Consider the following 144,179-nt stretch of genomic DNA (forward strand, 5'->3'; position numbering starts at 1 on the left):
TCATTAGCCATTAGAGAAATACAGGTCAAAACTACAGTGAGATTTCTTCTCACCCCAAGGCTAGCACTAATCCAAAAAACACAAAATAATAAATGTCGGAGAGGTTGTGGAGAGACTATAACACTTATACACTGCTGAGGGGAATGTCAAATGGTACAACCACTTTGGAAATCGATTTGGCGCTTCCTTAAAAAGCTAGAAATAGAACTACCATACGATCCAGCAATCCCACTCCTTGGAACATATCCTAGAGATATAAGAGCCTTTACAAGAACAGATATATGCACACCCATGTTCATTCCAGCACTGTTTACAATAGCAAAAAGATGGGAGCAACCAAGGTGTCCAGTCCATCAATGGAAGAATGGATACACAAATTACGGTATATTCACACAATGGAATACTACACATCGACAAAGAACAGTGAGGAATCTGGTATACCCTCTCCGGACGCCTCCTCAGCCGCTCTCATCTACTCGGACACCACCACTGCCAAAGGTCTCCCCTTGGACAGCCACCTCTGTGGCCACCATCTTCGTCGCCGTCACTGCAGTCTGATCGTGGCCTTCTGCGATGTTTGCCATAGCAGAGCAAGGCTTTGCCACAGGTGGCCAGAACGGAGCTGAGGGCGGGGAAGGGGGTGACCCTGGGTTCCTAGCAAACTTGACGGTGCCTGCGGAAGGGGCGGTGGTAGTCGCGGCGGCCGATATCCTCAGGCTTTCCATGCGGCCTTTGGAGCTTTTTTGAAGGAGGTGGGTGAGCATGTTGTGGCCCTGCCCGCAGCCCAGGGGCACTGGAATGTTCGGCTAGTAGAGGAGGAGGAAGAAGATGAGGATGAGGAGGAGGAAGACGAGGAGTATGAGGACGAGGAGGACGAGGACGAGGAGGACAAGGAGGGTGATGAGGAGAATGGCGAGGAGAAAGGGGAGATCAGTGAGATGGAAGGGAAGGAGGAAGACTACTACTCTGACGACAACGAAGAGGAAGAGGAGGAGGCTGAGGAGGGCGCAGAAGTCTGTGAGTTCCCCATGGCGGAGTTTAGGTCCCCGTTCCACGGTCTGTTCCATTCCCTTCTACGCTGTATCTATTATAACGAGCATATCTTAGTCCCCATGCGGGTCGCATGGTGTTGGGGCGCCTTCCTGGGAGGCCAAGGATCTGGGAGAGGGAACTACACCGCGGGGAGGCAGAGGAGCCGGGAGAGGGAGTCAAGTCCCTGGAGCCGGAGTTAGCTGTAGAGGGTGCTGCATCCAGTGAGGCAGAGGAACCAGCAGCAGAGGCTGAGGTCCTGGAGGGAGATGCTCTGGTTGATGTGACAAAGTCCCAGAGGCAGGGGCCTGTGCGTCTGAGCGGGGCCAAGGCTGGCGGGTGAAGGCAACATCCTCAAGCTCTTATAGTCTCTGTTGGGGCAGCTGGCTCCTTTGCAGGCCATGCTCAGTGCTTGTCTCAAGTGGTTAACTTAGCAGGTCATTGCTCTCATAAAACTTCAGGCCCAATGCTCCCAAGTAGAAGCCCAATTCTAAAAAGACCTTTACAGTCTTGAGAAAAAGTAGCTTTCTACTAACTTCTGTTTGATAAGAATCTGGTATTATCAATGCAATTTATTAGCGCACTGAAGGTGAATGTTAGTGGGAAGTAGGTGTTCAGGAAGGAACTTGGAAGAAAATGGGAAAAAGAGCTTGAAGGAAAAGTGGAAACAAATGGCATACACCATTTTTGATTGATAACTTTTTAAAATGTAAAGATTCTTGGGAAGTTGATCCAAAAAACTGATGAACTGGTACTGGAGCACTTGAAAGATGTGAAAATTAAACTTTTAGGGGTTGAGGACCTATGAACTTCACCACAGAATTTTTCTCTTAGTCAAACTACGGTTTTTTAATGAAGTTCTGTTGAAAATTTTCAGAAAACAATCAGACCCAGTTGATTCTGATCCCTTTTTTCTCCCAGAAATAATCAGCAGCACAGGGTGTGAGATATACTGGAAAGGGGAAAAATGTCACCATGAAAACTATAAAAGTGTAGAAATGTGAGGGCCATGGAAGTTTGTGTCAACCAGTAAGAAGGTGCTCAGCTATTTTTTTAATGTGTTTTTATCCCTCAGACTCTCCTGAGGGCAGTGTACTGGATCTCTCTACTAATAATAAATTGAGATATATTTTCTACGAACATCTGTTCTGGAAGTCTGTATTCTTCAACAAAGAAGCAACTGAATGCAAGTATGACAACTCTGATGAAGAAGTCCAAGAAACTGGAGGTGAGGAGAAAAAAGAGAACGAAAATGAAGAGCCAGAAGAAGGACCCCAAAAGAACCTGGGCCCACCAAAGGGCTACCCTGGAAAATCCAGGTATCTGTGTATAGCCTTGAATACTATGCAGTCATTACTGATATATACCTGTTACTGACAGCTTTTTTTTTTTTTTATCCCCCTTGGTAAACTAAACAAGAAAAAAAAGTTATAATTTCATTTTAAAAACCAGTGTAATGTTAATAATATACGTGCATATGAAATAATATAGAATGCAGTGTGTTCTCAAATGTACTTCATTCACAACTGTAAGTCCTTTGTCCTTGTCACTGTAAGACTACTACAGATGGGAAATTTACCAGACTTGGTAGCAAAGACTAATATTTGTTAAGGAAATGGTTACCAGAAAAAAGACTAAAGCAGCTAGACCATGCACTAGCTGGGCCTTCATCACTTGTCCACAAAAATGCAATCTCTTATCCTAATGATGCCTTTGAGAAGGTGACTACTTACAAAGTAGCAAAAAGTTAAGAATTTCGAGTAGGACCACATTTACTGATTAATACGTTAAGATTTTCATATTTCATGTGACAATCAAAAGAAAACTAGTCATAGTAAGATGTTTATCACTGAATTGGTAATTAAATTTTAATTTATATATCATCTGTCCTGTCCCCTCCTTTTCTCGTTCTCCCCTCTCTCTCCTTCTCTTTCTGCATTTTTACAGCTGTGGATATCTCCTAACAGCCTCTTTCTCATTTTACAAATATGGAAAGTGAGGGTCTGTGAGATTAAGGGAGTACGGTTTGTGGGAAGAGCACAGGCTTCTAAGGTAGAAAGATTTATTTAAATCACAGAATGGCCTCTCAAGTAAAAAAGGGGGAAAAAAAGCCTTCATGATGTTGGGCAAGAGGGAGATGAGGTTGCTGTGACCAGATGATTGAAGCCATTGGATGCACGAGCACCCTGATATCCAAGGGTCTGGGTTACAAGAGGAAAACTGTTGTTTTCTCCTGCTGAGGCCGATATACGTAAGACTGACTCTTAGCTTGAGAAAGTTACTGGTGCATGTTAATGGCGTACAATTGTTAATTTTCTCTTATACCAACTTACAGTTGTGAGGCAAAGAAAGAAGTGAATGGAGAAAGAAACGATTGATTTGTTCTTCACAGATTTTCTAGTTTTCAGTAATCCATGGAAATTTTATCAAAACTAGTTTATTCCAAAGTTCATCACCCAAAAAGTGACATCTATGGACATCTGACTTTGCTCTTACCTTCTACAGGTATATTTGACAATTTATTTTTAAAAATAAAAGTTTGAAATAAAGACGCTGCAGTTTTTTTTTTTTTAGATAAATAACACTGAAATCTATCTTTGCATCTTTTCCTTTTGCTTTGGCCCAGCTTACTGTCATTCAAAGGGATCACTTTTGACTATTTGGTAAGGCCGTTTTAAGTTCTTTTACTGCGGTCCAAAGTACATTAAAATATCAAGTTATAAACAATTTGTATAAAGACAGAGATAGAAGTCTCGTATCTACTAAATTTTATCGAAAGAAACCAATGGATAACCTAGCTCAGCCGGAGGCCGGAATCTGCTCATAGGCTGCTGTGGACCAGCAGCATCAGCATTACCTAGGATCTTGTCAGAAATGCTAATTCTCAAGCCTTAACGCAGACCTTCTGAATTAGAAATTCTGAAGGCAGGCCAACAGCAATCAGGCTTTTACAAGTTCTCTAGGTGATTCGGAAACACACTGAAGTTTGAGAACCAGTGGTTTAGAGCAATGGGGTAAAATGTTGAGCATCACATTAGGATCGGCCTGAATTCACTGAGCTGGGACTATTGCAGGTAAACCGAACCAGGCAGTAAGGGCTGGACTGGTAAAAATACTAGAATTTTCAGGGGGCAGAGACACAGAGAACAGGAGAAGCAAAGTTTGGATGGTGGCAGTAAAAAAAAAAATAGGTAAGGGAAAATGTTAGTTCCAGAAGGATACAAACATGATACTATGTATGTGAAGTTTAAAACATGCAAAACAACCACCATATATTGGTTATGAATACAAATATATGTAGTAAAAAGCATGTATATGAGTTACGCATATGCTACGTGGCAGAACAGCATGTGTGAGAATGATAAACACCTCATTTTGGATAGCGGTTACATCTTGAGAGGAAAATTCAATTGTTGAGGGGTACATGGTGAGCTTCAACTGTATTTGTAATGTTATATTTCTTAAGTTGGGTGGTAGGCACGTAGGTGTACTATTCTCTGTATGTTTGTGTAGTTCTGAAATATTGCCTAGTAAAAAATAATTTTTTTAAAAAAGGGAGAAAATTGGCCTAATATCGAACGTGTTTAAGGGAAAAAAGTGAAGTCATGGTTGACCAGAATTAGAGGATCAGACGAGTTGCAGGTCCAGAGGATAGAAAGCCTTGTTTCCATATTTAGTAAAGGCTGCCTGGGTACTCTATACAAAAGAAAACCAAACCCATTGGCATTCAGTCGGTTCCAACTCATAGTGACCCTATAGGACAGAGTAGAAATGCCCCATAGGGTTTCCTAGGCTGTAATCTTTATGGGAGAAGATCACCAGGTCTTGTGTCCTGCGAAGCTACTGGGTAAGTCTGAACTGCTGACCTTTTGGTTAGCAGCTGAGCGCTTAGCCACTTAACACTAGGGCTCTGTGGCTGCTCTCTAGTTGGCATTAATACCTTCTTCTTCCATTTTCTATGGTAGCACGTCTCATACCCTAATTTATATTAATATTATTTATATATGTATGTGTGTGTGTATCTCCCCATCCCCTAGAGTGTAAGCTTCTAAATGGTTGGGACCTCAAAGGGTTTTATTTATATACCTCTTCCAAGACGCCCAGTACTGTGTTTTCCACTTACTAAATGTCTGTTAAAATGCATCCACAATCCTTCTTTGTCACCACTGTTTACATTTAAATATGTGTTATCATGTACTAACATGCAGTAGTCTTTATGGACAAAACCACAAAAGGCACAGGACCCTTCGTTACCATTATTTAAAATGAAAGGTCAGTCCAAGTAGGGATTTATTGTACTGCCCTTTGAAGGGCCTCGAATTGGTTCTGATTCGTTCATGCCACACTAGCAGTGTTTCTGCTAATGTGAGTATCAATTGCCATTAAGTTGACTCCAACTAACAGCAACCCCATGTGTGTCAGAATTGTGTTCCATAGGGGTTTCAATGGCTTATTTTTTGGAAGTAGATCGACAGACGTTTCTTCTAAGGCGTCTCCGGGTGGACTCGAATCTCTAACATTTTGCTTAGCAGCTGAGCACATTAACCATTTACACACCACTCAGGGTCTACTATTAACATATATATATTTTTGAGATCCTAAACAAACAAACAAACAAACAAACAAAAAACACCTTCTGCCGTTGAATCCATTCCAACTCATAGCAACCTCATAGGACAGAGTAGAATTGCCCCATAGGGTTTCCGAGGCTATAAATTTTTATGGAAGCAGACTGCCACGTCTTTCTCCTGTGGAGTGGCTGCTGGGCTCGAACCATCGACCTTTTACTTAGCAGCCAAGCTCTTTAACCACTGCGCCACCAGGGCTCCTTTAAGGGTCCTATATGGGCCTTATATGAATCTTTTTGGGGTTCACTTCATTAGACAAGAGGCACACAGACAACTCTTTGAGATAAGCCCTTTGCCCATTGAGCTTCTGCTGAGACTGTTTTAGGACAACATGCTGTAAATATCTTAGAAAGCCCATTGTTCTACTTAAAGTTTCTTTGAGGTACTGCCGCAGATCTTTCTGAGACCTTAGCAAAGGATTTTATGGTTACACCATTGGCTTCATCTTTACACTATGTTTTCCTGGAAAGTTTCTGGATTTGATCTTTGCCTAAAAGCCATTTCTTAATTGTAGCAACGTTTGCCATCTGGAGAGGCTGGGAATTTCCAAACCAGTAAGTTCTGTCTCCTTTTTGTTTAAGCTAAAACCCACTGCCATCTAGTAGCATTACTGCCATTCCCCAAACAACATCCTTCAGATGGCCGGAAATTAAGGCTTGCCTTAGGTAAAACTAAGCTGTCTGTTACGTTTGTCTTTTCCACTGAATCTTCCTCATGACTTACAAAATCTGCATTCACATATAGGTATTATGAGATCTGAAACTTATTCAAGGCAAAGCGAAGTGATTGATTAAAGTGTTCCTTCTTTAAGTAGGATGGGCTGAGAGTGGCGGGGGTGGGAAGGAGAGATGGCATTTTGCGTTTTAGACCTCAACTTTGGGAAGGCCAAGGACAGGTGGAGTGCCTCAGGGCACTGAAAAGAGTAGTGAGAAGTTGCTAAAATGGAGCCCATCATCTTGCCCAGGCTGCCTAGGACTTAATAAACCAGTTGCCTTCTAATTGACTCTCACTCATGGTGACCCCGCGTGTGTCAGAGTAGAACTGTGCTCCATATGGTTTTATTGTTATTATGTTATTATCATTTTATTATTGTAAAAAATTTTTTTTTTATTATTGTAAAGATATAAATATATATAACACACCAAAAAGCACACAAACCCATTGCCATTGAGTTGATTCCAACTCATAGTGACCCCATCGAACAGAACAGAACTGCCCCATAGGGTTTCCAAGGAGCAGCTGGTAGATTTGAGCTGCCGACCTTTTGGTTAGCAGCTGTAGCTCTTAACCACTACACCACCAGGCCGTTAGAAAGGTCATTTGTCATGGTAGACCAGATATTTCATTTAACAGTTTATTAGTTGATTTAATTAATTAATCTCTTCACTTATAAACAGGGTTTTATTGCTAATCTCAGAAAAGAAAATCTTTAATGGGGGAATTCTCAGAGTGAGAATAACCTTATATTTGTCCACTCTTAGAAAAAGTAAAGGTGAGGGAGGTGTAACAGCTAGCATATCAGAATTATCTGGGTAATTATATCTACTCAAATAAATATTTTCTATAAGAAGGAAATATAATCAAATCTACCACCTATAAAGGAGCCTGAAAAATACTCCATACAGTATCCCAGTTTACCAGTCACAGAAAGCACCATTGGATCTGCTGGGTCACATGAATCAACTGCCAGAGTACCTTGCATGGCAGCCTGGCCCTATTGCAGAGTCTTTTCTTGTTCTGGGTCTTACTCAAAACTGGCATCCTATTAGATTACTCAGTAAATGGGTAGGAGTTGCACACCTAAATGAGGTACATGTTCAAAATGAAAAGAAGCCCACTACAAACGGAAGGAATACACAGAGTCATTATACCAAAAAGAATTGGTCGACATTCAACCATTTCAGAAGGTAGCATATGATCAAGAACCCATGGTACTAAAGGCAGAATTCCAAGCTGCACTGAAGGCACTGGCAGAAAACAGGGCTCCAGGAATTGACAGAATACCAGTTGAGATGTTTCAACAAATGGATGCAATGCTGGAATCGCTCACTCGTTTATACCAATAAGTTTGGAAGACAGCTACCTGCCCAAATGACTGGAAGAGGTCCATATTTATGCGTATTCCAAAGAAAGTTGATTCAACCAAACACAGAAATTACTGAGAAATATCATTAATACAGAAACCCTGGTGGGGTAGTGGTTAAGTGCTATGGCTGCTAACCAAAGGGTCGGCAGTTTGAATCCACCAGGTGCTCCTTGGAAACTTTATGGGGTAGTTCTACTCTGTCCTATAGGGTCGGTATGAGTCAGAATCGACTCAACGGCGCTGGGTTTGGTTTTTTGGTTTTTATCATCAATATCACACACAAGTAAAATTTTGCTGAAGATCATTCAAAAGCGGCTGCAGCAGTACATTAACAGAGATCTGCCAGAAATTCAAGCCGGATTCAGAAGAGGACGTGGAATCAGGGATATCACTGCTGACGTCAGATGGATCCTGGCTGAAAGCACAGAATACCAGAAAGATGTTTACCTGTGTTTTATTGGCTATGCAAAGGCATTCAACTGCATAGATCATAACAAATTTATGGATAACATTGCAAAGAATAGGAATTCCACAACAACAATTGTGCTCATGAGGAACCTGTACACAGATCAAGAGACAATTGTTCAAACAGAACAAGGGCATACTGCGTGGTTTAAAGTCAGGAAAGGTGTGTCTCAGGGTAGTATCCTTTCACCATACTTATTCAGTCTGTATGCTGGACAAATAATCCAAGAAGCTGGACTATATGAAGAAGAACGGAGTATCAGGATTGGAGGATGACTCATTAACAACCTGCGATATGAAGATGACACAACCTTGCTTGCTGAAAGCAAAGAGCACTTGAAGCATGTGCTGATGAAGATCAAAGACCACAGCCTTCAGTATGTATTACACTTCAACAGAAAGAAAACAAAAATCCCCACAACTGGACCAATTAGCAAGTCAGGATAAATGGAGAAAAGATTGACGTTGTCAAATATTTCTTTTTATTTGGATCCACAATCCACACCCATGGAAACAGCACTCAAGAAATCAAAAGACGCATTGCATTGGGCAAAATCTGCTTCAAAAGACCTCCTTAAAGTGTTAAAAAGAGAAAGATGTCACCTTGAAGACTAAGGTGTGCCAGACCCGAGCTATGGTGTTTTCAACTGCCTCGTATGCATTTGAAAGCTGGACAATGAATAAGGAAGACCAAAGAATTGACACCTTTGAATTGTGGTGTTGGCGAAGAATATTGACTATACCATGGACTTCCAAAAGAAAGAACAAATCTGTCCTGGAAGAGGTGCAGCCAGAATGCTCCTTAGAGGCAAGGGTGGCCAGACTTCGTCTCACATACTTTGGACATGCTATCAGGAGGGATCAGTCCCTGGAGAAGGGTATCATGCTTACTAAAGTAGAGGGTCAGCAAAAAAGAGGAAGAGTCTCAGTGAGATGGATTAACACAGTAACTGCAACAATGGGCTCAAGCATAACAATAGTTAGGATGGCGCAGGAGCTGGCGGTGTTTCGTTCTGTTGTACATGGGGTTGCTATGAGTCGGAACCAACACTATGGCACCTGACAACAGTTTCTGCTGCCATTTCTTCCCTACAGAGTGTATCTATCACTTGCTGGAAAAAATCAGCACATCCCTTAGCACCTGATATGAAACTTTTGCTCTATTTTTTTTCTCTATATGTGGTAGTAAAGTCATATGAGGCAGTAATGTACTACAGAATAATGAGGGTATTCCAGCACTATCATATATTGCAACATATTATAGGGACTACAAGCAAGCAATAAAATATTTAGTACTAGAGTAAATGTGTAGCCGAGGTAGAGTTAGTATGAAGGAAGAGTGAACAAAGGTGTCAGAGTCCAAGGAAGGAGGAGAGGGAGTTTACTTTGAGAATGTCTGTGGGAAGAACAACCCAGTCAGAGGCACCAGCCAGTGGTAAGTCCTGAAAATCAAAAAAAACTCACTGCCTTTGAGTAAATTCCAACTCATAGCGACCCTATAGGACAGAGTGGAACTGCCTCACGGGGTTTCCAAGGCTGTAAATCTTTATGGAAGCAGACTGCCCACATCTTTCTCCCGAGGAGCAGCTGGTGGGTTCAAACCACCAACCTTTTGGTTAGCAGCCGACCATTGTAACCACTGCACCACCAGAGCTCCTGATAAGGCCTGAGGTGATTGCTTAATATGAGTCTCCTTTGGAGGTGATCAAAATGTTTTGGAACTAAATTAAAAAAAAAAAACCAAGCCCATTGCTGTCTAGCTGATTCCGACTCATAGCAACCCTATAGGACAGAATAGACCTGCCCTGTAGGGTTTCCAAGGAGTCGCTGGTGGATTCGAACTGCTGACCTTTTGGTTAGCAGCCAAGCTCTCAACCGCTGTGCCAGCAGGGCTCCTTGGAACTAAATAGAGGTGATAATTGCACAATACTTTGAATGTGCTAAATGCCACTGAATTGTACACTTTGAAATGGTTGATTTTATGTTATATAAATTCCCCCTCAATAAAAAAAAAGTTCATCTTTTACCACTGGAATCATGCTCAGACTGAGTTTCTCACAAGATTAGAGGCTCTCAGGAGTGAGACCAACTGAAGCAACATCTGATCCTGTCTCTGCCTCACGCTCACTCTGGGCCATAAATTCGACAGATAGTATCCGTCTCCTTCCCTCCTACCCAGCCCCACACCCTTTGCCAGCAGGCATATTTGAATGTGTGCAAATTAAATTCATAGAAGATGTGACTCATCTATCCAACCCATGCTGACCTGCCACCTCCTCCTTCCCTTTTCTACCTTGCCAGACAGGACTGTTTGGTGACCAAGGCTCTTGACACTGGATTACTACTTTCCACCTTGACTTCTTTTCTAGAACTTGCAATACCCCTGGCTATCCAGCATTTGCTTGCCTGTCCTGCTATTAATTTATACCTGGCCTTAACCAAAAGCTGCACACCAAAAATGGGACTTCTCTAGTTGCCTTAACTTCCTGATCTTGGTCCTTCCTATTTGCACTTATTCTTTAGTGTGTAACTCTCTCTTTGGAATTCCCTTCCCGAAATGCAGTTGCTTTTCCAGCAGACTCTTCTTTTGCAGGACAGAAAACTGTGTTTTTTGGTTAATTATGTTGGTTTTCACACTTCCTCTTTTCTTGATGCAAACAAACTGCTCTAGGTAGCAGTATCATTGAAAATAAATATGGAATTATTAGGTAATAGAAGTTAGGAGCTTCAGCTCTAGCACATCCTGGGCACTTTATGTAAATTACATAACCTCTCTGAGCCTCAGTATAATATAGGATAATAATTTGCCTTCTAGTTTGGGGCCCTGCTGGCAAAGTAGTCAAGTGTTTGGCTGCTAACCCAAAGGTTGGCAGTTCAAATCCACCAGGTGCTCCTTGGAAACCCTATGGGGCAGTTCTACTCTGTCCTATAGGGTTGCTATGAGTCGGAATCAACTCGATGCAACAGGTTTTAGTTCACAGAGTTGTGAAAATCAAATACAGAGGGCCATTGTGAGCAATGTTCATGGTTAATAAAGGATTACCTTTAATAGCGAACATCCCCAGAAACTACTCAGTGGGAACGTGGGCTTTCTCATTTGATGATTAATTCCGTTTTGTTAGGACTCAATTAGCAGTTGCTCAATGAATGCTTGTGCAGTCAAGTGAAGCAACAACATGGCATTTAATGCTGTGTGTTGCCTGTGTTTCAAAGCATTTTGGTTAACTAAGTGTGGGTGGGTGTGTGCCTGGAGGTGGGGATAATGATGATTATGATAATGAACTTGCTCTATTGCATTAAGCCCAAGCTGATACTGTAAGAAACAATCCTTAGTCAACAGCCTGGGAGCACCTCAGGACAGAGTTGGCTTGTTTCCATCAGCGTTTTCCCCAGCACTGAGCACAGTGTTTGGCGCATATTAGCCATTCCATGATTGCTTTTTAATGAAAGATTAAAATGAATGGCCAGATAAGATAAGACTTTATGCCTGGCAGTGTGATTGACATTGAGGTGCTGTGGAAATAGCACTGAACATGGAATCAGAATCCCTAGTTTCTAGTTCTGATCCGTGGACTTCACTTGTGGCTTTGTGCAAGTCCGTTTCTCCTCTCGTCCTTACACATATCTGGAAAACAATGCAGTGGTGATAGAAAGGGTGATGGAATATGTAATTTCTAAGGGCTTTCTCTCTCTGTTGGCTCTGGAGGAAGGTACTTGTCATCAATCTTCCTCTGGTCAAGGAGCTTCTCAGCACAGGAACCTCGGGTCCAAAGGATGTGTTCTGCTCCCGGCCTTGCCTTCTTGGTGGTATGAGGTCCCTTTGTCTCTCTGCTTACTTCTCTCTTTTATATCTCAAAAGAGTTTGGCTTAAGACACTATCTAATCTTGTACATCTCATCAATATAATTGCAACTAATCCATCTCATTAACAGCATAGTGACAGGATTTATAACACATAGGGAAATCATATCAGATGGCAAAATGGCAGACAATCATACAATATTGGGAGTCATGACCTAACCACGGTGACACATATTTTTTGTGGGCACAATTCAATCCATGACAGGCTCGTACTGCCCTGATGTTCTAGACAAGAGTGACCACAATTTGATAAACAGTAAATTGATCAATCACAGGGAGTTGGGATATGGCTCTGGGGCAGACCATCATGCAATCCAAGTTTCAGCTTCTGTCAGAGAATGTGAAAGAGACAAGACATCTCAGAACCAGCAGACTCAAAAGGAAAGACAGTGGCCTTTGTCATTGTTAAAGCTTTGTCTTTGCCAAGCTGAGAATGGCACTGACTAAGGTTAGAAACCAATACAGGTGGGGGAATACATCACTCTGCAGGAGAGCCTTGGGAGAAAAAGGAGGAAAATATCAAAGACCTGGGGAAAGAGCAGTAAAATGAATATAAAGTCAAGAGCTTCCTTAGTACATAGGACCAGGGGCAGATTATCCAATAAGCAAGATGCTTACCTTGCTTACCAGGTCATCTTATCTTGCTTACCAGATCATCTGGCCCTTGTTATAGATCAGTAAGTAAGCACAAGTAAGCCCCTGTGTCTTTATTATCTAGTGCTGCTAATATCAGAAATACCACAAATGGATGGCTTCAACAAACAGAAGTTTATTCTCTCACAGTCTAGTAGGCTAGAAGTCTGAATTTAGGGTGCCAGTTCCAGGAGAAGGCTTTCTCTCTCTCTCGGCTCTGGTGGAAGGTCCTTGTCATCAATCTTCCCTGGGTTCTGGAGATTCTCAGCACAGGAACCCAGGGTCCAAAGGATGTGCCATGCTCTCAGTGCTTCTTTCTTGGTGGTATGAGGTCCCAATGTCTCTCTGCTACACTCTCTTTTATATCTCAAAAAGAGATTGGTTCAAGACACAATCCAACCTTGTAGCTTGAGTCCTGCCTCATTAACATAACTGCCACTAATCCCATCTCATTAACATCATAGAGATAGGATTTACAACGTATAGGAAAATCACATCAGATGACGAAATGCTGGACAATCACACAACACTGGCAAGCATGGCCTAGCCAAATTCATACACATATTTTTGGGGGATACAATTCAATCCATGACACCATGCTTACCTTGCTTACTGGGTCACCCACCCCATCAGGGATTGTAAATCTAAAAAGAGGCTTTGATTCTGTAGGAAGGTGCTGTGGGGTTGGGAGCAAGACAGATGCCAGCCATACCTAGAAGCAGAATCTTCGATGTGGAGAAAAAATGTGAAATTGTTCACTACAGATGATCTGGTAAGCAAGGTAAGCCCCTACATAGAACCCTAGGAAGCTGCAACTAGTAGGGCCCTTAGCATCGATACACTCCAACTCAGGGCCAGAACACCCAATAAGCAAGGTGTACATAGGTTTACTTGTGCTTACTTACTAATCTGTAGTGAACAATTTCACCTGTTTTTCATCACATCAAAGATATGGTGAAACCCATGTGAAATTGTTCACTACAGGTTAGTAAATAAGCACAAGTAAGCCCGTGAATACCTTGCTTACTGGTTAAAACTGACCCTGAATTCCAACCTCTTGACTGAAGAGATAGCAAAATAGATGCAAAGATGGTAAACGAACAAACTTGACTAATGTCACACACAGTACATAGCAGAATCAGAACTAGACCCAGGGCTGCTGCTGCATGCATGTTCTCTAGCTCATTTCCTTATGCTTCTATAAAAAAAAAAATTTTTTTTTATAGAAGGATAGACCCATGAATGATTTACAATTGGAAGAGAGGTTATGACCTGGGAAGGTCTTACGAAAGAAAAGAGCAAAGTGATGAAAAGTTTGAACTACAATTTTTTTCTGAATTTTCAAGGGACGATCAGACTCCAGGTTAAGAATGTAGTATAAGGTGTCATAGACTCCTCAAAACTTGGTGAAGGAAAGGATTCTTTCATGAGTCCACTCTTACTGAGCATCTCTGACAGCTCTGCTGTGTGACTTTTTTTAAATTAGAATGTTTTTCTGATATTTTGATCAAATAAGGATTGTACTGCTTTTGGCCAAAAGTCATTATGATACTCAGTGCAAAGTAGATATAATGTCAGCTTTAAGATAAATTAGAAGAATTAAAATAGACCAAATGAGAGTGCTTTACTAAGAGTAAAAAGCGGGTAATATTTTCAGATTGTATTCATAAACGGTGTCATACAATTCCTGCATCTCTGGTCATATATTTCATTTATGGCAGGAGAGAAGCTTGGTGCCAAATAGAGAACTAGAATCTTTGGAGCCACCCCTAGTAGAAGATGGGGTGGGTAGAGGAAGTCTTCATTTTGAACAAGCATACCTGAAGATTCTAATGCAGGTGATCCAGGGACACAGGAAATCAACATTGCAGCACCTACTACTTCGTTTTTGGCTTCGTGAATAAAAATGTCTGATCAGTTTGGTTCCAACCACTAACACGATGGAACATTATGTTGTTAGATCTCCTCAGTCATAGCTAATCAGTGACCCCAGCAATACTATCCCTGGGCAAACTGCCTGAAAGTCACTATCATGTCTGAGCCAGAGAAGGAAGTATGAGAGGCTGGATGCCGATGCAGGCAGGTGGAGGTTTGGTGATAGGAAACTGAGGGAGTTCCCATTTGAAGTTTGGAGTTCTCTATTTTCTCTGTGAAGTAAGAGGGTGAGGTGATCTGCCGTGGGGGAAGGTGCTTAAGGAACATGTACAAGATAAGAAAATAGAATTGTGGACAGAAGGCTAGATAACTGGCTAGATAAACAGAGTAGGAGTGCTGAGCAGTATTGAGGCCCATATGAAGTTGGTGATTGTCATGGATTGAATTATGTCCCCCTCAAAATATGTGTCAACTTGGTCAGGCCATGATTCCCAGTATTATGTGGTTGTCCTCCATTTGGTGATTGTAATTTTATGTTAAAGAGGATTACAGTGGAATTGTAACATCCTTACCAGGTCACATCCCTGATTAGATGTAAAGGGAGTTTCCATGGGGTGTGGCCTGCACCACCTTTTATCTCTCAAGAGATAAAAAGGAAAGGGAAGCAAGCAGAGATGGGTGACCTCGTGTCACCAAGAAAGTAGTGCCAGGAGCAGAGCGTGTCCTTTGGACCTGGGGTTTCTGCGCAGAGAAGTTCCTATTCCAGGGGGAGATTGATGACAAGGACCTTCCCCAGAGCTGACACAGAGAGAAAGCCTTCCCCTGGAGCTGATGCTTTGAATTTGGACTTCTAGCCTACTGGACTGTGAGAAAACAAATTTCTCTTTATTAAAGCCATCCACTTGTGGTATTTCTGTTATAGCAGCACTGGATGACTAAGACAGTGATTATGAATGTATAGCGATACAGGGAATGTGACAGTGGCTCAATGAGTGAACAAGATTGCGCCACCTGACCCTTCACCTGAGGCCTGGGGAGGGGTGAGGGACAGTGCGTTGGCAGTGGACCTGAGTAGTACAGTTGGCGTCTGCGCTTTCAGTGGCCTGGCAGCTGTTGGTAGTGGAAGATGGGAGGTTGGGCATTGAATTCTGTCCCAGTTCCAAAGCATTTTAGGATCTCCTGTTCACTGATGTCATGTTTCTGATTCTTTGTCCTCCTGGTCTCTTCCTACTCCAGAGCACCTACACCATCTGATTCACACAGGCAGGTCCTCTCCTGGTCAGCTCTCTAACCGTCATTGGAGAGTATTTCATCTCTCCTCCCTCTGTGTAGGTAGGGGCTATGTCTTTCCCTTTCTTATTCCTATCTCAGAATGGTTAGTGCTGGGCTGAATACACATCAGAGGCTTACAAAGTGTTTTTTGCCCCTCAAAATGACCTGAATCAAAACATCCTGTTTTATTACTCCCCAGATGACCATACTGGACCCAGCACATGCCTATGTAGAAGAAAATCCCAAGTTGTCTGCAGAGCAGGTCATGAACAAACCTTCTAAATGGATGCCAATGATGTAATGACACCCACTGCAGACACAGGCCTGGCTGTTCTTCACATTGCTGGCATGTAATTTCTATCTCACAATTGAAGTGATATTCTTCAGAAATTGCAACCTTTTTCAGGTGATTTGATTTTTCAATCTTTGGCACTTTGCCTTCTAACATTCCCTAAACATTCCAGCAGTGCTCAACAATGCCCAGTCTCTTCTATTTCTTCTTCCTCCTCCTGAATTCCTAGGTATTTTCTCAATGTGTATGGGTCATTGCCCTGCCCTTGGATCCACTGAAAAAGTCAGGCAAGGTCCCTACTCATGTGGAACTTTGTTTCTAGTAGAGAGAGACAGATGATGCACAAAAAAAGAAAATAAGATGATCTTAGAGAGTGGTGCATGCTCTGCAGAAAATCATCAGGATAATGCCACAGAGAGTGAAATTGGGCTACCTTAGATTAATAGGAGATGGCTGGAATGAAGTGAAAAATTGAGCCATTTGCCTACCTAGCGGAAGAGTATTCCAGGTAGAGGGAACAATAAATGTCAGGCCCTGAGGTAGGAGTATCTTTGGTGTGTTTGAGGGACAGCAAGAAGACAAGTTGAACTTCAGTGAAGTAAGCCAGGGTAGAGTGAAAGGAAATTAGGAGTTTTCTTTTATTGCAAGTGGCATGAAAAGCCATTGGAAGGTTTTGAACAAGGAAGTTATAGGATCTAGTTTCTATTTTTTAAATATTTCCTTTAGTTTCTGTGTAGAGAGTAGAATGTAGAGTTGTTACAGATAACAAAAACCACTTTAACGCATTTTAGCAGAAAATTAGGTGCTTACAAAGTTGTTGAAAGAGCCAGAAGGACAGAATCTAGGTGAATTTTCCAGAATTGTTTCCTAGAATAACACCACAGAATTTGTACAATCAGGAAGCTGGAGAGTCAGGAAGCCTTTGCCCCAACAACTGGCTCTCGAACCATGCCACCTCTGTAGGGATCATCACAAATCTTGGCTTCAAGACCACGACACATTGTTTTCCATCTATATAAGCAAAGTGGATATCCTATGTCCTGACTTTTGATACCCACAAAACTAGGAACTATACACTGGGACTTTTATTACTGCTGCTGCAGAAGAAGCAAAAGCTATCAAGGCCATGCTCCCTAGAAAAACCAGAAACAGAACCATGGCCTCCTCCTCATTTCCACTTCCAAATCTTATGCAGGTTCATCAGCTTGGCAGAGGCTAGGTCACCTGTGGAATCCAGGTCATAACGGAGGGAGTTCAGGAAATGCAGTCTTTAGCTCTCCAACCTCTATCATGCGGTAAGACATGCTATGATTAGGACTGGAATGGAGTCAAGTGAGCTACCCTGTGATATGTGGCACAGGAGACCAGACTGGAGATGGTGAGGCCATTAGGAGGCTATTGCAGTAGTCTACTTGAGAAATGATGGTGCCTTGGACTACACTGAAAAAGGCGGAGGTGTTGAAAAGTAGTTGGATTTACACATGATCATCTCAATAGATGCAGACAAGGCATTTGACAAAATTCAACACTCTTTCATGATAAAACACTCAACAAGATAGGAATAGAAGGGAAATTCCCTAATATAATAAAGGGCATTTGTGGAAAACCCACAACTGACTTCATACTTAGAGCGCTGGTGGTGCAGTGGTTAAGAGCTACAGCTGCTAACCAAAAGGTTGACAGTGCAAATCCATCAGCCACTCCTTGGTAACCCTATAGGGCAGTTCTACTCTGTCCGATAGTGTCACTATGAGGCAGAATCGACTAAACGGCAATGGGTTTTTTCTTTTTGGTTTAACATCATACCTAATGGGGAAAGACTGAGAACTTTCCCACTAAGATCAGGAGCAAGACAGGGATATCCACTCTCACCACTGCTATTCAAGATCTTTCTGGAAGATCTAGCCAGAGCAGATAGGCTAGGGAAAAATAAAAGAGGTATCCAAACTGGGAAGGAGGAAGTAAAACTATCCCTTTTCACAGATGATATGGTATTATACAAAGAAAATCCCAAAGAATCCACAAGAAAGCTATTAGATCCAACGAATTCAGCAAGGTCGCAGGATACAAGGTAAACACACAAAAATCCGTCGGGTTTCTCTACACCAGCAATGACCAAACAGAAAATGAAATTAAGGAAACAAAACATTACCATTTACAATGGAATGTAAAAGAACAAAGTACCTAGAATAGGTTTAGCCAGGAAGGTGAAAGACTTTTATATAGAAAACTCTAAAACAAATTAAAAAGAAATTAAAGAAGACCTAAATAAATGGAAGGGCATTCCATGCGCATGGATTGGAAGCCTTAATGTAATTAAGATGTCAATACTATCCAAAGCAATCTATAAATTCAAAGAAATCTCTATAAAAACTCAGCCTTCTTTACAGAAATAGAAAAGTCCTTAAATTTATATGGAAGGGCAAGAGACCCAAAATAGCTAAAGCAATCTCAAAGAAGGAGAATAAAGTAGGAGGACTCACACTTTATGATTTCAAAAATACTATAAAGCCACAGTAATTAAAACAGCCAAACAGCCTGGTATGGTATAATAACAGATATATAGACCAATGGAATAGAATTAAGAGTCTAGAAATAAATTCATACACCTGTGATCAACAATTTTTGACAAAGGTGCTAAGTCCATTCAATGTGAAAGTAAGAGTCTCTTCAATAAATGGTGCTGGGAAAACTGGATTACCACCTGCACAAGTATGAAACAAGATCCGTGTCTCACACCATACACAAAAACTCATAATGGATCAAGGATCTAAATGTGAAAACAAAAACCATAAAATTCTTAGAAGAAAACATAGAGTGAGGCTGTGGCACCTAGTTTTTAACAATGCATTATTAGATATGACAACAAAAGCACAAGCAGCAAAAGACAAGATATGTAAATGGGGCCTCACAAAAATTAAAACCTTTTGTTTGTCAAAGGACTTTATCAAAAAAGTGGAGAGACAACCTACAGATTGGGAGAAAATTTTCAGGAACCATATATATCCATTAAGGGTCTAATATCCAGAATATACGTGAAACTTCTACAACTTAACAACAGACACACAATTCAATCAAAAAATGGACAGAGGACGTGAGCAGAAATTTCACCAAAGAGGACATTCAAATCCCTAACAAGTACATGAAAAGATGCTCAACGTCAGATGCAAATCAAAGCTATAATGAGATACTACCTCACCTCCATTAGAATGGCAATGATCAAAAAAAACAGAAAACAAGTTTTGGCAAGGTTGTGGAGAAACTGGAACCCTCACCCACTGCTGGTGGGAATATAAAATGGCAAAGCCACTGTGGAAAACAGTTTGGCAGTTCCTCAAAAAGTTGAACATAGAACTACCATATGATTCAGCAGTCCCAATCCTGCGTATATACCCAGAAGTGAAGGAAGGAACACAAATAGAAACCTGTACACCAATGCTCATTGCGGCACTTTTCACAATAGCCAAAATATGGAAACAACCATCAACAGATGTGTGGATAAATAAAATGCTGTAGGTATGAACAATAGACTGCTACTCAGCCAAAAAGAGAAATGAAGTCCTGACGCATGCCACAACATGGATGAACCTTGAAAACATCCTGCTGAGTGAAATAAATCAGTCACAAAAGAACAAATATTTTATGATCTCACTTATATGAAATATGCAAATATATAGAAACCAAAGATTATTTGTGGTTACTAGGGGTGGGAGGGAGGAGAAAAGGGAAAGTTTTTGGTTAGGGGCACTGAGTTTATATTAATGGTGGTGGAATGATTTGGAAAAGGGTAATGAGAATGATTGTACAACTTGAAGAAGAATATAATCAATGTCACTGAGTTGTACATGTAGAAATTGTTGAAATGGTATATGTTTTGTTGTACATATATTCATTACAATAAAATTTTAAAAAGTGGTTGAATTTAATATTTTACTCTGAAGATCGGACTTTCTTATAGATTGGGGCAGGGTTGAGGAAAAGATATAAAAGAGTGAAGATTAAAACTTCCTCCTATCCCTGCCCCAGCCACTCAGTTTTCTTTGTGAACCCTCAAGCTAGTTTAGGAGCCCCTCATATATATTGGAATCGCTTGTTTTATTGTCTATATATGTACTAAACTATTACTTCCCCAGGGACAGAATGTATGTCTGATCGTGGAGGCCACAGTGCCTGGCACCTGGTGTGCTCTCAATAAAGACTATGGATGTAGGAATACCGGATCATTGCTCAGTGATTCGATGAATCTCTCTGTCGTAAGTGGCCCTTGTGACACTCCACTCATTGCCTGCATTACTGGTGGGTGACATCTTCCAGCATGCATCGTGAAACCCTTTGGTGAGCAGAGATGGATGACGTTATAAGCAAGGTAGCATGGGCTTAATTGTGCTTACTAACTAATCTTGGGGTGAAACTCATGTGAAATTGTGCACTACAGATTAGTAAGCAAACACAATTAAGCCCGTGCATGCTTTGCTTACTGTAAGCCAGCACAGAGCGTGCTTACTGGTTAATCTGCCCCTGTTGGAGAGTCATAAACCAGAATTCAGCTCCAAGTGAGGGGCATGGTATCCAGCCTCACTCAAGCCAAGAAACGCTATGCTGAGCTGAGTTTCTCCCTTTGCTCTCTATTGTATGTGTGGTGATTGCTCTTTTCAAGAACACAGTTCCTTATTAGAGTGGTGCAAAGGGTTAATGTGCTCGACTGCTAACAAAAAGGTTGATGGTTCAAGTCCATGCAGAGGCACCTCAGAAGAAAGGCTCGGCAATCTACTCCTGAACCATAATAGCCACTGAAAACCCTATATAGACCACAGTTCTGCTTTGATACACATGGGGTTACTGTGAGTCAGAATCGACTTGACGGAAGTTAGTTCTATCCCTGATTATAGCAAACTAGAAACATTAAGAAATCCTGTATTTTGCCCTGTGCTTCATTCTGAACAGTCCCATGTCCACATGAATATCTGAGATGAAGCTGCTGACAAAAAACCCAAAACCAAACCCATTGCTGTCAGGAGATTCCAACTCATAGTGACCCTATAGGACAGAGTAGAACTGCCCCATAGAGTTTCCAAGGCTGTGATCTTTACAGAAGCAGACTGCCACACCTTTCTAACCCAGAGTGGTCGGTGGGTTCGAATCCTCGACTGTTCGGTTAGCAGCTGAGTGCTTAACCACTACTCCACCAAGGTTCCTCAGCTGCTGACAAAAAAAAAGAAAAGAAAAACAAACCTACTGCTGTTGAGTCGATTCCAACTCATAGGAACCCTATAGGACAGAGTAGGACTACCCCATAGGGTTTCCAAGGAGTGACCAGTCGGTTCAAACGGCCGGCCTTTTGGTTAGCAGCGAAAAGCTTAACCACTGCGCCACCAGGGCTCCACCAGCTGCTAACAGGGGCATATAAATGCTCAAGCTGCTGCCATAGAAACTGTCCTGAGAGCGTGACTGGAAGGTAAAGGGGAGACATTAACTAGTTCAATTTAGCCTGAGAGCTTTGAATGAAACCATATTAGAAACATTTAAACTGTGCGATGACAAGAAAACATCAAGTCAAATCGTCACAAATTACAGCGTAAGATAACAAGGTGGTCCCATGTGACTCAGTTTTTTGATATCTCTACTGGGTAAACCAGTAACTGCGCTCCAGGTCCCCCAAAGAAAAACTATATGAATGGTTAGTTGCTTTGTAAATTGCCACGTCTAAATTAAGAAGGTGAAGTAGTAGTTTAAAAATGAATTTATTGTGATTCACTGAGTTTAGTAGTTTGTATGTTACCTGGGGTTCTAAACTCTTCCCGGAGCCTGGTGTATGTAGGAAAAGGCCTTTTCTTCTTTCCTGATGAGACTGGGAAGACATATTTGGGACACATCCCAGGTACTGGGTCCCTCTAACCTGCATTCTCCAACCCTTCTATAACCCTGCTCCTGCCTCCGACAAAGTCACAGAGCTCATCTCATCTCCAGTGACCCGAATTGTTCCTCCCCTCCACCCCACTTATCCTAATGACTAGCCAGCAAACGGCCACCCAAATCCAGAAGAAGGAGAAGGTGGAGAAGGAGGAGGAGGTGGTGGTGAAGATCATCTTCTATTTTTTGAGCATTGACCATGTGCGGGGCAATTGTTTTAGGTGCTTTCCGTGTATTAACTCATTTTACCCTGTGAGAAAGTACTCTTATTATCCCTTTTACAGATGACGAAACTGAGGCACAGAGAAGTTAGGCAACTCGATTAAGATCACACAGCTAGTGAGTGGCAGAGCTGGGATTCAAACTCAGGCTCTGACTTCAGAGCCCAAGCTCTGACCTCCACTATGCCCTTTCCCCTTCACGCTGAAAAAAAAATGTGAAAAATAATAGTACCTACGTTACAGGCCTGTTGTGAGGATTAAATTATTATTTTCAGTCCTTTGTAATAGAGTGGGCATTTTCTGACCATTGGGCTGGGATAGGGAGTATATTTTTGCAAATTAAGTTCCAGACACACTCCTCAATTTAGAACAAGCATTTCCATTTATTTTAATAAACTCAAAGTGAACTTCTGCATAAACCGCATGCCATAATAGTGCTTTTCCGTGGAAAGACACTCTCTTAATGTGTTTAGATTTAATGGAACACAAGAAGGGTCACTCTGACTTCATTTCCAAAGCTGACTCCTAATTATCATCTACAGGTTCGCAGCAAAGGTTTATGCACCCGAGTATGTGTGCACCCTGTTCCAAAAGCCTCTTGCCACACTTTAATGGTGTCGACATTAGCAAACATAGCCTCAGAGGCTGTTAGTACACTGAGTGAGGCATGTTGACCCTTCACACTCCACCTTGACTCAGTAGGCTCCACGTGGGAGAAACTAATCTAGGGGAACCAATTCGTTGTAATGGGCAGTGACCTCATAAACAACATCAGGGACATGGGAGCTATCAGAAGAGCTGCAGTGGGCTCCTGTCATTTTATTCTATGGAAATTGATGCTGCTCAAATGAATTTTATCCTCACCTCTGGTTTCTATGCTATCTAAATGTGTAAATTCAAGGAATAAAAAGATGCTGTATGCCCACATCCTGAAGAGCAATCTAGAGAATGGCTCAATTCTTAAAAACTCCATAGTCCCCAAGAATAAATCCAAGGTTTAAGCTAGTCAAGCCCAGTAGAGAAGAAATAAACCAAATAAATACTTTAAGAAACCTTCCCCCTTGGCTTTGGCATTTCTAAAAGAGAGAAAGGGCACTAGGGGGAGCAAATGTGATTCCTTGTTGATTAATTAGGAACATTTAGGCAACATTCAATGGGAGTGACCATAGCCTTGTTCTTTCTTTTTTTCATTAAGACTTCTATATTGTCAATTAGTACCTAAAATGACATGTAATTTGTGCTTTTAGGATTGTTGTTGTTGTGGCTAGGTGCCATCGAGTTGATTCTGACTCATGCAACCCAATATGACAGAGGAGAACTGCCTCATACGGTTTTCTAGGCTGTAATCTTTACAGGAGAAGATTGCCAGGTCTTTCTCCCATGGTGCCACTGGGTGAGCTCGAACCACCAACATTTTAGTTAGCAGCTGATAGTTTACTGTAACTATTGCGCCTCTTGGTAGGTGTTAAAATTACTTTTCAGTACAACCCACACAAACCCTGATTGGGCTTATTTGTTTATTAGTTAAATGGGGTAGGGATTCAGGGGATACATCATAGGGGGCAAAAAGTTTATCTTTAAAATGAGAAGGAATATGGAGAGAATTCAGCCAATTAAGAGAGAAATGAAGCTTACAGACTTCTAAGGGAATGAGACATGTATACACAGAACTCTAACAAAAGGTGCTATGTTATCAGGGAACAGAGAGACACACAGGGCACACATGAAGTTGGAGTTCTCACAGGTGGTTTTGTGGAGAAGGTTATATATGATCTTGACTTTAAAGGATGGATGAAATTTTGACAGACGTAAGTGGAAAACTGAATATTTGCAAGAGGGGGTTGCTCAGAGAAAAGTCAGTGGCCCCATTAGGTTGGAGCTGAGTGTGAATAATGGGAAAGAGTGGGAGGAGAGAACTAGAAGGGCAGGTTGGAAGCAGATGGTAAATAGCTTGAAAGCAGACTGGATTAAAGACAGAGTGAACATCAGAGGGGAAAACTAATTAGAATGCTATTGCAAGAGTCAAGGTAGGAAGGAAGGATCGAACTCAGGAGGCCTGGAAAGAAGCATCATGGAGATAGCCTTGGAGGCCAAACTGGAAAAGAAAAGTCAAGATAATCAAAAAACACTCTTTCTCCTTGTACACCGGCTCCTAAAATCTTCTCCCAAAAGCAAAGTCAATTATTATAAAGCCACAAAAGAGTGAAAAAGAGATTAGTATGAGAAGCCCTGGTTGGCTAAGTCAAGGAGTTAAATGAACATGCAGTCATTTCAGGGGCTTATTTGATTATTGGAAGAAAATGTAGTGCTGAGGCAAGATGCCAGGTGTGGCAGCAGCAGGTAACACAGCTGGCAGTGTGCTGTCCAATCTGAGACAATACCACTGTCCCCAGCCACCACTGTAGACACAAAGTCTCTCAGATGCCATGTACCCTTACCCTTAGACCAATTTCTCCAAAAAGATCCATCTGGGTATGAGAGTGCCGCCATTAGCAGGGTGGTCAGTAACAACCTTTGTGTCTGTGTTTCTATTGCTTGAGATTATTAGACTCATAAACTCAAAATTGCAAAGGACCTCAATGTGCAGCTGGTCCAACCACTAGAATGCTCTCTATTATGTTCTGACCAAGTGTTAATGTAGTCTCTCCTTGAACATCTCCAACAATGAGGAGCTTATTCCATCTTTGGCTTGTGCTGAATATTATTTCTCTTTTATCTACCCTTCTCTAACAATTACTGTGTTGGTAATTACTCTAGGTGGTTTACCAATTTGATCCATCTTAATCCCCACAATGTCAAATTTTAAAGATGAGGACAATAAGGACCAGAATAAAAAACTGACTTGTTCAAGGTCATACTGCTGGTAAGTGACAGAACTGGGATTTGAACCCCTAAGTCTATCTGACTCTGATGATCTCTCCATTAGAACTTAGTCTAAGCCAAAATCTGTCTGCCTGCAAATCCTACCCCTAGGTTATAATATCCCTTCCTGGGAAGAGAGGTCCTCTTTGAGGTTCAGTTGGAGACACAAATTTTCTGAATCCCTTTCATCACTTGAGAAATGCTGACAAGACTGTCAAACTAAAAGGCATCAAGGCTGCATACAAAACCTTCAGAAATGTTGCCTGTCCTTACTGACTCCTGGACATGTGGCACTCAGTCTTCTGCTCTCTCAGGGTTCATCAATGAGCCTTCTAATCAACAAATCTGATGGCCACTTCCAAGTCCTCATCCTTCGTGAGCACCAACTTCCGGAAGTTTTTTCCTCTCATTACGGGATGCCTCAACAACTGGTCTAGGTTTTGAAGATGAGTAGGAATGTGCTGGTCAGAGAAGAGGGATATCAAATAATCAAATTACTAATCAACATCATCACTTACATGCCTAATAGTCAAATGAAACTTAAAATGTTCAAAACCAAATTCTTTGTTTTCCACCCACTTTAACTTCTTCCTTCCAAAGTCTTCTTCAACTCAGTAAATATCAAGTCCATTTTCCAGCTGATCAGGCAAAATACCTGGGAGTTCTCTTTTACTCTTATTCTTTCACATCCTATGACCGATTTGTGAGTGAATTCTTTTGGATCTATCTTGAAAATCTATCCGGAATCTGACCTCCGAGCCCATTATCTGTCACCTGGGTTATTACAGTAGCTTCCTAACTGATCTCTCTGTTTCTGCCCTTGCCCCTAACAGTCTATTTTCCACACAGTGATCAAAGTGGTCCCTCTAAAACATATGATCATGTCACTCCTCTGTCCAAAACCTGCCACTGGCTTCCCGTCTCCCTCAATGTAAAAGCCAATGTTCTTACAATGGTTTACCAGGTCCTACACAATCTTGCACTGCTGTTTCCACTTTGACCTCATCTCCTATTCCTCTTCCCTTCACTCACTGTGTTCCAGCTTCAGTGGCCTCCTTGCTTTTCTTTGAATACACCAAGCATGCTCCTACCTTTACGTCTTCTCCATTGCTGTCCCCTCTGCTGGAATCCTCTTCCCCCCAGGTGTATTAATGGCTTGTACCCTCATCTCTTTCAAGTCTCTACTCAAATGTCACCTATGCAATGAGGCCTTCCCTGATCACCTTATTTAAAATAGCATCCTCTCCCTTCCACCGCTACCTTCTGATGATCCAGTGTGCTCTATTTCCCTTCCCTGCTTTAGTTTTTCTTCATTGTACTTATATCATCTATCAGACTGGATATTTTGCATATTTCACTAATGTGTTATCTACCTCCTCCTCCTACAATGTAAGTTCCTTGATGTCAGAGATTTTTGACTGGTTTTTGTTTATCTCACTGTTATGTCCTAGTTCTTATAAAAGAACTGGTACTCAACAAATATTTGATGAATGGATAAATGAGTAGATGATGACTTTATAGATATGGAAGTGGAGAGATAGAAGGAAGTAGCATAAATGACTTCAAGGTCACAAGCAGATCACAACAAAATATCCATTAACAAAGATGGAGAACACCTGAAAAGGTGTGCATTTTCAGGGGACTAGAATGAGATTGGGATATTCTAGATTCAATCAACCTATGAAACATGAAAAAAGAGTTGTCCATATGCCTTTATAATAATGGTACAGACATTGGTAGGAGTGCAGGAGAAATAGCTATATTTGTCAAAATAGGCCAGCCTTTGCTGAATTAATAAATTCCAAGATTTCCACAGTTTAGCGTTACAAAGCTTGGTTTTTCATTCACACAAGGTCAGATGCAGGTTAGCAGGTCTGTCCTCCAATTCTGGACTCAGGGGTTGTCTTTGGCTGGGTTCTCTAGACAAGCAAAACCAGTAAAGTGTATATATATGTAGAGAGAGATTTATATCAAAGAAATGGCTCAGGCGGTTTTTAGAGGCTGAAATGTCCCAAGTCTGTGGGGCAAGAAAGAGGGTTCTCCTGATTCACATAGCCACAGGGGCTGATGAACTCAAGATTGGCAGGCTGGAGAGCAGGGCTGTTTCAGGGTGTGAAGTTCAACAAATCTCAAGATCAGCAGACAAGACCACAGGTAAGCTCCTAGCTCAAGTCCCAAGAGCCAGAGGTTAGATGAACAGGAGCCAGCTGAAGGATCTAGAACAAGCAAAATAAGCCCTGTCAAGGTGGGCAGGAAGAGCTAGTGACAGACAGTGGAGAGATGAAGCCTGAGGGGGGTGGTGAGCTGCCACAGGACCTGCCTCCGCTGGTACCACAGCAGATCTCATTGTGAGGGTGATCACGTACCAAATCTCAATAGGCAAGTGATCACAACATTATACAACTGCCAAAACACTGAGACTCATGGCCCATCCAAGTTGACACAAAATCTTAACCATCACAGGGGTCTAGGTTCCCTTGATCTTCGTGATGTCACCATCTCATCATCTGGCTTTCAGGGTCACCAGGGAAAGGGAAGAAAGAGATTGAGGACATATTCTGGACGTTAAATGTCTCATCCTGGAAATGGTATTCTCCACTAATGCTTTCATCTCATTTTCTAGAAAGAGAGCTAGGGATTATGGAGAACATCTGGAATACTTGGTGAGCACTGCTGACAATGTCTCAGAGGTCATGGAGAAGAGGATTATTTTTAAGTGGTTTTGAGATGTACAAGGGACTCAAGTTGCTGATAGATTAAATGTCTTATTATGAATTATTGCTATCACCACAAAGGTAGAGTATATTGATATCATAAGACTATCTGATAGAACTTAACCTGAGGGAGGAGCAGAGAGGGTGTGGCTAAGGACACAAGGACACAAGGGTACAATAATTAGGAACCAAGGGAAGTGAGGTGGAACTGAAAAGGAGCTGAGGACTGGTGCAGGAGCTCTGACACCCAGAAAAGCTATGGGAATCACCTTAGGAAAGAGCCCTTCTTACCAGGGGCACCACATATGGCCACACAGGCTGTGCCCTGAACAACTTCCGGGGTTACCATTGACCATTTGTACAGGATCCCTGATTTTCACCTCCCTGGGGTGCCCAGAGGCTAGCCATCAGCAGCCCCACTGAGGGAAAGAGTAACTAGGGGCAGCTACGACCCCAGTGTAGAAGTAGAGGTCCATCCATTCATGGAAGAGTCTCTGCTCCCTGTGCTTATTCCCCTCTGTTTCACTGAGCTTCTGAAGAAGGTTCCTTTCATAAATGTCAGCCTGGTTTGCCTGGTTCAGGGGAACAACTAGATAAATAGAAAGGCTCATTCCACAATTAGACCAAGTGAGCTGAGGGCCCCTAGTGGCTAGAAGTGAAAGTGACAGCCACCATTTCCGGTGGATATTGAGAGAAATAGTGATTATGGGGCTGAGGGAATGAGTGAGGTGAATCCTAGAGTCAGGAAGTTGGGACAGGCAAGGATTCCCTTCTGTCTGAGTTGCTCCATTAACAAGTATATTTCAAATGAGAAAACTGAGGCTCAGAGGCTGTGATGTTAGATTTTCAGGTTCATAGTCAGCTGCTCTTTTTAGTACACTATACTACAACCAATCCCAGGATAAAAAGTTAGAGTTAGTGAAGCATTTTCCCTGTTCCTGTCCTTCCTCCGCAAGAGAGGGAGAAACTGCTAGAAGATGCTATAGATGTTAAAGAGCAGGTTTCCACAGGCTTTGGGGTGAGGACTATGACTTAAACTAATCCTGCAAACTTTTTTTTTTTTTTTTTGCTAAAAACAAAACAAAAAACATTGCCATCGAGTTGATTCCAACTCATAGCGACCCTATAGGACATAGTAGCATGTCCGCCAGGATTTCCAAGGTTGTAATCTTTACGGAAGCTGACTGCCACATCTTTCTCCCATGGAGTGGCTGGTGGGTTCAAACCTCCGACCATTCAGTTAGCAGTGGAGTCCTTAACCACTGTGCCACCATGGCTCCTATCCCTTTGTGCTGCTTTATCAAAATTATTGGTGACATATTATATGCCATAACTGAAGGCAGATTAACATTTTCACTGTGAACAGTTTATTGATTGGCTTGGGGTTAGACAATAGAGAAGGCTTTCCCACCCTACCAATGCCTTCTCTTGGAGAAAGAATTTTCTGTGGAGGTGAGGGTGTTCAAAGGAGTATATAAGAATATTTTTCCCTCAAATTGAAGAAGTTCAGGAAAGATTTTGAGCACAAGTACTTGAAATTCTTCTTAGAAGACTTTATAGACAGCTGCTTTCAGCTTAGGCTGCTGTCAGGGAACTTCAGAGGTGCAGGAGACCACAGAAACTCTGATGCAACGCCCCACATAGAGCTGAGTTTCCTTTTTCGCATTCCTGACTGGGGGCCATTCAGTCTTTGTACGAACAACTCCAGCAATGAGGATGGAGCTCATTCTCTCAACAGACAGCCCATTATGTTTTTAGCTCTATTACAAATATAAACCTCTGCAGGAATTATACTCTAGTCAAGCATTCGCTAGCCCAATGAGTGAGTGTACATGGTCAAGCCTGAAGGGTGTAACAATATACCCTGGGAACCACAGAACTGCTCATTTTATACACTTATCCTTAGAAGGGCAAGGAAAACAGAAGAATTTCTACGATGATTCACTTTTATTCTGCTTTCTCTTAGAAAGTGATTTATAAGCACATTTCTCCACCCTTAGAGCTCAGCTGCAACTAGTATTTCAGACCCATGGAAAGTACCTTTTTCATGGCCCATGAGATGAAGGACACATACTTAAAGGACAATGGCCTTTCATGCATGACAAAGACAACTGGGAAGGGCTCCTAAGTGTCAGGTTGCTCCAACACACCCATTTTTTTTTAAAAGAATGTATTTTATAAAGAATGAAATGGACGACATATTTACAAAATAGTATTTCATGGAAAATTTGAGTGAAAGGTATGCTAAAAGCCAGATTCTAACTCCCATTGCCTTATCTCAATCTCTCCTACTGTAGGTCAGGACCTCATTATTTCTAATTTGGACCATTATTATTGCCTTTTTTGTCTCTGGTTTTTGGCACTTTCGCTATGATGTGTCTAGGAGTAAATTTTTTTTTTTTTTAATCCTGCCTGGTATTCATTGGAATCCTCTTGACAGCAATGGGGTTTTCATTTTTAGTATTTATTGGAGGAGTCTTTGAGGCACAAATGGCTAAGCACTGGACTACTAACTGAAAGGTGGGTGGTTCAAACCCACCCAGGGACACCTTGGAAGTAAGGCCTGGTGATCTGCTTCTGAAAAGGTCACAGCCTTGCAAACCCTATGGAACAGTTCTACTCTGCACACATGGGGCTGCCGGGAGTCAGAATGGATAGCAACTGACAATAACAACAGTATTCATTGAATTTCTTTAACCTGTGGATTAATGTCTTTCATCTGTTCTAGAAAATTATTGGCCATCATCTTCTTCCCCATTTCTCTCTACTCGCCTTCCAGGACTTCAATTAAATGTATGTGAGACCTTCTCATTCTATTCATTGTATCTCTTATCCTCCCTTATCTTTATTTCCATATAATTTGTTTCTCCAGAGAGAATTCTGGACTATTTCTTTTGACAGATATTCTAATTCAGTAGTTCGCTCTTCAGTTGTGTTTAGCCTTCAGAAAACACATCTATTAAATTATTAATTTTCATTGCTACAATTTTAGTCCTAGAAGTTCTATTTATTTTTCAAATTGTTTGATACTTTTATGAATTTCAGTCCCCTGCAGATATTTCCAAGCTTATCTTTTGAAATATAGTAAATCATGGTTATTATAGTCTGGGTCTCCTGTTTCTGAAATATGAAGTCTTTGTGAGTTTGTTTTTGTTGGCTATTTTTTCTGCTGCTGTTTTGATCACTTCCTATTCATACCATTGGTGAGAAAGAGATTCCTGTTGCATGGTTATGGGGATGGCTGAACACATTGCACTGGACAGATGAGACTGACAGTAGTTTATTAGTCACATATACTCACAGACCGGGGAAGGACACTGCATGCCATACAGGGCCACAAAGGGGTTTTCCTCAGGAGCACAGTAAACAACCAGGGGCTGTGGGAGGAAGGCTTGGTACTATCAAGAGGGTGGGGTAGCCCCTAATTGCCATGGGAGGTTATGACTGGCTTGCTTGAATAATTTTGTGGGATGACAAGCAACTGAAAGCTACTACTCGGGTTAAGAAGGAACTGTGACTCATCCCCGTGATAAGGGAGGTTTTTTGGTCAGGGGACCTTACCCACAGGAGCAGAGTAGGGACAAGAATTTGCAGTTAGACCATTCAAAGACCTCCCAACTTCAGATGTCACCCAGTACCCGACTCATAGTGACCCTATAGGACAGAATAGAACTGCCCCACAGAGTTTCCAAGGAGTGCCTGGTGGATTCGAACTGCCGACCCTTTGGTTAGCAGCCGTAGCACTTAACCACTACGCCACCAGGGTTTCCTTCAGATGTCAAGGCAACACATAATATTGAGTCTTAAATTTAGGTCTTACGCCACAGCTGGTTGTCATTCATATTGTATTTTTTCCTTGTGTGCTTACTTATATTTGATTCTGTGCTGACATATTGTTGAAAAATTATTTGTAAAAATAATTTCAGGCCTAGGATGACAGTATCTTCCTGTAGAAAGTATTTTTATTTGCTTCCAACAAATAACTGGAGACAATACCTGTCCAAGATGACTTTAATACAAGTTCAGGGACTGAGGTTCCTTGGATCACCTAGGTGATGAGTATCTAGAATGCAAGTTCATGCAAGCGTTTGTTACTTCCAGTTCACCACTACCCTGAAGGGACAGCCACACAGGTTCTTAGCTGTGTTTGGGCCTTGGGCTTTGACTTTTGTTCCCTTTGTCCATGAGACTACCAAAACCATAGCTCAGTTTCATAAATGTTTCTTCCAGATTCAGCAAATGTCTACAGGGTAAAAGTGACTTCAGGATCTGGGCTTCCCTCTCTGTATTTTTGTCTTCTTCTAGATTTTAATTTCGTTATGTAATAGGTCTAAATGAAGATAATTTTTAAAATATATTTCATCCAGCTTATTTAGTTTTCCTCTTTGGGATGGTTAGTCCAAATTACCTAGCCTGCCATTACCAGAAGCAGAGATATGCTCTAACTGTCCTCCTAATAGTCTCCTTATCCCCAGCCACTTTTCCTTTCAGTTCTTCCTTTAAAAAGTAACTGAAAATTTCTTCCTAAAGCACCACTTTGATTGTGTCATTCCCTTGCACAAATCCTTCAAAAGCTTACTATTGACTCTGAAGTAAAAATCAAATTCCTTAGTTTGGATAATCAGGTAAAAAATTCTCTTTCTTGCCTTATTTATTCATTTGACAATTATTTATCATGCACTGAGTGTGTGGCCCTCACTAGGCCAGGTGATGACTAATCTCTTGCCTCGTACCTCTTTTACCTCTTGTCTTACCCTCCAACCTGTCTTACACTCTAGTCAAACTGGAACACTCACTGTCATGTGGCAGAGCTGAGCCAGAACACAGATGGGCTAACTCCCAGGAGAGTGCTCATTCTCCTACACCATAAACAAATGAAAAACCTGCTGCTGTCAAGCTGATTCCAACTCGTCGTGACCCTATAGGACAGAGTACAACTGCCCTATAGGTTTTCCAAGGCCGTAATCTTTATGGAAGCAGACTGCCACATCTTTCTCTCAAGGAGCGCAGCTGGTGGGTTCAAACTGCTGACCTTTTGGTTAGCAGATGAGCACTTAACCACTGCGCCACCAGGGCTTTCCTACACCATAATCTCATATTCAGGTTTAAGTCTATTCGATGGATGTTGTTGTTGTTAGGTGCTGTCGAATCGGTTCGACTCATAGCGACCCTATGCACAACAGAATGAAACGCTGCCCGGTCCTGAGCCATCCTTATAATCGTTGTTATTTATGCTTGAGCTCATGGTGTGTGTCTGTTCTGATCTGCCTGGGGGCTCCCCAAAGGACTGAAGCAAGGTACTCCTCTCACTTTGGCTCACCTCAGAGTTCACACAGGGCAGTGGGGGACTGGTGAGCAGTGACTAAAAACTGTGACTTTCTTTAACAGCCTGGGGCTAAATAGTGTGACAGAGCTGAAGGACAAGCCAGAGTGATATTTTCTTTCAGAAATAAATGCTTTTGAAAGCACCATGTATACAGGGAAATTGAGAAAGCCACATGCACACTCAGAGCAAAATGCATGCACAGAAAATACTAAAGACCCTATGCTTCCACCTGCTGGCTTGCAGTATGCTGGGTTGATTCCCAAGCATACTGCAAGCCAGATTAAGTCTTGAAGGAGGTGAGCAGCACAGAGCCAAGTTACAAAGACTGGGAGACTGTTCTTCTTTTTTTTTTTTAACCTTGTATTAAAAGAAAATCTCTTTTGAAACACCAGCTGGGCATGAGCTGGGGAACAGAGTCCTCAGTGTCTATGCATGTACAGGAGGGCAGCTATTGCAAAAATAGTTATGGGAGGTCACTGAGGAGATGGACACCTACAGCCTTCAACTAATTTTCTCCCCCAAAAACTTGGGGAAGGAGAAGAATCTGAGTTTAAGAGCTAACATACTAAAATATTCAAATGTCCTGTTTCAACAAAAAACACACAAAGCATACAGAGAAATAGGAAAGGGTGACATATTCAAAACAAGAATATGAAGTGATAAACACTGTCCCTACGGAAGCCCAGTTAATGCAAAGATTAAAAGACTAAAACAACATTATGAAATATACTCAAAGTACTAAAGGAAAACACAAAGAACTAAAGCAGATCAGGAAAACAAAACAAGCAAAACGAGACTATCAGTAAAGAAACAGACACTACATAAGGAAACCAAATGGAATTACTAGAGCTGAAGAATAAACTAATTGAAATGAAATATTCTTTGGAGGTACTCAACAGCAGATTTAAGCTGGCATAAGAAAGATCAGCAAACTAGGAGACAAGACCATTGAAGTGATTGATTCTGAGGAATAAAAACAAAACAAACAAACAAAAAGAATAAAGAAAAGCGAACAGAGCCTAAGAGGATTTGTGGGGCACTATTTTTTATCAAGTGAACATATAGTATTAAGGGAATTCTAGAAGGAGAGAGAGAGAGAAAAGGACGGAAAAATATTTGAAGATATGATGGCAGAAAAATTTCCAAACTTGACAAAGGAAAAGAATCTACACATATAAGAAGCTCAGAGACATCTTATAATCAAACTCTTAAAAACCAGAGATAATCTTGAAAACAGCAAGAGAGGAGCAAATTGTGACATACAAGGGATCTTCAGTAAGATTAAGGATCAATTTCTTCTCAGAAACCACAAAGGACAGAAGGCAGCAGGATGGCATATTTGAAGTGCTGGAAGAAAATAACGGTCAACTAAGAATTCTGTATCTGGCAAAACTGTACTTCAAGAACAGGAGCAAAATTTTAAGACATTTGCAGATAAACAAAAGGTGAGGGAATTTGTTATATCTAGATCTGCCCTACAAGAAATGAAAGGACACTAGAAAATAACTTAAAGCCATATAAAGAATAAAGATCTTCAGTGAAGGAAATTTCATGGCAAAATACAAAGACCAATTTTATTGTATCTTTGGTTTACAAATCTACTTGTCACGTCATACAAGAATTAAAAGAGAAATTAAAAAAAAATTTATGTTATTGAGCATGCAATGCTCACAAAGAGTGGTACAGAAACAGAGTTTTTGTATGTTATTGAAGTTAAGTTGCTCTCAATTTAAACCTGGTTGTTATATATTTAGGATGTTAAATGTAATCCTTTTGGTAACCACAAAGAAAACATCTAAAAACTATACACCAAAAAAGGAGAAGAAAATAAAAATGGTTCACTTTAAAATATCAACTAAACTCAAAATAAAGCAGTATTGGAGGAAATTAGGGACAAAAAAAGCAGGAGACACACAAAAAACAAATAGCAATATGGCAGAACTAAGTCTTTCCTAATCGGTAATTACCTTAAATGTGAATGGGTTAAACTCTCCAGTAAAAAAGCAGGGATTGGCAGAATGGATAAAAATCATGATCTATCAATATGCGGTCTACAAAAGACACCCCTTAAACCCAAAGACACAAACAGACTGAAACTAAAAGAATGGAAAAAAAAATTCCATGCAAATAGAACCAAAAGATAGCTGGCTTAGCTATATTAATATTAGACAAGAAAGACTTCAAGTAAAAATCCGTTACAAGAGATAAAGAAAAGTATTATATAGTGATAAAAAAAAGTGATAAAAGGGTGAGTTAATCAAGAAGACATAACAATTATAAATATATATGCACCTAACATTGTTGTTGTTAGGTGCTGTTAAGTTGGTTCCTACTCATAGTGACCCTATCTAACATTAAACCTGACTAAACCAAACCCACTGCCGTTGAGTCAATTCTAACTCACAGTGATCCTATAGGACAAAGTAGAACTGCCCCGTAGGGTTTCCAAGGAGTGGCTGGTAGATTCGAACTGCCAACTTTTGGTTAGCAGCCTAAGCTCTTATCCACTGTGCCCCGAGGGCTCCTATCTAACTTTAGAGCCTCCAAAATATGAAGCAAATGCTAATAGAATTAAAGACAGAAAATAGATAGTTCTACAGTAATAGTTGGAGACTTAAATACAATACTTTTGATAACGGATAGGATATCTATACAAAAGATCAATAAGGAAACAGAGGTTTTGAACAACACTATAAACCAACTAGGCTTAAGAACATATACAGAACACTCAACCCCACAACACCATAATTCACATTCTTCTCCAGTGCACATGGATCATTTTCCAGTATAGACCATATGCTAGGTCACAAGTCTCTATGAATTAAAAAAGATTGAAATATTTATCACAATAAGAAACAAACAACCCAAAAACCTCCCAACAACAACAACAAAAGGCCCTGAACCACATAGCTTCACTGGAGAGTTCTGCAAAACATTTAAAGAAGAACTGACACCAAGCCGTCTTTAATTCTTCCAAAAAATAGAAGAGGATTGAACTCTTCCTAGCTTATTCTATGAGGCTAGCTTTACTCTGATACCAAAGCCAGGTAAAGATACTACCAGAAAAGAAAACTACAGACTAATATCTCTTATGAATACAAATACAAAAAACTTAACAAAATAATAGCAAACTGAATCCTACAGTATATTGAAAGTATTATACGTCATGACCAAGTGGGATTTATCCCAGAAATGCAAGGGTGGTTCAACGTTAGAAAATTAATCAATGGAATACAACACATTAAACATTAATAGAATGAAGGGGGAAAAACGCACGGTCATTACAATTGATGCAGAAAAGACATTTGACAAAATGCAACACCCCTTCACGATTAAAAAAAAAACTCAACAAACTGGGAATGGAAGGGAAATTCTTCAATATAATAAAGAGCATTTTTGAAAAAGTCACAGCTAACATCGTACTCAATGCTAAAATACTGAAAGCTTTCCCCTAAGATCAAGAGCACGATAAGAATACCCACTTTCAGCACTGCTATTCTGAAATATACCTAAAAGTTCTAGCCAGAGCAATCCGGCAAGAAAAAGAAATAAAAAGTATCCAAATTGGAAAGAAAGGAGTAAAACTATCTCTATCTAAAGATGATATGATTCTATATATAGAAAATCTTATAGAATCCACAAGAAGGTTACTAGAACTAAAAATGAATTTAGCAAAGTCACAGGGTACGAGATAAATACAGCAGAATCAGTTGCATTCCTATGCTGCAGAAATGAACAATCTGAAAAGGAAATAAAGGAAAAATTCCATTTACTTCAGCATCTAAAATAATAAAATGCCTAGGAATAAGTTTAACTGGGTAGGTGAAAGACTTGTACACTAAAAACTATAAAACATTGCTGAAAGAAATTAAAGAAGATTTAAATAAATAGAAAGGCAACCTGTGTTCATGGGTTGGAAGACTTAATATTGTTAAGATGTCAATACTACACAAAGCAATCTGCAGACTCAACACAATCCCTATCAAGATTCCAACAGTCTTTTTTTCAGAAATGGAAAAGTCAGTCCTCAAATTGGTATGGAATTGCAGGTGCCCCATAAACCCAATGCGATTTTGAGAAAGAACAAAGAGAAGGACTCACACTTCCTAATTTCAAAATGTACTATAAAGCTACAGTAATCAAAACAATGTGGTCCTGGTATAAGGATAGACATACAGACCAAGGGAATAGAAGTTAAAGTCCAGAAATAAACCCCAAAATCTATGGTGAATTAATTTTCTAAAACGGTACCGAGTCTATTTTAATGGAGAAAGAATAGTCCTTTTAATAGATGGTGCCGGGACAACTTGGTCTCCATATTCAAAAGAATGAAGTTGGACCCATACTTTATACCATCTATAAAAATTAATTCAAAATGGATCAAATACTAAATGTAATAACTAAAACCATAAATCTCTTAGAACAAAACATAGGGGTAATGCTTCGAGACTTAGTTTTTGACAATGAATTCTTAGTTATGATACCAAAAGAAGAGCATCAAAAGACAAAATAGATAAATTGGACTTTATCAAAATAAACTTCGGTGCATCAAAGACTTTTTAAAGAAAGTGTAGAGACAACCTACAGAATGGAGAAAAGATTTGGTAACCATATATCAGGTAAGAGTTTAATATTCAGAAAATATAAAAAACTCTTACAACTTAACAACAAAAAAACAAACAACCCAATTTAAAAATGAGCAAATGACTTGAACAGACATTTCTCCAAAAAAGAGATACAATTGGTCAGTAAGCACATAAGAATACGCTCAAAGTCATTGGTCCCGGCTCAGTGGTTAAAGCTATCGACTGCTAACCAAAAGTTCGGCAGTTTGAAACCACCAGTGGCTCAGCAGAAGAAAGATGTGGCAGTCTGCTTCCATAGAGATTTACAGCCTTGGAAACCCTACGGGGTCACTATGAGTTAGAATTGACTCAACAGCAACGGGTATTGGTCATCAGGGAAATGGTAAATAAAGCCACAATGGGATACCACTTCATACCCACTAGGATTGAAGCCGTCAACTAATAGGTTCTTGTCAAGCAGACTAGCGAATTGAAGTAGGCCAGACATGGGGTTGGAAGAACAGAAAGGTTTATTCACAGTTTGCAAACTGGGAGACAGGCAGGGTCTTGTGACCTAAGGCTGCCAGCTCCTTGAACCAGGGCAGATCTGCTCCTTTTATAGAGAGTGACATACACATGCACGAACAGTGAGGGAAGGATCTTCAGTCTTGTGATGCATGCACAGTCCCCATAATTTTAGTGAAAGGGTTTTTGTGCAGGCCTCTAAATATATTGTGCAAAGCCCTAAAAAAATGGACAGCTCCCTACTGTCGCCCCAGGAAGATCGTATAGCGGGTAGATTCTGAGTCAGTGCACCTGCACCTCCACCTCCTGCTAGAAGAAACCTGGGGATTAGCCCAACCATGGTGAAGTGCTGTAAAAGTTGTAACAAAATTATAGCAAGAGTAGATGGAGTAGACGTTTCTGAAAAACAACTATTATGGAATGGTTAATAAACCTTTCATGAGTGCCTGCTTCAGGATGGCTATTACCAGAAAAATGGAAAATAACAAGTGTTGATGAAGACTTGGAGAAACTGGAACCCCCATCCATTGTTGGTGTGAATGTAAAATGGAACATGACTGATGGCCCATCTGGCTCATGGGTTCTGTCTGAGGGGCCTTTTTCTGAACTTGCTTTGTCATGGGCCTGAAAATGGGAAGAACAGAGGAGATTGAGTGAAGACTTTTTCTCATCTCCTCAGATCCTTCTGTTCCACAGGGCAATATTCCAGGTAAAGAATGGGAGCCTTCTACTCAAAATGCCCTCTTTTCCACATGATGAGGCCAGAATACTGAAATACTGACCTTAGCCTTCTTTTCTCTTTCCATGGTACCAGCCCTGGACCCTCAATCAAGTCTGCATCCTCTGGCTACGGGGCGGGGGTCACGTCTCTGGGTGACTTCAGTTGGCAACACTACCTTTCCAGTTCCCTGAGCTTTGTCCTAGTGACCCAAACGGGTCAAAGAGCACTCTGGGGAATTTGTCTTCAAGCAACTCTTGGGCTCCCGGAACCCAGTTTCTGTTCTGATGGAGGGCATTTCTGCTGTGGCTAGAGCCCTGTCATAAAGTCATTAGGTGATCCCTCTCCACCCCAATCAGAGGAGAGGCACCTAGAGTTACTGGAGGCTCTAAGGGTCTGGGAATGACCAGCAGTCGGGTGCCTCCTGATCCCCAAAGGTGTCCAGGTCTTTGAGAAAGCAGATTCGGCCACAGCAGTCAAATCACCGCAGTCCCTTCACCACACACACACACACACACACACACACACCAGTCAAATCACCGCAGTCCCTTCACCACACACACACACACAACACACACACACCAGTCAAATCACCGCAGTCCCTTCACCGCACACACACACACACACACACACCAGTCAAATCACCGCAGTCCCTTCACCACACACACACACACACACACACACACCAGTCAAATCACCGCAGTCCCTTCACCACACACACACACACAACACACACACACCAGTCAAATCACCGCAGTCCCTTCACAGCACACACACACACACACACCAGTCAAATCACCGCAGTCCCTTGGCCCCCCCGCCCAACAAGGGCACCTGCATTTTTGCAGAGGCGCGGCCCAGCATAGGCCACTCCAGCAGCCAGCCCCGCCTCTCTCTGTGTCTGAAGCAGGCCTGGGAGGCTTGCAGAGGCCTGCAAGGGCGGAGGGCCGGGGGCGCGCAGGCTGGGGGCGGAGGCAGGGCCGCGCGCCTTTTTGTCCTGCTTCTGAGACCTGCGGCATTGGCTAGTCTGACGCTGAGGTCGAGGTGGGCAGAGCTAGCGACGGGCTCCGCTTGGTGCCCGCCCAGCCGCAGCTAGAAGCGGCAACCGACGGGGCGCACTTAGCGCCTGCCTGCACAATCTGCTTGGGCTGGGCTACAGGGCGGCTGCTCCTCCCTCCTCTTCCAGGCTCCGGGCCAACCCCGCCCTTCCCGCTCCCTGCCCTCGCTGTTCTATCCTTGGATGTGATTCTTGCGGAAGGGCTAATGACCAACATGGAGCTCCCCCTCGCCTGGAGCTACTCCGCTCACCTTCCGGGGCTGTCCGAGGCAGTCGCCAAAGCACTCCGCCCCGGGGAGCTCCGCAGCCAGGCGCTTCCGAGGGATTTTGAGAACCGCTGTGCTGCTTCTACTACACACCAGGACCTGATTCGCGGAGGGCTACGACCGAGTCCCACCTTGAAATTCCGCTTCGACATCTCCTCTGCTGTTCCAGACGTGGTCCTGGACCTCTTCAACTGGTGAGAGGATGCCGCTGGCCAGAAATGGCGGGGGCAGGCGGCCTCAGACCCCGTGGACGGAGCAGGCTAGAGGGCAGTCGGACTCGAGCTCGCAGAGCCCTCGCGAGCGGGCCCCGCTTGCCGGCTCTTAGAGGGGTTTGGGGATGGGAATGGGGGCAGCTAGTAGAGCTGGAGCTCAGCGTTTCAGTCCACCTGCTACTGCGTCGCCCGACAGGCACCCCCTGTGTGCCCAAACCGCAGCCCCGGGTGGAGATGCCCTTAGCCCAGCGACGAAAGTCCTAGGCAGCCTCCCCTCTGGTCCCTCTGTGTGTTGGGGGGAGTGGGAGGCTTGTATAGAGCAATGGGCAAGAAACAACATAGACGCGAGAGATACCTGTTTGAGTCCGGATTTTAGCCCATTTTCGTGTGTGTGGGAAGGGGCCTGGGGACACTTTCTGATGCTGCAGATAGAAAAAATTAACTCGGAAACCCTGGTGGCGTAGTGGTTAAGAGTTCGGCTGCTAACCAAAATGTCGGCAGTTCGAATCCACCAGGTGCTTTCTTGGAAACCCTATGGGGCAGTTCTACTCTGTCCTGTAGGGTCGCTATGAGTTGGAATCGGCTTGACAGCAACGGATTTGGTTTGTTTTTTTAGCCTCACGAGGCCCAGGCAGTGTAATCCGTGGCTGTATAATTGTTTGACCTGAAATGAGTGTGCATTTATACTTGTTGGGTGCCGTCGAGTTAATTTTGACTCCCAGCGACCCCATGTGACAGTAAAACTGCCCCATGGGGTTTTCTAGGTTTAAACTTTACCGGAGCAGATCGCCAGGTTTTTCTCCTGCAAAGACACTGGGAGGGTTTGAACCGCCAGTCTTTCAGTTAGCAGCTGGCGGGGCACTTAACCATTGCACCACCAGGGCCTCCTTTGCTTTTATACTTATTCCTGTGAAAACATTTGAAGATTCAGGTTTTTGGGTTTTTTTTTTTCCTGTTGGATTTCAAGTTTGTTTGGGTCTTGGGATATCTGATGAAATGTTAAGAGTCAGTAGATCACACGGAAATGTGTTTGTGGTGGCTAGAGATCCTGAGCACTGGCCCATGGGTAATCAGTATGCCGTTGGAAACAGGAATACATTGCTTTAATTGGGAATAATTCAGACAGGCACTTCGGAATGTTGCAAAATGAAATTTTATAATTAAAGATGATTGAGAATAATTTTTAAAATGGCAAACCAGAAATGAACATGTATGGGGGGGGAAGATAATTGGCAAGGCTCCATCCAATACAGAGCCCTGCTGCACCCTCAACCTAACATACCCGACTACACTTGTGAACACACACACACACACACACACACACGAGAGAGAGAGAGAGAGAAAATTGTTAATTCACTACCTTGGTGTGACATATTGTTGGGTTCAGCCTGTTTGGCAGGTGGTCTCTGATGCTCCCGCCTATAAAGGTGGCAACAACAGCGCTTTAACCGGTGGGTGCCTGAGTCCTGCTTACTGAAGGATGGGCTAGAGCTTTTTGATCACTGTGCCTACCTTGTTACTGTCACTGGCTGCCTAAGGCAGCCGTATGGACACTGTTGTGATTGTGCATCTCTGGCATGGGCCCAAGGACAACTTTTTGTGAGGTTTGTGGAAAGGAAGGAGACCACTACCCCGGGAAGAATTAAGCATGGCACCCTGGTTGCCTAATAAGAGTCATTGTTGTTTAGGCAACGGTAGCAGGCTTGCCAATCTCCTGTATTGCTGCTTCCGTTGCTGCTGTCTTTTGTGCCCTCCTAACTTCCAAGAGTATGAAAGTGCACATCCATGATGGCCCATGGCTCAGACACTGGTGAGAAAAGAAAAGAGGAAGGAGCGTTTTGGTCCCAGCCACTACCAGAATACCGCAGGATAAAACTGCTGTCCCAATGCAAAACCTCTATTCAGTGTGCCTGGGCTTGCTTAGGGCTGCTTACCAGCACACCAAAGGGCTAATCTTGCAGTCACAAGGCTTGTTGGCTCACCTGACCGTAGATAAAATGGCCTCACTGGATGTGGACCCCAACACTGGGGAGACTGACCGGCATTCCCTGGAGGAGGAGGTGGCTGCCTGTGAAGCCAGCTTCTGGGCTCCCAAACTTTTTCCTGTAATCACCCAAAAGGGTAGCACTAGGGGCTTGAATGCAGACAAAAACTGAAAGCTGCGACTTTACACAGCTACAAAAAACAAAAAAAAACCAAACCCAGTGCCATCGAGAAATCCAAAATACTTTGAGGGAATTTGTACAAAGTAAAGAAAAAAAACAGCAACCGTTAGGTAGTACGCTGAGGTCAGTTCTCCTGAGAGCAGATAGCTCACCATGAAAAATCAAACCTGTTGCCGTCAAGTTGATTCTGACTCATAGCAGCCCTATAGCACAGAGTAGAACTGGCCCATAAGGTTTCCAGGGAGTGGATAGTGCGTTTGACCTGCTGACCTTTTAGTTAGGAGCTGAGCTCTTAACTACTACACCACCGGGTCTCCAGATAGCTCATTCCAAAAAAACAGCCAAACCCGTTGCCGTGAAGTTATTCCTACTCATAGCAGCCCCATAGGACAGAGTAGAACTGCTGCATGAGGTTTCCAAGGAGCAAATGGTGGATTCGAACTGCCAACCTTTTCGTTAGCAGTGGTAGCTCTTAACCACTGTACCACCAGGGCTCCAGATAGCTCACGAGGACCCTTAAATACCTCTGCTGCTACTCCTATGTTTCTGTCACAACAAAGATCCTGATCTTCAGGGTAATAGGGAAAAACACTCATGACACCCCTGTGGCATGGTGAAGGGGTTGATTTCAACTGGATTTAAGCCTGGGATCTTTAAACCCAATTAAGCAACATTGCCATGGGGGAAGGCCCTAACCCTGAAGAAACTGAAATACAAAGCGCCAGGAAGCCCATGAGTCAGTTTCTTGTCGTTACATTTCTTCTTAGCCTTCCCCTTGGAAAGGGCAACTGGCCTGGGCCATACAGTTTTAAGTGATGAGCATCGTAACCCAACCCCACAGAACAGGAGTAGCATTACTCTGGCCCCGGGGACACCCAGGAAACCTAAACCAAGGACAGACAAAAGAAGAGGTACATTAAATAGAGGCTGATCACAATGCAGATGGAAGGAAACAGGGAAATGAGCTAAAGAGTAAACAGAGGCTAAACTAAAGAAGGTAACAGACTTCCTGCAGGAAGTTGAACTAGATACTTATTCTAAAAGATCAGTGAATGCTAATTTATTCACATTGATGCTTATGAATAGGTCTTCTGAATACACAGTGCCTCAACCCTAAATAGCACACAGCTGTGACTACTTTGAGCCTGGAGGTAGACCAGTGTGGCTCTGTGTTTGGCCTGGAGAACCACCTAGAAAACCAAGGCTATTTCCCTGGGCCCTAAGCTTTGAGGATGGGTCACTTGACTGGTGCTTCCCCTTTGCTCTATTGCTCCCTCCAGATGTGAGAACAGAAGGCAAGCCCACAGGTTGCAAAGCGAACATGTACCTGGGGACTGGGAAGCTGGAGGAGGAGGCCAAGACTCTTTGTCCCATAAGAGAGTTCAGGGTATACAGGAATTTGAGTGTTAGGGCACACTCTTACATGACACTGGCTTTTGGATCAGCTATGCCAAACACTGGTGGATGTAAAGTGAGTAACCACTTTGTTTCCTCCTTTCTTTGTCCTCACATTTCTCAGCAAAGGCTAACCAACAACCGTTTAAGTACACCAAGCACGGTATACCCATAATTTCAGGGTCAGGTTGCCATCCCAGCAGGCACCCAGGGCCAGGGGTTGGGAGCAGGAGCAAGGACCAACCTTTAGGGATTGTCAGGTGTTATGGACTGAAGTGTATGCCCCAAAAAGATATGTTGAAGTAAGTATGAATGTGACCTTGTTTGGAAATAGTTTTTTTTCTTTTGTTATCAGTTAAATTAAAGGAGATCATTCTAGAGTAGGATGGGTCCTAATCCTAATCCCCTCTGTGTGGTGTGTTATAAAATGTGAAACCAGGCACAGAAATTGGGAGGCACACACAGGGGGAAGACAGCATGGAGGATCCATCTATAAGCCAGGGAATGCCCAGAAATGCCTGGGGCCACCAGGAGCTGAAAGAAACAAGGAAGGATCTTCCCCTAGAGCCAACAGAGAGAGCATAGCCCTGCCAATACCCTGAATTGGGCTTCTGGCCTCCAATCATGAGAAAATAAATCTATGTTTTTTAAAGCCACCCACTTTGTGATATTTTATTATGGCAGCCCCAGGAAACTAAGACATAAAGTGTGGATAGTCACATTTTCTCTGAGGCACCTTACCACCATGTTTTTTTAAAATATATTTTACTTTGTTGTTGTTTTGTTGAGAATATACACCGCAGAACATACACCAATTCAAAAATTTCTATATGTAAAATTCAGTTACATTGATTACTTTCTTCAAGTTGTACAACCATTCTCACCCTCCTTTTCCGAGTTGTTCCTTTCCCATTAACATAAACTCACTGCCCCCTAATCTTTTGAGTTGCTGTTGTCAATTTGACCCCATATAGATAGTTCTTAAAACAGCACAATGCTCATGGCAGACTAGTTAAGCTAAATTATCATTTGGTTTTAAGAAAACTTCAGGGGATATTTTTAGTTCAAGGAAGATTATCTCAGGACCATATTTCAGAGGTTCATCTAGCCTCCATGGATCCAGAAAATTTTTTTAAATTTACTTTCTAATTTATAGTTTTCAGTATGTTGTTGTCGTTGTGGGCCATCAAGTTGATTCTGACTCATAGTGATCCTATAAGACAGGTACGAAACAAAACCAAACCTGTTGCCGTCCAGTAAATTCTGACTCATAGTGATCCTATAGGACAGAGTACAACTGCCCCACATGGTTTCCAGGGAGCACCTGGTAGATTCGAACTGCCAGCCTTTTGGTTAGCTAGCCATAGTTCTTAACCACTACGCCACCAGGGTTTCCACAGGACAGATATAGGACAGAGTATAACTGCCCCATAGGGTTTCCTAGGCTGTAATATTTATGGAAGGAGATTGCCAGGTGATTTCTCCCATGGAGTGGCTGGTAGGTTTAAACCACAAACCTTTTGGTTAGCAGCTGAGTGCTTAATCACCAGCATCTTTCAAGTAGACTATGATTTGTTGACACCTGATACCTAAGTTGGGGGATAGGTTACATTAAGCTTTGTGCACATGCAGACCTGGGGCGTAGGAGAAAAGATGGGTCCTGGATTTATATAACCAAATAGTAGATGAAGGTAGGAGGGTGTGATGGTTAATTTTATGTGTCAACTTTGCTAGGCTGTGTTTTCCAGTGGTTTGGCCAAACACTAGTTGCTGTAATATAGTGTTAATTAATGTAACATAATATAACATAAATCCCTTGCTGGTGAGTTGATTCTGACTCATAGCAACCCTATGGGACAGAGTAGAACTGCCCCATAGGGTTCCCAAGGAGTGGCTGGCGGATTCAAACTGCTACCCTTTTGGTTAGCAGCCACCAGAGCTCCACTTAACTCCCCGCAAGATGTTCCTTGGAAACCCTATGGGGCAGTTCTGCTCTGAACTATAGGGTCACTGTGAGTCAGAATCAACATGATGGCAATGCATTTGGTTTTTGGGTTAAGGTAATATAATGTAATTACTTGCCGTAATGCAAACCTTATGGTACGCTCTGCCTCCAGACTATAAATAGATATTTTGGCAGAACTTGCTCACTCTTTCTCTCTTCACTCTTTCCATTGCCTGAACTACAGATCTTGGGATGAAAGCCTACAGGAGTCTACAGCCTGCTATCTGACCCATGGATTTGAGACTTGCCAGCCACCCACAGTCATGTGATCAGCAGGAGTTTCCAGCCTATTGCCTCCCTACAGGTTTTGGACTTGCCAGGCCCCACAACAATTGCATGAGCCAATTCTTTGAAGTGACTCAGCCTCTCTCTCTCTCTCTCTCTCTCCTTCTCTTCTTCTCTCCCCCTTGGCACACAAACACACATACACATGTGTGTATATATATATATATAAAATCAATGATTCTGTTTCCCTAGAGAACCCTAAGACAGAGGGCGGGGACAACTCAGTACCTTCTAGTGTTTAGACAGAAGAAGACACTATAGGCTCAAAGTCTGGGGCTTCTGTGTATGTGTTTTTTCTCTTTCTTGGGGTGAGGAGGCCAGTAGATGAGACAGCTGTACTCTGAAGGGAGTGGGTAGCAGGGGTGAGGGGAGCAGAAAACAGCAGAGTACCGTAGTGCAAGGTCCCCATCCTTGGCAGTAGCATACCCACCTGGTCAGCAACTGAGGTGCACCCTAGATAGGAAGCGCTGCCCAGGAGAGCAGGAGAAAAGGTAGGTGAGCACTTACTGATGGCCTGTAAACATCGCTGAGGCAAGGTTGAAGTTGCTGGGGGTGTTTAGCTGGAAGAAAAGAGGACTTGTGTAAGGATTTACGACTGGATTCTGAAAGAGAGTGAGACTGTTGGAATCAAGGAGCAAACATGCTAGATTACATGTTGAATTGCGTTTGATTGAAGAAGGAAAGATAGAGCAGAATGAGAGCTGACACTGGACAGAAGTGATTAGAGAAGCCAGGATGGAGAGGAAGAGGGATGAGGGTAAAGAAGAACAATGAGTTTAAGAAGGAAAACATTGCCCAGATAAGATAAGTACTAGCTGGTATATCAACAGCATTTAACATCCATTAGAATCATTGCCTGTTCCACAAGCAAGTTGAGCCTAAGCCTGAGTCTGAGCCCAAGCCCATCCTCAGGTCTGTCAGGTCAGCAGTGGTGAGCAGGATCCTGGTGGTGATACATGTCCCATGAGAGATCCTCCAAGCGCTATCTTCAGTCCTCTTAAAGAAAGGCCTCAGGGAGACTGGGCCAAGGGCTTAAGAGTTTGGGGCCCCCAGTACTCTCTGTGAGGCTTCCCACTAGCCTCAGAATCAACTTTTCCTCTGTCTGAGGTAGGGTAGTTTTACAGCTTAACCCGCCCACACACACAAGTTCTCATGCAGAGGACTTAGTGACTATGCCTTGGTCAGGTTCAAGCGGGAGCCTTATTAGTTCCTTGAGAAGAGGGGTGATGAAAAGAGGAGGAGGAGCAGCAGCAGCCGCCAGGGAAAGCTAGCAAAGCTGCTTCCCTCTGGGCAAGAGAGACTCCTTAGTGTTGGGAAAGCAGGTCCCTGAGGGCTTCGCCTTGACCAACACCTGGCATGACAAAAAACCAAACCTGTTGCTGTCAAGTCAATTCCGACTCATAGCAACCCTATAGGACAGAGTAGAATTGCCCCATAGGGTTTCCAGGGAGTGGCTGGCGGATTCGAACTGCCTACCTTTTGGTTAGCAGCCACGCTCTTAACCACTGGCATGACATAGGCACCCTGATATTGTAGTGTGCAGGGATGAATGAGACATTTTCATCATTCCTTCATCCGTTCTTTGAGCACGGGTACTCTGGTGGGTACTGTGGGGGGAGGGGAGTTAGAACAGGGAAATTTTGAAGAGTGAGGCAAATGGCTACCTCTACCACTTTTCATCCCTTTCTGAGTTCATGAAGGAGGATAGCCACAGAATATGGGGCTGAGGCCATGGCATTTAGGCACCTTATCTGGAGGCTTCTCATTCTCCTAGATTATTCTTTTAGAGTTGTGGAAATACCTTAGTTAAGCTCTAATTCTGACCACTGCTAACACATAAGGTGTCCCTCTTGTCAGATAAAATAGAAAAAGTTTTCCCTTCCTCTGGGCTGCATACCTGTGCCAGGCCTGGCACATGGCTTGGTAAGGAGAATGGGGACTGCATTTCAGCTCCACTTGCCCCTTCAGCTGGGAACCCTTGTACAGGGCTCTTACCTGGCCCTTTAGCATCCCCAGGATTCCACAATAAGGAATGGAGTTGTTTCAGTGGCATTGAATGGTCTAGGATGAGAAGTCTGAGACTGGATTTGGAGGAGAACTTGGCTGCCTGATCCCGCTGGGGCTTGCTAGCTGCCTAATACAGCTTCCATCTTCTAGAGGCATGTGGGGGGCCTGAAAGGCACTAATAAAGAAATGTGTTTCTGGAAACCCGTTACTACTTAGCACTTCACTGGAGATTGTTCACAATAGCCGTGAATGCTGGAATTTGGTCTGTGCCTAATAGAGGTCTACTTCTCAGCTGTCATTCAGGCACTTACTCCCAATAGCACTTTGCTTTCTGAAACATTGGGCTTGGAATAACATACTTCTCTCTTTTCAACTCAGCTTCTGGGCAGCCAGCCTATAGTGAAGCCAGCAGGCTGAATTGTAAAGGTCATATGTGATTCCATATTTAGTCATTAAAATGCTCACACACAGATTTGCTTACATGTTCACTCACACACAAATTCTTACATGGACACAATGGTATACATTCACACATACAAGCTCATACAGTCATTTCACATTAACACCTATTCACTCACACACAAACATTATCACACGCACCTACGTGCAAACATGCACTGATGCAAACCTGCTCCTGTATATGCCCATGCCCATAAATTTGCTTTCACACACACACATGAACCCTCTCACACATTCACAGAAATATATTCACATTAACAAGCTCAGACACATGAATACAGTCACACGTTCACTCACAAAAACACACAAATTTACTCAGATGCAATCACATGTACATATTCATGTGTTCTCTCACACATATGCAAATACACATATTCCCATATTCATTCATAGGTGAATATCCTCAGAAATTAACATGCTCACACACAGTAACACACTCACGTGTACTTACACACAGACATATCAAATATTCAGTCACATTCATACACTAACCTGCTCGCACACACTATCACACATTAATTCATTCACATGAAAATGCTTACATACTCACTCACACGCTCAGATATACTCAGACATACTCAGGCATTAACATGCTCACATGGACACACGCAAAATCTCACAGACACATTTGCATGCACTCACACATGCTCACACATAAGCAGAAATTCAGGCATTAGTGTGTGCATATTCAGACATGCTCACGTTTACATACACGGTTATATTCACTTACATAGACATTACAATGCTCAGACATAAACGTGTTCATAAATTCACTCACATACATGTATACTCACAAATATGTTTATACACTCACACACCACTACACTCACACACAAGAATATACTATCAGCATGATCACACAACACATTGATATACTCACTCACACAAACACGCTCACCAGTTTATGCACATACAGATACACTTACAAACATTACACATAGGTTCGCACACTACTCACATCCAAACACATACACACATTAATGCTCATACATTCACTCTTAGAAATATATAGGCATAAAGACACATACACAGGCTCACATGCAGACATGCTCACACTTTCACTGATTCACATGAATACATTCAAGTTGACTTACACGTGGACACTCATAGTTGCTCACACGTTGACACATTAACATGCTCATACACATTAACATGCTCATACGCAAAACTGGTCACGTCCTCACACCAACATGCTCACTATCACCAATATGCTTACCTATTCACTCACATGTAGGCATGTTCATATGTATGCTCACACTCATGAACATGCTCACTCATAAATGTTATTCACACCCATAGACACATTCATTTGCACTCATACACATGCTTACACATTCACTTACAAATACATTCTGTCTTAGTCATCTAGTGCTGCTGTAACAGAAATACCACAAGTGGATGGCTTTAACAAAGAGAAATTTATTTCTTCACAGTAAAGTAGGCTAAAAGTCCAAACTCAGGGTGTCAGCTCCAGGGGAAGGCTTTCTCTCTCTGTCAGCCTTCTTCTCAGTCTTCCTCCAGACTAGGAGCTTCTCAGCACAGGGACCCCAGGTCCGAAGGACATGCTCTGCTCCTGGCACTGCTTTCTTTGTGGTATGTGGTCCCCCTGTCATTCTGCTCCCTTCTATCTCTTATATCTCAAGACACGATCAAGATACAATCCAATCTTGTAGGCTGAGTCCTGCCTCACTAACACAACTCCTGCCCATCCTCCCTCATTAACATCATAGAGGTAGGATTTACAACATACAGGAAAATCACACAATACCAGGAATCATGGTCCAGTGAAACTGATACACACATTTTGGGGGGGGACATAATTAAATCCATGGCATATTCATATTAACACACATGAAAATGCTTATGTATTTACTCACTAACACAAATACCCACACAAATGTACTCACACCCACAGACCCACACACATAAGCCTGCACGTACACATGAACACTCACAAATTCACTCACACATAAATAATACACATTAACAAGATTTCACATGAGAAAATGTACATACATTTATTCTCTAAAAAAACCCCAAATTTTCACACATAATAGACATGTGTACACTCAAACATGCTCATTCATACAAAATGACACATATACACATGTAAGCACACAATCATGCTCACATACTCTCTCAAACATGAATATGCTCACATACACAACATATTCACTCAGCCACATATGCACACACATACTTTGGCTTGGTTACGCAGATACCCCCACATCACTCACACACACAGATATCCTCACATCAGCATATTCACACATGAAAATGCTCATGAATTCATTCAAGTACATGAAGTCACTCACCCGCCAACACACTCACATTCACTTAGACATTACGTGCTCTCACTCCTATTAGTATACACATAAATAGGAATAATATCACACATTCACTTGTACACAAACATGATTCCACATAGGAATAGTCTAATAATTCACTAATATACATGAACATGCCAACACATTCATGCACCCACTGAAACCTACTCAGACCTTAGCACACTCACAGTGTTCACACACACATGCTCACACATTGTCACATTATCATATTACCATAATCATAACAAGAGCATGCTCACACATTTTCTCACACAGACAACTATACTCATACTCATGCCAATACTCCCACATTCATTCATGCATAAAAATACTCATATTCACTCACACTAATAGACTCACATACTCATAGACTTGCACACACAGAAAACAAAAAAAACTCATAGACTTGCACACACATTCACACAAAAATACAAACATGCTCACATACACTCACACCCTCATTCACTTATGCAAAGACATTCACACACAAACATGCTCACAAATTTGCTCACACATAGATTCATATACAGTCACATGCACATACTCACAAATATACTCACAAGTACACATGAACATACTTTCAAAGAAAGACATGCTTACAGTTTCACTCTTACAGATTAACATGCTCACACAAAATTGTTTTTATATATCCCCTCACATGCATGTGCTTACAGGTACCAACATGCTTATGTATCTATTCATGTAAGAACATGCTTACACATTCAACCACACACATGGATAACCCACGTTCATATGCCGTCCGCACTCATACACATTCTATCACACATAGATAACATTCACACACAGATATAGTCACATCAACATGCTATAACACATATTACAGTCTCGCACATATGCTCACTCACAAACATGCACACCGATTCCGTAACATGCACAGAAAAACTAATGCTAACATACATTAGTGACTCACACATGCATCTTACTGTGTTCACATATTCACTTGCACATGGAAATGCTCATACTTCTGAAGAATCTCACATATTCACTCACACGTGTACATTACCACACTCACAAACAGATGTGCTTACTTACTAATAAACATACACACAGCAACATACTCCAACATTCACTCACAAAATTGAATGTGCGCATTTACTTTCAGACATGAACATAGTAACACTTAAATCTCACTGGTTTACTCGCACACATGAACACTTGCATATTCACTCACACACAAATACACTCAAAATATTCACTTATCCATACAAACATTCATATACACACCCACACTTATTCACTCACACGCACATGCTTTCACTCATTTACTCATTCATATATACTGACATTAACAAGCTCACACACAAAGATGCTTATGCATTCACTCATACAAGCATGGTCACAAATTTACTCATGCATAGACATGTACTCATATAAATGTTGATACATCCTCTCTCACAGTTGCACAGGGTCCCATATCACTCAACGCATTAACATATTCAGATATTAATGTGCCCTTATACGATGACATGCTCACATGTACTCGTAAACACACCCATGTATATCACATTCCAAAACATGCATGCATTAGTAGGAACATATACACACATATGTATACATACACACACGTGTATACATGCGATTTTTTATGGAGCTCTGGTGGTGGCATAGTGGTAAAGAGCTTGGCTGCTAACCAAAAGGTCAGCAGTTCGAATCCACCAACCCCTCCTTGGAAACTGTATGGGGCAGTTCCACTCTGTCCTTTTGGGTCCCTGTGAGTAAGAATTGACTTGACGGCAGTGAGTTTGATTTTTGGTTTTATATGGGATGTGTATGTGTGAGTATGTATGTATGTATGTATATATACATACGTATGTACACATATATTCACTCAGACAACACTCACAAAATAACATACATACATAGACATAGTAAGACATTCATATACACTCACACAGTGTCACATTTATATATATGCTCACATTTGCTTACACACATGAACAATCTTGCATTCACTGAAACAAATATTCTCACACATTAAAAGCTCAGGAACACAAACACACCATTCAGATACTCAAGACATGCTCACCTGCCCATAATCATGTTTTCACTTACACCCACAAATGCACTCACACAGACGTGCTCGCAAATACACTCACACACACTCACACATTTATTTACACATTACTGTGCTCAAACAGGAACATATTTACACAATAGCCTACATACAGTTATGCTCATTGCCACTGACATTCACTCACATACTTGAACATGCTCACACATTTACTCACACAAAAACGTAGTCATTCACATACACATAAACACATATGTATTTACTTATACATACGTCCTCACGTTCAAGCCCACGAACACACATTCACTCACAAACTCAAACACATCAAGTTACACATACTTACATTAACAAGCTCACACACAAGCACGTTCATGCATTCATTCACATCTATCCAGTCACAGAAAGACATGCTCCCTTACTCTCATATATGCATGCTCCTATGTTCTCACTCACATGCACATACTCACACACCCCCTTACACATGTATATACTGAGACATTATCATGTTTTTACACAGTCCTCACATGCTCACATTACCAAACATAAACACGCTCACATATATCACACATGCAGCCACACTGACCCATTAACACATGACACACACAATTCATTTACTCACATGGATACCTTCACAAATTCACCCACATGCATAAATACATTCATATAACCTCAAAAGTTCACTCAGATTTGTGCATTAACATGCTTTCACACACACACGCTCACAAATTCATGTAAAAACACATTCACATGTTACCATGCTCAAACATGTGGACATGCTTCCACATTTACTTTCACACATTTGCTGACCCTCAGATTCACACACATCACTCATTCACTGACACACACACAATCATACACAATCATTCACTCACATGAACATGGCCACACATCCCTTCCCACACACAAATGTATTAAGATATTAATATCCTCACACACATGTTCACTTTTACTCACAAACATGCTCCCACGTTCAATCACATGAACATGTTCTAATTTTTCACACATGGGCACAATCATATACACTTAGCCCCACACACGCACATTCTCGTTGTTGTTAGTTGCCGTCAAGTTGGCTCCAACTCATGGTGACCTTATGTATAACAATAAAATGTTGCCTGCTTCTGAGCCATCTTCATGATCATTGGTATGTTATGAGTCCATTGTTGTGGCTGTTGTGTCAGTCCATCTCGTCATGGGTTTCTCTCGTTTTTGTTGGCACTCTACTTTACCAAACATGATGCCCTTTTCTAGTTATTGATCTTTCCTGACAATGTGTCCAAACTAAGCAAGTCAAAGTCACACCGTCCTCGCTTTAAAGGAACACGGGTGGCTTCTAAGAACATGAGTGGTGTTCTAAAAACACTACCCGTCTGTTAGTTTTTCATACTGTGGTGGCTCACATGTTGCTATGATATTAGAAGCTCTGCCACCAGTATTTCAAATAGTAGCAGGATCAACCACAGTGGACAGGTTTCAGCAGAGCTTTGAGACTAAAACAGACTAGGAAGAAAGGCCTGGTGATATACTTCTGAAAATTAGCCAGTGAAAACCCTGTGGATCACCACATTTTCTGACTTGCTTTGTTTGAACACTTCATCAGAAGGGATCAGTCGCTGGAGGAGGACATTATGTTTGGTGAGGTAGAGGGCCAGTTGGGGGTAAGGGAGACTCTTGGTGAGATGGGTTGGCACAGTAGCTACAACAGTGGACTTTAACATGCTGTCCATTGTAAGGATGATGTAGGACTGGGCAACATTTAGTTCTCCAACAGCACAAGTCAGAGTTGACTTGATGGCAGCTATCTATATATCTGTAAGTACATCCACATTCACTCACATCCATACACTTACACATTAGCTCAAAATCACACATTAACACACTCAACAAATAATGATGCTCACACTTTCACTTATGTTAATACACTCACATGTTCACACATCCACTTACACAGGTGCACAAATTTACTCACACTTGGACTCCCTCATATACAATCACATTTACACATTCACATACATTTACACTCAAACATTAATGTTTGTGAATAAATTCACACATTCACTCAAATACATGAAAATGCATACGTATTCACGCCCATGAACATGGTAATGCACATTCACAGGCTCACACATTCATTCACTCACATCAACCTGCTCACAAATTTACACACTCATACCATCACATGCACACATTCCTATATTACACACACCAATGTAGTCACATTAACATGATCACACATGATAATGCTTATGTTTTACTTATACACCTGCATATGCTCACATTCACAAAATTATTACACATTCACACATACCGTCATGACACATTCACTCATTCACATGAATATACTTGACCTTAACACAGCCACACACAATGACACACACATTAACTTATAAACACAAACATGCTCACAAATGTACTTACATAGTTATAATCACTTATATACACATGATTACACATGTAGTAACACTCACCCATTGACAAACACATGAACATGCTCACCATATGCTCACACACACAGTTACGCATTCACTGACACGTAAGAGCATGCTCATATATACGCTTAGCTTACACATTCCCTGAAAAACATGAACACCATTACATATTCATTCACTCCCATGGTCACACTTTAACATGCTCACCTATTCTCTCACACATAGGAGTACACTCACACATTCACTCAACCATATTAAACATACATACATGCCTATAGTCTCAGATTCACGTACCAGCACAGACACCCTCACACTCACTCACACAAATATATTAGCATTAAGAAGCCCACACACAATGAACATACTCTTGTATTCACTCACTAGCACAATCATACTTAGAACTTCACTCACGCATGGACACACTCACATATGCTCATATGTACATGTTCAGATATTCTCACAGTCACACACGCTCCCACTTTCACTCATTCATGAACATACTCAGATTATAACGTTCTCACGGTCATACTCTCACATGTACTTGACAGCAAACACACATGATACATTCACACACTAACACTCACATTCACAAACATGATCATATATTCACTCACAAGGACACACTCAAATTCAGTCACATGCACAGACATTTACATACACTCACGTCACATGAATATGCTCACATTCATGTACACACATAGACACATGAAAACACTCATATTTACTCAACACGGATGAACACTCACATTCACACATTAATTAGCTCAGAAACAAACATACAGTTGCTCAAATACTCAAACATGCTCACTCACCGTATTTTTACACAAATAATGCATGCCTTTTGCAAGGTATTTTCATAAGTGTGCTATGCTAATTTTTTTACAGCAACACGTAGGAGAGGATTGGCATGGTGGTGCTTGTGAGGGTGCCTCGCGGGGCATATGTGACTGGCAAATGCAGGAGGCACACTTCATTTGCATAAAAATATGGTACATGCCCATACTCATATTCACTCACACCCATGAACATGCTCACACACTCACTCACATAAATAGCTCACTTTTTTTCACTCACACACAGACACACTCACCTACATTCTCTCACAGATGAATAGGATTATATATTTACTCTCATGAACATTCCCAAAAATTCACTCACACACAGACACACATGCTCACATGTGCATACAGGCGTTCAGTCACACATGAACATATTCAGTGATTAACACAATCTCAAAATCACGTGCTGACAGGTACTCATACACAAATATACACATCACACTTTCAAGTACTTTGACCCATTGACGCACCCACAAAAATACAGTCATATTCATTCACTCACATGAACATTTTCACAAATTCACTCACACACAGACCCATTCACATAACCTCAAATATATATGCTGACACGAAAACCAAAAACCAAACCCAGTGCCATCGAGTCGATTCCGACTCATATCAACTCTATAGGACAGAGTAGAATTGCCCCATAGAGTTTCCAAGGAGCGCCTGGCGGATTCAAACTGCTGACCTTTTGGTTAGCAGCCATAGCAGTTAACCATTATGCCACCAGGGTGGCTGACACATTCACTCAAATTTATGCATTAACATGCTGTCACACATAAACGTGCTTACACATTCACATACAAGCATACTCACATTTATTCATGCTTACCCGTTACCTCACTGAAATACACGAAAATGCTCACGTATTTGCTGACACACACATACGTATATGATCACATCCCAGCATGTTCATACATTTGCTCACATATAAGAACAGACTCATGTTACTATGCTAACACAGACCCACTCTCAGATATTCATTCATACAGATTAACACACTCACAAATTTACTACCACTTATATACACTCTTACACACAAGTATACTCACACATTCACGGACATACACAAAAATACTCATTGAATCACTCATGAAAATTTCCACAGATTCAATTCCACACACAAATATATTCAGGTATTAATGTACTAACTCATATACACTCACAAATTCACTCACATTCAAACAGTCTCACACATGTATTCACTCACATGAACATGTCTTAATTTTACACACAGATGCACACACGTTTACTCAAATACAGTTAAAACACTGAAAAAAAGGAACATGCTTACACATCTACTGACACAAGGACATGCTCACATTCACCAAGAAGCTCACACAGTCACATGTAGGAGCACACTCACATTCATTCACATATTCAAAAAGCTCACATGCATGCACGTGCTCACACAGTTACACAAATAAGCCCACCAATTGACTCACACCTATAGGCACACTTGGTCACACACATCACACATTCTTCACACATGCAAATATACTCATAATAACAATCATATACAAGACAGTGCCCACACAATTGCTCATACGCTTAAGTATACTCACACGAACTCACACGTTCACTCATTAACACCAAATACACATTCACTTACACACACGAATGTATTCCATCTTAACATGCTCATACACACATTCACATATTCAGTAACACAGAAGCATGCTCGTGAATTCACTCACACTCAGACATGCTCACATGTATTCATACACACTTGTTTACAACTCAGTGACACGTGCACATAGACATGTTCACATTCAGAAACATGCTCACTATCATTCTCACACTTTCACCACACTTACGGATTCACACACTCACACATGATCATGCTTACACATTCACTCACATGAACATGATCACAAATTGTGTCCCCCGCACAAATACGTTCAGGCATTAACATGCTGACAACACACATATTCACTCACACACATATTCATATATTCACTCACATGAACACACCCTAAATTTATATACATATGGACACACTCATTTTGATGGTTCATGTTGTGTCAGCTTGGCTAGGCTGTTTCCCAGTGATTTGGCAGACATTATGTAATTGCCTATATTATGATCTCATGTGAGTAGCCAATCAATTGAAAGGGGAGTTTCCTTGGGGGTGTAGCCTGCTTTCAGTATATACATGGATATTCTGGAAAATCTTGCTCTCTCTTGACCCTGCATTATTTTCATCACCTGACCTCCGGTTCTTGGGATGGAAGCCTGCAGAAGTCTCAGCCTACTGCCTGACCTACAGACTTTGGACTCACCAGCCCCTCCAACTCTGTGAGCTCGCAGAGGCCTCCAACCTGTTGCCTGACGTCAGATTTTGGGTTCATCAGCCCCTGCAAACATGTGAGCCAGAAGAGGTGTCCAGCTTGCTGCCTGACCCCCGGATTTGGGACTTGGCAGCTGCTACAATTGTGTGAGTCATTTTCTTGAAGTAAATCTCTATATATTTATAAGACAGCACATACACTCATCCATACCACCTCACACATTCACTTACATATGCACATTGTTGTTGTTAACTCGCCATTGAATTGGCTCCAGCTCCAGGTCACCCCGTGTACAACTGAACGAAATGTTACCCAGTACTGTGTCATCTTCATAATCGTTGGTATGCTTGAGTCTGTTCTTGGGGCTGTTGTGTCAGTCCATCTCATTGACGGTTTCCCTTGTTTTTGCTAACCCTCCACTTTTCCAAACATGATATGCTTTTCTAACGATTAATCTTTCCTGATGATATGTCCAAAGTAAGTGAGTCAGAGTCTCACCATCCTAGCTTCTAAGGAGCATTCTGATTGTATTTCATCTAAGACTGATTTGTTCATTTTTTTGGTAGTCCGCTGTATATTCGGTATTCTTCACCAAGACGTTAGTTTGAATGCATTAATTCTCCTGTCTTCCTTTTTCATTGTCCAGCTTTTGCATACATATGAGGAGATTGAAAAAGTCATGGCTTGGGTCAGGCACACCTTAGTCTTCAAAGTGACATCTTTGTTTTTTAAACCTTTAAAGAGGTTTTTCACAGCAGATTGTCTCAGTGTACATAAAACAATCTAAAACAGGAACACGTTCATTCATTCATGCACACATGGACACGCTCACACTCACCAAGAAGCTTATAATTCTCTTACATAGGAGCATATATCCACTAACATTCAAGTATGTTCACTCACATGCACACTCTCACATGTTCACTTGCTCACGAATTTACTTACATCCATAGACACAGTCACACTCAAATGTACACACATTCATTTTCACAAATATAACTCACATCAACATTCACTCATATATATATGCATACTCATATTCATATACATAAACTTACACATGTACATACTTACAGCTCAATTGCCCATGAGAACATTTGCACACTCACCCATATACTGACAAATTTACTAATGCATGCAAACATGCTCACGTACATGCCCATGGTCACATATTCAATAGCACATTCACATTCACTCGCACAAATATTTTAACAATCTCATACACATTAACGTGCTCACACGTTCACTTGCTCATACATAAACGTACTCATATATGCTCATATGTACGTTGTCGTTGTTGTTAGGTGCCATTGAGTTGGTTCTGACTCATAATGACCTCATGCACAACAGAACAAAACATTGCCCGGTCCTGCACCATCCTCACAATTGTTGTTGTGCCTGAGCCCATTGTTGCAGCCACTGTGTCAGTCCATCTCATTGAGGGTCTTCCTCTTTTTCACTGACCTTCTACTTTACCAAGCATGACATCCTTCTCTAGGGACTGATCCTTCCTGATAACGTGTCCAAAGTATGTGAGACACAGTCTTGCCATCCTTCCTCTCAAGGAACATTCTGGTTGTACTTCTTCTAAGACAGATTTGTTCATTCTTTTGGCAGTCCATGGTATATTCAGTGTTCTTCACCAACACCACAATCCAAAGGCGTCAATTCTTCAGTCTTCCTTATTCATTGCCCAGCTTTCGCATGCATATGAGGTGATCGAAAATACCATGGCTTGGGTCACACACACCTTAGTTCTCAAGGTGACATCTTTGCTTTTTAAAACTTTAAAGAGATCTCTTGCAACCAATTTGCTGAATGCAATGCATGTTTTGATTTCTTGACTGTTGCTTCCGTGGGTGTTGATTATGGATCCAAGTAAAATGAAATCCTTGACAACTTCAGTCTTTTCTCCATTTATCGTGATGTTACTTATTGGTCCAATTGTGAGGATTTTTGTTTTCTTGATGTTGAAGCATAATCCATACTGAAAGCTATGGTCTTTTTTTTCCTCCTTTTTTTTTTTAAATTGAACTTTAGATGAAGGTTTACAGAACAAACTAGTTTCTCATCAAACAGTTAGTACACACATTGTTGTATTACATTGGTGAATAACCCCATGACATGTCAACGCTCTCCCTTCTCAACCCTGGGTTCCCTATTACCAGCTTTCCTGTTCCCTCCTACTTTCCAGTCCCCATCCCAGGGCTGGTGTGCCCCTATAGTCTTGTTTTGTTCCATGGGCCTGTTCAGTCTTTGGCTGAAGGGCGAACCTTAGGAGTGGCCTCATTACTGAGCTGAAAGAGTGTTCGGGGTCCATACTCTCAGGGTTTCTCCAGTCTCTGTCAGGCCAGCAAGTCTGGTCTTTCTTTTTGAGTTAGAATTTCGTATTACATTTTTCTCCAGCTCTGTCCGGGACCCTCTGTTGTGATCCCTGTCAGAGCAGTCAGTGGTGGTAGCGGGGCACCATCTAGTTGTGCTGGACTCAGTCTGGTGGAGGCCGTGGTAGATGTGGTCCATTAGTCCTTTGGACTAATCTTTCCCTTCTGTCTTTAGTTTTCTTCACTCTTCCTTGCTCCTGAAGGGGTGAGACCAGTGGAGTGTCCTAGATGGCCACTCACAGGCTTTTAAGATCCCAGACGCTACTCACCAAAGTAGAATGTAGAACATTTTCTTTATAAACTATGTTACACTGATTGAGCTAGCTGTTCCTTGAGACTATGGTCCCTACAGCCCTCAGCCCAGCAATTCAGTCCCTCAGGGAATTTGGGTGTGTCTGTGGAGCTACCATGGCCCTGCCTTGTACAGGTTATGCTGGCTTCCCCAGTACTGTGTACTCTCTTACCCTTCACTGAAGTTACCGCTTATCTATTGTCTGTTAAGTGTTTTTCCATCCCCACCCCTCCCCTCCCTCATAACCATCAAAGATTGTTTCTTTTTGTATGTAAACCTTTTCATGAGTTTTTACAGTAGTGGCCTCATACAATATTTGTACTTTTGTGATTGACTTATTTCACTCAGCGTAATATCCTCCAGATACATCCGTGTTATGTGATACTTCACAGATTCATTGTTGTTTATCATTGCATAATACTCCACTGTGTGTATATGCCACAGTTTATCCATTCATCTGTTGATGGGCATCTAGGTTATTTCCATCTTTTTGCTACTGTGAACAATGCTGCAGTAAACATGGGTGTGCATGTGTCTATTCATGTGATGACTCTTATTTCTCTAGGATATATTCCTAGGAGTGGGACTTCTGGATCATACGGTATTTCTGTTTCTAGTGAAAGCTGTGGTCCTTGATCTTCATCAGTAAGTGCTTCAAGTCCTCTTCACTTTCAGCAAGCAAGGTTGTGTCCTCTGCATAACACAGGTTATTGACAAGTCTTCTTCCAATCCTGATGCTCTATTCTTTTCATATAGTCCCGTTTTTCTAATTATTTGCTCAGCATACAGATTGAATAGGAATCGTTAAAGGATAGAACCCTGACGCACACCTTTCCTGACTTTAACCCACGAAGTATTCCCTTGTTCTGTTCAAATGACTGCCTCTTAATCCATGTACAGATTCCTCATGAGCACAATTAAGTGTTCTGGAATTCCCATTCTCCACAATTTTATCCATAATTTGTTATGATCCACACAGTTGAATGCCTTTGCATAATCAATAAAACACAGGTAAACATCCTTCCGGTAGTCTCTGGTTTCAGTCAGGATCCATCTGACATCAGCAAGGATATCCCTGGTTCCACGTCCTCTTCTGAAACCGGCCTGAATTTCTGGCAGTTCCCTGTCAATATACTGCTGCGGCCATTTTTGAATGATCTTCAGCAAAATTTTGCTTGCGGGTGATATTAATGATATTGTTCTATAATTTCCACATTCTGTTGGATCACCTTTCTTGGGAATAAGCGTAAATATGGATCTCTTCCAATCAGTTGGCCAGGAAGCTGTCTTCCATATTTCTTGGCATAGGCAAGTGAGCACCTCCAGCACTGCATCTGTTTGTTGAAACATCTCAATTGATATTCCATCAATTCCTAGATCCTTGTTTTTCACCAATGCCTTCAGAGCAGCTTGGACTTCTTCCTTCAGTACCATCGGTTCCTAATCATATGCCACCTCTTGAAATGGTTGAACATCAACTAATTCTTTTTGGTATAATGACTCTGTGTATTCCTTCCATCTTCTTTTGATTCTTTCTGCATCGTTTAGTATTTTCCCTGTAGAATCCTTCAGTATTGCAGCTGGAGGCTTACATGTTTTCTTCGGTTCTTTCAGCTTGCAAAATGTTGAGCATATTCTTCCCTTTTGGTTTTCTATCTCCAGGTCTTTGCACATGTCATTATACTTTACTTTGTCTTCTGGAGTCACTCTTTGAAATCTTCTGTTCAGATCTTTACTTCATCATTTTGGCCTTTTTCTTTAGCTACTGGATGTTCAAGAGCAAGTTTCAGAGTCTCTTCTGACATCCATTTTGTTCTTTTCTTTCTTTCCTGTCTTTTTAATGACTTCTTACTTTCTTCATGTATGATATCCTTCAACAACGCTTCTGGTCTCTGGTCATTAGTGTTTAGCGGGTCAAATCCATTCTTACGATGGTCTCTAAATTCAGGTGGGATATACTCATGGTTGTACTTTGGCTCTCGTGGACTTGTTCTAATTTTCTTCAGTTTCAACTTGAACTTGCATGTGAGTGATGGTCTGATCTGCAGTCAGCCCCTGGTCTTGTTCACGCCAAGCGTGTTCTTCCCTTGTTCTGACTGATGGTATTGAGCTTTTCCATCATCTCTTTGTATATGCTCACATACGTTCATATATTCTCTCAAACATGAACACACATATTCACTCACACATGGACATACTCAGAAATTAACATGCTGTCAATTACATGCTAACATGTACTCATCACAAGCATGCTGACATACATCACACATTCAATCACATGAAGGTATTAACAAACACACACACACACACACACGGTCATATATTCATTCACTCATGGCTGTCCTCACAAATTCATTTACGCACATGGATACTTTCACACAACCTCGAACATAAGTTTTCATAGTCACTCAGATTCATGCATTAACATGCTCTCAGACAAAACCATGCTCACACATTCACATACAAACACACCTTGAGTCAAACTCACACATTACCATGCTAAAATATACGAACGTGCTCACACACCAACATGCTCCCTCACTCACTCACATACAAGGCCATACTCATTAATAGGTTCACACAACATGCTTTAACTTATTCACCATCACCAATTCACTCAGGCTTATATATAGTCAAATGCAGTCACACTCAGATTCACTTACATTCACAGGTTTGCACACAAATGAGTATGATCATTTGTTAACATGCAAAAACATTTGCATATTCACTCACATGGACATAGTCACTAACCCACTCTCACACATGAATATATTCAAGTTTTAATGTGCTCATACATATACACTCAAACATTCACTCACATGTTATACGTTCATTCACACCCAAGAACACACACTAAATTTACATGGACACACTCAAACTCACCTACACATGCTCATTCATTCACTCACATGTGCATTCACACACTGGAGCATTTTCACACATTTTTTCACATTTGAACAAGCTCACATGCACACTCATGCTCGCATATTCACTCACTCACACAGACTCACCAGTCTACTCACTCATATACACACAATCACACACACATCACACATTCTTCACACACACAAATATACCCATAACATCACACGCTAAACAATCCCCCTACACTCACTCCCATACTCGGGTATGTTCAAGTATCACTTACACATTCACTCATACTCCCCAATACGCACACGTTCATTCATACACAGACATGCTCATGAATTCACTTCATTCACTGACATGCTCACACATGTTATACATGCTCACAGTTTAGCAGCATGTGAACATTAACATACATCCACAAACATTCCCACGATTCACTCAAACACGTACATGCTCACAAACTTGAAAAGATTCACTCACACATTTTCATATATTCATTCACTCAAATACACAAATTTATTCACACCCTCAGTCACACACAAATTAAAACCCACACCCTTACACATACTCATGAACATACACACAGATTTACTCACACATAACCGACTCACGTTAACAAGCTTTAACACATAAGCACATACATCCACTCACTGAAACAAAACTCACAATTTTACACACATCGATACACATACACTCACACAGACACAGTCATACTTCACACAAAAAGACTCATCTATATGCTTAGGTGGAAACCATGGTGGCGTAGTGGTTAAGTGCTGTGGCTACTACCCAAAAGGTCAGCAGTTCAAATCCACCAGGCACTCCCTGGAAACCCTATGGGGCAGTTCTACTCTGTCCTATAGGGTTGCTATGGGTTGGCATCAACTCGATGGCAACGGGTTTGGTTTTTTATACACTTAGGCACATCATCATACAGATCCTGTCACACAAATATGCTGACATACACAACATATTCACAATCACTCATCCACATGAATAAGCTCACATTTTACTCAGTTACATGGATAACCTCACAAAGACATTCATGCAGACATGTGTACATATATTCCCGTGCTCACTCACGTATTCATTGACTCACATGAACTTGCTCACACTTTTACTCGCTCACATGAACATGGTCAACAATATTCACCCATATAGATACGTTCACATATTCTTTTAACCACATGCTCACACATTCACTCATGTACACAAGCACATACTTACGTTAACCTTCTCACTTATATGACCAAGTTAACACATTTACTCACTCACAACATGGTCACACATTTACTCAAATGAACGTGTTCACAAATTTATTGACACTTTTTGACACACGCACTTGCTCACACACACTTATGTGATTATTTAAGCCAGCACATTAACATGCTCAAAAATTGGAGCGTGCTTACACATTCACTCACACTCCTGTAAATGTGCACATTTGCATGCTTACAGTTCAATAACTCACAAACACATTTGCATATTCATTCATACATGTACGTTCACACATTCAGCCACACACAAAAAATTGTTCTGGACAGCTCAAACATTTAAATACACTCGTGTATACTGACGTGCATGTGTGGCACATTTACACCCATTCTCATTAACATGCTTAGAAGCAAACATGCTTATGCATTCACTAACATGCTAAGACATACTGAAACATTATGTTTACACACTCACACATTTACACATACATTCGCACACACAAGCATGCTCATGAATTCACTCACACACATAGAATTGGTCATGTATAATCATGTGTACGTGTTTGCATATTCAGTTATACGTGCACATTAATATACTTGCATACAACACCGTGCTCTCTATTTACAGGAACACACATACATGCTCACAAACAAAAAAATGCTCATGCATAAACTTACAAGGACATGCTCTTTTATATTCAAACCTTCACACGTTGACTGGCTCACATATATGTGCTCACACATGAACGTGCACACATACTTACTCATCCAGATAGACAGGCTTGCATACACTCACACCCACACGCTCACACGTTCACAAATGAGTATGCTCATACATTCACTCATACCTACAGATGTATTTACATTAGCATACTCACAAACATGCTCAAAATTCACTCACATATATATGTATTCATGCTGACTTGCTCACATATGTGAAAATATTCCTACGTGTACGCATTCACAAAAATGCCCAGGCATTTACTCACACAGTAGAATACCTCATATACATGTGCGTATTCAATTTCATTCATACATTCGCTGATTCACAGGAAGATGCTCAAAATTCGCTCACACAAAGACACACTCACATACGCTCACAAGCACACACCACACATTCCCTCACACAAATTCACCAACACTCTCAAACAGGAACATACACATGCACTCACATGCAAACATGCTCACACCCAAAGCTGCTGAAGCATTCACACACTTGAACTTGTTCGCAAACTTACACACATTCACGTACAGTCACACTCACACATTCATTCACACACAGAAACACCCACAAACATTACTCCCATGAACTTGCTCACAAATTTACTAACACCCATATACACAATCACATATAATCACATGAATACACGCACACATTCACTCACACATACCAGTATCTTTAAGTCAATATGCTCACACAGGAAAATGCCCACACATTTATTCACACATCCAAATATGCTTACATACACAAAGTCACTCACACATTAGCTCACACACACTGACACACAGACTTGCACACATAAACATATTCAACTTTTACATGACCAGACACACTACAAATCTCACACCAAAATATATATTAGTTTCCTAGGTTTTAGCCATAAGAAAGTACCATGAACCAGGCTGCAGATAAGAACAGAAATTTATTCTCTCACACTTCTGGAGTCTAGAAGTCCAAAATCAATGTATTATCACAGTTGGCTCCTTCAGGAGGGTTCTTGGGGGACAGTCAGTTCTATGCCTCTTTTCTAACTTCCAGTGGTCCCAGGTTTTCCTTGGCTTGTGGCAGCATAACTCCAAACCTTGCCTCTGTCTTCAGATGGCTATCCTCCCTTCGTGTGTATGTTTCTCTCTCTGTGTCTCTTACTTTCTTATAAGAGCACCAGTCATATTGGATTGGGGTCACCCCTACTCCATTATTACCTCAACTTCATTTAACTGATTACATCTGCAAAGGTGGTATTTCCAAATAAGGTTGCATTCACAGGTAACAGGGGTTAGAACTTCAACATGTCTTTCTGGGGGAACACAGTTTAACCCCTAACAGTCTGTCCTCTTCCTTCTCAATATCCGTGTCTGTCTAATGTGAAACACACATTTACCCCATCCAAACATCCCCATAAGTCTTAATCTTTCCATTGTCAACTCTAGGTCCAAAATTTCATCTAAATATAATCAACTCAAAAAGTCCCACATCTCAACTTCTAACTCATCTAAATCAGGTATGATTGAGACTCTGGCCTATGGTCCATCCTGGTGGAAAATTCCTCTTTGTGGACCTGTGAAACTTAGAAAACAATTTGTCTGCTTCCAGAATAAAACGATGGGAAAGGCATAGGATATACACAACATGCTCACACATTTGACCTCAGTTTGGTTGCACACACTCACACATTCACTAGTACACACCAACATGCTCACAAGTTCTCACACACACACACTAACATAAGTGTACACACGTTCTCACATTCAGACACACTCAACAATTATCATATGTACATGGACAAACTAACCATTCACGCACACATATATGCTTATATACATGAACATTCTCACTCGTGCACAAGAATATTCTCAAATACATGAACATGCTCACATTCACCAATTCATATTAACATTCACTCATTCACACAACAGACTAAATTATTACTCACAAACAGGCACACTCACATATTCACACATACCATGTTCACAGTCACACACTCAAATACTGTCACATTAACATGCTCATACACAAACATGCCCACACATTTACTCCTGTACACAAACATGCTCACACACTTGCTCACGTGAATGCTAAAAAACTTACACCGATTGTGATGGCACATGGACATGCTCTCGTTCATCAAGAAGGCCATGTCTCCATTCACACGAGCATGGTCATATATTAATTGACTCACACCTATGAACTTACACATTTACACACTCATGGTTCAATTACATTTACTTGTACACACATGCACTTATAATTCAATGGTACTATCATATTGACATTAACAGATAACATACATAGATATACACTGACATGCACACAGTGACACATTAGTACATACATACAATACACTCACAAACATGAGCGTATTCACACATTCAGACCCACAAACATACTGGAAGCATAGCGTGCTCACTCACACACACTAACTCATTCACTAATACAAACTCAGTCTACTTACAAATTTACTCACACACATAGATAAAAGCACATATAGTTATATATACGTGTTCACATATTCAGTCACACTTGAACATTAACATACTCACCAAAACATACTCATTACTCATTCACACACATACATGCTCACTCTATGAAACATGCTCACACAATTACTGACTCATATTAATATACTCGCATTCACTAACAAAAGCATGCTAAAAATGACTCACATAGACTCATTCCTGTACTCGCATACATGCTCACTTACTCAAATGAACACGCTCACGTATTTATTCACACTCACTGTGATGGTTCATATTATGTGTCTGCTTGGCTAGTCTATGATGCTCAGTTCTTTGATCAAACACTAGTCTAGATGTTGCTGTGAAGCTATTTTGTAGATGAAATTAATGTTTATAATCAGTTGACTCTAAGTAAAGGAGTTTAGATAATGTGGGTGGGCCTCATTCAATCAGTTGAAGGCTTTAAGAGCCAAAACTGAGGTTTTCTGGAGAGAAGAAATTCTGTCTCAAGGCTGTAACATAGGTATCCTGCCGGAGTTTCTAGCCTTCTTCCTGAACTTTGGGCTTTGGACTCAAACTGCCACAGTTTCCAGGTTGCTGTCTTACCTGTGGATATTGGACTTGCCAGTCCCTAAATAACGTGAGCTACTTCCTTAAAAGGAATCTCTTTCTCTGTTTCTCTCTGTGCGGATACACATACATGCGTATGTATACAGTTGTTGTTAGTTGCTGTTGAATCAGTTCCAACTCATGGCGACCCCATGTGTGCAGAGTAGTACTGCTGCATAGAGTTTTCAAGGCTGTGACCTTTTTTGGAAGGAAGTCATCAGACCTGTCTTCTGAGGTACCTCTGGGTGAGTTTGAACCATCAGCCTCACGTTTAGTAGTCCAGCGCTGCCATCGAGTCAGTTCCTCCATATGGTGACCCCATGTGTTGTAGGATAGAACTGCTCCATAGGTTTTTGAAGGCTGTGACCTTTCAAAAGCAGATCTCCAAGCCTTTCTTCCGAGGTGCCTCTGGTCATGTACTCGTTCACTCGCATGTAAATGTGTGCACACCCAACACCTGCTCAGGCATTCACTTATACACTTGAACATGCTCACAAGTTTACTAAAGCATAGATAAACTCACATTCAGTTACAGTCACTCTCCCATGTATTCACACTCACACGTTAACATATGAACACATGTTTACTCACAACCACAACATCCAAAAACATTCACTCCCTTGAACTTGATCAAAATTTACTAACATGCCCCCTGAGACTGTGGTCTCCAGACACTCTGCTAATTCAGAGCTGAAGCTACTCCCAAAGTCCACCTTTCAGCCAGAGATTAGACAGGCCTATAAAGGAAACAATAAATAGCACACCTGAGGCACGTTATTCTTAGTTCAACCTAGTATATGAGACCAAATGGGCAACACCTACCCAAAAGCAAAGACAAGGCAGGAAGGGGCAGGAAACCTGGATGAATGGACATGGGGAGCACAGGGTAGAAAGGGAAAGGGGGACAGTGCTGACGCATTGCAGGGATTGCAACCAATGTCACAAAACAGTTTGTGTATAAATTTTTTGATGAGAAACTATTTTGCACTGTAAACTGTCACCTAAGACACAGTAAAATTTTAAAAATTACTAACACCCATAGGCATAGTTATATAATCACATGCATAAGCTCACTGTAATATAACATCTCACAAGTGCGTCTTAACCCAGTTTGAAGTAATGGCCAAAAAGATCTCAATTATCCTTTACATGTAGTTTGCCAAGCCAGTGCCCCAACAACTTTCTTACTGTCACCACTCGTCTGTCAGTTTGTCGTACTGTGGTGGCTTGTGTGTGTGTTGCTGTGATGCTGGAAGCTATGACACCGGTATTTCAAATACCAGCAGAGTTACCCATGGTGGACAGGTTTCAGCAGAGCTTCCAGACTAAGACAGACAAGGAAGAAAGACCTGGCGAGCTACTTCTAAAAAAAATTGGCCAGTGAAAACCTTATAAATAGCAGTCTCTAACAGTCCTGGGTTATAACACACAGAAACCTCCAGATACCTAACACCAAAGAACAGCTCCTTCTCCTTTGGGCCCATGGAATTATTAAAAATGCCCAACCCCAGGATGCCCACGAAATCTAGCTAACCTCACCTTGCTTGCCATACATAAGCCCGTCTCCTACCTTGCTGTTACCCTGTCACCAGGTGCAACCCCTGTGTAGCCCTGCCTAATAGCTTTCTTGTATTTGGAGCTTTATGTAGTAAGTCTGCCTTTCATCCATCTGAGTGTCTTTGTGTTGTGTCTCACCATCCAAAGAACCTATAGTAGTACCTAATATCATACGATTGTAAATACTCATATATTCACTTACACATGCAAATATATTCGTTTTAACGTAATCACACACGAAAATATTCATGCCTTTACTCAGACATGCCAATATGCCAACATACACAAAAATAACTCACTCACACACGTTAATATCTCATTTTAACATGCTCACACACTCCAAATCTCACACCAAAATCTAGACTAGTTTCCTAGGACTCCTGTAACAAAGTACCACAAACTGGATGACTTATAATGACAGAAGTTTTTCTCTCACAATTCTGGAGGCTAGAATCCTGATCTAAGGTGTCTGCGTGGTTGGTTTCCTTAGGAGGGCTCTGAGGGAGAGTCTGTTTCACGCCTCTCTCCTAGCTTCTGGTCGTTCCACGCATTCACTGGCTTGTGACAGTATAATCCCAGTCTCTGCCTCTGTCTTCACATGACAGTCTTCCCTATGTGTGTCTCTTTCTGTGTCCATTCACCTTATAAGGCACCTGTCATATTGGATTAGGACCACCCCAACTCCAGTATGAACTCCTGTTAACTAATTATATCTGCGATGATGCTGTTTTCCAATAAACTCACATTCTCAGGTACCAGGGTTTAGGTCTTCAATATATTGGTTGGACAGACACAGTCTGTCTCTAGCCCCCTAAAATTTATGTCCTTCCCACGTGCAAAATACATTCACCCCATCTCAACATCCCCAAGTGTCTTAACCTGTTCAAGCATCAACTCTAAGTCCAAAATCTCTCATATAATCAATTCAAAACCTTACAAATCTCATATTCTAAAAAAAGTATGGGTGAGACTCTGGATATGATCCATCCTAAGGGAAAATTGCTGTCCATCTGTGGACCTGTGACACCTAGAGAACAAGTTATCTTCTTGCAAAATACAATTAAGGGAAAGATATAGCATAGATATAACATGCTCATACACTCTACCTAAGCATGGTTTCACACTCACATGTTCACGTATTCATTCATGTACACCAACATGCACATAAGTTCAGTCACACACATAGACTCACTTATTTACAATCACACACTTACATCTATTCATGTTTCACATTAACATACATTAACACACTCACACATTAACTCACGCACATGAGAACATGCATATACTCATTTAGTCCCATGAATAATCATTCAGTCCCATGAATATGGTCACACACATGCACACCCTCAAGTCACTCACATGTACCTGCTCACAAATATATCAACACCCATAGACACATATATAATCTCATTCATAAGCATATTCACTTACACACACACATACACCAATATATTTACATTAACATGGTCATACACATGGAAATGTTCAAAACTTCATGCCCACACATAGGCTCACATGCACAAATTCATTCACAAATTTACACACACTAACACAGACATTCACTCATACAGTGATCATACTAAACCTTAATATGGTCACACATTCATATACTTACATATGATCTCACACACAAACGTGATCACACATTCTTTCACTCACATAGACACCCTCACATATTCACACCCCACATGAATATATACAGATATTAACATGCTCACACACTCACTCTCACACATTCACTCGCACACAAACATGTTACCACATTCATTCACTCCCAAGAACATGCCTTAAATTTGAACAAATAGGGACACATACAGTCACCCACACATACTCACACGTTTACACACCTAAACACCTTAACATTCTCCAAACCAGGAAAATGATCACAATTCACTCACACATGGACATGCTCACACTTACCCAGAAATTAACATACTCATACACACAGGAGCACACTCTCATTCACTCAGATACTCAAACATACACGCACGTATGTGCTCACACATTCACTTACGAATGTGCTAACTATTTTACTCGCTCCCACATACGCTAATGTATGGTCAGAAACACCAGTCACACACTCTTCACACACACGGATATACTCACATTAGCAATCACACATATGATACTGCTGAAACATTCACGCACACACCTAAAATATGCTAAAATACATGAAGTCACTCACACATTCACTCATACACAAGACACACATTCAGTCGTACACAACATGCTCATGAATTCACTCACATTCATAAACACACTCACATATATTCATATAAATAGCTGTCGAGTGGATTCTAACTCATAGTGACTCTTTGAGTCATACCCAGAGTGGAACTGCACCATAGGGTTTCCAAGGAGTGGCTGGTGGATTTGAACTGCTGACCTTTTGGTTAGCAGCCAGGCTTTTAACCACTGCACCACTGGGCTCCTATATTCACATATACCAAAAAAAAACCTGTTGCCATGGAGTCCATTCCAACTCAGTGACTCTATGGGACAGAGTAGAACTGCCCCATAGGGTTTCCAAGGATCAGCTGGTAGATTTGAACTGCTGACCTTTTTGGTTAGCAGCTAAGCTCTTAACTACAGCACCATTAGACTACTGTATTCACATATACGTGTTCAAAATTCAGTAGTATATGTACATTAATACATATCTACCAACATGCTTGCTGTTCCCTCACACACGCATGTTCACAAACATGAAAATGTTCACACAGTCCCTCACGTAAAGAACATGGTCAAATAAATGAACTCTCACATTCACTGGCTCATACTACATGCTCACACATTTACTCACAGGAGTATGCACACAAATTTACTCACACACATTTACTCAGAACAAACTCACAGATTCACCCACGCACAACGAACTCACAAAGCTCTCAAACACGACAGCCACATCATTTACTCAAACAAAACATCACAGATTCACACACAGTCATACTTATGTATCTGTTTCAAGACTCAGTTATTTTCTGCTTTGAATTTCTTGTTGATACCACATGTATTCATTAATAGGAGCATGCTGAATCATAGAGTGTTGTTGAATTTTTGGTAGGTACTCTGGATTTTTTTTCTTGCCCCCTCCCACAAGCCTACCCTTAGAGTCCAGAGGGACAGACTTTGTGATGCTAATTCGACACTCCCAGAGCCCCTCTCCTCTGAATCTACTGGAATATATGTGTCCCAAATTTGCCCTCAGTCACAACAAATTTTTTTTCAAAATTTCTGTTTTTCCTACCAAAAATGTACACACTCATACAACACCCTGTAGAAACAGTAATTTGTGGCACACACCTGTTTTTTTTTTTCAGTTTCAAACGGTCCTAAAGGCCCCTGTCTTGCAACAGCATGCACTGTCAGTGGGAAATCAGCTTCCCTATGAACTTGAGAGGCAGAAAATATTGGTGGGCAACTGTATATCTCATCAGTCACGAAAAAGGATATACTCACCCCAAAATGCTCACAACACAAAATGACACACTTGGGCATATTATCATGCTAACACAGAACACGCACAATAATGCACGGGAACACGCACTTTGTCAATTAGGTGGATACTCCCACAAGTTCACTCACACACACAATATGCTTACCTCAACACACTCACAGATTAATGGACTCATACATTTACTCACACGGACAGCGCACATACATGCCCACAGGTTACGGGCAGTCCGCAGGTCACAAACAAGACCTATCTCTGTGTTTTTAAGAATTTGTAGGTAAGTTAGAACAGGTGCATATGGTTCTTACTTAGCATTGCTTTAGTGCAAGAAAAGGCCGGGAAGATTTTTCACTGATTTAAGAGCTGCACATGAACCAAGCGAAGGTGATTGTGATGGAGAATTTGTTGCAAGTGAGGACAAATTTATGTAACATTAAAGGATAAATTTTAAGTCAGACATTCATAACCCAGGGACTGCCTGTATTCATGACTCAGATGAACACACACATTCACACAACCAGTCAAATATTTACTTACACTCGTAGACATACTCACCTAGTTTTACAACCACAAGCTTCCACATTTACTCACACACAAATCTACTCACGTTAACTTGCTCACTTACATGAATCAATTCACATATTTACTCACACAAACATGCTCATACATTCACTCACTAACATGCTCATGCTCACACACTCACTCACATACACATTCACACAGTCTCTGAAATAAAGACACATTAACATGTTCACATATTGGGGAACATGCTTATATACTCACTCTCATGATATCCTCTCATTCATCAGAAAGCTCACATCTTCACTTACATCAGCATGCTCACATTCATTCGTACACACACCTATAAATTTACACATTTACACACTGACAATTCAGTCACTCAAACTTTCACTTGCACACATGCACTCACAATTCAGTGGCACAATCATATGTATAAGTGTTCATATACATAGATTTGCTCTATACACTGACATACACATACTAACATTAATACACTTACAAGCATGAACATGCTCACATTCACTCATCCTCAGACATACTGAGACCTGAATATTCTCAACATACACTCATATGCTGAAAATTCACTCGCATGTACACACTCAAATTGTTTATATACAGACACACTTAGAAATTTACACAGAGTCACACACAATCACACATGTTCACATTTTCAGTCACACTTGCACATTAACATCTTCACCAAACATACTATTCACTCACACACATACACATTCATACGCATGAATCTGTTCACATGGTTACTGACTCATATTAACACTTTCACATATTCACTGAAACATGCTAAAATTACTCACAAAATTAATAGTCATATACACTCACACGTGCGCCCACATTTATTGAAAGAGTCAAATATTGTCATATTAGCATGCTCACACACACAAACAGACTCACACATTTATTCCCGTGAACATTTTCACACAATCACTAAGTCGTTAACACACTCACATCCACTCAAAAAAAGTGCTCAAAAATTACTCACATAGACACTCATACACTAGCACACACATTCACATATTCACTCACACGCTCAAAAATAATTACACTAATGTATTCACGTACGGTCTCACATTTATTCATGCACATGTACACATTCGCTCACATGAACATACTGAAATACTTATTCACACCTGTTATAAATTGAATTATGTCCCCCCCCCCCAATATGTGTTGTAAATCCTAATCTCTATACCTGTGGTTGTAATCTCATCTGGGAATGAGTTTTCTTTGTTATGTTAAAGAGTCCATATCAGTGTAGGGGGTATTTTAAGCCAATCATCTTTGAGATATAAAAGGAGCAGATTAGGACAGAGGAGCAAGCAGAGATGGGAGAGGATAGACGCCATGCCACATGAAGATCACCAGGGAGCCAAGGAATAAGAGCTTTCCCCTAGAGCCAACAAAGAGAGAGCCTTCCCCTAGAGCCAGTGCCCTGAATTCAGACTTCTAGCCTCCTAATCTCTCTGAAAATAAATTTCTGTGTGTTAAAGCCACCCACTCTTGGAATTTCTGTTATAGCAGCACCAGATAACTAAGACAACACCCATTGTGTTGGTTTTTTTAATGTGCCAACTTGGCTAGTTGTCTGATCAAACACTAGTTTAGATGTTGCTGGAAGGTGTTTTGTAGATGTGGTTAACATGTACAATCAGTTCACTGTAAGTAAGGAATTTTATTCTAGATAATGTGGGTGGGCCTCATCAAATCAGTTGAAGGTTTTAAGAGCAAAAACTGAAGTTTCTCAGAGAGAAGAAATTCTGCCTCAAGACTTTAACATAGAAATCCTGCCAGAGTTTCCTGCTTGCCTGTTATCCTTCAGTTTTCAAACCCAAGACTGCCAGAGCTTCCAGCTTGCCTCCTGACCTACAGATTTTGGACTTGTCAGCCTCCAAATCATGTTAGCCAATTCCTTAAAAGGAATCTCTCTCTTTCTCTCTCAAAATAACACTCTTGTCTGTCTGTGTGTGTGTGCGCATGCACGTACATGTATATACACATACACGTATTTTCTGTTCCTCTGAGTCTCTCTCGAGGTATGTATATGGATTCACATACACTCAGACATATATCCACCCATATTCACAGATTCACACATACATAATTCTTCTCCTACAAACACCCTCATACATTCACTCATTTATACGAACATGCTCGCAAATCCACTCACACACATGAATATATTCAGGTGTTAACATGCTTACGCACACACCATCACACATTCACTCACCCACGAACACATTTTCACATTCATTCACTCCTAAGAACACATAATAGATTACACACATAGAGATACTCACATACACTCATCCCCACACACTTATACATTGACTCATACACATGTTAACATGCTGAAAACCCAGAAGATGCTCATGTATTTCCTCACGTGGACATGCTCACACTCACTAAGAAGCTCACACGTTCACTCATGCCCAAATGTACATGCATGCACATGCTTGCACATTCACCCACTCACGGAAACATGCTCACCAGTTTACTCACACCCATGGATACTCACAATCACAAACGCCCATCATGCATCCTTCATTCACAAACATATATCCACATTAATAGTTACACGCATGATAATGCTCAAACTTCATTCACACATATGAATATGGTCAAATACATGAAAGCATTCACATACTCGCTCACACACTAACATCCTCTTGAATTTCCTCACACTCATGGACACACTGGCATATATTCATATGTACATATTTAAAATTCAATAGCATATACACACTGACATACAGTCACAAATATGCTCACTATTCACTCACACAAACACATTCTCACATATGTGAAAATGCTCACATACTCAGTCACAAAGTACATGCTCACATACATACTGTCACATATTCACTGATTTACACTACATTCTCACACATTCACACAAACATGTACATGCATTTACTCACACACTTAATTCCACTCACAAAATGGAACCCACACTCACACATTCACTCACTTGTGAACGCACAAATTCACACGTAAAGCACTCACGTTGATACACTTGCTCAAACTAAACTCATGAATTCATACATATAATCACACTCACATTCACACAAACATGCTCACATGTAAAATGATATATTTACAAACGTAGACACACAATCCTGATTCTCTCAGACACAAATAAGCTCACACACACAAACACTATATCATGAACACGATCTAACTTTTACTCAATTACACAGATACCCTCAGAGGTTCACTCGCACACACAATATATTCACCTCAACACACTCACACCTTAACCGGCTTTCCCATTCACTCACACAGACAAGTGCATATACATGTTCACACTCACACATTCACTTTCTCAAACTCACACACTCACTTTCTCACACTCAAATATTCACTCACTCATACGAACATGGTCAAAAACTTACACCCATAGTGTAACACACACCCATTGTGACAATCTGTTATGGATTGAATTACATCTCCAAAAAAGGTAGGTTGAAGTCTTAACCCCTGTTCCTGCGAATGTGACCTTGTTTGGAAATCGGATTTTTCCTTTGTTACTGGTTAAGTTAAATAAGGTCACACCAGACTAGGGTGGATCCTAATCCTAATTCCTTCTAAGAAGTATCTTTTAAAAGGGGAGAACAGACATGGAAATAGTCACGCGGGAGAAGATGCCACATGAAGATACATCTGCAAGCGTCAAAGGAATGTCAAGGATTTCCAGCAGCCACTAGAAACTAGGAAAGAGGCATGGAACAGCTCCTCTCTCAGAACTCTCAGAAGGAATTGACACAGCCAACCCTCTTTTGGACTTCTTACCTCCAGAACTGTAAGAAAATTAATTTCTGTTCTTTAAAGCCACCCACTTGTGGTATTTTGTTATTACAGCCCCATAGGAAACTAAGACACACTATCATACTCTTACAACCATAGATTCAAACATTCACTCACACACACAAATCTACTCACATTAGTTTTCTTGATTACACAAACACTCACGTATTTACTTTCTCACATAAACATGGTCACACATTCACTCACTCACATGAACTTGCTCACAAATTTATTCACATACATTGGCACACATTTGCTGGTATACTTGCTCGCACAGCTGGTGAATTAAACACACATTAAAATGCTCAAAATGTTGGTACAGTTGGTAGATGCACACACGTTTCACTTGCACAGGGTCATCTCACAAGTAGCTCACGTATTTACTCACACATGAGCTTGCTCACACATTCCCTCACCCACCTACAAACTTACACATTTATATACTTAAAATTTAATCACTTATGAAGACATTCACACACACATGAACTTACAGATTCAGTGACACACAGGGATATATTCACATTAACAGCTCACATACGTAGATGCACTCATACGCTAATATGCACACACTGACACATTCATGCACGCTTACATTAAAACACTCATGAACATGCCCTCAAATATACTGATAACATACTCACACACACTCATATGCTGACCCATTCACGCACACATACACAGACATGCTCCGATATTTACTCACACATAGAGAAAATCAAATAAACCATACATATATGCTCACATATTAACATACTCACAAGAACATGATAAAAATGAGTAACATAAGCGTATATGCTTACAAACAAAAATATTCATGTGTTCACTTATAAGGACATGCTCATACATATTCAAACCATCACACACTGACTGGTTTACATGAATATGCTCAAATATTCAGTCACTGATGTGAATATGCACAGAAATTTACTCACCTGCATAGACAGGCTTATATCCACAATTCTTACAAAGTGAGGATGTTCACAGTTCATTCACATCTGCAGATATGCTTACATTGACATACTCACCTGCAAACATGCTCACCCTTCAATCACACACAAATTTACTTAAATTGGCATGCTCACACACATGAAAATACACATTTACAAACTCAAAATAATGCTCATGCGTTCACTCATACAATACACAAACCCGTTGCCATTGAGTTGATTCTGACTCATAGTGAGCCTATAGGGTTTCCAAGGCTGTAGTCTTTACGGAAGCAGACTGCCACATGCTTTCTCCTGTGGAGCGGCTGGTGGGTTCAAACCACCAGCCTTTCTGTTACCAGCCGAGCACTTTAACCACTGTGCCACTGGGGCTCCTACTCACACAATAGGACATGCTCATATACATACACACTTTCACAGTTTCATGTTCACAAATAGACTCCCAGGTTGACTTTTTCACAGGAAGATGCTCAAAAATTCACTCACACACGTAGATATAATCACACACCACAGTTTCAGTCTCACAAACATCAGCATACCCACAAACGGGAGCATATACATTCACTCATATGCACATATGCTCACACCCAACCCATGCTCAAACTTTCACACACACACTCATAATTTACCCATATGTGTAGACATACTCACATTCTCCTATATAGTCACACTCATGCATTAACATATGTGAACACACCCACACATTAACCAATATACGTGAAAATGTGCATATGCTCATTCAGTCCCATAAATACAATCATACACATGCACACTCTCAAACCACTCACACAAGCTTCACAAATTTACCAACACCCACAGACATACTCACATATAATCATATTCACACACATATTCACTCTGCACACACCAATATATTCACATTAACATGGTCATACACAGGAAAATGCTCACATTTTCACACATGCACAAACACGCTACATGCACAAATTCACTAACACATTCAGTCATGCAGTGATCATACTAAGTCATAACATGGTCACACTCAGATACTAACTTGCACACAAAAATGATCACAGATTTACTCACAAACTCACATACAATCATACATTCAGTCACATTTACAATTAACATGCATATATTTAAAATAAACTCACTATTATACACAATCACAAACTTAGAAATGCTCATGATTCACATTAACACATGAAAGTGCTCACATATATGAAGTTACACACGCCAGCACATTCACATACTGTCACACACATGGAAATACTCTAGCACGGTTGCGTGTACTCACATTTACTCACAAACCAACATGATCACATTCACTGTCACATAGACACATTAACTTATAATCAGGCACACATGCTCACAAATTCAGTCGCACTCACCAATAACATACATACACAAACATACTATTTACTCACACACACATGAACATGTTCACATATTCAGTCATACACAAGAACATTGTCACATACGTGCAAGTGTTTACACATTTACTGGTCATATTATCATACACTAAAAAATTTACTCACATAAACACATACACACACCTATGCAAAATCACATATCCACTCAAACACACTCCTATATACTGACATTAACATGCTTGTTCACACAAAGAGGCTCACACCTTTAGTCGTGTGCACAGACATACTCACATACACTCACACCCACACACTTATATATTCGTTCACAAACATGCTCATGCATTTATTTACACATGCATATATACTCACATGAATAAACTCCCTCACAAAGAGAATCCCACATTCATTCACACCCAGATATACACACATTAACATGCTAACACATATGAATGTACTCACAGTTACATACACTTAACAAAATAATAATTCACTCATACAGTAGAACATGCTCATATACACACAAATGCTTACACTTTAAGTTACACAGACATGCTCACACATTCACTAATTCACAGTAAGATGTTCAGAAATTCACTCATACAGACTCTCATATAAGCTCACAAGTACACATTCACACATACACAGCACGATCCCAAACAAGAACGTACTCACATATACTCTAATACAAACATGCTCACAACTCACCAATATGCCCATATATTCACTCATACATTTGAACATGGTCACACATTTACTGACACACATGAGCATGTTCACACACACGAACATGTTTATAAATTACACAGATATACATAGGGACATCTTCACAAACATGACGGTGCTCACAATTTTGCTCACATTTCCACACTCACACAAAGTAATGCTCATGCATTCATTCACACAAATCATTCTCATACACACACATGCTGAAATGTTAACTCACACAAGTGTGCTCACACAATTAGTCATTCATAGGAAAATGCTCAGATTCACTCACACACATAGGCACCCTCATATGCTCACAAGCACACATTAACACATTCACTCACACACATTAACAAACTCATGACAGGAACATACTCAGCTATTCCTACACAAATATACCCACCAATATGCTCAAACATGTACTTGCACTCTTGAACATGCTTAACATATACTCACACCAGGAACATGCTCGCCAGTTTACTTACAACTATGACACACAGCCAAATGCACACCTCACACATTTGTCAAATGCACAAATATACTCTCATTGGCAATCACACAAAAAGACAATGCACATATATTCACTCACACACCCAAATATGTCTATACACACTAATTCACTCACACATTTATTCACACACGTGAGTGAACATATTCAGCCTTGATATTCTTATACACACACATTCACTCATACAAACATGCTTATGAATTCATTTATACTCATAGATATACATATGTTAATATGCTCATGCTTAATTTCGGTAGCACGCGAACATTAGCATACTCATGTTCACAAGCTGCTCACTGTTCACTAACAGACGTGCATGCTTACAGACATAAAAATGCTCACACAGTTACTCGCACATAGAACATGCTAACATAATGCACATTTATCAGTCGCCGTCGAGTCATTTCCAACTCATGGCAACCATATGTGTGTCAGAGTAGAACTATGCTCCATAGGGTTTTCAGTGGCTGGTTTTGCAAAAGAAGATCACCAGGCCTTTCTTCTGAGTGAACTCAAACCACCAACCTTTCAGTTAGCAGCCAGGCGCGTAACTGCTTGTGCCACATAGGGATGCCTACGTGTACATAAACCAAAACATCAAACCTGTTGGTCATATGTTATTTGAATCATGAGAAAATGCTCACACATTAGCTAACTCATAGGAACATGCTCACAAATTTCTTACATACACGTAGACACATTAACATTCACTCACACACGTACTTACATTAACATGTTTGCTCACACAAAAAGGCTCTCACACATTTACTCACGCAGAGACATGCTCACACATGGACTCACATGAATATGTTAAGAAATTTATTCACACATGTAAACATGCTTATGTACAATCACATGTCCATATACATATCCACTCACACACATGAACACACATTCATTCACACATGTCAGTATACTCATTTACAAGCTGTCACGAACAAGTTCACACATACAGAAGCATCCTCATTAACATACACACACATATGAACATACATACACATTTACATGCCCACATAAAATAGTGCTCCTGAATTCATTGCCATAGAAGATAATTTTAGTATACACACAGTAACATTTAACTCACACAAATATGCTCACAAATTTATTCATTTACAGGAAAATGCTCACATAGTCATCAAACAGATATTCTCACATATGCTCACAAGCACACAGTAACACATTCAATCACACATTAACACACAAACAGGAACATGTGCATAATGTACTCCTACACAGATATGCTCACACCCCCCCAACATGCTCAAACATTGATTTATACACTTGAACATGCTCACACATTTACACACAGGAACATCTTCACAGACATGAATATGTTTACCAATGTATTTACACAGATACGCACTCACACTTGCACAAACACTGACATATTTTATCAAAATCACAATTTCCATGCTTAGATACATAATCATGCTCACATTCTTTCACAGATAATGATCACATATATAATACACTTTCACTCACACAAATAAACATGCTCAAATGTTCACTCAATTACAGATATCCTTACAGATTCACTCACAGACATGAATATACACATCACACTCACATGAGTGGGTTCATACATTAACTCTGACAAATATTCTCACACATTAAAAAGTTCACATATACACATTGACATAAAACCAAGAATAGACTCATTCACACTTACGCTTAGACATTCATTCACAACACAAACATGCTCAAATACTGACTCAATATGAACATGCTCATAAAATTATTCATACATAGAAGCCTACAAGCTCACGCATTATCTCAGAATCACATATTAACATGCTCAACACATAATCATTTTGATACATTCATTCACAGACAGTAATGCACATTAAACTGATAGCGCACACACACATGCTCACACAGTCACTCAAACATGCTCACAAATTTGCTCACCCACATTGGCACACTTACCATCATACACATACTCTTATATTCAGTCACACTCACCCATTAACATACATTCATGAACTTAACTATACACTCACACTCATGCATTCTTACACATAAGAACATTCTTACTTATTCTCATACCCAATATTCTCACATACATGCCCATGATTAGACATCCACTGATTCATATTAACACAGAAACTAACTCATTCAACCATGCAAAAAATTACTCACACATAGATACACTCATACACTCACACCTACATGCTCATGCATTTCACACACACAAAATACTCACATTAACATGCTCAATCAGTCTCACATTTACTCACACATACAAAATGATCACATCACACATTCGCCTACTCACATTAACATGCTAAAAAATGTAGTCATACACAGAAATGCTCACATACACTTACACCCGCATGCTCATGTATTCACTCACACTTGCAAATGTATTCATTAACAAGCTTTCTCACACAAACATGGTCACGCATTCGTCCACACCAAAATACACTCACAATAATATACTCACACATAGGAACATACACTTTGGTAGGGTCAGGCTCACAAAATAATGCTCATGCATGTACTCACACAGAAAAACATACTCATACATGCACTCACCCTTTTACTCACACAAATATGCTCATACATTGACTCATTCCCAGGAAGGTGCTCATAAATTCACTCACACACATAGACACACTCAAATGTGGACACAATAACATGGACATATACACAGTAATACAACAGGAAAATATACATGCACTCTAACACATATTTCATTCACGAAGATACACATTGATTCACTCATACACACAAATATACTCACACCAACACTCACGTGAATAAGCACACAGAACCACTAAGACAGATACGGTCACACACATGCCCACACTCAACATTCCCATAGGCACACGGACGCTGTCACACATTTCTCACAAATATTCTCATACATTAAAAAGCTCACACACAAATCCTTTGACATAAAGACAATAACATGCTCACATACGTGCCCACACTCAAACATTGCCTCACAACACAAACACGTTCACATATTGACTCACAAACACAAATTTATTTCCCATTCAATGTTAGTCACATTTACTCGCATCCACATTCTTACACTTTAGTTCAGAATTGTAGATTGACACTTTATATTGCTCGCATTCACTCACACACACTAATACACTCACACATAAACATGGTGCCACACATTCACTTACAGAAACTGCTCTCACAAGTACATACATGGACATGCAACAGTGTACTTGCTCACATGAACATGCTCACAAACTTACTTACAAGCACTCATGCTCTCACAGGTGAACAGGATCACACACTCATTCAAATGAACATGCTCACAAATTCACTCACACACATAGACAGATTTACATATGCTCACATACACCTGCCCGCAGCCACACATAAACACCCAAATATTAACATGATTTCACACAATGATTTGCTAACATGTACTCACATAAACACACATACATCACACCTTCAGTGTCATTGACACCCATACTACACACAAACATGCTTATTCATTCATTCACTCATGAACACTTCATAAACGTATGCACATGTGAACTCACACTCACAGCCTACACACTCACCAAGAAGTTCACACATTCACTCACATGCTTGGACATGCTCACACATGTGCACATGCCTGTACGTTCTGTCCCTCTAATCGCTCACCAGTTTACTCACACCCGTAGACCCAGTCGCAGACACTACACACGTTCTTCACATGCACAAATATACTCACATTAACAGTCATGCACATGACAGTGCTCACACACTCACTCGTGAGCCTGAGTATGCTCACATACATGTAATCATGCACACGTCCACTCATTCACACCAACACATTCACTGACACATGTGGACATATTGGACCTTAGCATTCTCACACACACATTCACTGAATAACATGCTCACACATTCACTTATACTGAGAGACACTCATTCATACGAACTTGCTCACAATTCAGTAACACACATATATTAACATATTGAAATTCAGACATGCTCGCTATTCACTTACGATTCACAGATTCACACCACAGAAACTATTAGGCTCACATTCACTGACATATGCTCGTGCATTTATTTACATACTCAAACATCCTCATAAATTCACTGTTACACATGAATATATTCATGCATTAACATGATCACACACATAAACACACATGCTCACACATTTACTCAACACAAAAACTCATATTCATTCACTCACATGGATATCATGCATTTACTCACATGCGGACATGCTCACCCTCATCAAGGGTTACATGTATTCAGTCATATACTCTTAACACACGTGCATTCAGACACTTGCATATTCACTTATTCACATGAATAAGCTCACCAGCTTACTTATAGTCATGACACATAATCATATACATACTTGTCACATGCACAAATGTATTCAAATTTGCAATCACACAAAAAACAATGATTACATATTCACTCACCCTAATATACTCAACATACACGAAGTTACTCTCTGATTCATTCATACACTCCAACTAACTCACATTCACCGACACGCAAACATATTCAACTTTAACATGCTCACACATGCACACACATTGACACATAACCATGCTCACGAATTCACTCACACTCAGATACTCCCACCTGTATCATACACACTTGCTCCCAATTCTGTACACAGACGTTAGCATACTCATTCACAAACACGCTCACAATGCATTCACACACACACATACATGCTCACAAACAGGAAAATGTTTACACATTTACTCACATGGAAGGACATTCTCAATATATGTATGCTTATTCACTGACTCACATGGACACACTCGTGCACTCACAGGACCATGTGCACAAACTTCTCATAGACACACTCAAAACCACTCCAGATACTCACTCTTAAACACAAGAATATGCTCACAGATTCACAAACTCACACATTAACGCTTATACATGAACAGGCTCACCCATTTATTCACATACAAACATGGTAAGAAATTCACTCACACAGACACATTAATGTGCAATTGCACAAACATAAGACATTCACTCAAATCACATTTACACACTTAGACACATGATCATGCTCACACATTCACTAATAAGCTCGTATACACAACAAACTCACATAATCACACACATTAACTTGCTCATACTTTGATTCAACCAGACCAGTACTTTCCAAAATTAACTCACATGCACAGATAAATTCATGTTAACACATACATGGGCTCAAACATTCACATAGACATGCTCACATACATATCCAGACCTTGAAATATGCTTATTCATACAAACTCTTTGAAATACATTCACGCAAACATACTCATAAATGACCAAGCTCATGCACATGATCATATGAACACATGGGCAGATACATAAGAACATACTTACCTGAGTGCATACACTTATATTCACTCACATAAACACATGCATTCACACAAACATGCTCACCGAATTACACCTATAGATATATACATTCACTCCTACAGATTCACATCTTATCTCAAAATCTTACATTAATATGCTCACACACACAGAATCGCACATCTTGCTCACACACTAATATTCATTCACTCACAAAAACATGGATTCATTCACATACAGTCACTCATATGATCACACACACTCATACATTCACACTCTCACCTTAATATACATTCACTCCTCCCACATTAATGTGTTCACACACACAAACATCTTCATACATTCGGCCACATAGGATCACACGCATTAACATGTTCACATGCATGAAAATGCTCTTTCACTCATACTCACCAGCAAGCTCACTTACGTGCACAAACTAACACATTTACTCACACATGAGTATGCTCACACATTCACTCACATAGAGACATGCTCAGATATAAACACGCTCACCCACGACATTCTCACCCACTCACTCACTCATGCTCACAAATTCACTAACAACCATAGACACAATAACATGTAATCACACATGCACACATATTCACTCACACACATGTGCTCAGACACATGAAATGTACACTCACATTCACTGATGTGCAAATACACTCACTTTTTACCACAGTCACAACTCAAACTAACATTCACTAACACACAAGAACATTCTTATGTAAGAACCCATGCTCACAAATTCTTTCACAGATGCAAATATACTCACACACTCACATGAACATACTCATACTTACACTGACACGCATGGACCTTTTCACATAGTCTCATGCTCACACATTCACTCAGACAAACAAATATGCTCGGATATCACTTGCAGTCACAATTCATTCACACACGTACATAGAGTAACATAGTTATACGCACGTGCTCACACATTCACTTACATACATGCTCAAACACGAACACACATTCACTACTGCACACTTATACATTCACTCACATAAATATATTAACATACATATCCATGTTCACACATTCATTCAGAGAAACAGGCTCACACGTCAGTTATACAAACATGCTTACAAATGTACACACAGACACACCCATACACTTCCATGCACATGCTCATAGATTTACTTGCATTTGCACACTAACACACTCAAATGTATAAACAGGCTCACACGTCTACTTTTACATGAACAAGTTCACACACAAATGCTCACATCTTCACTGACACATTCACACATTCATTCACACACAAAAGTGCTCTCATACACCCACACATTCACACTCACACATACCATCATTCATTCACTCATAAATATAGACATGCTCACATACTCACACATTCACTCGCATACACGAATGTCTTTATACATATATATGTATACTCTCACAAATTCACTCACACCTGCACATTCACACAGGAATGTTCATTCATGCATTCACTCATACATGGATGTGCTTAACACACGTGAGCATGCTCACACATTCACTCACCCACAAGAATATACATAGTAACCATGCTCACACACACAACAGTCACACTTTCACTCACATAAAACCACATGTATGTTCTCACATTTGCATATTAACATGTTCACATACTGAAACATGCACATGCATTCACTCACACATACATAGTTCACACACATGAACATACACATTCACTCACAGACACATCCCCAGCTACATATACTAACGTGCTCACAGTTAAATACCATCACTCACTGAGTCATGAATAGACTTGTTTACATATACTCACTCATATATTCATGCAGGCAACACACACACACTCATACAAACACATGTTCGACTGAAACAAATACACTTATACAATAACAAGCTCACATGCGTGAACATGCACATGAATTCACTGTCTCACACCAACATTACAGATTCACTCACAAAGACACATTAGTATTCTCTCACATGCACACAGTCATAATTCACGCACAAACATGCCCACATACGCTGAAATGCACATGCTCACACATTCAGTTAAACACAGACAAGCTCACATGTGCATATGCTCACGCATTCACTTGTATACATAAACATGCTTATGGGCATGTCCACACGTTCACTCAAACTCACACGTGAACATGCTCATATACCCTGTAATTCTTGGGTCTTGTTTCTGGTCTTACTGCTCTTCACTTTTTATGAAGAAAGTATTTAGAAAAAGAGTGCTTCATTACCTCGGTTTTCTCTTTATTTTCCCCTGACCTCTTCCTTTCAGCCAAGCAGTGTGAATTGTCCCCCTCCCAAATATGGTGCAATGATAAGATCCTTGACCTGAGGGGCAGGAAGTCGGCTTTTGGACAGCAGCAGCTGCCACTAACTGAATAACTTGACTGATTCCCTTCCCCTCTCTGGGCCTCAGTCACCCCATGTGTAAAATGATGGAATAGGGACAGTGTGGGTTTAGATGGGTGCTCTGTAGTTAGATGACACTCTTGGAGGTTCCACTGAAGGCTGGTAGTGAAACGCAAAAGGTTTGATAGGATTTCAGTTGGGATGTAAAGTAAAATGGAATCCTGGCAAGCTGTACAACTGTCACTCCTGTGAGCCCTTGGGGATTGCTTCATCTAATTCTTCCATTGTATGGACAAGGAAACAGGCCTGAGGGCACATGACAATTCACTTTGGTTCCATTTAAAACAAGTTTGAATCCACACACAGTGGAAACAGGGCTGAGGGAAACAGAGGCTGAGGGAGCTCAGGGCAGGTGCCCCTTAGTATAGAGAAAAGTGGGAGATGGTAGCTAATACAAGAACTGGACCTTGAGCCCTGATCTCATGAGAGTTCATAACAATTACTTTACCCAGGCACCCATAATATGAAGCAAATCTGAAGGAATTAGGATTGGAAGTTAGTCATCCCTTTATTCTGAGCATCTACACCTGTGGTTCTTAATGAGGCCTGCCCATGAGAATCACCAGAGGAACTTTTCAGAGCTAGAGATATGCCCAGGCTTGTGGAATTGACAAACCTGAGAGTTCCCTATACTCTTAGTAATAATGATCTCTAACATTTACAAAGTGTATATCATGGGCCAAGCCTGGCTCTAAGTGCTTGAACTATATTAGCTATCAGATCGGATCCAACTTTTTCCCCATTGTATCCATAAGGAAACTAAGGCTTAGAGAGGGTAGGTTAGGTGACTTAGGTAAAGTCACACAGTAAGTGTCAAAGTGGAGTTCACATCCAGGCAGCCTGACTCTTGAGTCTACACTCTCTCCTACCCTGCATGTAATACTATCTTCCTATGTTGTAGGTCACCACGTGTCCATGGGAATATCTATTTCCATCTCCAGGATTGAACGAATCTCAGAAATGAGCGTAGTAAGTGTGTCAACTCTAGTCATGGGGCTGGAGACAGCTTCCAGGACACACGGGACAAGGAGCAGGCTCATAAGCCATCTTCAGCTCTGATCTGTGACAGAGCTTACGTAGAACAGCATGGTAGATTTTTTTTCCTAGAAAAATAAGGAATCAAACCCCATATCACACCATATACAAAAACTTAGTTCCAGGTGGATTACAGATCTAAAAGCTAAAGTTTTATGATTTTTTTAAAAAAAAATACGGTTCTGTCTTTGTGTCTTAGGGGTAGGTAAAGATTTCTTTAAAAAGACACCAAAAGCACAAACCATAAAAATAAGTACTAATAACTTTAATTCTATTAAAGCTCTGTTTAGCTAAAACTTCTGGAACTTCTGTTTTGCAAAATAAACAAAAGACTGCAACAAATGTTAAAGGAATAGTCAGTGGACTAAGATATTTGCAACCAGAAGGACTAATATTGAATGTATGTATAATTCCTGAGTTGATAAGAATACAAAATTCCAACAGGAGAATGACCTGAAAATTGAGCAGATGCTTTTGTGAAGAAAGCCAGATGGTAGATAAACATATGAAAAGATACTCGACCATGTTAGTAATCAGTGAATTAGAAACTAAAACCACAACGAGATCTCGTTACACACACACACACACACACACACACACACACACACACACACACACACAACCAAACCCATTGCCATCAAGTCAATGCTGACTCATAGCGACCTTATAGGACAGAGTAGAACTGCCTCATAGGGTTTCCAAAGAGTGGCTGGTGGATTCAAATTGCTGACCTTTTGGTTAACAGCCGAGTTCTTAACCACTGTACCACTAGGGCTCCAACGTATCCACAAGACTGACAAAAATCAAGAGGCAGACAATACAAGTGTTGGTGATGCTGGAACATTGGAAACCCTTCATCTGTTCCTGGGAGGGGTGTAAACTGGAACTTCCACTTCATTGTGGTTCTGGTATACATGATGCATTCAAACAATGATAGGCGTGGGATATTCACACAAGAGAATATTATCCAACCATGGGAGTGAACAAATTATAGCTACACACATCAGCCTGAATAAATCTCACAAATATAATGTTAAGTGAAAGAAGCAAATCATAAAAACCGTACAGTATAATTGCATTTGGATACAACTCAAAAATAGGTCCAACTAAGCATTGTATTGCCTAGAAATAAATATGTAGACCATATATCCCTATTTAAAGCAAGGCAATTATTACCATAAAATGTAGGCTACTGCTGGGAGTATAATAAATATGTTCCGGAAGGAACACTTCAGAGCTTCAAAGTTATTGGCAGTGTTCTGTTTGTTAACCCAGGTATTACAAAACGTTCACTTTATTATTTATCTGTAAACATACATATGTTTCATGTACTCTTTTATATTTATGAGATGTTTCATATGTGTGTGTGTGCTTACATGGACACACACACAAAGTCAGAGATCTAGAAGACCTAACCCTGACTATGGTACACTTATAACTGTAGTTTACCATTCTCTCCCTAGGACTATCCAATCACTATATTTTTCTACCAAACCTGGAAAGACCCACACTTAGCATACCACAGGACTAATCTCAACCTGACTCTGGACTGCCGGATGCTTGACAAGTTGTGAGTCCCCAACTGCTACTTCCTGAATAGCAAAGATGCTTTTGTGTATGTTGTGACTGTGGAAAACTATATATTTCAGTTTTACTAGCATGGAACAGTGGGCATCCAGCGAGTCCCCCTAAAGCCTGGGGACCATCCAGTGGGCTGGTGCTAGGCGCTGCTGAGATACTGCATCCTTCCTGCTTAGAACTGCGTATCCCACGAACACCCTCTAAAGAACATAGAGACTCCTTGCTTTCCAAATTTGTCTTGCATTGCCCGCCTCGCTAGTCGTACTTAGTAGCCAAAGTGGACCATTCACAGTTTCCCACCAGCCATCCTTTGCTGTCGTGTCTCCACCTTCGCTTCTGCTGTTCCTTCTGTCTGGAATGTCCATTCTTCCTCTTCATGAGTCTAGGCCCTGCCCATTATTAAAACTCTAACTCAAATATCCGCTTTTTCAAGAAATCCTCCCTGATTCCCTCAACTGGAGGACCTCTCTTTTCCAACTTAGCATTGTACACGTTCTGTTACTTTATCTTTGTGTCTTTTCTCCCATGCAGTAAGGGAGGGAGATGGATGATCATCAAAGCCTGTGTGGTGAGGTAGAGGAACAGATCTGTGCCATTGGCCATATTTGTATCACACAAGGGACTTGGAAGGGGAGGTGTGGGGTATGTGCAGTCTTTGAATGTTGGTATATGGCTCTCTGTACACACTGAATGCATGCACACTAGAATTCTCTACCAGTCTATTAATAGCAGGCAGTTGCCAAGATTCTCCTGAACACGTCATCTCTTGCAAACCATCTCCACGGTCATTCATGAGTGATAATTTTATCTCACACAATTTTCTCCAAAAGATAGCTGCCAGGGTTCAGCTCTTCCGATTTTTGCAGATATAATCTCTGAGTTTTTCTTTCCCTGGGTGTTCTTCTCCATCCCCATTGTTTCTTTCCCTTTTCTCCATCCACTTTCCCATGGACCAAGCTGCACAAGTCAGAATAACAGAGCTTGCAGGGAACAGGTCAGTGGTAACACTTGTTTCATATAAATGGTGGTATTGGCCGATTATTTGATTATTGCTGCATGGAGGAGCAACAGTAGGGACAGAAACAGGCACACACACACACACATACACACACCCTGCCCATTCTACAAAATGGAAATTGCTTCAAGGATTGAAAAGAAGTGGACTGGGGTTAGGAGATGGGAAGGGTTGGGTAAGAGGTGAGACAGAGCCTAGCAGATGCTGTAGACAGCTTTGTAGTTATTGTCCTTCCCACTGGTCAATTCTCCCACTTCCCCAGATCCTACAAGACCTGTCCTCAGATTTCTCTCATGGACCTACTATATGACAACTTGAAGCCCCTGCTCACTTGACACACTGTCAGTACTTCATGGCCTACCTTACACATGAATCCTTTCTATCTATTCATGCCCACTGGTGTTTTGCTAGCCCCCAGTATCCACATAGGCCTGTATCTCTGGACATGCATGCAGATGTGCAGAGATGAGCATGCTGTGAGAGCAGTGCCCATGGCCAGAGTTGGACCTGGGTTCCTGCTCACATCTGTATGTGCACAGCACACCACATATCTCCATTCCACATTGGATCTAGAGCTTCAGCTGCTTCACTGTAGCAGACATTTTTCTCTTTATGGCCTTGATGCATTTTTACAAAACACAAGTCCCTTTCCTGTCTCTTCATTCCATTTCCTCAAGGGCCCTTCCAGTTTTGACACCCTGTGGTTTTCTGACATGATATGTATCTATTCTTTGTTTAAGTCCTGCCAAATCTCGTTTCTTTGTTACATACAAATTCCCTCTCTTCTCCCTACACATCTGCACCTCATCTTCCCTCTAGGAAGAAATGAAGGAAAGGTAGCAGAAGAAAGAAAAAGAAGGAGGGAAGACCCAGCTGTGAGCTGAGTAAGGGAATATGTAGGTGGGTCAGTTCGAGGAGTAATACCCCTCCTCCATCCCTGCGGTTTCCTTGGGAATGGTTGCTTGCCTGGACTTGACTTGCTTTCCCCTTCCTTTTCCATTTCCTTCACAGACTTACCACTATAGCTGTTTGACTTACCACCACAAGCAACTTGTTCCCTGGATCTGCATAAATTTCCTATGGACACACAGGACTACACACTGGAGGTTGAGAGCTGTATGGATGTCTCTTATGGTCCTTCTTCCCTGTCTGGGGTTAGGGCCATCAGGAAACCAAAGGTGGAATTTACAGTGAAAGAAACATCCTATCTGCTCTCCCTCTGCCTTCCCTCCTCCCCGCTCTCTCTCTTGCTCTGTGTATGTGTGTAGGGGGCGGGGTGTGCATCACTTTCAGTCTTAGCTGTCTCCCATCTAACAAATATCCTCTCTCCCCCTTCTTTCCTTTCTTTCTCCAAGTCCACATCTCCTCCTTGAGAGGAGGCCTTTTTGTCACACCGATAAAGTGGTGTAAACCTGGCCGAGTGCTTCCACATCCATTTCCTCATTTGCAGAGAGTGAAACATTTGAGACTTTATCAGGGAAAAATGAATTAGCTTCAAGCCCTACACCAGCTCTGCTGGGCCACATAGACCTACTGCAACATGGTATTATCACTGGCCTGCTAGTGTAGTAAATGGGTCAGGTTTGCAGCCTGCCCAGGCTGGGTGCTGCTGAAAAGAGTTTTAGAGGCTATCATGGATTGAATTGTGTTCCCCCAAAATGTGTGTCAACTTGGCTAGGCCATGGCTAGGCCATGATTCCCGGGATTGTGTGGTTGTCCTCCATTTTGTGATCTGATTATTCTCCATTTTGTGGTGTATTATAAATCTTAGCCTTTATGCCTATGGTTATGATAGCATTTTGGAGTGAGCTGTCCGTCATGTTAATGAGGCAGAATTACGTTATGTTAATGAGGCATAATTATGTTAATGACGATTAGGTTTTTTTGTTATGTCAATGAGGTAGGATTGTGGTGCAATGTATCTTGAGTCACTGCCCTTCACCACCCTACAAGAGATAAAAGCAGAGTGAGCAGAGAGAGAGGGACCTACTACCACCAAGAAAGAAGAGCTGGGAGTAGAGCACGTCCTTTGGACCCAGGGTCCCTGCACTGAGAATCCACTAGACCCAGGGGAATATCGATGCCAAGACACACGGAAATTTCTAGGGAAAGCTGAGCCCACAGATGTTGAAAGGAGACAACCTTCTGGCAGAGTCAATAGAGAGAGAAAGCCTTCCCCCTAGAAATGGGACCCTGATTTCAAAGTTCTAGCCTCCTAAACTAAATTTCTGTTTGTTACAGCTATCCACTTGTAGTATTTCCATTATAGTAGCTAGTAACTAAGGTCTTAGGTAGCTAAGACAGAGGCTGAACTGCCCCTCAGTCTCCGTTCCTGCACTCCTCCTCCATTCTGTACTTTTCCACCCTGAAAATTCCCTCTGTCCTGCCACCTTGACATCAATATGTCTCCTTGCCAGGTTCCTACATGCACTTGGTACTGAAGTTCCAGGTTCAGATGGAAGTCAACAGCTAACTTGTACAGCTTCATTGGCCTACTGTTCCCACCGCTGCTCCCTTCTGGAGATTGTTTAGGAGGAACCATGATGCCTCTGTAGCCAGAATGACTGTTGATGACCCAAGTCCCTCCCCACCCCAGGGAGGGAATTGAATCATTTTTCTCTGAAAAAAATGAAAGTAAGGGAGGAGGAGTCCCTGGAACAGTGTGTGACTGCACACTGTCTTGGTGCAGTTTTCTCTACCACGACTTGGGTATAACTTCCTCTTCTGGACTCCTATAGCTCTTTATTTGCATTTCACTAGAGACATCTTGAGGCCAGCTTCTCTGAGAATAATTTCTCCATTTTTGAAGGATAATTTTGGCCAGATATAAAATTCTTGATTGACTTTTTTTGTTTGTTTGTTTTTCGGTACTTTAATATGTCCTATAGGGACCCTGGGTCCAAAGGACCACTGGTGACCTCCATGGTTTTGAGGAGAAATTGGCTGTAAATCTTATTGGGACTCGCTTTAAGTAACATGTTGCTTGTCTCTTGCCGTTTTCACTATTCTGTCTTTGTTTTTCAGCAGTTTGGTTATAATGTGTTTGGGTGTGGATCTTTGTGTTTTCCTAGTTGGAGTTCATTAAGTTTCTTGGATGTATAGATTCTTGCCTTTCATCAATTCAGGAAGTTTTCAACCATTATTTCTTCAGATATATTTTCTGCCCTTTCTCTCTCTCCTCTCTTTCTGGGACTGCCATTACGCATATGTTGGTATGCTTAGTTTTATTCCACTGATCCCTTAACTCTGTTTATTTTCATCATTTTTCCTTTCTGCTCCTCAGAATGGATAATTTAAATTGATTGCTTTTCTGCCTGCTCAACTCTGTTATTCAACCCCCTTCTTCATGGTACATAAGAAGGTAAATATAATAAACTTCATAAATGTATACTTAATTTCCTTGCGCTCTTCTTTAGAAGGGATAAAATTATATAAAGTAGCAATTATAACAATATATTTTTGAATTTTTAACAGATACAGGCATAATATGTATGATAACATTAGCACAAAACAAGGTGAGAAGGTAATAGAAATGTGGGAGTGATGTTTCTGTGTCTTAGTATAATAAAGTTAGTGTACATCCGAAGTAAATTATGTTAAATGTATATGTGTGAATACATATGCTCAGAATCACTTGTCATTAGGGAATTACAAGCTAAAACAATGAGATACCACTGCACACCATTTATAATGGCTAATATCCAAAAAAACTGACAGTACCAAATTCTGATGAGGATCTGTAGCAACAGGAACTTTCATTTATTACTGATGGGACTGCAAAATGCTACAGCTACTTTGGCAGATAGTTTTGCAGTTTCTTACAAAGCTGTACAAGACAGGCCTGGTGCTCTGTTTCCGAAAGGTCACAGCCTTGAAAACTCTGTGAAGCATTTCTGTCCTGTACACATGTGGTCACCATGAGTTGGAATCGATATGGTGGCAACTAACAATAATATATCAGCGATTGCACACAACTGATTTCAAGACTTCCTATAAATCTGCAGCAATCAACACAATTGGGTATTGGTTTAAGAATAACATATAGATCAATGTAACAAAATAGACAGCCCAGATATAGACCAAAACCAATATAGTCAATCCATTTATGACAAAGGTACAAAGGCAAATAACTGGATAGATTAGGTCTTTTATACAAGTAGGGCTAGAACATTTGGACGTCCTTTAGCAAAAAATGAACCTAGACAGAGTTCACACACAAGAATTATCTCAAAATGGACAATAAAGAAGGTATGACCTTGGGTTTGGTGGTGAGTTTTTAGATAAAATACTAAAACCATGATCCATGAAGAAAATAGTGTTAAACTGGACTTTGTCAAAACTAAAACTATTTTCTCTACAAATGATGCTGTCAAGGGAATGAAAATACCAGCCACAAACTGAGAGAAAATATTTGGAAATCACATATCTGATAAAAGACTTGTATACAGAATATAGAGTAACACTTCAAACAGAATAAGGTAACAAACAACCCAATTAAAAATGAGTAAAAGATATGAACAGATACTTCATCAAAGAAGATATGCAGATGGCTAATAGGTATATGAAAATACATTCAACATCATTTTTAATTAGATAAATGTAAATGGTAACAACAATGAGATGCCACTACACACTTATTAGAATGGTTAAAATCCAAAAATCTGACACCAGCAATTACTGATAAGGATGAATAGCTACAGGACTCTAATTCATTGCTGGTGGGAATAAAAAATGACACAGCTACTTTGGAAAACAATTTGGCAGTTTCTTATGAAGCTAAATGTCGTCTTCCCAAGTGATCCATCATTCACACTTTTACATATTTACCCAAATGATTCAATAAATTATATCCACACAAAAACATCTGTATAAATGTTTATAGCAACTTTATTCATAAAGACAAAAAACTGAAGCAACCAAGATGTCCTCCAATTGGTGAATGGATAAACACACCCTGGTATATCCCTACAATAGAATACTAATCCAAGATACAAAAATAAGTACAGGATTGATTTTTTTTATTGTGGTCAATTATATATAACAAAATTTACCATTTTAACCATTTTTAAGTGTACATGAAGTAGATTCACAATGTTGTGCAACCATCACTGTTGCCAAAATTTTTTCATCACCCTAAAGAGAAACTCTACCTACTAAGCAATAACTTCCCATTCTCCTTTCCCATTCCTGTTCTGCTTTCTGTCTCTGTGTATTTGCCTATTCTGGATATATAAGCAGAGCCCTGGTAGTGCAGGAGTTGAGAGCTACGGCTGCCAACCAAAAGGTTGGCAGTTTGAATCTGCCAGCTGCTTCTTGGAAACCCTATGGGGAAGTTCTGGATTCTTCACTCAGCATGTTTTCAAGGTTCATCCATGTTGTAGCATATCTCAGATTTTCAATTTCTCTTTATGGCTGAATAATATTCCATTGTTTCTATATACCACATTTTGTTTATCCATTTATCTGTTGATGGAGATTTGTGTTGTGTCCACATTTTGGCTATTGTGAATAATGCTATAATGAACATTGGTATAAAAGTGTCCATTTGAGTTCTTGCTTTCAAGTCTTTTGTTGTATACCTAGGAATAAAATTGCTGGGTCATGTGGTGTTTATGTGTTGAATTTTTGAGGAAGTTTTCCACAGGATATTTTCCACAGTGGCTGAAACATTTTACACCCTCACTAGCAATGTACAAGGGTTCCATTTTCTCGACATGCTTGGCAGTGTTCATTATTTTCCTTCTTTCTGTTTGTTTCTTATAGCCATCTTGGTGGATGTGAAGTGGTATCTCTTTGTAGCTTTGATTTGCATTTCGCTAATGACTATAAGGTGGCTATCAGCCAGTATTGACTCTACGGCAACAAGTTTGGTTTTTTGGTTTAATGACTAGTTATGAGACTCTGGTGGTTCAGTGGTAGAATTCTCACTTTCCATGTGGGAGACCCAAGTTGATTCCCAGCCAGTGTACCTCGTATATCGCCACTACCTGTTTGTCAGTGGAGGCTTGCGTGTTTTATGATGCTGAAGGAAAAGTCAAACAAAGATGTGTTATTAAGTTGGCCACCACTAGAGTAGTGTTTAAATCTGTGGAACCCAAGTAGGCATCCATTTTTGTGAGGATGAATAACTCCTATCTCCAAGATGGAATGAGTATAGCGCACTCAATGTGGAACCAAGTAGCTGTATGGTGTTCTCAGAGAAAGGAACTTAACAGAGGGCCCAGCATCAAGTATTACTCTTGGAAATTTATATATTCAGCACTGGCAGGATCTTGATCAGATTTGGCAAGGGAGAAAAAAATGCTGTTGATACAATGCTTAGTCTGCATTTCTGCTACCATTACAAGTCATGGATCCGTTATGGCAGGACTAAGATGATTGAGGAAGGACGCTGACATTCGCAGCATGAGTCATTAGATCCACTTGGTTGTTGAGTGTCTTTTCTACAGGAAATTCTCTTGGGTGACCATTAATATAAGGCACAGAGATCCATAAGCTTTGTTTCCATCCCCATTGGTCTATCCACATGCCTCCTATCCAGACATCTTTGTCTGCAGTTTCTAGTCTTGCTCCTTCCAGGACCCTGACTTACCAGCCAAGTCATTTAACGTAGTCTAGGAGTCCACGTGAGACTTCTTCTTCCTCCATACATCGTAAATGACCAGATGTACTGCTTAGACCTCTGCCCACTGGGAATTTTCCCCTTCAGTAGTATTTAGGGCAACTCCAACCGAGACTGCAATCTTGCAGTAGTCCAGTTCAGATATGATCAACATTTAATGCTGACGCGTCTGTGTACTAGGCCTGATATTTTTCCTCCTCCATTAGTTGGTCATAGGGTACCACCCCTATGAGGCCATAGGAGGTATTTGAGGAAGGATCATAATTGCAACAGTAGTAGATTCCATTGGGTTCTCAACCATCTATTGATTTATTTTTGCCATCTCAGGCTGGATCTTGAATGTAACGTTTCCATCACAGGATGGATTGCTACTGAGACTGCCAGAACTTAGCGCTCAGTGAAACTTACAATGTCCAGGTTATAATAGGGAACTCCTGCCATATATAGTCACCTTTTGTACCATGATTAGGCACTCTATATCTACAAAGGCTAAATAGCATACAAGAAGCTGCATTTTAAATGGCAAGTAGTTTGCTGGCACCGAAGGTATGGTTTTTCTCCGGAAACCCAAATCTGCATTGCAACTCTCTTATTAGTTCTTACAAGTCACTTGATACTGGAACTTTATGCACCATAGATACCATGTTGTTGTTGTTGTTAGATGCACAAAAGAATGAAACACTGCCCAATCCTGCACCATCCTTAAAATTGTTGTTATGCTTGAGCTCATTGTTGCAGCCACTGTGTCAATTCATCTCATTGAGGGTCTTCCTCTTTTTCGCTGACCCTCTACTTTGCCAAAAATAATGTCCTTCTCTAGGGACTGATCCCTCCTGAAAACATATCCAAAGTATGTAAGACACAGTCTCGCCATCCTTGCTTCTAAGGAGCATTCTGGTTGTACTTCTTCCAAGACAGATTTGTTCGTTCTTTTGGCAGTCCGTGGTATATTCAGTATTCCTTGCCAACACCACAATTCAAAGGTGTCAGTTTTTTGGTCTTCCTTATTCATTGTCCAGCTTTCACATGCATATGATGCGATTGAAAATACCATGACTTGGGACAGGCGCACCTTAGTCTTCAAGGTGACATCCCTGCTTTTCAAAACTTTAAAGAGGTCCTTTGCAACAGATTTACCCAATGCAACGCATCCTTTGATTTCTTGACTGCTGCTTCCATGGCTGTTGATTATGGATCCAAGTAAAATGAAATCCTTGACAACTTCAGTTTTTTCTCTGTTTATCATGATGTTGCTCATTGGTCCAGTTGTGAGGATTTTTGTTTTATGTTGTGGTGCAATCCATGCCGAAGGCAGTGGTCTTTGATCTTCATTAGTAAGTGCTTCAAATCCTTTTCACTTTAATCAAGCAAGGTTGTGTTGTCTGCATAACACAGGTTGTTAATGAGTCTTCCTCCAATCCTGATGCCCCGTTCTTCTTCATATAGTCCAGCTTCTCGAATTATTTGCTCAGCATGCAGATTAAATAGGTATGGTGAAAGGATACAACCCTGACGCATACCTTTCCTGACTTTAAACCAATCAGTATCCCCTTATTCTGTCCAAACAACTGCCTCTTGATCTATGTAAAGGTTCCTCATGAGCACAATTAAGTGTTCTGGAATTCCCATTCTTCTCAGTGTTATCCATAATTTGTTATGATCCACACAGTCGAATGCCTTTGCATAGTCAATAAAACACAGGTAAACTTCCTCCTGGTATTCTCTGCTTTCAGCCAGGATCCATCTGACATCAGCCTGAATTTCTGTCAGTTCCCTGATGATATACTGCTGCAGCCGTTTTTGAATGATCTTTAGCAAAATTTTGCTTGCATGTGATATTAATGATATTGTTCTATAATTTCCACATTTGGTTGGATCACTTTTCTTGGGAATAGGCATAAATATGGATCTTTTCCAGTCAGTTGGCCAGGAAGCTGTCTTCCATATTTCTTGGCATAGACGAGTGAGCACCTCCAGCGCTGCATCTGTTTGTTGAAACATCTCAATAGATATTCCATCAATTCCTGGAGCCTTGTTTTTCACCAATGCCTTCAGAGCAGCTTGAACTTCTTTCTTCAGTACCATCGGTTCCTGATCATATGCCACCTCTTGAAATGGTTGAATATTGACTAATTCTTTTTGGTATAATGACTCTGTGTATTCCTTCCATCTTCTTTTGATGCCTCCTGCATCGTTTAATATTTTCCCCATAGAATCCTTCACTATTGCAACTTGAGGCTTGAATTTTTCTTCAGTTTTTTCAGCTTGAGAAACGCCGAGTGTGTTCTTCCCTTTTGATTTTCTATCTCCAGCTCTTTGCGCATGTCTATCATACTTTACTTTGTCTTCTTGAGCTGCCCTTTGAAATCTTATGTTCAGCTTTTTTACTTCATCAATTCTTCCTTTTGCTTTTGCTGCTCGATGTTTGAGAGCAAATTTCAGAGTCTCCTCTGACATCCATCTTGGTCTTTTCTTTCCTGTCTTTTCAATGACTTCTTGCTTTCTTCGTGTATGATGTCCGTCCACAACTCGTCTGGTCTTTGGTCACTAGTGTTCAATGCATCAAATCTATTCTTCAGATGGTCTCTAAATTCACGTGGGATATACTCAAGGTCATATTTTGGCTCTTGTGGACTTGCTCTGATTTTCTTCAGTCTCAGCTTGAACTTGCATATGAGCAGTTGACGGTCTGTTCCATAGTCAGCCCCTGCCCTTGTTCTGACTGATGATATTGAACTTTTCCATCATCTCTTTCCACAGATGTAGTCAATTTGATTTCTGTGTGTTCCATCTGGCGAGGTCCATGTGTATGGTCGCCATTTATGTTGGTGAAAGAAGGTCTTTGCAATGAAGAAGTCGTTGGTGTTTTAAAATTCTATCATTTGATCTCCAGCGTTGTCTCTATCACTAAGGCCACATTTTCCAACTACCGATCCTTCTTCCTTGTTTCCAACTCTCACATTCCAATCACCAGTATTGCATTGATAATTACTGGTGATTGGAATGTGAGAGTTATAGATAGCATAAGTACTTATCAATATGCTGGGTCATATGGACTTAGTAGCAGGTTGGCTTGCATTGAAGACTGGACCTACTGCAGAGATGACTTTCTCTCTGTGTTCCACTCAAATATGGCAGTTTTCTTAACCACCTGATAAATGGCTTCATACTGTATTCCAAAATGTATTATAGGCTCTTCTGTGTATCTTTCTTAGTGATGGAGGTGCAAAATGCAATAACTCGGCCTTTCCTTGAGAATATGCCTTGGAAAACCCCACAGTTTGTAGCCCTAAAACCTCCAGTGATATTGACAGCCCCCTAAATCTTTGTGGAGTTGATTTTCCACACTTGGACGTACATATGTCTCTTTGGGCATCTGGAGTACATGCCACTTGATGTTCATTAGGTCTGGTTAGCATGATGTTATACATAGAGTGGACCAGTGCGATATTACATTGGCTATGAAGATAATCAGTGTCTTAACACTCATAGATACAGAGTATTTTGTAAATGACAGCAGAGATTTAATATAGCCCCAGGCAAGATAGTGAATTCATACTGCTGTAAATTCCAAATAAAAATGAACTCCTCTTGATCCTCTTTATTAATGGACACTGCGAATAGCCCATTGACCACTAAAAACATCAGTATACCAAATACCACAAGCTATATTGAGCAATTCCAGTAAAGATATCACATGCTGCATGTCAGTTACAAGTGGGATTACCACTTGATTAAGTATATGGTAGTCTGCCATATTTCCCCATGTTCCATCTGACTCCTGTGAGAAATAAACAGATGCTTCAAACAAGGGTACGATGAGGTCCACAAATCCTACATTCTTTAAGATTTTGAGGGTGGTGCTAATCTCTGCAATTTTTCTGTATAGAATCAGTATTGCTTGTAATTTCCTATCTTGTTGGGAGAGAGAGAAGTTTCAAAGACTTTCATATGGCCCTTCCTCTATAAGGTCACTGTCTTAGTTACCTAGTGCTGCTGAAATACAAATACCAGAAGTGGGTGGCTTTTTTTATTTTTTTGTGAAAATATACACAGCAAAACATAAAACACTCAACAACTTCTACACGTACAATTCATCGATATTGGTTACATTCTTCATATTGTGTCACCATTCTCACTGTCTCTTTCCAAATTATTTTACCACCATTAACATAGATTCTCTGCTCCCCTAACTTCTCATCTGTACTTTAGAGTTAATGTTTTCAATTTGATCTCATAATTCTTTAAAAAAGCACAGTGCTCGAGGCAAACAGTCTTTACTGATTAAGCCAAACTGTTGTTTGGTCTAAAGATGACTTCAGGAGATAGTTTCAGTTCAGGGTTTAAAGATTATCTCGGGGCAATAGATTTCAGGGCTTCTTCTAGTCTCAATGGGTCTAGGAAGTCTTGTTTCCATAAAAATTTGATGTTCTGTTCCACATGTCCCCCCTTTTGATCAGGATCCATCTATTTAATCCTTGATCAAAATGTTCAGTAATGTTGGCTGGGCACCATCCAGCTCTGCTGTCATGACAAAGGAGGCAGTAGTTCATGGAGGCAATTAGACCTGCAGTCCAGTTCCTCCTCTGATTGGTCTCCTTCCTCTGCTGCTCCAGGCAAATAGAGAGGAATTGTTTTATCTTGGTCAGCCACTCACAAGCTTTTAAGACCCCAGGCACTACTTAATGAACTACAAGTTAGAACAGAAACTCTAAAAACAATATTAGGCCAATTGACTGGACTGTACCATGAAACCATGACCCTAAAATTTGAACCAAGAAAACGAATTCCATGAAGTGTTTGCTTGTACCTAAGCAGTATCAGTACCTGCTGCCTTGTGTGTGTGTGTGTTATGTTTTTTGGTTTTGTTGTTGTTGTAAAATTATATGTAATACAACACTTACCAATTTGAACTTCTAGTGTACAGCTTAGTGATACCAGTTTTATGAGTCGAGTTCTGTTACCGTCGAGTTGATTCCGACTCATAGCGACCCTATAGGACAGACTAGAACTGCCCCATAGAGTTTCCAGGGAGCACCTGGTGGATTCAAACTGCCAACCTTTTGGTTAGCAGCCGTAGCTGTTGATCATTATGCCACCAGGGTTTCCCTAATAACTATAGATATCTATGTATTTATCTATTCTTGTCATTTCATATAAGTGATATCATACAATATTTGTCCTTTTGTGATTGACTTATTTCACTCAGCATAATGTCTTCCAGGTTCATCTGTGTTATAGTATGTATCAGTACTTCATTTCTCTTCATGACTAAGTGGTATTCCATTGTATGTATGTACCACATTTTGTTTATCCAGTCTTCTGTTGATGGGCTTGTTTCCACTGTTTTGCTATTATGAATAGTGCTGCAGTGAACATAGGTGTACATATGTCTGTTCACATCGCTACTTTTAGGTCCCTAGGGCATATACCTAGGAGTGGAATTGCTGGGTCATATGGTAGTTCTATTTTTAATTTTTTGAGGATTCGCCATTCTGTTTTCAAAAATGGTTGTACCATTTTACATTCCTATCAGCAATGAGTGAGATTTCCAATCTCCCCACATCCTTGCCAACATTATATATATGTATATGTTATTGTCTTTAAGTGAAAGTTTACAATTCAAGTCAATTTCTCATACAAAAACTTATACAAACATTGCTATGTGACCCTAGTTGCTCTCCCAGTAATGTGACAGCACACTCCTCCTCTCCACCCTGTATTTCCCGTGTCCATTCAACCAACTCCTGTCCCCCTCTGTGTTCTCATCTCACCTCCGGACAGGAACTGCCCACTTAGTCTCTTGTGTCTACTTGTGTTAAGAAGCACAGTTCTCACCATTATCATTTTATGTCATATAGTGCAGTCTAATCTTTGTCTGAACCACTGAAAAGAGAGAGAGACAGCTCCACAATAATAGTAGGAGACTTCAACATATCACTTTCGGTGAAGGACAGAACATCCAGAAAGAAGCTCAATAAAGACATGGAAGATCTAAATGTTTTGCTACTATTCATAAGGTTTCACTGGCTAATTCTTTTCAGAGGTAGACTCCTGGGTCCTTCTTCCTACATTGCAAAGAATGGGAATTCCGGAACACTTAATTGTGCTCATAAGGAATGTGTACATAGGTCGAGAGGCAGTTGTTCAGACAGAACAAGGGGATACTGCGTGGTTTCAAGTCATGGAAGGTGTGCATCAGGATTGTATCCTTTCACCATACCTACTCAATCCGTATGGTGAGAAAATAATCTGAGAAGCTGGATGATTTGAAGAAGAACAGGGCATCATGGTTGGAAGACGACTCATTAACAACTTGCATTATGCAGATAACACAACCTTGCTTGCTGGTTTTTGGGTTTGGTTTTGTCGTAAGAGGGACCACAGGAAGCGTCTCATGACTCTGCCATCTTGGCGCCATCTCCTTTGCCAATTTTTTTTTAAATCATTGTCATTCTGCTAGTGGTGAGGTGGTATCTCATTATGGTTTTGATTTGTATCTGTTTAATGGCTAAATCACATTGAGCATCTTTGCATGTGTTTGGTGGCCATTTTAATGTCCTTTATGATAAAATGTCTACTTAAGTCCTTCACCCATTTTATGGTTGGGCTATTTGTCTTTTTGCTGTTAAGTTGTAGAAATTTTATATATATTTTGGATATTAGACCCTTATCAGATGTATGGTTCCTGAAGATTTTTTCCCCAGTCTGTAGGTTGTCTTTTACCCTTTTGTTAAAGTCCTTCAATGAACAAAAGGATTTAATTTTCATGAGGTCCCAGTTATCTATTTTGTCTTCTGCTGCTCATGTATTTGTTGTTATAATGGGTAGCTTTAAAGAACAGAAATTTATTTTATCACAGTTCTGGGGGCTGAAAGTCCAAATCAGTGTATCAACGGTGTCGATTCCTTGTCAGTAGGCTCATTGTTCCATTGGTTCTTTTTTTTTTTGCTTTATGTATTTTTATTTTTTAAATAATTTTTTTATTGTGATTTAGGTGGAAGTGTACAGAGCAAATTAGTTTCTCATTAAACAGTTAATACACAAATTGTTTTGTGACATTGGTTACCAACCCTGCAATGTGTCAGCATTCCTCCTTCTCCATCCTGGGTTCCCTGTTTCCATTTGTCCAGTTTTCCTGTCCCTTCCTGCCTTCTTGCCTTTGCTTTTGGGCAGATGTGCCTATTAGTCTCATAGACATGGATGAACTATGAAGCACATCCCTCATGTGTGTTGTTGTTGGTTCTGTAGACCTGTCTAATCTTTGGCTGAACAGTGAACCTCAGGGGTCCTTCAGTACTGGGTTAAAAGGATGTCCAGGGGCCCTGCTCTTACAGTTTGTCCAGTCTCTGTCAGACCAGCAAGACTGGTCTTTGTGTGTGTGTATTTTAATTTTGTGCTACATTTTTCTCCCGCTCTGTCCAGGACCCTCTATTGTGGTCCCTGCCAGAGCAGTCAGTGGTGGTAGCTGGGCACCATCTGGTTGTACTGGACTCAGTCTGGTGGAGGTTGTGTTTCATTAGTCCTTTGGACTAATCTTTCCCTTGTGTTTTTGGTTTTCTTTATTCTCCTTTGCTCCCGCTGGGATGGGACCAGTAGATGTATCTTAGATGGCCACTCACAGGCTTTTAAGATCCCAGTCACTACTTACCACAGTTGTATGTAGAACATTTTCTTTATAGAGTATGTTATGCCAATTGAGCTAGCTATCCCCCAAGGCCATGGTCTCCAGCCCTCAGCCCAGTAGCTCGGACCCTCAGGGTGTTTGAATGTGTCTGTGGAGCTTTTGTGGCTTTGCCCTGGTCAGGTTTTGCTGACATCCCAAGTATTGTGTACTGTCTTACCCTTCACCAAAGCCTTCTGCTTTTGTTTGCTGGCTGTGCCATCCCCACTTGAGGTATTTTTATAAGTGCACTTTGCTAATTTTTTTTTACAGCAACATATTTGGTGCTTATGAGGATGCCTCATGGGGGTGAGGGCACAGCTGGCAAACAAATGCAGAATACACTTGTTATTTGTGTAAAAATATGGTATGTATGAATTCCTGTGTCCAATCTGCTCTTTTAATAACTCAGAAGTGATTAGGTTTAGGACACACCCTACACTGATATGGCTTCATTAATATAACAAAGAAAACCCTATTTCCAAACAAGATTAGATCCACAGATATAGGGGTTGGGATTCTAATACATACTTTGGGGGACACAATTCAATCCATAAAATTCACTTAAACCAATATGAAAATTCTGCTTCCTACCAAGTACAGTCAGCCCTCCATATCCACAGGTTCCACTTCCATGGATTCAACTACCTGTGGCTCAGAAATATTTTTTTTAAAGTTATGTTGTTGTTGATGTGTACTATGTAGTTAGGCATTGTTTTAGATTGAATTGTGTTCCCCGAAAATATGTTTCACCTTGGCTAGGCCATGATACTCAGTGTTGTGTGATTGTCCACCATTTTGTCATCTGATGTGAATTTCCTATGTGTTGTAAACCCTACCCCTATGATGTTAATGAGGCAGGATTAGAGGCCTGTTCCCATTGCCAAATGAGTCGATTCCAACTCCTAATGACCCTGTAGGATTAGAGGCAGTTATGTTAATAAAGCAGGACAATCTACAAAATCAGGTTGTGTCTTAAGTCAATCTCTTTTGAGTTATAAAAGAGAGAAGCGAGCAGAGAGACAGGAGAACCTCATACCACCAAGAAAGTAGTACCAGGACCAGAGTGCGTCCTTTGGACCTGGGGTCCCGGTGTTAAGAAGCTCAGACCAGGGGAAGATCAATGACAAGGACCTTCCTTCAGAGCTAACAGAGAGAGAAAGCCTCCCCTGGAGCTGACACCCTGAATTCAGACTTCTAGCCTCCTAGATTGTGAGAGCATAGATTTCAGTTTGTTAAAGCCATCTCCTTGTGGTATTTCTGTTATAGTAACACCAGATAACTAAGACAGGCTTACTATGGCAGCATCTGTACTGATCGTGTCCGGACTTTTCTTCTTGTCATTATTCCCTAAACAATACAGTATAACAACTATTTACATATTATTTACATTATATTAGATATTATAAATAATCTAGAGATGATTTAAAGTATACAGAAGGATGTGCATAAGTCCTATGCAAACACTACACCATTTTATATAAGGGGCTTGAGCATGTGCAGATCTTGGTATCTGCGAGGGGTCCTGGAACCAATCTCCCACGGATACCGAGGGATGACTGTATGCCATTACCAACTCTTTACTGATGGTCAAGGGAAACAAACTCAGGGTGGGTCCACAGAACCATTGATCCACTGTGAGATGAACTTGAGACAGAATTTCATTTATTGCCTGAACTTTATAAGCCCCTTTCTAACCAGAGAAACCCATATTCAATATTTTTAAAAGATTCTAGGTATCTTCCTTCCCATAGTGTGCTTTTACCTTGGTAAATAGCCACAGGTTCTTTTGGGGAAGGATTGGGTGGATTTTTCTGACCTCTCCTTCAATCAGTGAGCTCTGGCCATATGCACTGACTTAGATCTAGAAACTTGGTGGGGGACTGCAATTTTCCACTGCAGCTGGTAACATCAGCTTTCTGCTTCTCAGCTGTCTTTTTTTTTTTAAATAAAAATAAATATCCCCAATAAGCTGTCCATACGTTTAGCTACCGGAACACTACTATCTACACAGCATTGCCATAGAGTCCTGTTGGTCAAACTAACTTGATTCCACTCTGGCTTTGCTATCCATTAGAGGTCCCTGGATAGTGCAAACAGTTAAGCACGCCACTACTAATTGAAAGTTTGCAGTTCAAACACACCCAGACAAGCCTGATGATCTGCTTCCAAAATGTGACAGACCAGAAAACCCTACGGAGCAGTTCCGCTCTGCGCACATGGGATTGCCATGAGTCGGCATCAACTCCACAGCAAATAACAGAGTAATTATGCTCACCTTGCCCCTGATGGTTTTTTGCTGCCACCTGAGCCCTGCCATCCTGGAATTCTATCATCATCATTAATTGTCAGTTCCATGGCAGTATTGCTTGCTTTTGACCATGACTCATCACTTACATATTTACATAATTGTTGTCCAGTCTCAAGTGTGGAGAAAGTTCATGGTGAAAGATAAAATATATGTTTTTGTTTTTGTGTGTGTGTCAAGTAAAACACACAAGTTCTGTAAATTTTACAAAAACACATGACCATACAGATGTATAACGAGAGACAATGATTGACAGTTTTTGTACCCAAAGAGATAAAAATGCAGTCAGGTTTATGTTAGACCTTTAAGATTTATTTTCACATCAACTTTTAAAAAAATAGTCATTTTCTAGCATTTATTCCCACAAAAAGTATTGTGTCCAGTTACGATAAACAATTTATTGCCTTAAAATTTTAACTTTTAATTGTATATGTTTAACCATATTTAGAGAAGAGCCAAATGGAAGCTTTTTCTGTAACCCATTTCTTAATTCCCAGATCCTGGTCCTTGTAGCAGCCCACAATGACTTCAGTCAGCATTTGTACTGTTGAAACTTTTAAAGAGCTATTCTATAAATAAGTCGAAAGATAAAGCTTGCTTTGTTTGAGACAATTGACTACATTTTGGAGATAGAAGACCCAGAATAAAGGGCTTGTTTTTCCTACAGTTTATATTAAAGCAGTCAACCTAGACTCAAAAATCTAGAGTAACCAGACCATGAATGCAATGACTCTAGCTGCCATCCACATGGGGGCAGACAGCTATATTAAGAAGATATAGCCATTGTCGGCTAAGACAGCCAGAAGTCAGTATGTTTCAAAAAACACTAATAAATTGAAATTCAGGGAAACATAGAGTAAATAATCTTGCTTAAAGCCTCCAAAATGTTTTCCTGCACACAGAGGTCTCATTCAACATATGTGGACTATGTGCAGATAGTCCATTAACTTTATGTTTGAGTTTCAGATTGGCATTTGAAGACATGTTGAAGGTAGTGATAATATGCAAGAAAGCATCTTTGTCATTGGTTTGATATCTCAGAGCTATTGTCCAAAAATAAAGAGGCACAGCCAGGAAAATTTAAAAATTGTCTAAAAAAGAAACAATAATTTATATCAATGTATCAAAATAAAGAATGAAAAATACAATTGGCAATCTTAGAAAATAGATTTTTAAAATCACTGTTGCTTCATATCTGATAACAGTGCCTTTTCATGTAAAAAAAAAGTTCATCCTATATTGGAATATGAAGTACAGTCGAAAGAAATATTATAAAATAAAATTATATTTTCCTTTGAAAAAGGAATTACACATCCCCAAACAGTAGATGGAAGTAGACTTATTTGCAGTGTTCTAACAAAATTGATTGTGATTATTTCAGGGAAGAAGAAAAGACGATGAATGTGACAACCACAAATGCTAGAGATATATCCAAAAACAAATTACATTCCCCAGTATCTCACACTTCCAGGAAATATTATGATGCCAGAGAGAACTGACCACACATTTCATACAAACAGCCTTTCTTATTAATTATATAAATGTGTAATTAAACAAATGATTGCTTCTGGCAGAAGAACCTCCTGAACAAAATTAACTTTGTCATCTGTTATCAAAGTCTGCATTCTCTCACATATTTGTAGACTTTTGTAAATATTTTACCAAACCATCCAACTGATTGTTATCCTCATGCTATGTTTTAATGCAGGACATGTACATTTTTTTCATTCAAAAATGATTTCAGCCACCTGGAGCATTTCTTTCCTTGGAAAATGGCTAGAAGATGGTTCTCAGTCCCTTTCTTTTTGGAATGAATCCACAGTGAACACTCCTGGTTGGCTCAGTCTGGAACGGCCCTCATCAGGTCAGGGAGTGTTTTCTTGCAGGGCTTCCTTCATTCCCTGACACTGAGGGGTGTCCTCCTCAAACTCTTCCATAGCATCATAATTCACCTTAGGAAAATTATTCTCCAGGTCACCCTCTTGGATGACTTTCCTAATTGGATAACAGATATCAGCAGCATAATACTCAAGGAAAGAACTCACAAAAGAACTTTCTACCTACTCTGTCTCTGTAATAGAAAATCAGTGAGAAGCACCAGTTAAGACTTCGGCTGTACAGTTTTCTGGATCTCTTCATTAGTTTCTGTTTCTCTTCACAATCAAAATGCTTTAATTTTTTTAGAGGAATCCTGATGCCTGTCTTCCCACATTTCATGTTTGCCTCCATCAAAAGTACACTTCCAGTCGCCTCTGTTTTACTGATACTGTTTACCACAGATGGCCAAATTGGGTCATTTGAAATTTAAAAAAGACTGTCATTCTTCTTTCAATTGAACATGGCTCCTATGGAAAAGCAATGCATGTAGCTTGTCCCTCTTCTTTCCCGTCATCCATTTTAATAGTTTCAATAGGATTATTGAGTCATCAGAAGATTATAGTCCTTCAGTAGATTCGCAAAATCTGACATTTGAAGCTTTTTTTCCCCCCAAGACAGAGCAAATAACAGAGGCTAAGGTTACAGACGCTGGAGGATGTTGCTGCATCTTCCACACCTGGATCTAACGGACCCTTTCCAAGATCCCCAATATTCTCTGAGAGGGTAGAGCACCCAGAGGAAGTAGCCAGGGTCTTGGGCACAGTGAGGATCCTGATGGCAAAATTGGAAGGATCTCTTCACTTTAACACATGCATCCTCCTCCATGACTTTCACTCTTGTCATTATCTTCTGAAAGTGAAGGGAAATTTTGACAAAAGCTGGAGTTGTGTGATGACTTTGTTTCCTTTCACTTGGAATAGTGGCAATGATTGTGTGCACCTGTGATTTATCCCCACACAGGGAATCATTACTCTCTAAAGATACCAACAGGACTATTGGGTTTTCTCTTTTCTCAACACTGTCTCTAGGTGCTCTTAGTGCCTCTGATACTTCTTACAAGGGGGTGAGAAGTACACTTTGTGATACACTTTGAGACGGCATAGCAATCTCTTTTTCATCTCAAGTGCTTGCTTGACTCAAAATTTTCTGTCCTTCAGAAGGTGTAGTGTTACTTTAAGTGGTTGTCCCTAGGGCATATCTTCTCTACGTGGAGCACTGACCTCTGTGCCACCAGTGAGGAGGTGGTGCCTTTGAGATTTAGTTAGGATCTTTATTTCTGTGCTTTCCACTTTAATTTTTCTTGTAATGAGAGTATTTGAACTTCTGGGGAAAATGCATAGTTTCCCTTATTTTTTGATGCAGTCTCAAATTTGGGCAAAACCTTTGCTGGCCAATAAGTGATCTTTCCAGTTTCATTATGATTTCGATTTGAGTGCCTATAGGTAATTATCAGAGGTTGAGCTGTCTCTTACTGTCATTGCCACTGCTAAGGTAGGTCCTCCCCAGATAATATAATTTATAAAGCCTCTTTTGGTTTAGGACTATAAATGGTTGACAGCTTGTGTGGCATGTCCTCCTCCACCTGAATCCCCCAGGGATGTTTGAATGCATGCTTTGATTGGGCAATTCTGGAGGATACTGGAGTACAGAAAAGGGAAAGATGAAAAAGTTTCAGAAAAATATTATCTGCCAAACAGAAGAATGCTGGTCAATGAGAATTGATAAGAAATATACAACAAAGAAAAATAAAAAAGTACATAGGGTTGCTGTGAGTCGGAACCAATTAGATGGTAATGGGTTTTTTAGTAGACGGGGTAGTATTTGGAGGAAAAAAAATCCTGCAAAATACCAGAGATGTTTTATAACACCCCAAACCCAATACTTTGTTCTTATTATTACCATTGCATATTAAGGAGTGTTATGGATTGAATTATGTCCCTCCCCTATATGTGTTGTAAATCCTAACCCTTATACCTGTGAATGTCATCCCATTTGGGAATAATATTTTCTTTGTTATGTTAATGATGCTGTATCAGTATCTTAAACCTAAACACTTTTGAGATATCAAAAGACCAGATTAGGCACAGAGGCAAGTAAGCACAAATGAGGGAAAAATCTCAACATGGAGATCTCCAGGGAATGCTAAGAAGAACTCTAGAGAAACTGAGACAAGTATTTTCCACCAGAGCGGACAGAAAGCCTTCCCTTAGAGCTGATGCCCTTAATTTAGATGTACGTCTAGCCTCCTACACTGAGAGAAAAAATTTCTGTTCTTTAAAGCCACCCGCTTGTGGTATTTCTGTTACAATAGCACCCAGCTAACTAAGACACTGAGAAGTAGGGATGCTGCTCTAACAAATACCTAAAATGTGGAAGTGGTTTTGGAATTGGGTAATGGATAGAGGCTGGAGGAATTCTGATGAGTTTCATAGTAAGGCCCTAGATTGCCTTGGAGAGACTGTTGGTAGAATTATGGATATTAAAGGCAATTCTGATTAGGGCTGAAAAAGAATTGAGAGCTGTGATAAAAGCCTCTTCTGCTTTGTTTTTAAAATATTTCTTTGGAAGTTAAAATAAATAGCATTGCTTTTTATTTTCAAATTCCAATTTTTTCTTAGTGTTACTTAGGTAGGGAAACAATTTAATTTTATATATTTACTTTGCAGCCTGAAACCTTGGTAGTCTCACCTATTAGTTACATGAGTTTTTTTTTTTGTAGTTGTTGATTCCTTGAGATTTTCTACGTAGACAATCATGTATCTTCATACAAAAACAGTATTTATTTCTTCCTTTCCAATCTGTATACCTTTTGTTTCCTTTTATTATCTTATTGCATTAGCTAGGACTTCCGGTACAATATTGAATATAAGTTGTGAGAGAGGACATCCTTACTTTGCTTCTGATCTTAGGAGACAAGTATCTAATTTTTCACCATTAACTGTTATTAGCTATTTTGCAGAAGTTCATCATCAAAATGAAGAAAGTTCCCTGGATTAATAGTTTCCTGAGAGTTTTTAATCATGAATGGATGTTGGCTGTCAAAATTTTTCTGCATCAATTGATATGATCATATAATTTTTCTTCTTTAGTCTGTTTATGTGGTAGATTGTTGTTGTTAGGTGCCATCACGCCGGTTCCGACTCAAAGCGACCCTGTGTACAACAGAACGAAACATTGCCTGGTCCTGCATCATCCTCACAATCGTTGTTACTCTTGTGCCCATTGTTGCAGCCACTGTGTCAGTCCATCTCCTTGAGGGTCTTCCTCTTTTTCACTGACGCTCTACTTTACCACGCATGATGTCCTCCAGGGACTGATCCTTGCTGATAACATGTCCAAAGCATGTGAGACGTAGTGTCATCATCCTTGCTTTTAAGGAGCATTCTGGCTGTACTTCTTCCAAGACAGATTTGTTCATTCTATCTAATGTGGTAGATCACATCAATTGATTTTTGAATGTTGAATCAGCCTTACATACCTGGAATAAATTTGACTTGGCAGTAGGGTATAAGTTGTTTTATACATTGTTTGATTCTGTTTTCTAATACTCTTGAGGATTTTTGCATATATGTTCATGTGAGATATTTGTCTATAGCTTTTTTAATGTAATCAATTTATCTGACTTTGGTAATGTTGGCCTCATAGAATGAGTTAGGAAGTGTTCCCTCTGCTTCTTTTTTTTTGAGGGGGGAGCGATTTTGGCAAATCGTTATCATTTCTTCTTTAAATGTTTGGTAGAATTCACTGTTGAAGCCATCTGGGCCTAGTGATTTATTTTTTGGAATCTTGTTAATTATTGATTCAGTTTTTAATAGGTAAAGCCTATTTAGGTTATCTATTTCTTCTTGTGTGAGTTTTGGAAGTTTGTATCTTTCAAGGAATTTGTCCATTTCATCTGAATTATCAAATTCAGGGCATAGAGTTGCTCATAGTATACTTTGTTATCCTTTTTTATGCCCATAGAGTCAGTAATTGTGACTCCTTCATTTCTGAAATTGATAGTTTGGCAAGAGATTTATTAATTTTATTGATCTATTCAGAGACCCAGCTTTTGGTTTGGTTGAGTTTTTCTACTCTTTTCCTGCTTTCAATTTCATTGTTTTCTGCTTTAATTTTTATTGTTTCATTTCTTCTGCTGGATTTAGGCTTAAATTTCTTGTCCTTCTCTTGTTTTCTAATGTATAAAGCTTCACTTAGTTATATTAGATCCTTCTTTTCTAATATTATCAATTTCTAATTTAAATCCATTGTTGTCTGAGGACATACTTTGTATGTTTCCTACCCTTTTAAATTTGTTAAGCTGTGTTTTGTGGCCCAGAATGTGCCCTATATGGGGAATTTTCCAAATGAACTTTAAAGGAATGTATATTCTGCTGTTGTGGATGGAGTATTAAGTGTCAATTAGATCAAGTTGATTGATAGTGCTGTTTAGGTCAACTATATATTTATGGATTTTTTTGCCTGTTTGATCTTTCAGTCATCTACAGGGATTGTTGAAGTCTCCAACTACAGTAGTAGGTTTGCCAATTTCTTCTTTCTATTCTGTCAGTTTTCACTTCATGTATTTTGATCCTATGTTATTAGGTGCATACATGTTTAGGGTTGTTACGTCTTCTTGAAGAATTTGTATATCTTTGAATAATTATCTGCTCAAATCCTTTACTCACTTTCAATTGGCTTATTTGCCCTTTTTTTGTTGTTTAGTCTTAGGAATTGTTTATATATCTGTGGATACACGTCCCTTGTCAGATACATAATAGGTGAATATATTCTTAATATTCTGTGGGTTGTCTTTTCACCTTCTTCATGGGGTCCTTTGGAGCACAAGGGGTGTTAATTTTGATGAATACTAGTTGTCATGGATTAGAATTGTGTTGCCCATAAATGTGTGTCAACTTCGCTAGTCCATGATTCTCAGTATTGTGTGATTGTCCACCATTTTGTCATCTAATGTGATGTTCCTATGTGTTGTGAATCCTACCTCTATGATTTTATTGAGGTGGGGTTAGGGGCAATTATGTTAATGAGGCAGGATTCATTCTACAAGATTAGGTCGTGTCTTAAGTCAATCTCTTTTGAGATATAAAAGAGAGAAACGAGCAGAGAGACATGGGGACCTCATACTACCAAGAAACAAGAGCCAGGAGAATAGTGGGTCCTTTGGACCTGGTGTCCCTGCACTGAGAAGCTCCTTGACCTGGGAAGATTGAGGACAAGGACCTTTCCCCAGAGCCGACAGAGAGAGAAAGCCTTATCCTGGAGCTGGCACCCTGAATTTGAACTTCTAGCCTCTTAGACTGTGAGAGAGTAAACTTCTGTTTGTTAAAGTCATCCACTTGTGGTATTTCTGTTATAATGGCAGCACTAGATAACTAAGACACCAGTTCATCTCTCTTTTTTTTTTTTTGGTCAGTTGTGCTTGTGGTCTCATATCCAAGAAACCATTGCCTCATCTAAGGTCACAAAGATTTAGTGCTATGTTTTCTTCTAGGAGTTTTATAGTTTCAGCTCTTACATGTAAGCCTATGTGACTTGCATGTTTTTTCCTTGACATCTTTCCTTTTTATTTATTAACTCTGAACAAATGCAACTTATTCATATTTTAATATTTTCTGTGGGGGGGGCAAGAGAGTATATTACACTTATTTTTTACAAAGTTTTTATGATAGTATGTGAAGAATGCTACTTACTTAAAAATAGACATACACACTTAAAAAAAAATTAGATACATATAATTCAGCCTAATAAAAAGAATGAGATTGACTTTTCTGATGTATTAGGGAATCACTTCAAGTCACATATAAAAAATACAACAATGGGAGGCAATATATGATACCATTTTGTTGTAAAAGTAGAGATAGCATAACATTTGTCAGTTCAGCATCTTTCATGTGTACAATTCAGTGACACCAATTGCATTAATCATGTTGTATAATCATCACCAATATATGATACTCTTTTTGAAATACAAAGAAACAATCGAATGTGTCATCTCCTTGTTTTTCCCTAAAAGTGGTGGATCTTCCTGTTCATACAACAAGACTGCATACAGACATGGTTGTTGAATTTGGCAGGATCCATGGTCTGCTTTTCTGCCACCTAGCAATGCAGCCTACAGTTTTGGTTTTGACAAGACGTAGTCTCCATTTTGGAGAAGAATTCAGGTAAGCAAAGAAATACAATTATCGATTAGAAATGTAACTCATGGGATAGTACAAAGCACCATCAGGCCACCTACCTGGATTCTCCCATAAAGTTTGGATTCCAAATCCAGGAGGTTATAACGAGTGGTGAAGAGAGCACACTAACCTACTGTGGAGTTAGATATTTTGACTTTGGCTATAGAGCTTCCTAGCTGCTTTATCTAAGCTCATGCTGGAGAGTGCTCATTTCTGCAGATACTTGCCAATGGAGTGTTATTTTATTGTTTCTAGCTTGCTAATTCAAATAGTTGAGAATAGGGAATCTCATCTCATCTGCTCTTGCATTTATTTAGTTATTAAGATGTGTTGTTGTTACATATCATTGACTATTTTTTCTTTTTATATTTCCTTTTTGTCAATGTGAGGCTGGCCACTTGTAGTAGGTAGGCAGAATAATGGCACCCAAAAATGTCCATTCCCTAGTCCCCAGAATATCTGAATATCTTACCATACATGGCAAAAGGGACTTTGCAGATGTGATTATGGGTACAGATGTTGAGATGGGGAGATTATCCATATGGGTCCAATCCAGTCACACAAGTCCTTAAAAGTGGAAGAGGGAGGCAGAATAAAGGATCAGTTTGATGTAATTTGAAAAGGACTCAATTTGCCATTGCAGAATTTGAAGATGGAGGAAGCGTCATGAGCCAAATGATTAAGGGGGAACCTCTACGAGCTGTAAAAGGCAAGTAAACAGATTCTCCCATAGAGCCTCCAGAATGGACCCCACCCCTGCTGATACCTTTATTTTAGCTCATTCTGAGACCAGTTAGGAAACAGGCCCTGAGCCGAAAGCTGTGCCAGTGAAGGATTTTACAAAACAACTTTAAACAGCAGATTGCAGTCAAGATTATGAAGCCTCCCCATCCGGTTTCCTTCTAATCTCCCTGCTTGCAGATGTTTTTCAGGCAAACCATCTGAAACCAGACCCCCACACATGTGCTGTGAGACAATCAGTGACCTGAAGTCGAACCCAAGCTGTGAAACTCATGTCAAGGAACCAAAAGACTCATGCCAAGGAACTAAAAATCACTGGACTTAACATCATCAGTGGAAGCTGAGCCCATTTCAGAAGCAGGGGTCATCAGCTACTTCCATACTAATTCCTAGCCCAGCCCCCCAATAAATATACATGCCACTTCCCAGGAATTTAATGTGTATGACTTCCCCTTTCCTGTGTAGCATAAAACCTCCTCCAGCCCTTTGTTCAGAGAGACAGTGCTTTGAGACACATCTCCCAGTCTCCTTGCTTGCTGCAAGTAATAAACTATGCCAGCTTTAAATCTGCTTGACTCTTAATTATTCTTCACAAGAGCACAGGCAGTGAACCCCTTGCATTCAGTAACAAATTTTCTGGCACCCCAGATGGACCCTAATTGGGGTCCCCCGAGTCAACTATCAGAATGGACTGAACCTTGCCTGGATGGGCAAAGTGGCCACCTGGACTCCTTTTGTTCAGTGCTCCTTGGGCTCGGTGAGTGCTGGCTCTGAGAGTTTACTTTCAATTTGGATAACAAGCAGGCATAGTTTCTCTGTGTTTGTCTCTGGTTGGTGCACCCTGGTTCTGGGAGATTGGCATAGACATCTCTATCTGTTTAGATTGGGAGACTGAAGCCCATCCGTTGGGTCTGGTTCTGGGGAGTGGATGTAGACATCTCCAACTGTGCCAGATTGGGAGATTGAAATCCCTCCAAGGAATGGATGTAGACATCTCCATCTGACTAAGATTGAGAGATTGAAGTCCTTCCATCTGGTATTGGGGATAGGAGGTATCTGGAGGATTGAAGTGGGGTCTCAAACATTCTTCATAAGGGGGGTGTCATGGATTGAATTATGTTTCCCCAAAAATGTGTTCATTAACTTTGTTAGGCCATGATTCCCAGTAGTCTGTGGTTGTCCTCCATTTTGTGATTGTAATTTTATGTTAAAGGGGATTAGGGTGGGGTTGTAACACCCTTACCAGCTCACATCCCTGATCCAATGTAAAGGGAGTTTCCCTGGTGTGTGGCCTGCACCAACTTTTACCTCTCGAGATAAAAGGAAAGAGAAGCTAACAGAGAGTTAGGGACCTCATACTACCAAGAAAGAAGCCCTGGGAGCAGAGCATGTCCTTTGGACCTGAGGTTCCTGCACTGAGATGCTCCCAGACCAAGGGAAGACTGATGACAAAGACCTTCTTCCAGAGCCGACAGAGAAGCCTTCCCCTGGAGCCGGTGCCCTGAATTCAGACTTCTAGCTTACTGGGCTGGGAGAGAATAAACTTCTGTTTGTTAAAACCATCCACTTGTGGTATTTCTGTTATAGCAGCACTAGATGACTAAGACAGGGGATGTTAGACCTCACTAAGATCATCCTTGTTCCCCTTTCCCTCTCTGGCTTCTCTGGTCCAAGCATTCTCTGTCTGTTATGTGTGATTTATGTGTGATGCATGGAAATTGGTGGACATACAGGTTAAATTAGAGCATACCTATAGAGACTCCAGGGAATTTATTGATTAGGCTGAAAAAGAGATGCACAGAGAGAGCATATTTTTAGTCTCGACTGGGATTCAGATCACAATACAGGGAACGCTCCAGACGGAGTGTTAAGATTTCAAAAAGAGGTTCTCTCCCAGAGCTGGGAAAACTCTTGACTGCAGTGCTAGAGACAAATAAATTCCTACTGGACTAAAAGGAAAAAGCTGGTGGTATCAACTACCCATAATAATAAAAAGCTAGGTTCTTGGGAACAGTTAATTGGACAGAATTGGAAATCAGGAAAGCATATCAGGAGATTCACCCCTAGGGTACATTCTTAAACATTGGCAATTCTTTTCTTATCAATTAAAGCAAAAGAAAGCTTCAGAAAAAGAAGGAGGTATAGGGTTAAAAATCTCTCAGCTAGTGGAACTGGCCTGCAAAGTTTACTGAGATAAGGAAGAAAAAAGTTACAGACCAAAAACGCCAGACAGCCTTCCTAGCCATCCCCCAAGAAAACAAAAGGAGGGAAACCAAGGCCACAGGAGCCAAGAAGGCCCCACACTGCTTTGGAAAGAGACCAGTGCAGCTGGCATAAAGAAAAAGGACATTAAAAGTGAGAGTGTACAAAATACCAAGCAACATGAAAAAAAAAAAAAAGGCCACCCAGTGTTGAGTCATGCCACTAAAAGATAAATCAGATTGAGAGAAAACTGGAGGCAAGTCCTCCACCCGAGCTTCTAGTTATAATGGAGGTAGAGAGAAAACCTGTAGTTTCTGATAAATACTGGAGCAACCTAGGACATCTCTTGTACCAGGCCCTAATGAACTCACTTCTATAGTACTCCGTCCCCACAATCTTTATCATCCCAGAATCTAATAAGATCTCAGGGAGGTTTTACCCTCTGTGAGAGGTAGTGGATGGACAGGGCAGGGTGGTCCAGGTGCAGGTCCCTTTTTCAGTTTCAGATTTAAACGTGCAAAGAAAAGCTGGGTAGATTTTCAGAAAACTCAGAAAGATTCAGAGAAGAGTTTGTTAAACTCAGCCTTAACTTTGCTCTTAGCTGACAGGATGTGATAGTAATCTTAACCCCACTTCCTACACCACTGATGAGAAGAACAGAATACCTGCAGAGGGAGGGGAACTTGCTGACAGTGTGTTCCCACCTAACCCCAGGCATGATGTTCTGAGACCAGGGGATGAAGCAGTCCCCAGAACAGACCCTCAATGGAATTACCAGGACTAACTAGATTGGGCAAGAATGAAACATTTTCTAACTTTTGTGGTCGAAGGGATGCAAAAATGCATTCACAAACCAATTAATTACTCAAATATCAAAGAAATAAGGGAAAGATGAAATCCTGTGGCCTTTTTTGAATAGGCCTTAAAAGGTTCACCAACACAGACTCAGAGGCACCAGAATCTGCCCCTCTGCTGGGCCTACACTTTGTAACCCAGAGTGCCTCAGATATCAGGAGGAAGCTCCAGAAGCTAGAGGCTGGCCCCCAGACCCCGCTGTCTAAACTGGTAGAAGAAGCCTTGAGGGTTTTCAACAACAGAGATAAGGCGGAGGAAGATAGGGTAAAAGGATGGAAAGGAAGGCCCGGTTGTTGGCTGCAGTTATTCAGGGCCACCTCAAAGTAACCCCCGGGGACCTGGGCCGTCACAGGTAAGTGGTCAATTTGACAGACCTTGGAGCTGCCCTTCAGGGCTGCCAGAAAAGCTGGGGCCCCAACGGTATGCATATTGCAAAAAGGAGGGACACTGGAAACAGGAGTGCCCAGATCATCCTCAGTCGGGAAGGCTGGAATGCTACCCCAACTGTGACCCCAAGCTGCAATTGCCACAACTCTCTGAGTGACGAGGTCCAGAGGACCATCCAGCAACCACAGAACAACAGCCTATCTGCATTACTACTGCGGATCCTCGGGTTACCTTTGACATGGCAGATAGGAAAACTGAATTTTTACTTGATACGGGAGCTGCCTCCTCTGTCTTAAATAAACCTGTTGGCAAACTCTCTAATTGAGATTGTGTGATAACAGGAGTCTCAGGACAGTCTCAGACTTACAGGTTTACCTTCCCTTTTTCTTGTGAGAGGGGTACACACACCCCCCATCTCACTGTTTTCCTATATGTACCTGAATGTCCTGTTCCTCTGCTTGGTAGGAATCTATTAACCAAATTAGGAACTACTGTTTTTCTCTCTGGGGATCAGGTCACTGTAGAAGAAGATAAAAGTCAAGGGACATGACTCCTAGCACTCCTTGAGGCGGGATTCTGCACAAAGGACACCTGATATCCCTCAACATTTTTTAACCAAAGTGAGCCCATTAGTTTGGAATGTAAACCAACCAGGAAGGGCCAACAATACCGATCCTGTCCAGGTTGAACTAAAACCTGGAGCTGCTCTCCCCTGGCGCAAGCAATATCCACTTAAGCCAGAGGTGAGAGCTGAGATTAAGCCAGTACTAGAAAGGCTCCTCAGACAAGGACTTATTGAACCTTGTCAGTCCCCTTGCAACACTCCAGTTTTACGTGTTAAGAAGCCTAATGGAGAATATCGCTTTGTGCAAGATATAAGAGCAGTAAATGAGACAGTAGTAACGATTCACCTGCTAGTCCCCAACCCATATGCCCTTCTTACTCAGGTACTTGCAGCTGCCACCTACGTTACTGTGCTAGGTTTAAAAGATGCTTTCTTTTGTGTACTCCTGCACCCTGACTCCCAAGAGTTATTTGCATTTGAATGGGAAGATCCAGACACCAGGGAAAGAACTCAGTGTAAGTGGACAGTTCTCCCTCAGCGTTTTAAAAATTCTTCCCACTCGTTGGGTTCGACTTTAGATAAAGACCTCAGAGACTTAGAACTAGAAGGGGGAATAATATTCCAGTATGTGGACAACCTATTGATAGCCGGCAAGGATCAAGGTAGTTCAGATAGGAATACTATTAAGACCTTGAATCATTTGGCAAATCGAGGTTACAGGGTTTCCCCTGAGAAGGCCCAGGTTACTCAGAAAGAAGTGAAATATTTAGGGTTTCATCTCTCTCCAGACATATGACAATTGCTGCCTGAAAGGAAATTAGCCATAACTTCTCTTCCAGCCCCTACTACTTGAAAACTGCATGGATTTCTGGGCATGGCTGGATTTTGCAGGATCTAGATACCCAACTTTGGGCTAATAGCAAAACCTTTATATGAGTCCCTAAAAGAAGAAAGCCGACCCTTAGAATGGACACAGGAGCACCAAGCAGCATTTGAAACCATCAAATTAGAATTAGGTAGAGCTTCCACATTTGGTTTTCCAGACTTAACAAAACCTTTTAGGTTGTATGTTCATGAAAGACAAGGACAGGCCCTGGGAGCACTCACCCTACAAATAGGCCCTTTCATTGGACCAGTTGCCTGTTTCTCTAAACAATTAGACCCAGTGGTGCAGGGATGGCTGGTCTGTTTTTGGGCAGCCACTGCCACTGTGATCCTAGTTAAAGAGGCATCTAAATTTACTTTAGGGCAACCTACGGAGGTGCTGACACCCCATCAGGTTCAAATTGTTTTGGAAATTAAAGGAGGGAATTGGCTTTTGGGAGGCAGAATACCCAGTACCAGGCCCTATTATTAGATTCTCCTGAAGTCACTCTAAAGGTTTGTCGAGTTCTAAATCCTGCTACACTCCTGCCTACGGTAACCTTGAAAGACAATGAGCTCATCCATAACTGTACTGCAACAATTATGCAACAATAGACCAGGTCTATTTTTTTCTTTTCTATTCCAGTGGGCCTGATCTGAAAGACAGTCCCTTTGGAAACACAGATGATGATTGGTTCACTGATGGGAGTAGTTTTGTGGACAAGGTATCCGAAGAACAGGATATGCCATAGTAACTTTACATGACATTATAGAGGTATGGCCCTTACCCCCTTAAACTTCTGTACAAAAAAAGGAGCTTACTGCCCTCACTTGAACACTCCAGTTGGTAGAAGACGAAAATTAACATATATACAGATTCCAAATATTCCTTTTCTATCATACATGCTCATGGGGCTATTTGGAAGGAAAGATGACTTTAAAAGAACTCGTCCATTAAATATGGTAACCTTATTTTAGAACTTCTAGAGGCAGTACAACAACCCGCTGAAGTGGCTGTCATACATTAGAGGGGACATCAGAAAGAGGACACTCCAGTTTCTTGGGGTAACAATAAAGCCAACGCTGTCACTAAGAAAGCAGCTCGGGCACAGTCCCCAGTAACCCAGATGACCCTCATTCCTGACATCAACTTTTCAACCATTAAACCCCAGTACAGCCCTGAGGATATTTGGAATGCAGAAACTCAGAGATTTGAGAAGCAGGCCAATGGTTGGTACCAGAATAAAAATAAAAGGGTTTACATTCCCAGCAATCAACTCTGGAAGGTGGTTAAGGGAAGCCTTGAGGCCGGCCGTTATGGTCAGGAGACACTGCATCTTCAGCTTAAAACCCTAATGCAGGGAATAAACTTAAAGAAATTGGTACAGCAGGTTTCTAAAGTCTGCGAAATATGCTTAAGAAACAATTCAAATACTCAACCAATACCTCCTCCTTTACTAAAACCTGTTCAGCATTGGGGAGCATACCCAGGGGAGGATTAGCAAATAGATTTGACAATGATACCCACATGTTGAGGGTTCAAATAGCTGTTGGTCTTTGTAGATACCTTCACAGGATGGGTAGAGGCCTTCCCTGATAGGACTGAGAAAGCTACTGAAGTCTGTAAATGGCTTCTGAAAGAGATCATACCCAGGTCCGGCCTACCCCGGTCCCTCCAGAGTGACAATGGCCTTGCATTTACTGCTAAAATAACTCAGAATTTATCCCGATCCTTGGACATCACATATAAGCTCCACTCAGCATGGAGATCTCAGTCCTCAGGAAAGGTTGAGAGGATGAACCAAACTCTGAAAAGAACCATTGCAAAATTATGCCAAGAAACTCAAGATATCTCGGTTAATATGCTGCCCACTGCTTTGATCAGGGTATGGGCTGTCCCCAGAGGAGCTCTAAAACTAAGCCCATTTGAACTGACTTATGGAAGACCTTTTCCCAAGGCAGATGATCTTTTGGATCAGGAGAAGCAACAAACATTAAAACACATCATTAACCTGGGAGAAGCGCAGAGAGCACTCCAAGACTATGGCAGCCAGATACTCCCTGAAATCTACAATGGGAGACTTGCTCAAGTTCCAACCAGGAGACTTGGTGCTTTTTGAAAACTTGGTGAGAGGGGAGCCCAGGAGACCACTGGCTAAAAAATGTGTAGGCCCAATATCAGGTATTATTAACAACCCCTCCTGCTCTCAGGTTAAAAGGAGTAACTCCGTGGGCCCGTAATTCTCAGGTGAAACCTTTTTCTCCACCTGAAAACCCCGATGAATCTTCCATAAATCAAGAGTCATACAACTGTGAACCAGTTGAAGGACTTAACTGGCTGTTCAAAACAAGGACCGGTAGATAAGTATCATGAAAATAAGTGCTGTAGAGGTATTAGGAATTATTTTTGCTCTAGCCCTTTTACTAATTCTTATTTTAACCTTTGCTTGCATTGTTCCTCTTTCTGGACAAGCTTATGTGTCTTGGTCTATGCCTTAATGAGTTGGTGCCTTCTCCTGAAGGGTGGAGTCATTTCAAGTGTATGAATCTAACATCAACCACGACTATGACTATCTTGACTTTAATTTTAATTTCCAAACTTGTTCCTTTAATCCATCCAGCTATAACATTAAGTAATACCAACTATTTAATTAATGTTTCCCAAATTATTGCCTCAGGAAATAATTTAGTACATTGTTGGATCTGCTACCAAAACCCAACAACTGTTGAACAGGGAGCTCAGAACCCTTGGGTATTGTTTACCCCCATACACAATATCAACCTGACTGCCTTGGGGACAGCTTTTGGGACAAAACAGTCCCTTCTCATATGTCTGTTCCAAGTGTCTCCCATATCTGTATACAACAGAAATAATTCTTGCTTCCACACTTGGCAGTTCTAATGTGAACCAAATTTGTTCCTGAACTAGTACAAAAACCCCAAGCGTCCTGGGGGTGCCTCTCAAATTTCTACTCATCCTTCTTCCTGGCATTCAATAAGACCGAAAGTGAACATAACTAACATACTGGAAGATAGTGCTTTAGTGATGCCTATGGTAACCTTACTAAATTCAGGGACAAAGTCAATAAAATTGAAAAGAAAAATAGTAAGAAAGTATACCCATTAGGAACCTACTCTGGTTTTAACCCAAATATCACACTGCCCGTACATCGTGAATCTTGGCTAAAACCAATCTTTAACCATACCAACTTGTTTAACAGTTCTGCAGGTGTTGTCTATGTATGTCTCCCAAAAGGGTGGATGTTCCTCTGTGGCAGTACCACACTGGCATGCATCAAACCATTATATGAAAGTGGAACATGTACCACTGGGTTTGTCCATCCCAGCCCAGATCTCATTCAGATATACAAGGTCCGTAGCTGAACTAACAGGGGGATATGGCTAATAGTTGCTGGAATAGTAGCTCTCATCAGGACCATTGTAGGGACCACAGCCAATTCCTATATCAAAATTCAGTAATATCCAACATTACGGCAGCCACAGAGATGGTGGCCCAGGACTCAGGGGAAGGAATCAGAGCTCTCAACCTGGCTGTAAATTCACTGACCAGACTGGTTCTAGATCACCGAATCACTCTGAATTTTCTTTTAGCTGAGAAAGATGGGGTTTGTGCAGTCACTAAAACTAGCTGCTGTACCTATGTTAATACCACAGAACAGGTAGAAATAAGAGGGAGAAATTTGCTTGACTAGGCTAAGTGGCTTCATAAGTTTAATCAGGATTCAGGAGACCAAGACATATGGCAAGCAGTCAATAGTGTCCTCCTTTCTGTCCCATGGTTCCTACCTCTTCTAGGACCCTTGGTCACTGTTGTGGTACTGCTTCTCTTTGGTCCTTGTTTATTCAATCTTTTGGTCAAATTCGTATCCTCCAGACTTCAAAAGTTTCACCTTCAGATGATAGTTGCCCAAGGATTCCAACCAATCCCACTCTGAGATCAAGAAGAAACACAGCCACCATATGGAGGGCCTTTTGAGATAAGAGAAAAATATGATAGCACAGGCAGCACGAGAGTTTCACTCTTCTAACCTTTAGGCCTCTGCACCCTCTATCAGCAGGAAGCAATTTCAGAAGAAGAGACCTCCATCTGTAAACTCCGTCAAGATTGAGGAGTGTGAATTTCTCAGGGGGGATTGAGACCAGTTAGGAAACAGACAGGCCCTGAGCCAAAAGCTGTGCCAGTGCAGGGCTTTACAAAACAACTCTAAACAGCAGATTACAATCAAAATTACAAAGGCCGCCATCCTGTTTCCTTTTAATCTGTCTGTTTGCAGATGTTTCAGGCAAACCAGCTGAAACGAGACCCCCACACGTGTGCTGTGAGACAATCAGTGACCTGAAGTTGAACCCGAGCTCTGAAGCTCATGGCAAGGAACCAAAAGACTCATGCCAAGGAACTAAAAATCATTGGACTTACGTTATTGCAGAAGCTGAGCCCATTTCAGAAGCAAGGGTCCATCAGCGACTTCCATGCTAATTCCTAGCCCAGCCCCACAATAAATATATGTGCCACTTCCCAGGAATTTAATGAATATGTATAACTTCCCCTTTCTCTTGTGGCATAAAACCTCCTCCAGCCCTTTGTTTAGAGAGAGAGTGCTTTGAGACCAATCTCCCTGTCTCCTTGCATGCTGCAAGTAATAAACTATGCCTGCTTAAAATCTGCTTGACTCTTAGTTATTTTTAACAAGAGCACAGACAGTGAACTCATTGTGTTTGGTAACAGTTCTGCACTCCTGGCCTACAGAAATGTAAGATAATAGATTTACATTGTTTTAAGCCACTACATTTATGGCAATTTTTTACAGCACCCATAGAAAACTAAACTATACACCACTAATTGCTGCTTTTCTTCTCCTTGAGAGTTATGAGAAAATTTTGATCAATATTAAAGAATTAGATTCATATTAAAGAAATCAAATGTTGCAGGCCAACATTTGTGTTACAAACCCTAATATTTTGATGGACCATGTGTACCTCCAGATCCCTCAGGATAGCCCTGTAGTTCTTTGACACTTTACTTATTCTTATGTATTTATTTATCTAGACTAATTCTTTTTCTTTTGTGACTTTTTATCCACATTTTGAGGGCAGAGAGGTTAAAGTTTCTTTACATTGTTTGAATAGAAAACTAGGAATTTAAATAACATGCTGAAATTCACCCCACTAGTAAGTCACGGAACAGAGACAAACCGGTATTGGTCTTTATTTATGATGCTCACCTATGGAACCTAGCCATTATTTTCCTTTTTATTTTGCAAAAAAATATGTCTACAAGTGGCACCACAATGAGACAAAAAGTTGGAAGTGATAGAAGCAGGTTGTACCTCCCTCTCTGCTTCTGGTTCAAATAGTATCACCCCACCAAAGGACCCTCAGGAGTGTCCATTTTTCAGATTGTCTCCAAAACTCTAAGGCCCTTATAATCATGACTACTCAGAAAATTCAGCAGCAGAAGCAGGCTGTTAATATACTTACCAAAAAAAAAAACCAAACCTATTGCCGTGCAGTAGAATTCTGACTCATAGCGACACTATAGGCCAGCGTAGCATTGCCCCATAGGCTTTCCTAGGCTGTAAATCTTTACAGAAGCAGACTGCCACATCTTTCTCTTGAGGAACAGATATTGGGTTCGAACCGCTGTCCTTTCAGTTAGCAGCTGAGCGCTTAACTACTGAGTCACCAGGGCTCCTGTTAATATACTTAGTTCTGTCTTATTTTTTCATTGGATACATAATATTCCATGCTGGCTCAGACCTTAGATTTCTTATTCTATTCCCTCTAATGGCAAGTTGTTTTTGTTTTGTTTTGTTTTGTTTTGTTATAAAAAACAGTGCAACGAATAATCTTGTGACAGTGGCTAACACTGTCCTTGAATACAACAGAAGGATATCAATAGATGCTAAAAGAATCACACGCCCAGTTCACATACCTGGAGGTTACTCACTACATAGGACTTACTTCCAGAGAGGAAGTGCCATCGACTTCTAAACCCCAAACACCATGTCTGAGTCTTTTACATTTACAGGGCCTTTAGGAAAACTTCAGTCATGCTATAGGGGAAGAAGTTGGTCTGTTGAACCAGGGACTAGTGAGTTTTATAGAGAATTGTTAAAGTAACTCTTAAAGTGTCCACTAAATTGAGAGACTTCTCTGTAGAGGTTAAAAAAAAATTGCACCCTGTAAATAGAACCAGTAATTGAGTCCTGGGCAATGTTTTTTCAAGAATAAATGATGTGTACCATACTTTTTGTTTGTTTTTAATGCCATCCAGAAAACTTCAAGGTATTTATCCAGAGGAATAGATTTTGCAGACCTATTTGCAAAATTTTGCTTTGTTTTGTTTAAGGAAAAAGAGCTTCGATCGCAAAATAAATAAATAGAATAGAATAAAAATGCTAATTTGTTATGGTTGTTAGGTGCCATCGAGTCAGTTCTGACTCATAGCGACCCTATGTACAACAGAACGAAACACCTTCTGGTCCTGCGCCACCCTCACAATTGTTGCTATGCTTAAGCTCATTGTTGTAGCCACTGTGTCAGTACACCTCGTTGAGGGTCTTCCTCTTTTTCACTAATGCTCTATTTTAACAAGCTTGATGTCCTTCTCCAGGGACTGATCTTTTCTAATCATATGTCCAAAGTATGTGAGATGTAGTCTCGCCATCCTTGCTTCTAAGGTACATTCTGGTTGTACTTCTTCTAAGACAGATTTGTTCGTTCTTTGGCAGTCCGTGATATAGTCAATATTCTTCGCCAACACCACAATTCAAAGGCATCAATTCTTCTTCAGTCTTATTCATTGTCCAGTTTTCTTATGCATAGGAGGTGATTGAAAACACCATGGCTTGGCTCAGGTGCACCTTAGTCCTCAAGGTGGCATCTTTACTTTTCAACACTTTAAAGAGGTCTTTTGCAGCCGATTTGCCCAGTGCAATGCATCTTTTGATTTCTTGACTGCTGCTTCCATGGGTGTTGATTGTGAATCCAAGTAAAATGAAATCCTTGACAACCTCAATCTTTTCTCTGTTTATCAAGATGTTGCTTATTGGTCCCGTTGTGAGGATTTTTGTTTTCTTTCTGTTCAGGTGTAATCCATACTAGGGGGTGTGGTCTTTGATCTTCATCAGTAAGTGCTTCAAGTCCTCTTCACTTTCAGCAAGCAAGGTTGTGTCATCTGCATAATGCAGGTTGTTTATGAGTCTTTCTCCAATCCTGATGCCCCGTTCTTCTTCATATAGTCCAGCTTCTTGGATTATTTGCTCAGCATACATACTGAGTAGGTATGGTGAAAGAATACAACCCTGACTCACATGTTTCCTGACTTTAAACCACAAAGTATCCCCTTGTTCTGTTAGAATGACTGCTTCTTGATCTATGTACAGGTTTCTCATGAGCACAATTAAGTGTTCTGGAATTCCCATTTTTCGTAATGTTATCAATAATTTGTTATGATCCACACAGTTGGATGCCTTTGCATAGTCAATAAAACACAGGTAAACATCTTTCTGGTATTCTTTGCTTTCAGCTACAATCCATCTGACATCAGCAATGATATCCCTGGTTCCGTGTCCTCTTCTGAATCCAGCTTGAATTTCTGGCAGTTCCCTGTCAATACACTGCTGCAGCCGCTTTTGAATGACCTTTGGCAGAGTTTTACTTATGTGTGGTATTGTTAAATAATTTCCACATTTGGTGGAATCACCTTTCTTGGGAAAAGGCATAAATATGGATCTCTTCCAGTCAGTTGGCCAGGTAGTTGTCTCCCAAATTTCTTGGCATAAATGAGTACTTCTAGTGCTGCATCTGTTTACTGAAACACCTCAATTAGTATTCTGTCAATTCCTGAAGCCTTGTTTTTCGCCAATGCCTTCAGTGCAGCTTGGACTCCTTCCTTCAGTACCATTGGTTCCTGATCATATGGTACCTCCTGAAATGGTTGAACGTTGACCAATTCTTTTTGGTATAGTGACTCTGTGTATTCCTTGCATCTTCTTTTGATGCTTCCTGAGTCATTTAATATTTTCCCCATAGAATCTTTCAATATTGCAATTCGAGGTTTGATGTTTTTCTTAGATTCTTTCAGCTTGAGAAATGCAGAGCGTGTTCTTCCCTTTTCGTTTTCCATCTCCAGGTCTTTGCACATTACAATACTTTGTTTTCTCGAGCAGCCCTTTGATATCTTCTGTTAAACTCTGTTACTTCATCTTTTCTTCCTTTCGCTTTAGCTACTCTACATTCAAAAGCAAGTTTCAGAGTCTCTTCTGACATCCATTTTGGTCTTTTCTTTCCTTCCTGTCTTTTTAATGACCTCTTGTTTTTCATGCGTGATGTCCCTGATGTCATTCCACAAGTTGTCTGGTCTTCAGTCATTAGTGTTCGACGTGTCAAATCTATTCTTGAGATGGTCTCTAAATTCAGGTGGGATATACTCAAGGTCGTACTTTAGCCCCCGTGGACTTGTTCTAATTTTATTCAGTTTAAACTTGAACTTGGATGTGAGCAATTGATGGTCTGTTCTGCAATCAGCTCCTGGCCTTTTTCTGACTGGTGATATTGAGCTTTTCCATTGTCTCTTCCCATAGATGTAGTCAATTTGATTCCTGTGTGTTCCATTTGGAGAGGCCCACATGTATAGTGGCCATTTATGTTGGTGAAAAAAGGTATTTGCAATGAAGAAGTCGTTGGTCTTGCAGAATTCTATCATGCTATTTCTGGTGCCGTTTCTATCACCAAGGTCATATTTTCCAACAACTGATCCTTTTTCTTTGTTTCCAACTTTCACCTTCCAATCTCCAGTAATTATCAATGCACCCTGATTACGTGTTCAATTTCAGACTGCAGAATTTGGTAAAAATCTTCAATTTCTTTATCTCTGGCCTTAGCGATTGGTGCGTAAATTTGAATAATAGTCGTATTAACTTGTCTTCATTGTAGACGTATGGATACTGCCCTATCAATGACAGCTTTGTACTTCAGGATAGATCTTAAAATGTTCTTTTTGACGATGAATGATTGCAAGGCCATTCCTCTTCAAGTTGTCGTTCCTGGCACAGTAGACCATATGATTGTCCAATTCAAAATGTCCAAGACCAGTTGATTTCAGCTCAGTAATGCCTAGGATATCAATGTTTATGTGTTCCATTTCATTTTTGACAACTTCCAATTTCCCTAGATTCATGCTTCATATATTCCACATTTCAATTATTAATGGGTGTTTGCAGCTGTTTCTTCTCATTTTGTGTCATGCCACATCAGCAAATGAATGTCTGGAAAGCTTGACTCCATCCATGTCATTAAGGTCATCTCTACTTTGAGGAGGCAGCTCTTTCCCAGTCGTCTTTTTTTTTCTATTGTGCTTTAAGCGAAAGTTTACAACTCAAGTAAATTTCTCATACAAAAACTTATACACACATTGTTATGTGGCCCTAGTTCTCCCTATAATGTGACAGCATGCTCCTCCTCTCTATCCTGTAATTTCCGTGTCCATTCAACCAGCTTCTGTTCCCTCTGCCTTCTCATCTCATCTCCGGACAGGAGCTGCCCACTTAGTCTCATGTATCTATTTGAGTTAAGAAGCACATTCCTCACCAGCACCATTTTATGTCTCATTGTCCAGTCTAATCTTGGTCTGAAGAGTTGGTTTTGGGAATGCTTTTAGTTTTGGGCCATGTCTTCTAGGGTTCCTCCAGTCTCAGTCAGACCATTAAGTCTGGGCTTATTACTAGAATTTGAGTTCTGCACCCCACTTTTTTCCTGCTCCATCAGGGACTCTCTGTTGTGTTCCCTGTCAGGGCAGAAATTGGTGATAGCTGGGCACCATCTAGTTCTTCTGGTTTCAGGCTGATGGAGTCTCTGGTTTATGTGCCCCTTTCTGTCTCTTGGGCTAATATTTTCCTCATGTCTTTGATGTTCTTCATTCCCCTTTACTTCACGTGGGTTGAGACCAATTGATGCATCTTGGATGGCCACTCACTAGCTTTTAAGACCCCAGATGCCACTCACCAAAGTGGGGTGAAGAACATTTTCTAAAAAACTTTATCATGCCAATTGACCTAGATGTCCCCTGAAACCATGGTCCCCAGACTCCCACCCCTGCTACTCTGCCCCTCAGAGTGTTTGCTTGTATTCAGGAAACTTCCTAGGTTTGGTTTAGTCCAGTGGTGCTGACTTCCCCTGTATTGTGTGTTGTCCTTCCTTTCACCTACAATAATTCTTGTCTATCTAGTTAGTGAATACTCCTCTCCCTCTCTCCCCACCCTCTTAACCATCAAAGAATGTTTTCTTCTGTGTTTAAACCTTTTCTTGAGTTCCTATAATAGTGGTCTCATACAATATTTGTCGTTTTGTGACTGACTGATTTCACTCAGCATAATGCCTTCCAGATTCATCCGTGTTATGAGATGTTTCACAGATTCATCCTTATTCTTTATCATTGTGTGAATATACCATAATTTGTTTACCCATTCATCCATTGATGGGCACGTAAGTTGTTTCTATCTTTTTGCTATTGCGAACACTGCTGCAATGAACATGGGTGTGCATATATCTGTTCGTGTAAAGGCTCTTATTTCTCTAAGATATATTCCAAGGAGTGGGATTGCTGGATCATATGGTAGTTCTATTTCTAGCTTTTTAAGGAGGTGCCAAATCAATTTTCAAATTGGTTGTACCATTTTACATTCCCACCAGCAGTGTGAGTGTTCTAGTCTCTCCACAGCCTGTCCAACATTTATTATTTTGTGTTTTTTGGATTAATATTGCCTTGTTGGGATGAGATGGTATCTCATTGTAGTTTTGATTTGCATTTCTCTAATGGCTAATGATGGTGAGCATTTCCTTATGTATCTGTTATGTATCTGTTTGCAGCCTGAATGTCTTCTTTGGTGAACTGCCTGTTCATATCCTTTGCCCATTTTTTAATTTGGTTATTTGTCTTTTTGTTGTTGAGGCTTCGCAGTATCTCATAGATTTTAGAGATTAGACGCCAAATTTTTTCCCCAGTCTGTAGGTTGTCTTTTTATTCTTTTGGTGAAGTCTTTAGATGAGCATAAGGGTTTGATTTTTAGGAGCTCCCAATTATCTAGTTACTCTTCTGGTGTTTTTTATGTTTTGTATACTGTTTATGCCATGTATTAGGGCTCCTAGCATTGTCCCTATTTTTTCTCCCATGATCTTTACCATTTTAGATTTTATATTTAGGTCTTTGATCCATTTTGAATTAGTTTTTGTGCACGGTGTGAGGTAGGGGTCTTGTTTCTTTTTTTTGCAGATGGATATCCAGTTATGCCAGAACCATTTGTTAAAAACACTGTCTTTTCCCCCATTTAACTGATTTGGAGACTTTGTCAAATATCAGCTGCTCATATGTGGATGGATTTATGTCTGGATTCTCAATTCTGTTTCATCGGTCTATGTATCTATTGTTGTACCAGTTCCAGGCTGTTTTGACTACCGTGGCAGTATAACAGGTTCTAACATCAGGTAGTGCGAGGTATTCCACTTCGTTCTTCTTCTTCAGTAATGCTTTACTTACCCGGGACCTCTTCTCTTTCCATATGAAGTTGGTGATTTGTTTCTCCACCTCATTAAAAAATACCATTGGAATTTGGATTGGGATTGCATTGTATCTATAGACATTTTCACAATGTTAAGCCTTCCTATCCATGAGCAAGGTTTATTTTTCCACTTATGTAGGTATCTTTTGCTTTCTTGCAATAATATCTTGTAGTTTTCTTTGTATGGGTCCTTTACGTCTCTGGTTAGATTTATTCCTAAGTATTTTATCTTCTTGGGGGGCTATTGTAAATGGTGTTGATTTTGTGATTTCCTCTTCGAAGTTCTCTTTGTTTTCGTAGAGGAATCCAACTGATTTTTGTATGTTTATCTTCTATGCTGATATTTTGCTGAACTCTTTTATTAGTTCCAGTACTTTTCTTGTGTATCCTTAAGGTTTTCTGTGTATAAAGGGTTTCCAATAGTCATATCATCTGCAAATAGAGATACTTTTACTTCTTCCTTGCCAGTTTGGATGCTCTTTATTTCTTTTTATAGCCTAATTGCTCTGGCTAGGACCTCCAGCACAATGTTGAATAAGAGTGGACATCCTTGTCTAGTTCCCGTTCCAGGGGGAATGCTTTCAGACTCTCTTCATTTGGGATGATGTTGGCTGTTGGCTTTGTATTAATGCCCTTTATTATGTTGAGGAATATCCCTTCTATTCCTATTTTTCTGAGAGTTTTTATCATGAATGGATGTTGGACTTTGTCAGATGCCTTTTCTGCATCAATTGATAAAATCATGTGGTTCTTTTGTTTTATTTATGTGATTGATTGCATTGATTTTTTTTTAATGTTCAACCACCCCTGCATACCTGGTATGAATCCCAGTTCCTCATGGTAGTGAATTCTTTTTCTTGGTATGTTGTTGAATTCTATTGGCTAGAATTTTTTTTTAATAATTTTTATTGTGCTTTAAGTGAAAGTTTACAAATCAAGTCAGTCTCTCACACAAAAACCCATATAGACCTTGCTACACACTCCCAATTACTCTCCCCCTAATGAGACAGCCTGCTCTCTCCCTCCACTCTCTCTTTTCGTGTCCTTTTCGCCAGCTTCTAACCCCCTCCACCCTCTCATCTCCCCTCCAGGCAGGAGATGCCAACATAGTCTCAAGTGCCCACCTGATCCAAGAAGCTCACTCGTCACCAGCATCCCTTTCCAACCCATTGTCCAGTCCAATCCATGTCTGAAGAGTTGGCTTCGGGAATGGTTCCTGTCCTGGGAAACAGAAGGTCTGACGGCCATGACCACCGGGGTCCTTCCAGTCTCAGTCAGACCATTAAGTCTGGTCTTATGAGAATTTGGGGTCTGCATCCCACTGCGCTCCTGCTCCCTCAGGAGTTCTCTGTTGTGTTCCCTGTCAGGGCAGTCATCGGTTGTAGCCAGGCACCATCTAGTTCTTCTGGTCTCAGGATGATGTAGTCGCTGGTTCATGTAGCCCTTTCTGTCTCTTGGGCTTGTAATCACCTTGAGTCCTTGGTGTTCTTCATTCTCCTTTGATCCAGGTGGGTTGAGACCAATTGCGGCATCTTAGATGGCCACTTGCTAGCGTTTAAGACCCCAGACGCCACTCTTCAAAGTAGGATGCAGAATGTTTTCTTAATAGATTTTATTATGCCAATTGACTTAGTTGTTCCCTGAAACCAAGGTCCCCAGACCCCTGCCCCAGCTACACTGGCTTTCGAAGCATTCAGTTTATTAAGGAAACTTCTTTGTTTTTGGTTTAGTCCAATTGTGCTGACCTCCCCTGTACTGTGTGCTGTCTTTCCCTTCACCTAAAGTAGTTCTTATTTACTATCTAATTAGTGAATACCCATTTCCCACCCTCTCTCCCTCCCCCTTCTCGTAACCACAAAAGAATGTTTTCTTCTCAGTTTAAACTATTTCTCAAGTTCTTATAATAGTGGTCTTATACAATATTTGTCCTTTTGCAACTGACTAATTTCACTCAGCATAATGCCTTCCACATTCCTCCATGTTATGAAATGTTTCACAGATTCCTCACTGTTCTTTATCAATGTGTAATATTCCATTGTGTGAATATGCCATAACTTATTTATCCATTCATCCATTGATGGGCATCTTGGTTGCTTCCAGCCTTTTGCTATTGTAAACAGAGCTGCAATAAACATGGATGTGCATATATCTGTTCGTGTAAAGGCTCTTATTTCTCTAGGATATATTCCAAGGAGTGGGATTTCTGGGTCGTACGGTAGTTCTATTTGTAACTTTTTAAGGAAGCACCAAATTGATTTCCAAAGTGGTTGTACCATTTGACATTCCCCTCAGCAGTGGTGTAGAAGTGTTCCAATCCTCCGCAGCCTCTCCAACATTCATTATTTTGTGATTTTTGGATTAATGCCAGCCTTGTTGGAGTGAGATGAAATCTCATTGTAGTTTTGATCTGCATTTCTCTAATGGCTAATGATCGTGAACATTTCCTCATATATCTGTTAGCTACCTGAATGTCTTCTTTAGTGAAGTGTCTATTCATATCTTTTGTCCATTTTTTAATTGGGTTATTTGTCTTTTTGCAGTTGAGTTTTTGCAGTATCATGTAGATTTTAGAGATCAGGTGCTGATCAGAAATGTCATAGCTAAAAACTTTTTCCCAGTCTGTGGATAGTCTTTTTACTCTTTTGGTGAAGTCTTTGGATGAGCATAAGTGTTTGATTTTTAGGAGCTCCCAGTTATCTAGTATTTCTTCTACGTTCTTTATAATGTTTTGTATACTGTTTATGCCATGTATTAGGGCTCCTAACGTTGTCCCTATTTTTTCTTCCATGATCTTTATCGTTTTATATTTAGGTCTTTGATCCATTTTGAGTTAGTTTTTGTGCATGGAGTGAGGTATGGGTCTTGTTTCATTTTTTTGCAGATGGATATCCAGTTATGCCAGCACCATTTGTTAAAAAGACTGTCTTTTCCCCATTTAACTGTTTTGGGGCCTTTGTCAAATACCAACTGCTCATATGTGGATGGACTTATGTCTGGATTCTCAATTCTGTTCCATTGGTCCATGTATCTGTTGTTGTACCAGTACCAGGCTGTTTTGACTACTGTGGCGGTATAATAGGTTCTAAAATCAGGTAAAGTAAGGCCTCCCACTTTGTTCTTCTTTTTCAGTAATGCTTTATGTGTCCGGGGCCTCTTTCCCTTCCATATGAAATTGGCGATTTGTTTCTCCATCTCACTAAAGAATGTCCTTGGGATTTGGATTGGAATTGCATTAAATGTATAGATCGCTTTTGGTAGAATAGACGTTTTCACAATGTTAAGTCTTCCTATCCATGATCAAGGTATGTTCTTCCACTTATGTAAGTCTCTTTTGGTTTCTTGCAGAAGTGTACTGTAGTTTTCTTTGTATATGTCTTTCACATCTCTGGTAAGATTTATTCCTAAGTATTTTATCTTCTTGGGGGCTACTGTAAATGGCATTGATTTGGTGATTTCCTCTTCGATGTTCTTTTTATTGGAGTAGAGTAATCCAACTGATTTTTTATGTTTACCTTGTATCCTGATACTCTGCTGAACTCTTCTATTAGTTTCAGTAGTTTTCTGGAGGATTACTTCGGCTTTTCTGTGTGTAAGATCATGTCATCTGCAAATAGAGATACTTTTACTTCTTACTTGCCAATCTGGTTGCCCTTTATTTCTTTATCTAGCATAATTGCTCTGGCTAGGACCTCCAGCACAATGTTGAATAAGAGTGGTGATCTCAATGGGAATGTTTTCAGGCTCTCTCCATTTAGGGTGATGTTGGCTGTTGGCTTTATATAAATGCCCTTTAGTATGCCGAGAAATTTTCCTTCTATTCTTATTTTGCTGAGAGTTTTTATCATAAATGAGTGTTGAACTTTGTCAAATGCCTTTTCTGCATCAATTGATAAAATCATGTGATTCTTGTCTTTTGTTTTATTTATGTGGTGGATTATATTAATTGTTTTTCTAATGTTGAACCATCCCTGCATACCTGGTATGAATCCCAGTTCCTCATGGTGGTGAATTCTTTTTCTTAGTATGTTGTTGAATTCTATTGGCTAGAATTTTGTTAAGGATTTTTGTGTCTAAGTTCGTGAGGCATATTGGCCTCAATTTTCTTTCTTTTTTTTTGTGATGTCTTTACTTGGTTTTGGTATCAGGGTTTTGCTGGCTTCATAGCAAGAATTTGGGAGTATTCCTTCCTTTTCTATGCGCTGAAATACCTTTAATAGTAGTGGTGCTAACCCTCCTCTGGAAGTTTGGTAGAATTCTCCATTGAAGCTGTCAGGGACAGGGCTTTTTTTTTTTTGTTTGGGAGTTTTTAAATTAAGTTTTCAATCTTTTCTTTTGTTATAGGTTTATTTCGTTGTTCTACCTCTGTTTGTGTTAGTATAGGTAGGTAGTGTGTTTCTACAAATTTTTCCATTTCCTCTAGGTTTTCAAATATGTTAGAGTACAATTTTTTATAGTATTCTGTTAAGATTCTTTTAATTTCATTTGGGTCTGTTGTGGCATCACCTGTTTCATTTCTTAATTGGGTTATTTGCTTCCTCTCCTGCTTTTCTTTTGTCAGATTGTCAATGGTTTATTGATTTTGTTGATCTTTTCAGAGAACAAGATTTTGTTCTTGTTAACTCTTTCAATTGTTTTTCTAGTCTTTATTTCATTTAATTCTGCTTTAATTTTTATTATTTGCTTTCTTCTGGTGCCCGAGGGCTTTTCTTGCTGCTCTCTTTCCATTTGTTCAAGTTGCAGGGTTAATGCCTTGATTTTAGCCCTTTCTTCTTTTGGATGTGTGCATTTATTGCTATAAATTGACCTCTCAGCACTGCTTTTGCTATGTCCCAAAGGTCTTGGAAGGATGTGTTTTCATTCTCATTTGATTCTGTGAATTTCTTTATTCCATCCTTAATTTCTTCTATAACCCCATAGTTTTTGAGCAGGGTATGGTTCAATTTCCAAGTGTTTGATTTCTTTTCCCTGCTTTTTCTGTTATTAATCTCTACGTTTATGGCATTAAGGTCAGAGATTTAAAAAAAAAAAAGCCATAAACGTAGAGATCGGTAACAGAAAAAGCAGGGAAAAGAACTCTAACTCTTGGAAACTGAACCATACTCTGCTCAAAAACTATGAGTTTTTATGGCTTTATGGTCAGAGACCCCCACGCGTCTGTCAGTTTTTCTTGCTGTGGGAGGTTGCATGTTGCTGTGATGCTGGAAGCTATGCCACTGGCATTCAGATACCAAAAGGGTCGCCCATGGTGGACAGGTTTCAGCTGAGATTCCAGACTAAGACAGACTAGGAAGAAGGACCCAGCAGTCTACTTCTGAAAAGCATTAGCCAGTGAAAACCTTATGAATAGCAGAGGAACATTGTCTGATATAGTGCTGGAAGATGAGCCCCCCAGGTTGGAAGGCAGGCTCTCAAAAGATGACTGGGGAAGAGCTGCCTCCTCAAAGTAGAGTTGACCTTAATGGCGTAGATGGAGTAAGCTTTCGGGACATTGATTTGCTGATGTGGCACGACTCAAAACGAGAAGAAACAGCTGCAAACATCCATTAATAATCAGAACCTGGAATGTATGAAGTATGAATCTAGGAAAGTTGGAAATCGTCAAAAATGAAATAGAACGCAAAAATATCGATATCCTGGAAATTAGTGAGCTGAAATGGACTAGTATTGGCCATTTTGGATTTGACAATCATATAGTCTACTATGCTGAGAATGACAACTTGAAGAGGAATGGTGCTGCATTCATTGTCATAAAGAACGTTTCAAGATCTATCCTGAAGTACAACGCTGTCAGTGATAGGATAATATCCATACGCCTACAAGGAAGACCAGTTAATACGACTATTATTCAAATTACGCACCAACCACTAGGGCCAAAGATGAAGAAATAGATGATTTTTTATCAGCTGCTGCAGTCTGAAATTGATCGAACATGCAATCAAGATGCATTGATAATTACTACCCACTGGAATGCGAAAGTTGGAAACAAAGAAGAAGGATCAGTAGTTGGAAAATATGGCCTTGGTGATAGAAACAATGCCGGAGATGGAATGATAGAATTTTGCAAGACCAACAACTTCTTCATTGCAAATACCTTCTTTCACCAACATAAATGGTGACTATACACATGGACCTCACTAGATGGAACACACAGAAATCAAATTGACTACATCTGTGGAAAGAGACGATGGAAAAGCTCAATATCATCAGTCAGAACAAGGTCAGGGGCCGACTGTGGGACAGACCATCAATTGCTCATATGCAAGTTCAAGCTGAAACTGAAGAAAATCAGAGCAAGTCCACGAGAGCCAACATGTGACCCTGAGTATATCCCACCTGAATTTAGAGACCATCTGAAGAATAGAGTTGACGCATTGAACACTAGTGACAGAAGACCAGACGAGTTGTGGAACGACATCAAGAATATCATACATGAAGAAAGAAAGAGGTCATTGAAAAGACAGAAAAGAAAGAAAAGGCCAAGATGGATGTCAATGGAGACTCTGAAACTTGCTCTTGTGCGTCGAGCAGCTAAAGCAAAAGGAAGAATTGATGAAGTAAAAGAACTAAACAGAAGATTTCAAAGGGCCTCTCGAGAAGACAAAGTAAAATACTATAAGGACATGTGCAAAGAGCTGGAGATGGAAAAGCAAAAGGGAAGAACACTCTCGGCGTTTCTCAAGCTGAAAGAACTGAAGAAAAAAATCGAGCTTCAGCACAATTGGACTAAACCAAAAGCAAAGAAGTTTCCTGAATAAACTGAATGCTTCAAAGGCCAGCGTAGCTGGGGCAGGGCTCTGGGGACTGTGGTTTCAGGGAACATCTAAGTCAATTGACATAATAAAATCTATTAACAAAACATTCTGCATCTCACTTTGAAGAGTGGCATCTGGGATCTTAAACACTAGCAAGTGGCCATCTAAGATGCCTCAATTGGTCTCAACCCACCTGGATCAAAGGAGAATGAAGAACACCAAGGACACAAGGTGACTACGAGCCCAAGAGACAGAAAGGGACACATGAACCAGCGACTACATCATCCTGAGACCAGAAGAACTAGATGGTGCCTGGCTACAACCGATGACTGCCCTGACAGGGAACACAACAGAGAACGCCTGAGGGAGCAGGAGCGCAGTGGGATGCAGACCCCAAATTCTCATAAGACCAGACTTAATGGTCTAACTGAGACTAGAAGGACCCTGGTGGTCATGGCCCCCAGACCTTCTGTTGGCTCAGAACGGGAACCACCCGAAGCCAAATCTTCAGACATGGATTGTACTGGACAATGGGTTGGAGAGGGATGCTGGTGAGGAGTGAGCTTCTTGGATCAGGTGGACACTTGAGACTATGTTGGCATCTCCTGCCTGGAGGGGAGATGAGAGGGTGGAGGGGGTTAGAAGCTGGCAAAAAGGACACGAAAAGAGAGAGTGGAGGGAGAGAGCAGGCAGTCTCATTAGGGGGAGAGTAATTGGGAGTGTGTAGCAAGGTCTATATGGGTTTTTGTGTGAGAGACTGACTTGATTTGTAAACTTTTATTCAAAGCACAATAAAAATTATTAAAAAAAAAGATTCAAGCCTTGAGCTGCAATAGTGAAGGATTCTACGGGGAAAATATTGAATGACGCAGGAAGCATGAAAAGAAGATGGAAGGAATACAGAGTCATTGTATCAAAAAGAATTAGTTGATGTTCAACCATTTCAAGAGGTGGCATATGATCAGGAACCGATGGTACTAAAGGAAGAAGTTCAAGCTGCTCTGAAGGCATTGGTGAAAAACAAGGCTCCAGGAATTGATGGAATATCAATTGAGATGTTTCAGCATACAGATGCAGCACTGGAGGTGCTCACTCGCCTATGCCAAGAAATATGGAAGACAGCTTCCTGGCCAACTGACTGGAAGAGATCCATATTTATGCCTATTCCCAAGAAAGGTGACCCAACCGAATGTGGGAATTATAGAACAATGTCATTAATATCACACATAAGCAAAATTTTGTTGAAGATCATTCAAAAACGGCTGCAGCAGTATATCGACAGGGAACTGCCAGAAATTCAGGCCGGTTTCAAAAGAGGACATGGAACCAGGGATATCATTGCTGATGTCAGATGGATCCTGGCTGAAAGCAGAGAATACCAAAAGGATGTTTGCCTCTGTTTTATTGATTATGCAAAGGCATCTGACTGTGTGGATCATAACAAACTATGGATAACACTGCGAAGAATGGGAATTCCAGAACACTTAATTGTGCTCATGAGGAACCTTTACATAGATCAAGAGGCAGTTGTTTGGACAGAACAAGGGGGTACTGATTGGTTTAAAGTCAGGAAAGGTGTGCATCAGGGTTGTATTCTTTCACCATACCTATTCAATCTGTATGCTGAGCAAATAATATGAGCAAATAATATGAGAAGCTGGACTATATGAAGAAGAATGGGGTATCAGGATTGGAGGAAGACTCATTACCAACCTGTGTTATGCAGATGACACAACCTTGCTTGCTGAAAGTGAAGAGGACTTGAAGCACTTACTAATGAAGATCAAAGACCACAGCCTTCAGTATGGGTTTCACCTGAACCTAAAGAAAACAAAAATCCTCACAACGGGACCAATGAGCATCATCATGATAAACGGAGAAAAGATTGATGTTGTCAAGGATTTCATTTTACTTGGATCCACAATCAACAGCCATGGAAGCAGCAGTCAAGAAATCAAAAGACGCATTGCATTGGGCGAATCTGCTGCAAGGGACCTCTTTTAAATGTTGAAGAGCAAAGATGTCACCTTGAAGACTAAGGTGCGCCTGACCCTAGCCATGGTATTTTCAATCATATCATATGCATGTGAAAGCTGGACAATGAATAAGGAAGACCAAAGAAGAATTGA

At 40.7% G+C, this 144,179-nt stretch overlaps 1 long non-coding RNA gene across 2 annotated transcripts; it reads left to right on the forward strand.

Annotated features, from left to right (window-relative positions):
* Positions 1-40,019: 40,019 nt before the first annotated feature.
* On the forward strand, positions 40,020-120,400 carry LOC126069608 (uncharacterized). 2 transcript variants are annotated; one of them, XR_007515981.1, is made up of 7 exons: positions 40,020-40,499; positions 46,267-50,426; positions 78,455-78,648; positions 92,323-92,429; positions 96,739-96,816; positions 117,940-118,090; positions 118,749-120,400. It is a non-coding gene; the product is annotated as an uncharacterized LOC126069608 (long non-coding RNA). The 2 variants fall into 2 exon arrangements; XR_007515980.1 differs by lacking the exon at positions 96,739-96,816.
* The last annotated feature ends 23,779 nt before the right edge of the window (positions 120,401-144,179 follow it).

Source organism: Elephas maximus, chromosome X (assembly GCF_024166365.1).
Source record: "Elephas maximus indicus isolate mEleMax1 chromosome X, mEleMax1 primary haplotype, whole genome shotgun sequence".
Lineage (NCBI taxonomy): Eukaryota > Metazoa > Chordata > Mammalia > Proboscidea > Elephantidae > Elephas > Elephas maximus.